Source organism: Struthio camelus, chromosome 8 (genome assembly GCF_040807025.1).
Source record: "Struthio camelus isolate bStrCam1 chromosome 8, bStrCam1.hap1, whole genome shotgun sequence".
Taxonomy (NCBI): domain Eukaryota; kingdom Metazoa; phylum Chordata; class Aves; order Struthioniformes; family Struthionidae; genus Struthio; species Struthio camelus.
Genome location: NC_090949.1, coordinates 728,545 through 867,894, shown reverse-complemented (window position 1 = coordinate 867,894; position 139,350 = coordinate 728,545). Strand labels below are relative to the sequence as shown.

At 51.6% G+C, this 139,350-nt stretch overlaps 4 protein-coding genes across 4 annotated transcripts; 3 read left to right on the top strand and 1 right to left on the bottom strand.

Annotated features, from left to right (window-relative positions):
- Window positions 1-48,714: 48,714 nt before the first annotated feature.
- Window positions 48,715-64,972, bottom strand: LOC104149490 (ATPase family AAA domain-containing protein 2-like). Its single transcript, XM_068952502.1, is given in 16 exon segments — window positions 48,715-48,866; window positions 49,355-49,444; window positions 50,273-50,398; window positions 50,559-50,673; window positions 50,675-50,707; window positions 51,833-52,018; window positions 53,342-53,525; window positions 60,222-60,585; window positions 61,039-61,125; window positions 61,793-61,873; window positions 61,876-61,955; window positions 62,304-62,392; window positions 63,099-63,255; window positions 64,445-64,560; window positions 64,788-64,896; window positions 64,929-64,972. Coding segments are annotated over 16 exon segments (2,013 nt in total).
- An 11,160-nt stretch (window positions 64,973-76,132) lies between these two features.
- Window positions 76,133-101,901, top strand: LOC138068023 (adenylate cyclase type 10-like). Its single transcript, XM_068952501.1, has 21 exons — window positions 76,133-76,142; window positions 79,341-79,382; window positions 86,625-86,726; window positions 87,512-87,616; window positions 88,180-88,218; window positions 88,570-88,713; window positions 89,012-89,214; window positions 89,983-90,012; window positions 90,188-90,379; window positions 90,621-90,742; window positions 91,158-91,234; window positions 91,577-91,766; window positions 92,810-92,862; window positions 93,282-93,367; window positions 93,972-94,037; window positions 94,621-94,707; window positions 95,118-95,401; window positions 95,777-95,858; window positions 100,972-101,070; window positions 101,557-101,640; window positions 101,893-101,901. Exons 1-21 carry the CDS (start codon window positions 76,133-76,135, stop codon window positions 101,899-101,901), a joined length of 2,106 nt encoding a protein of 701 aa, XP_068808602.1.
- Window positions 101,902-107,594: 5,693 nt separating this feature from the next.
- Window positions 107,595-119,642, top strand: LOC138068022 (adenylate cyclase type 10-like; the record flags this gene model as incomplete). Its single annotated transcript, XM_068952500.1, has 18 exons — window positions 107,595-107,694; window positions 108,480-108,584; window positions 109,148-109,186; window positions 109,538-109,681; window positions 109,980-110,182; window positions 110,951-110,980; window positions 111,156-111,347; window positions 111,589-111,710; window positions 112,126-112,202; window positions 112,545-112,734; window positions 113,778-113,830; window positions 114,250-114,335; window positions 114,940-115,005; window positions 115,589-115,675; window positions 116,086-116,369; window positions 116,745-116,826; window positions 117,745-117,823; window positions 119,542-119,642. Coding segments are annotated over 18 exons (2,040 nt in total), but the record flags the coding sequence as incomplete, so codon positions are not given.
- A 5,688-nt stretch (window positions 119,643-125,330) lies between these two features.
- On the top strand, window positions 125,331-134,562 carry LOC138068021 (adenylate cyclase type 10-like; the record flags this gene model as incomplete). Its single annotated transcript, XM_068952499.1, has 16 exons — window positions 125,331-125,430; window positions 126,216-126,320; window positions 126,884-126,922; window positions 127,274-127,417; window positions 127,716-127,918; window positions 128,687-128,716; window positions 128,892-129,083; window positions 129,325-129,446; window positions 129,862-129,938; window positions 130,281-130,470; window positions 131,514-131,566; window positions 131,986-132,071; window positions 132,676-132,741; window positions 133,325-133,411; window positions 133,822-134,105; window positions 134,481-134,562. Coding segments are annotated over 16 exons (1,860 nt in total), but the record flags the coding sequence as incomplete, so codon positions are not given.
- Between the last annotated feature and the right edge of the window lie 4,788 nt (window positions 134,563-139,350).

Below are 139,350 nucleotides of genomic sequence, written 5' to 3'. Positions count from 1 at the left end.
GACTTTTTCTTAAAGGATCCTTTCTATCTCAGTCCAAAATTGCTGTGTCATTTTTGAATACTCTGCATATTGGATATATGGTAGCTTTTCTTTCAGATCTCTATTACAATATATCTCTCTAAAAACAGTAGAATAATAACAATGTCCTTTTTGTTCATGATAGGATAGAAAAAAGAGCAAATGAAAAATGCAAGCCTAGATTAGATAACTTAAAATTGTTTGCGATGTGACTCTGCAAATCTTTTGTTTATGCTGCCACATGCACAATAATAGTCTGATAGGACATTACTGCATTCAGGGAGATATGCAAGGCAGAGGAAACTCTATATGACAATGATGGTGAGGAAGCTAGCATCACAGGGACTGACACATTGTTCAAGCGCCATCTTAAGGGGAACATAGACCTGCATCGGAACTCTACAATCACGGCAACCACAGAATAGATATCTAACCTAGAAGAGATCAGAGAACACCCACTCCATTTGCCATGACATACCAATAACCAAAGTACAATATTAGGCCACTCTCCATCCTCTTGGAAAGGTCCTGGAGATCAGGAGAGGTGCCTGAGGACTGGAAGAAAGCCAATGTCACACCAGTATTCCAAAAGGGCAAGAAGGAGGAGCCAGGAAACTCCAGGCCTGTCAGCCTCACCTCCATCCCTGGAAAGGTGACAGAACAGCTCCTCCTGGAGGTCCTCACTAAGCATCTGGAGCACAAGAAGGTGATCAGGAGGAGTCAGCATGGATTCACCAAGGGGAAATCATGCTTGACCAATCTGATAGCCTTCTATGATGGAATGACTGTCTGGGTAGATGAGGGGAGAGCAGTGGATGTTGTCTCCCTGGACTTCAGCAAGGCTTTGGACACTGTCTCCCACCACATCCTCCTAGGTAAACTCAGGAAGTGTGGGCTAGATGAGTGGCCAGTGAGGTGGCTGGAGAACTGGCTGGATGGCTGAGCTCCGAGGGTTGTGGTGAATGGCGCAGAGTCTAGTTGGAGGCCTGTAGCTAGTGGTGTCCCACAGGGGGTCAGTACTGGCTCCAGTCTTGTTCAATGTATTCATCAATGACCTGGAGGAAGGGGCAGAGTGCACCCTCAGCAAGTTTGCTGATGATACTAAACTGGGAGGAGTGGCTGACACACCAGGAGACTGTGCTGCCATTCAGAGGGACCTGGACAGGCTGGAGAGGTGGGCGGAGAGGAACCTCCTGAAGTTCAACAAAGGCAAGTGCAAGGTCCTGCACCTAGGCAGGAATAATCCCATGCACCAGTCCAGGCTGGGGGTTGACCTGCTGGAAAGTAGCTCTGCCGAGAAGGACCTGGGAGTGCTGGTGGACAACAAGTGAAGCATGAGGCAGCAATGTGTCCTTGTGGCCAAGAAGGCCAAGGGTCTCCTGGGGTGCATGAGGCAGAGTGTTGCCAGCAGGTGGAGGGAGGTGATCCTGGCCCTCTCCTCAGCCCTGGGGAGGCCTCACCTGGAGTAGTATGTCCAGTTCTGGGCTCCCCAGTCCAAGAGAGACATGGCACTCCTGGAGAGAGTCCAGCGGAGGGCTACAAAGATGATGAGGGGCCTGGAGCATCTCTCCTCTGAGGAAAGGCTGAGAGCTGGGCCTCTCTAGCCTGGAGAAGACAAGCCTGACAGGCCATCTCATCCACGTGTCCAAGTGTCTGAAGGGGAGGGGTTGAGAGGATGAGGCCACTCTCTTCTCCGTGGTGCCCAGCGACAGCACAAGAGGCAACGGGCACAAACTGAACCACAGGAAGTTCCATCTAAACATGAGAAAAAACTTCTTCCCTGTGAGGGTGACAGAGCATTGGAACAGGTTGCCCAGAGAGGTAGTGGAGTCTCCTTTGCTGGAGATATTCAAAAGCCGTCTGGATGTGATCCTGGGCAATATGCTCTAGAGGACCCTGCTTGAGCAGGGAGGTTGGACTAGATGATCTCCAGAGGTCCCGTCCAACCGAAACGACCCTGTGATTCTGTGAATACATAACTGAGAAAGAGCAGGAGTCATCATGTCACATGAGTAGCATGATTGCTGAATTGTGATCCTAAGGGAAAAAAAACTACATTCTTAAAATACCTATTATGAAAATGGTATTTTCATTTTGGGAAATTAATTAGATTCTCTAAATGGACATGAACATTTTAGTGAAACAGAATTTCTTTCTCTGATGTTTATGACAAAAAAGAAATACCGATTAAAGAAAAAAATCCCTTTGGGAATGGCAATTGTGCATTCCATAAGCAAAATTATAGTACAGTAAACACCACCAGTGTGTTTGTCTCTCTGTAAATATAAGCTAGAACACAGTTCTTCCCCTCAAGAACTCACCGTCCAGCTCAAACACCACCATATAGATTATTCACAAGAAAAAAGTCCAAACACTCACTCCTGTCCTTCAGTTTTCAGTCACATGAGTTGGTCATAAGAAAAGGAAGGCATTCTCCTGAGACATTATATTTCTCTTACAAAACAGTTTGAATTACATCAATTATTACTCAGATTAAAACAATCTTAACTCCAAGAAAAACAGGGCAGTAGGTAGAAGTAGAAAAGAATCATTAAGAAAGTAGTGGTTTCAGACATATGTACGCCTTTGATTCTCTCTGCAGCAAGACAGCACTGATTCATTTGAACTCTAATGTATGGTAATGATGTTTGATGCTATAAAGCATGCAAGGGTCCATATAGACCCATACAGTCCATATAGATGTGCAAATTCCCAGAAGATGGCAGGAAACTGTTGAACATGAATTTATTTATAATATATCTATGTCAAATACAAATGACTATATATTAATATCCTATGCAGAGGAAGGCATAATTATATGGTAAAAAATTGCTGAACAGATTTGAGTTTTCTAATTTTCTGTTAGTTTTTAGTTCTCTTGTATAACTAACTAGCAGTTAGTCATTTCCCTTATTTATTTCCCAATTTATTTTCCTCAAAGAATAAAATTTATACAAGCATGCTGAGTACTGGAATCAACACAAGTGAGGAGCACTGTTTTAAATAAAATTCTTTATTTATTTTTCTCATTAAGTGGCTATATTAAGGAGAGAGAATGGAAAACAATGAATTGAGAAGTCTTCATTTAGAGTCCAGATTGATCAGGAGTGATCAGGCTCACATCACAATTTAGGCCTTCATGAGCATACACTGAGCATTTATTCATAATTTGGAAAATGTGATAATATGCATATCACTTAAATATGGCCCTGAAAGGTACTGCAAATCTCCCCCATTTGCCAATTTACCTTATTAAGTAGCATATAGATTATTAAATAATAATGACCTTGTGCTAGTGCGCTGCTCTCCCCCCGCCCCAATGGGCTACTCTTCTCCCTCAGCCTAAACATCATCTTGAGTACAGTACCTGCTAACTGAGCATGCACCACCAACTAAAACTCATCTGGTATGCAAACGCACCTGGAAAGGGGCTAATAAAGCACCATGTAGCATGCTAACATGACTATGAGTCAATTATCTCACCTTCATAAATAGGGGGCAGTCCAGAGCCCGTTGAGCTCTCCTATGTGGTGGTGGGTTGCACTGTAGAACCTCCTCTTGAGCAGGGATGCCTCTCAAGGTTACTCCTTGAGGTCAAAAGATTCCTCGCCCATGACAGATCCTTAGTAAGTGACACTGATAGCATGCTAAGACTTTGTAACTTTGTTAAGTTACGTCTCTGACTGTGCACACAAACCTTAGGCATGAACCTTAGGCTAAGTCTGGGTCTCCCTGATATCTACTTTGCAAGCTTTGCTAGGTTACACCTCTGGATGATTGTGCGATTGTGCATATACTCCTTAGACATAAACTGTTGACTAAGTCTGGGGCTAGGATCAGATCCATTTGGGTCCTTTCTGAACTTTGTGACTCAATGAGAGAGCCTCCTAATCCTTAGATATATACCATTAAACAAGTCTGGGATCCAAGTCATGAAGACTGGATCCCTCACGTCCTTTCTGAACCTCGAGACTCAATGGGAGGACCTCCTTGACACATTGACCTGACCCTGTCCTCCATGCAGTAAATAACCCGGGTGAACCTTGCCATTCAACCCTTCTTTGAGTCGCTGCCTTAGTCATGATTGTACTGTTAAATCAATAAAACATATTGCTGCTTCCCTCTGCTGAGTGAAGTGCTTCACTCCTCCTCACTCCATCCGTGATAGACCTAGATTATGAAATGATTAAATAACTAAGACTGTTAAGCGATAAAGACCTGATAATGACTTCAGTAAAGTTGCACTGAGAAAATTAAACAAATGAAAGACTTCAGAAAGCACATTAATGTGTACCTATTTGTAAGGTCTTGGGCTGATATGATTATAAAGTATATTCAAGTAATCAGCACGAAATGGCTAGATTTTTACAGTTATTTTAGATAACATTAGTGGGAATTTAATAAATTTGCACTTCATTCACTTTAATGCCAGAATATTGAAGAATCTTCGTTTTGTTGTCAATGAAAAGTCTAACATTTTCTGGCCAGGATTCTTGTCTAATCTCGGGAATATAGGAGTAAAAGGGATGTCCTGGGTCATCATTTCTAGTCCTCTATTATCAAAGGCAAATAATGTCAAATAATCTCTTTCATAAACAAGCTGAATTCCATTTTAGAAGTACAGAAGAATAGTGATGACAAAAATTCTCCTGGGAGACTATTTTAGAACTACACTCATTATTTGAAGTCATGTTTTGATTTCCAGCCTAAATTTATTCTTAATCAGTGCATATCCACTTGATCTTCTATCAGGATGTTTATTTAGCTAAAATAACTCTTTTTGCTCTCTAGGTTATTCCTCTATATTCCCCGAGAGCAATCATAGCTCCTTTTTGCTTTCATTTTACAAGCAAGCCAAAGTCTTTTACTCCTCTCTTGAAAGGTAGAGTTTCCTTCTCCTGATCATCCCTGAAACCCACATCCATACCCATTCTTAACTGAACTCAATTTTGCTATTTGGTGTTCCGTGTCAAGTCCATCACACAGACAGGAGAGACATACTTTAAATGAGAAAGACTGGACCATCAGTCAGAAAAAGGGTAGTTTTTCCATATGACTATACCAATCGTTAAAGCACTGACAGTAAGAAAATTAAGTGGGCCCTAACCTGTTAAGGTTGTTCCATTTGATGTAAAATATTTTAAAAATAAGAGAATGAGATAATGTTTTTTTGTCAGATGGGGTGATGCTTCTAGAAGAGGACGTACAGAATGAAATCTCAGTACGAGTGGAAAAAAATCATTGCATGAAAAATATCGGTTACTGCAATCACTGTGTGATGCCATTATTTGTAATTGTGTCAGTGCACATATGATGAACATATCCAACATTCCTTAGCCCTGTTATGACGAGTTGTATAAATCAATAAAACCTTGGCTATTCAAGGGCTTTAAAACATGAAGATGTAAAATGTGATAGGTAAGCTTTCAGGTTACAATTTAAGAGAAAATAATTGCAGTGGAGAATTTGTTAGTCATATGCTCTCTTTATTCATTTTTTCTCTTCCATAGTCAGTAAGGTAAAGGTGATTGCTGTGTTAAGATGTTGCCCAGAGTACAAATGCATCTTCAAAGTTGTTTGCATATAAACTGTGTTTAATTAAATAGCAGTTCTTTTTGGCAGATTAGATTACTTTGACCATTGTCCAAAAATAAGCCATGATTCTGAAATATCTTGGAAGACAGTATTAAAAACAGAGTGTTAGTTTGCATGCTACTGTTTGGTCATTTGCATACTAATTGTAAAGCTCCTACTGTCACTTTATGTTCAGCATAAAGATGAGTCAGGAAAAGAAATTCTGCCTTTCCTGTGAGAGTCAGACAGTGGAACAAAAACTACCAGTGAAGTGAGTCATTATTAATGACTATTTTTATCTGAGAAGACTTATCGAATGGGATAGTCAACTTTTCATTAATCAGGAGAGCTTTTATTTTCTTTCCCACTTTATCATATGTGGGTCATTTCTTTCCCACTTTATCATATTCCCACTTTATCTTTCCCACAAAATCATATGTGATGATTTTGATTCCTTGAGGCTGCTTCTGTTTGACATTCTTATTTGAGGAAACCCAACAAGGTCAATAAGATCATTCTTTAGGTGATTCAAAGAGCATTAATCATGCAGAAAACAAGCAGGATTTGGTCCATACTGTCTGTTTCACCCTGATCTTTCATTTTGCTTTCTTCTATGACAAGAAAGCTATTAAATAATCATTGAACAACCCATAAATTTGTTATATATTTGATCAAAGTTTACTGAAACAAATTCTCCATTGGTTAATTCTGCCAGCTCATATAATACAACATATTATGTTGTGATATAATGCATACTTTCGTTTTGTGTTTTCAGTAAATATTAAATGCATCGACACTCCAACTTCACTTATATGTGTCTGAGTGTGTGTGAGTGCGTGTGAGTGCATTTGAGTGCGTGTGTGTGTGTATTTTTTATACATTTTCATAATTTTATTCACTTTGTTTATAACATCTTGTACAGTTGTGATACAAGTAAACTGACAACTACCTAAAAAAATACTTGCTATTTAAGAGTATCAATGCAATAACCTTATAGTTACACCTATAAACATAACATATAACTATATGCGCAGTTACATAATGTGTTGACATTATTGTATAATCTCTTGATAAATTTTCAATTAGAGCACGCCATTACTGGTGATACATGAAAAACGTCTCTGAAATACAGATCTCAAACTACCCTATATATTTCAGAGAAGGGTTTTGACAGAGCTTTTGGAGTCTTCTTAAGAATATTGGCTACTTTGCTAAATTCAAGATTGGTGTGTAAATTTTAAAATAAGCATAACACTTCAAATAATTATAATTGCTATTAATAATGTAGATATTAAATAATATATATTACATTATGTAAACCTAAGTATTTGATCCATTTATCAGGCCCCAGAGGCTTTTAGCTTCTAGAAAACCTATTTTTTAAGTTGCTATACATACCATTAGAGATTCTTACCAACATGCCTTATATATACCATTAGAGATTCGTCTTATGTCAGTAGCTGGCATAAAGGACTTTCCTTAGATGACTTCAGGACATGTTGGTCAGTAAGACAAAAGCGTAGTGAACTTCATGTCAAAGGCTACGCTAAAACGTTCTCTTGACTGAAGGACATCCAGTGAGCCATGAGAATATATCTTACAACTCCTACCTCAGGAAAGGAGGAGCAAAAAACGATCAACAAGATACTATACTTCTATAGTGTGGAGGAATTCTCTGCCCTGTTGTCTACTCATTCAAGTGTCCCATCATCCAGTATCATGAGCATTATCTGTGGCTGGTAGATTCAGAAGGCTTATAACGTTCTCGCCTGCTTTTGGTTATGGTGAGTTACTCTCCTTTCTAAGGGACATGAACGTATGGCCTATATGCTCTCTGAATGTGCATGCCTGTAACCAGTGAGAAGAACTGAGAAAAGCCCTTCAGTATAAAATAATAAACCTGCTCAGAAATTAATGATGTGAAGCTTTCAAAGAGGAACAGGATCTAGCCAGAAAATAAGATTTCTCTATCCCTGAGGAATCATAGAATTGATTTTCATTCTGCACATACATGAAACCAAATGTTCCCAGTTTTTCCCTTTCTTACCACTGAATGCACAAGAAGAGGCACATAAATCATTCACAAATAGCTAAAATGTCCAGTGGCTAGTATTCACATAGAATGTGAATTCATTGTCATATGCCCCTCCCTCTCGTAACCCATATGAGATCCATAATAACAAGTTAGAGAGTCAGTTTCCTCTCTTGTTCAGACTAACACATCTCGAACTACTCCTGTAAAAGATAACGGTTGCAATAAGAAATATCAAAAACAACACGAGATTCTAGTCTACACCTTCTACTTCCCCAGGTATTCTTGCAGATATTCCAGAGAGTATGTATTTCTTTGGTTTCTTAGGAAAGTCTTCAGGTAAAATGAGGAAAAATTTGAAAATCAGCTTCTGACTCTGCTCTCATGTTGTTCCATTTCAAGATTTCAGGATCTGCAACATAATTTTCCAGGCCTAAGACACAAATAGAAAATGTTGGCAAACCATATTCTTCATTTCATTTAAATTTTTAGAAAAAAAACAGAAATACTATTATGCTTAAAATTTGGTGAATTGGGATAAAACATTCTACTTAGTCTGTTTTGACACAGAAGACAGACAGGCATCATTCTGAACAAATTCTTTATCGCTTATTGTTTGTCTTTACAGGTTACGAGAGCGCATTCACATTTGGAATTTCCATCTGGAAAATTTTGGCAGATATTTTAAAATCTCTTTTTTCTCAAATTTGTCTTTAAAATCAGATTTTGTATTTTTTCCAGTTAAAAACCACAGAACCAAAGTTTCTAAAATAAATATACTCTTTATTCTAAACATGACCAAATCATAAAAAAAATTACTCCTGTTCACCACTGAATAGAAGATGTGATACTAATTTTGGTGTGGGGGTGCCAGAGGCTGCAAACTAAGAAACTATCAGGAAACTGGGAAAATCAACTGGAAAAAAATGAACAGGAAGATAGATAGGCAAATATTGACACTTCAGAATGCATTTATGGAATGCTGTTTTGTAAAGAGTTGTATCCATTCAACAATCACTCTTGTGAGCCTCAACAGCAGAACACGTGCCTTTGTCCTTGGCTTTTTTAAGCAGTTCTTTCAGATGGGCATATTGGCATTTTCCTTAATACAGCCTACCCTCCCTGCTAATTTTTATTTTTAACCAAAGCTAAAGATCAAACAGGAGGCCTTGCAGATTATACAGAAATTTTGATTAGCTATTTTCTCTTGCTTTTGCTGACATGGCTTTGAATTTGTGTGTTCTGTTAACTTTTTTTTTTTTTTACTTTGAGTTTGTTAATTGTAAACCTGTGCCAAGTAATTAATACACCTGAAAAGATTGGTATAGACATTACCCAACTGTTTATTGTAGGATGCTAATGTAGTTTTTTTTAAGTGGATTCCTTGGGCAAACAACCATTTGTCTTCAAAGACCAATAAACTCTAAGTAGAAAGTAGCATACCTTTTGGCCTTGCCATCACCAGATAAACAACATACATTCATTGTGTTAAAATATTAGTGAAAGTGGATGGAATTTTTAACATTACTGACTGGTAAAGGCAAATTTTAGTAGCAGCTAACATGCCTAATTAATAGCTTGCTTTCTGTACATTAACATTTCACTTAATTATACTCCTTCTCCCCTGTAGAGATGCTTTCCAAGCATCTGCAGCTGAGTGGCATTGTCACTCCCTTTTGTGCATTCATATAAAAACAGTTTATTATGAAATGCTAAATTATTAGGAGTAGGTGGCTTAAACAAGACACAGTGCTATAGATATTATCTTGTAAGTTATATAGCAAGCTGTTTATTTTTTTTTCATGTAGCAAGTCTAGTAAAATGAAAACAACCCCTTAACTGTTACTCATTAGATAGCTGCTAGAGTGGAAGATATATGTAATAATGTCTTGTGTTTGTTGGAGATAAAAAGGTTAATAGCTCAGATGTTCAGAAAGTCTATGTTTTAGACCAGTTTGCACACACATCAGTTCAGAATAGATGTTCCTTCAAAGGCATGAGTACTTAAAATTATTAAGTAGTTTAAGAAAAATCCCATTCTCTCCTGTCAAGTTCCTAGATTTAGATAAATCAGCCCAAATTTGAGAATTTATTAAATCTAATTGAATTCTTCTGCTTTCTTAGAGATGAGGGAGGAGGAGTTTTCAACATCTATGGAAAATTTAAAAGAAAGAAAGAAAGAAAAAGAGACTATTACCTTCTTTTACAAATACTTAATCAAATCCTTGTTGCAAACAAAACTATGAACTCATCCAATTTTTATACCACTAAGAAACCGAGAATTTGCCCATTTATCATACCACTGCTAGGATGACAACCTTTTAGATGGTTCTGGTCACTGCAAGCAAAACGTGTCATATAAATTAATAGTTAATCTGTTCAAACTTAAGGAAAAAATCAGTATACATTACCCAACAATTAATACACGTCCTGTATCTTTAGTGTAGTTCAACCAATTGCAAACATTATTACTAATGTCTTCTAGGTAAATAATCAGATTGCCAATATCAAATAATATTCTTCTTTATGAGTCTTTATGGCTATTTGCACTCCAAAAAGAAGTTATACTTTGTGTTGACCTTCTGCTATTTGATGCTTAGGGCAACTCTGATAAATCACATCCTGATTCCTTAATGCCATGGCAAGTTTTCCAAATGGTAGAAAAAAACTGCCATGGACTGCACAGTCGAAAGATCACAGGGCTATTTTCCAAGATGGATTTGATTCCACAGGTCAACCACTGAGGAAACAATGACCTGCTCTGCAGATCCACTTGTGGCCAATAATTTTTTTTTTTTAATGAATCAAGTCAGTAGCTGTACTGTCTATTTGCTTTTCAACAAATAGTAAAGCTGTCCTCAAAACTACAGAAGCAACAAAAAAGTTGAGCACAAATCTAACTTCAGCCCTGATCTTTAAAATTTACACATGCTTAAATTTATACAGTTTATCAGGATGACTCCCATAAACATAATTAAGCATGAAAGTAAGGATAATGAAAACAACTGAGCAAGTTTGATGGTTTAGGGGAGTAGACTCTGATGAGCTTATTTTTTGCTATTTGCGTTATATCTAATCTATTCCACTAATGTAATCATGAAGAAAAAAATATTTTCTTAGATGCTCTAATTACAAAGAAATCTATATGCTTTGCATTCATTTTCAGTCAAATCAAAACTGGTTATTTCTAAAATAACAAAGTCACTTCTCCTCGAGGAGATGTCATTCCCTTTGACCTTAGACCCCAAGCCATGCAGAGCATTTTAAAATTTCCTGGTATTTTTTCCCTCTAATTCCTTCCCCCCCACATCCACGTCTTTTTTTTTTTTTCTGAATTGAGAAAAGAAATAGTTGAATTACTCAGATTCAAGTGCAGTTAAACTGTTTTGCTCCTAACATTTAACCACAGCATTCCTACTTCTCCAGGCATCATTTCTGATGACACTCTCACTAGATCCACAACTTTTCTCTGTCTTGGTTGAGCTCTGGAGATCTGTCGTTCTTCAGCACCTTCTTAGACCTTTGCACACGCAAGAACACAAAACTCCCATTCCAATTCATCTCCTTGGTAATAAGCATTAGGGGGGTGCGCTATTTTTAAATTTTTATTACAGCAATGCCAAGCAGCAGAAGTCCCATAGAAACACAGTTCTTTACCTAAAGAATCACACCCTTCATATTTCTTACTGCTCTTCTGCTGCCTATGGAGTTAAGAATGAACATGTACTTGTATGTTTGTAAAGCTTGTTGAACAGCACATGGTGAAGCTTTACAAGCTTTACAAATTGGACAATGGTCCAATAAGCAACTTAATGGTCTTGATAATAATGCATTTTTAACAGCCTCCGTTCTGTGTTCTGCAGAGATTGCTGGACACCTGAGGATGCCTGGGGACCAAGTTTGGCAATGTGCAAAAACAGATGGGCTCACCCAAGTCTTGACAACTTCAAGGAGACCTTCAAAGACTTGGTGGCCATAGATTGACATGCACCTGAAGCACAAGGACAGCAGGATTACTGTATGCTGCAACCCAACCCTCCCAATGTGAGATTGACTTCCGATTAGAGGATGTACCTCTTGTCAGCCTGATCTCCTCACACTGGGGAAGTCATAAACTACTTCTATTCTGTGCATTTTATAATCAATGTTTAAAAATGAAAAAGCTCCTAATTATAGTCCCTCCCCGTCAAAACTGCTTGTTTAAATTGACAGTCAGAAATTCAGTTTCACCCACCACAATATCCTAAAAGGAAGCTCCATTTGGATCCCGAAGAGATTACTTATAAAAGTTCGATGATCTCAGCTGAAGGGCATCAATATCATATCTGTAAAACAATTCATCTTTCAGTAGTCTAAAGTCCCATCACCATTCCTGTTTCAGTTCCAATTTCAGTACAAGTTTTATATTGCTTTTATGAATGAAGCAAATAGCTCTGTGTTTACAGTTGGCAAATGGAGTTTTCAGATGATTAGCCGGTTGTCTTAAAAATTGTATTTAAGTTACATTCTTAAATATTCCTCCTTATTTGCATGAGCTTTAAATAAAACTACAGTTTCATTCTCTCAAAATAACTTAAAAAATTCAATATACTGTCTCAGGATAAATCTGAAATGAATTTCCTGAACTTGAGAAACTTATTTTAAAATGAGAAGGGCTGCAATGATCATTACAGTTGTAACACTTAGAAACCAAAAAAAACATCAGGACTCCACTAAGGTGATAATCTAGAATAAAACACAGTCCTAATCCTGAATAATTTCTGATCTAAATGGACAAGAGAAAAGCTAGGGGAAAGGTTTATTGACAAAGAGCCAAAACAGGGAGACTGGAAAACTTGCACCATCTGGAGGGAGGCTGAAACTGAACTTAAGCCTCCTAGAAGCCAGATCAACACATGCATCTCTGGTTTCTGTGATGAGCGCAATTTCTACGTAAATTACTGTACTATTAAAGATGGAACATTTTTTAAAGTTTTCTCCCAACTAAAAATGACTTCCCAAGTTCTGAATTTTACAATCTTAGCCTGAAAATGTATTCTCACTTTATCAATGAGCATTTGGAAAAGAAAAAATATACATATCCATGCAGGCTCTGTGGTATAATGATCTTTATATTAAATCAATGCCCTTTCTTTCATTCATAAAAATACCTTGGAAGGAAAACCTGTGTAGGTATAAGAAAGGGCAGGATCTGTTCTAGAATAAAGATAAAGAATAAGGACTGAAGAGAAAGGAATTCAGTATATGGAGCCTGACATGCCTTATTCCTCTAGATAGCTACACGAATTATTCTACATGTTCATGGTACAGAAGTCATATGTTTCTTTTAGGTTCTACATTTGCCTTTTTTTCTTTCTTTCTTTGTCATTTTGAGTCTTTCACATTGAGATGATAACCTCCCTACACCGTTCTCCACCTGGATCCTTGTGGCCTGGAGCCTGGGACGCCCTCACACTCCTTCTGAAGACTCTTAACCTGAGAAATCAAGCCAAGTTTGGGTGCTGTCAACTTTCTCTTCTTGGTATTTGTAATGTGGATTCGCTCTAAGACAACTTCTTTCAAGTAAGTCTCTCTTTGCTTCATGTTTTCTCTCTTAAAAATGGAAACAGAGTGCTGGAAAAAGGGGTAAGTAACGAAGAGTCCTTCTCTTCACCCTCACCTTAATCTTTACTTGAAAGCAGTTGCAAGTACTCTTTAGCCAGGCTAACCTTATCTCTGGGAGAAGCATATTGCTCTGAGACAGCATAACATTTTTTTTTCCTTATGTCTCTACCAGACCAGATGTCAGCCTCAAGTCACTGATTGCTTAGTCACTCCAAATACCCTTATAGACTAAAATCTCTCAGATCCCCTTTTAAACTATTCTGTCAGTGTTAGGAAGAGTAAACCATGCCAGGCAGGTACCAGGAGCATTTCTCAGCTAACAACTTTTAAAATAATTTAATGACTGAAATTACTTTAGTCACCTAATCGTTGCTATTATTCATCTCCTATTTATTTCCCTCCAAAAGACGTCCTCCAGGTCTTAGAATTAACTGCTGCCTGAAAGAGAAAACACTATCAGAAAAATCAATTATAGTATATGTGATACTTATAAAAAGGAATGTTCATAGGTCTTTCATTTTTTCTCCACACATTATCTCATTTATTCTTCTCCAGATGGCTTGGCAACTCAGAGTATTTTTGAAGTCAGAGTTCAGCGTGGAGAATATTGAGTTCTGTCTGTGAGGTGTGAGGACAGGAAAAAAAAAACACAGGCCTATTCTACGGTTGTCTCAAAAGCTCTAAAGATATATTCAGACTTCATGCAAGCTGCTGATTCAAAAGAGGTAAACAGCGTTTTTGTCTATATTTTGGTACACACTGCACATGGGAATCAAGCGGAAAGTTCAGATCCAAACTCCCAGTGACCCTGGAAATATCTGTTGGAAAAATGCCTTAATACATGGACCATATTTGGTCAAAATTGAATATATTTATTTAAAAAAAAAGAGAGACAGACAGACAGACAGAGAGAATGACACAAATGGCAATTCAGAGTGATTTTATTTCCATTTTCATGTCATCTGTTCATCAGAGGGTAGCTCTTTTTAAAACTCTGAGAAGAAAAGAAAGGCATCTTATGGTTAAATACTAATACAAATACGTTTTTCACACAGAAGATGGGTTCATCTTTCCTTCTGAAATTTAACATTTAAGAGAATGTATTCAATAACATTTGCTTTCACTGACCTTTTTTATACTGCAATGAGCACCATTTCCTCCATATTTTAGGTACCAGGATATTGGAATGTTGGATCACTATTTGTTCATTTCCTTTTATACAAGTATTTTTGATATGATAAATATTAAAATGTAACCTGCATATATTTCTATCGCAGCATTCAAATGTAGTCTTTATGTTAAAAATATGAAGGAACAACACTGCTAATTAATTGATTCTCAGGTGTGTACTCCCTAACAAACCTTTACACTGATGCTTTTGCTTCTGACCGTGACTGTGCTTTGAATGTCCCCACGTTTTATGGCTAGTCGAAGTACATTTTAAAAACAGAAAATCCTTACAAAACTGATATGGCCAAATCGTAAGAAGATTCTGAGTACCTGCATCTCTAATTAAATATCCTGTAATTCGTACTTCATAGGATTTTGGTCATGGAAAATACAATCGAAATTATCTGTGTGAAACAGCAGACTATATAACATTAGATATTATCATAATTAAATGTTGATAGAACAGACTAAGAGAAATGAACTGGAGTCCAGTTTATGTAGGTCTGAAGTATTTACCTCCTCATGAACTCTTTTCCTTCCATTTAAAAAAAAAATGAAATTTTTTCTATGTGAGATAAGGAAATATTTAGAGTAATATTTAAAAAAAAAACAGAAACATGTCAATGTCTCCTATGGCCAGAGGCAAGCGTCTAATCAACCATAGCATGGTAGTTACATTTGCGCTAATTACAATGTAAAATAATTACCATTATAAATCTCTTGCATGGGTTCAGTTGAGTACACCTCTATTAACACCAAGAAGGTAAAAGACTGCAGGTGCATTAGTGTGGACATACTTAGCATCTTGAACAGATAAGCCTAACCAAACACCTGCTCAGAAGTTTGCATACGGCTATTCACATTTCCTTTAATGCTAGCAACATCTAAGCTTGAGATTGACTTGAAATAAATCTCCAGGATCCAAAGAGTAGCATTATATATTGGCATCTATGGGCTTTTGTAAGAGGCATGCAAAGAGAGACTTGTAGCTCCTACATTCTTGGAGGCAGGTGCCTGCAGGAGATGAGTCCTCAGTGTTTAAAACAGGTAACATGAATTTCCCTGTAGAGTAGCGTGAAAGTCCTAGAGGAGACACAATCAGCCTACACTACCTCCAATCAGATCGTTAGAGTTACATGATAGGAATACCATCCATAGCATTTTTTAAAGTGTAATATTTGCTTCTCTCATATGAACATTAATGATAGCCAGAGGCCCAAATACCCACAAATACGCCACCAATTTTTAATGAGTGTTGTTTAGAACAAGACCTTTCCCTGTGTCCTTTGTACTATACCATGCTACAAGAGAGATCTGCTACTGTTCCACTTATATTCTGAATTCCAGAAAGACATTTAACTGTAAGGTCTTATACGCTAACATTGTTCTCCAGGCTTAGTGACCCCACCCATTACATTTCATCCTAAATCATCTGCTAGTAGTAAACCATTATTGATTAATTTTTAAAGGCAAGGAACACTTAGATTTAAGTCTAGACTTTGGAAGGAATAAAATGAATGTAAGTGGTTAAATGGCATTAAAAAAGTTCTTGTGGCATGATGTATTTATCTTCTCATGTCAAGCGATAAGTGCAACATCTTTTAGACTAGACACACTCATTAATCCTCACATCTTTTATAGCCCTGAATGTATTTTACTGTTGATTGTGAGTCAATATCAGAAGTTCAATATTCTGAGACAAGCATTGCTAGAATAAACTCTACTTGGATCAAACTTCATGGGTTCCAATATTTATATCATTTTTCAATTATTACACTGACATTTGTGTAGATCTCTCGGCCTTGTAAGTAATAACACCCTACACAGTGATTTTGATGTCTCTTGCCTAGAATACCTTAGTTTTATTAAGTAAAACTACATTTGGACTAAATTCTAAAAATACAACTTGGATTTTTTTTTAAATATGCTTTTACCTGCAGTCATTTTTACAGAAGCTCTCTAAGATTTTTCTAATATTTCCAGAAGACCTTTTCATTAGTACTAAGAAAAGCAAACATTATTATCACAGTTGTTTGCCATGCATGAGTAGGGTCTGTATTCTCAACTGAAAAATGGAGAAATGGTAAAGGGGGACAAAGAAAAAGGATATGGATTACACAGGTGCCATCTTTAAAAATGTTAATCTGCTCCTCTTAAAACCTCTGCAGTTTTCTGTGAAGTAAGTTAACAAAAAGGAACGCCTACCACTGTTGTATACATTAACCATTAAAAATGCCGTCTCTGATCAACTGAGCTCCAGTCACTATCAGCTGAACGCTGGTCAATGTCATCAGATACTCTCAGCAGTCAATAAAGAGAAAGCCTTGTTTGGAAAAAAAGGCAGAGTGTTTTATTTTAGTATTACTAAAAGATAGTCATTTATTGTTTTTATGTTGCATAACTGAATTTATTTAAATTTCATTCTATTTTTACATAAAATTAATGAAAATTTGTGATAGAAATAAATATTTCATTTGTCCTTAAGCAATTTTTTTTTCAAATTTTGTCTTAACCAGAAAGCTTAAACTTTTTTATTTCCAGTAAACTCAGAAGAACATTTATTCTTCTTTATTTTTCGTTCAACCATTGAACCAAATAATCCATTATTCAAACAACTCCACTAAGTGATTACACAAATTAGAGGGTGAGCTGTGACTAATGATTTATAATAAAATAGATAGGCCCTATCGGACGCTAACTACTTCTGAAAACCTGGAAAATTCATTTTGATGTTTCAAAGCAGACAGATTCCTCTGAAAATTGTCCCCAACATGAGAACTTAGCCACTCTAAAACTTTGTTATCAATCTTTTGTTTTACGCTGTGAGTTAAAGATACGTATCTGCAAAGTTCTGAAAGATTAGTTTTAAAATTATAAACATCCTCTAAAATGCACAAAGATTATCTCTTGCAGATCATCTAGCTAAACTCAGAACCTATGAACACATACAGATCCCTTTTTAAAAAATTGTCCATAATAGATATTATTGTTCCTCTCTTACACTGCTGGAAACTTGGCTAGAATAAGAAGTATGTAGCATACTAGTGATAATTCACTTCATTTTGACCTCTTTCCATCTGAATATTTTACTAACCTACATTCAAGTTTATGCAGAATTGTCTTTTTTTTTTTTTTAATTTTGCACAGAAGGCCTGTAAAACATCACAATGCCAGGAAACTTCAGATGGCTCCATATATATATAAACTTGACAAGGATAGCTTCTAGATCTGATGATTCATTCAAACACGGGTCTTTCGAAGGCAGCAATTTCTCCTGTTCCTATTCTCCAGTCATTTTGAGTCAAACACTATCATATTCAGTAAAGCCAGCAAATGAATGACATACAAGATTCACTGAATAGTTGGGGAAAGATATATAACCATCCTGCTCTTTTTGAACATAAAGACTGTAGCAAACATGTGATTAAAAAAAAAAAAAAAAGGAATATCTGCTTTTTAGCTAAAATCCCTTGGCACACTGTTACAAAAGGTTAGTACCATACCCATGAGAAGAGACTCTCTCTAGTTACTCTGGGGGCCACTGTTACACTGATGTGCTAACAAGGTAGCACTAACAGCATCTATTTAGCAGCTAGAAAGTCTTTCTTTATCTAGTAACCTCAGGGAAATTTCTTCTTTTTCTTTATTATAACCCTCCCCATCTCTCCTTTACCACAAGGTGCTGCTCTACATTATTCTAATTATCTCTAGCACATGCTGAACACTTTTATCCCATCACTAAGCATATATTTATTATATAATCCTATAGCAGCAAGCTTTGGTAACACTGCAAACGATTTTTTGCTTCTCAATCCTCTCACAGTTGTACCACACATAAACAAACAAACAGTCAGCTGTGCTTGAGAAAGCTTCATAACACTCCAAGCTTAGCAAGAAGGATCTATTAAGGGTTTGTTAAGGAAGAATTGTTCTTGCTTCTTTAGTGACTGACCCGATACTGTCACATACTTAAAAAAAAAAGCAAATTGTGATTTTTTTAGCTATATTTTATTTCATCTTATTTCATATTATCTCTCGTAGCAGTGCAGGGAAATTGTACTGTTGTTCACAATGATTTCCAGCTCTCATGATTGCATTAAAAAGCAAGTCAAGGCTGCCTTCAGTTAACTTTTGTTTCTTTTAACAGAATATAAAGAAGCACGTTCTTATCCTCTGGTAATTAATTTTCCCAACTTCTAAAGAACACAAGAACAAGAATTGGGTTCTCTAGTCTTCACTGTAGGAAATTAAGAGAGAGAAATTAAGAATGTTTAATGGAGGCAGGTAAATGCCTGAGAGAAGGAAAAAGGAAAATGAAATGTGCACTGAGGAGCGAGCGGCAAAGTCAAGGAGGCAGGCAGCAGAGTGAGAAAATCAGGAAACAACAGAGTAGGAATGATATGAGGAGCAGGAGGAGAAAGTGGAAAAAAAACACGTTAGCTCAAAACTAATTAAGTCATATATATACTTGATAGGCACCGCACAGGTAGGTAAGTGTGAGATTCAGGATGGTGCAGCCTATAGAAGAGGGGTTTACTCTAGAGTGCTCCCCAAGAGTTTAGGAACCCCAGAGGCACCACACTGTGGGGTTGTCATAGCTCTCCAGTAACACCATGAGTGCAGAGCAAACCTACTTGGCAAAGGAGAAGTGACACCGTAGACTTGCACTTTAAGCATCTAGGTACTGTGGAATTTCCTACTGGATTGTCTGTTGAATGCACATACTGATAGCTGTTGAATGTGCACACTGTTATCTGTTGACTGCTGAGCGTTCTGCTGACCATTCTGCTGGTATCCATACTGTTATCAACTGAGGCCATCTGTTCTATTGTCAAACTGTGGTCTGGTATTGATCAACTGAATAATGAACTAACCCCAGGAAGGATAAAAGGAAATAAGCCACATACCTCTGTGTGGACTCGGACTCACCGTCAGTTGGCCTGAGGTCCTGACAACCCACCCATCAGTGAGGACACTCCTGATGCCAACTGCCGGGGAGAACCTGAATCATCCTGGTGCAGCTCAAGCGTGTTGAGAACAATCTGGGGAAAACTATACCGGAGGGGTGGCCTATAAGGACAAGGAAAGGGCAACAGCAGTTATTTTACTGTGCATCCAAGAATGGTCATCGTACTCTGCATCCATGACTTAACCATAGAGCTCTGATAAGTGTATTCTATTTTTTGGTCTTTACTATACTTTTTAGCTTTGTTATACTTACAGATTGTCTGCTGTTAATTGCTCAGTGTTGTCCAGTGTCCATCATATGTGTAGAACCACTTAGCTCTAATAAATTCTTATATCTGACAAGTGATGAGCTCTCGAGTTCAGTGCAACTAACCCCGGAATCCGAAAGAATCTCAAACTCCCCTCTAGTGGTGCGTCATAATACTCTGAAGAGCAATAAGGATGTAGCTCTGGAGGGGGAGGGAAATAAGAAGAAAAGGTGGAGACAAGCCAAACACAGCTCCCCAGACCAAGGACTGAGAAGTTACACAGTGACTATTCCAGGCAGACAGCAGAGAGACTCAACTCTTTGCAGGTCAATTAAGGATGAAACTTGAGCCCTAAAGTATCACTGAAAGACATTTTCTCTGCATGTCTTACCATCTTTATTATTTAAAATCCAAGAAATTATACATCCATTTCACAAAAATTTGTTTTAATTTAGTAAAATTGAGGATAAATTTCTAGCCCTTTGTGCGGCAAAAGATACTTAAAATATGAAAACACTGCACCTCCAAAGCCAGATAGCAGAGAGCATTTTGTATAACAAATAAAACTGAGATTTAACACAAATAATTCTAACCAGCTATCAGACTTGTCTTTAATCTCATTCATGGCAGAGAGTGTTCAAATTTTAGGTTGGTAACGTTGAATATCACATGCAAAACTAATGCTTAATGAAGGTCTTGGAAGGCACGGGAAAAATAGTATAAGATAGTTATGTTCTTATAAGGTTATTATTTTAATAACTGAGATTTCAGGAAGCCTCAAGCCCAGGCAGTTTTGGCCATATGGATGTATGACAAGACAAGCATTCAGTGGTCTAAGATTATTTCCTTTCAGAGGCAGAGGGGCAGCTAGTCGTGGGTGCTTGAAAGTATTTTGTACACGTCTGCAGCTGCCCTGTGGTTAAGATTCTCCCAATACATCCAAATCTGTATATTTATATGCAGAATTGGTACTATTCATGAGCTCTGTAAAAAAAAAAAAATTCTTCCCTGACTGTCATGGTAGTTCAGTCATCAGTAAGATGTTCAAAAGTGGTATGAGGAACTTGAAATGAATTATGTCAGACTTTTATAATGTTTTATATCAATATATTTTATTACTTTTTATTTTTAACTTACTATATTTAATTTATTATAATTTACTATATTCTAAGTTAATCATATGTTTTTATTATTTTACTGGTTTTCATCTTTTCCTAGTGAAATTCTTTATTTCTCAGAGCCTATCCAGCTTATCAGAAATGAGAGAAAAGCATTTAATCCTGCTCTGTTCTTTCCCCTTTTGTCCATCTGTTTCCAAGGATTAGAAGAATGTTGCTGAGCATCAGATCCTTCTCTGACCAGCATTTCTGAGCGTTGAAAAATACAAGTGCATATGCACTAATTATTAAGTTCTAGGGACAGGTCACTGATAAGTCTTCAGCTCCATCAAATTTTGAAATCAGTCAAAAAAATACTTGGATGTAATTCCTTAATGAAAGCCTTTTTTCTTCACAATGCTTATGCTTTCAAAATTCATTCATGAAATAAAATAATAAAAAAAGGAATAATTTCTTAGCCCTGTTCCCTAGGTGTTGACAAGCAGATAGAAACCCCAAAGCCTAGGGATTTTTCAGTGGAACACAGAGGAATTTAAGCAAGAGATTTTTAATGTCCTCGTGGACCATGGGCTTTTATGCCTTCAGGAAACACTACCCATGCAGATTTCAGGCAGTCTAGCTCGCACGCTGGCTACATAACCATTATTTAGCTAATATAAAAAGACACAAGTACCTTACAGAATCACAGAATCACAAAATCACAGAATGGTTTAGGTTGGAAGGGACCTCTGGAGATCATCTAGTCCAACCCCACCCCCTCTCCTCAAGCAGGGTCCTCTAGAGCATATTGCCCAGGATCACATCCAGATGGGTTTTGAATATCTCCAGCAAAGGAGACTCCACTACCTCTCTGGGCAACCTGTTCCAATGCTCTGTCACCCTCACAGGGAAGAAGTTTTTTCTCATGTTTAGATGGAACTTCCTGTGGTTCAGTTTGTGCCCGTTGCCTCTTGTGCTGTCGCTGGGCACCACGGAGAAGAGAGTGGCCTCATCCTCTCAACCCCTCCCCTTCAGACACTTGGACACGTGGATGAGATGGCCTGTCAGGCTTGTCTTCTCCAGGCTAGAGAGGCCCAGCTCTCACAGCCTTTCCTCAGAGGAGAGATGCTCCAGGCCCCTCATCATCTTTGTAGCCCTCCGCTGGACTCTCTCCAGGAGTGCCATGTCTCTCTTGGACTGGGGAGCCCAGAACTGGACATACTACTCCAGGTGAGGCCTCCCCAGGGCTGAGGAGAGGGCCAGGATCACCTCCCTTCACCTGCTGGCAACACTCTGCCTCATGCAGCCCAGGATCGCTTTGGCCTTCTTGGCCACCGGGCCACATTGCTGCCTCATGCTTCTCTTCTTGCCCACAACATAGTATATTCCTATAGTAGGAATCCTGCATATAGCATCTATCTTCAGATTTTGTTCCAAGGATGGAAAAGTTATTATTTTTACCTTCCTCTATTAAATTTCAAATACTCTAATCAAGTCTCTCCAAACATATAGAACTACACCCAGCAAGCATTAACTCAGGCACCAGTACTGTTTCCTAATTCCTCCAAATAATGCATGTTATGATGATGATTTTTATCATCATTAGATTTTTAGTTACTCTGCAGCTACAGGAAATAACTGAGCTGCAGAACCTACAAAAATACACCTATGGAAAAATACAGGTTTTGAACACACTAACTCCTCTATCTCTGTTATATCTAAGGAATATTTAATTTCTACACTGTGAATAATAAATATCTTTAAAAAAGGAGAGAATTAGAAAAAGAGAGAGAGACTGGAACATTTTCAAGCTCACCATAACTCTCCTTTGACTTTGCCTTATGAGTCTGTGACACAGTACAATGTGAAAATTAACGTTTCGTTAAAAAGCTAATTTTAATAAATAATAACAAATAATAATAACTAATAAATAACTAATTCTGAAATAGCATCAAGTACACTTGCAGTTCCCTTTTGCTTTTATTAGCTAGATTTGCTAGGAGATGAAAAAGTACCAAGGGAAAAATTTCCATGAGCATCTACATTGCAAAAAGAGTAAATGCTGTAAGGAAGGTGAAGGAGCTCAGAGACCTCTTGGATAACTGTCTGCTGCTGTACACTTCCATGAGGCATGCCCACAGAGATTATCTTACGAACACACTAAGTTTTAGTTTATGTTTTATCCGTATTTATGTTTTATCCATATGTATATGGACCTGACTCCTGTGAGGACACACTGCAGTTATCCGGTTATTAACACTACTACAGCTCTAGCTGAATGAGGTAGGCATAACAGGTGTGTTTGAATCCTAACACAAAAAAAAAAAAAAAGTTGTCTTGCAAGTTTTCTAGCTGATCTCTGTGAAGAAATCCACATACACTTCATTCTATCAGAAAAACAAACCGGTGGTTTAAAGGATACTCTAAGTGGCTTTGTTCTTTGAAGGTAAAACAACTACAGCATGCAAGCTATCTTCCTCATGATCGACATTGTGGTACTAGTTGAGATAATACATTGCTAAATGTTGAAAGTGAAGTTTAGTTGCACTGAACAAGGTTAGAGTGTGGTCAGAAACGTCTGTAGGGGAAATGTGCGAGTCAAAGGTGTCTCTGAGTTAAAAAAAAAAAAAGTTCAAGATCTTTTGTAATGGAGATGTAGAAGTACTAGTGTGCACTTCATATCTGTGCCAACTAGTCTTCTGCACCTGTCCAATTCATTTTTCCTTGAAAGAGTTTCTCACTGCTATTCGTATGTTGCTAAATTAGTAGGAAGATTTTTCGGTTTGATTTACATGCTCAGCTGGCCACGTCCTGAATGCTTGGAAGACAAGGTACACTCATTGTTAGTTGCAGTAGGCCAATGCTGAGGAAAGGACAAAATTATTCAGCAGTCTTTTTTTAACTGCAGCTTTCTGCATACTTTTTGTTGGAGCTGCAAATTTAAAACTAATGTGGTTTAGTCTTTCACATGAAAAATAACTATAATTGCCGGCACAGACATGGCTTATGATACCAACATGCTTCCCAGCAGACAGAAGGACTTTTTTCTCCTCATTTTATGTACACATAAATATATTTAAAAGGTATAAATGTTTTTCACATATAAAGCAAGGAAAATTTTCATATACCTTTATCTCTGCAAAGTATTCATTGTGCAGCCTCTTTTGTTCGTTCTGTAATACCAAGCAAGTGGACTTTCTGGCATTTGCTTCTGCATATGCAGATTATCACTACCTGGTTTTGTTACTAAGACTCTTTCAAAGGTCCAATTAATTTCTGATCAGTATGTACATTTTTGTAATCTCACAGTTCCCACTTCAGCAAAGCCTTTTACGAAAGGCATCATCCCACTGCTCATTACAAAATGATATCTGTTTGGCTCCTTGTCGTTTTTTATTAGTAAATTATTTTCTGATGCTAGGACCAATATGAATATAGCTTTACACAGAAAATACAGTAGTTTTCATTTATGAATTGCCACACAAAGTATGAAGCTATTTCAGTTCCCAATCTAGAGAAGAAAGGAGAGGAAATCAAACGCGTGATATTTGCTGTAACACCACTTATCATTTTCTTTATTGCCTGTTGACCAGATCTGATTTACTGGAAAAGAAGAGAAGCTATTTTCAGAGGCCGTGATTCCTTTTACTCTTGTCCCAAAGGAGCAGGGTAAAAGCACTAGATTTTGGAGCAACAGGACTGTGCAAGACCAGGCTTCACAAGAGGTTTCTATTGCTCAGCCTAGAGTGGGGGGAATAAGGAAGGCTAGGGTCTAGCAGTGAGTACTATATCAGCTACCTTTGTGGCCTGTCTGAGGATTTAGTTGCAAGAGGTGTGCATAACTGTAATATTATTAGGTACTGCTATTTTTATAATATTGCACTATCCACAGTGCTAGTCTGGTTTCTCAACCTGCACAGCCATGCTGCATTACACCTTAGGAAGAGTTAGAGGCAGGTTGAGATCATTCTCCAGTCCCCTAGCAGCAAATGGAGAGGAGAGCAGAGTGACCACATATGTGAGTTACTGGAGAGCCTGGGACTTCCAACAGACAAGCTGTTAAGGAGTATTTCTCAAGGATCTGAAGAAGGAATTAGTGATCCTGGAAAGGGATCACTGGAAGGCTGGAAGGAGTTGTGGAGGGACTCACACCTGCTAATTGGGTGGTAGAAAACATGGGAAGAACTCCTACCTGCATCCAACACCATCCCATTCAGAAAATCACTTACCCCATATTGAGTTGCAAAATTTCACCATTTAAGCAGTATCACAGCCTCTGGCAATGCCATGCTGCTGTTTTAGTATCAGTATTGTGAAAGATTTACAGGATTATCCACAATATTTTTATTGCGGATAGAGTCAACGTCAAACATGGATCAATCTACCTGTAGAAAATAAGAAAATATAAATAAGAAAAAATACCTGTAGAAAATAAGCCACAACCCTTTCCATGTACAACAGAAGATAGGTTCTTTGTAGATGTATTTTTGCAATTATTAGACAAAAAGTGCTGAAGAAGAATGCATAAAATCCTCCTTCCATGAGATATGAAGACTGATTTTGCATTCCTTTTAGATTTGGATCATCTATTCCAATAAGTCAAAATTTCATCAAAATTTCAGTAAGTTTTTCTGCATCAGGTGCACCTTCAAAATGTCCAATGTTTTCACATCTCAAATGCAAATCTGTCTGCTTAACTGAATGAATATGGGCCTCTGGGCCAATCTTTCACTGGATGAATAGCTGTCACTCCATTTACTGTAACAGTATAACTCTGTTGAGTTATACTACTACATGACAAAGAAAATCTTCCACAAGGCATTTTGGAAGTTCAGCTCTCCTCCAAGAAGGGATGATAAATGGGGGAAACATTCCCTTTTCTTTTTTTCACAGAACTTCATCATTATTCAGCATAATTCACATAGAAAGGAAAAACAAAAGAAACAAAAAAAACCTCTGTACAACACCTGACAATTTAAGGTGCTCCAAAACTGTTTACAATGAATGCCCAGAGCACTTCTAATTTATTACTCGTTCATTGCTTACTCTGGATTTGAGAAGAAAGTGGCCTTTCAAGCACATAGTAAATAGGCTAATATAGAGCTCAGATAATCTAGGTAGAGTTGTGCTTTGGGAGTGCCAGGTGACTTTGAACAAGACATTCCCCTCTAGAATGTGCCAGGTTTCCAGTCTGTAAAATGATGCTAACGGTAATGCCCTTCTACATCAAACATCACTCTGAAAACCACTGACAAAAGATACAGCTATTACATTTACTTATCTCCCAGTCTAAAAATCGCCTTAGCCTATCCCCTCCCTCCCCGGCCTTCTTTCTACTTCTTTCCTCCTATTTGTAGGCAAAACACTCTGTTTCCAGTATATAAAAGATGGACAGTGCATAGACACAGATTAGATGAAGAGTTACAAGAAAAATTAAATTTCCTGATTTATCACCTCTGGGTGTCACTCCAAGTTACAGTAATATTACAACTTAACTTAACTTAAACTTCCTTTGTGAAATGCTTAGCAGTTTTCTTAATGCCTTCCGATTGTCTCCTTAAAAATTCACTAGTATCTTAGAAAGCTTGTTTTGTTTTTAAGATCAGCTTATAATAAAAAATGTTATACTTAATGTTTTCCCATCTGGTTTAGCTCTTCACTAAGCTCTCAGGTGTACAACGCTCAGAAAGAGGTAGAATGTCACTGTAGCCTTTAGTCCCTAATTATTTTCATGCTTATCAATTTCTGTTTACTACACTCATTCTACGAAATACAAAGAGAAAAATTACAAATAAGCATGCATATTTTTAAGGGCATCAGACACTACTAGATGAACTCTGATTAAGTGGTTGAAAAATATGTGCAGCACTTTTTGACGGAATTTTATCCATTGTCTCAGAAAGATACCAAGGTAGGGGAGTACATGTTTTTATTAAATGTTTATTACATTTGTCTATAGACATTTTCTCTAAACTTACCTCCAAAAGTGAAGCTAAACTGAAACTTGCCTGGATTTTTTTTTCCTAAAAAACCAGGAACAAGGAAATCATAGTACATGTAGAAAAATTATATTGCAATATATAATATACATATACCTGTAATCATATAAGAAATAATATTAGAATCTAAAAGAAAGATCATCAGCTGCTGTACATAGCTGTAGTTTGAGAGATCAGTGATATCCACTTATTTCAATCACAGATACTCTCTCAGTATGTTAAACCAGGAACAGCTGTATCTCCACAATACTGCATTCAGGAGCAACCGAATGCTGCACTGGCTACATTCTTGTAGAGGACCTCTCAGGGGTAAATTTTTTGCTTCGAGTATGAGTAGCTATTAGGTAGTCACATTTAAAAGCAATTTCAGACTTGCATTTTGTGCACATAGGGTTAACTAATGTTTTTACTGTCTTGTTTTTAAGAGCAAAGACATCAGCCTTTGCTCTTCCTTCAAACTGCATGTGTTGTTACCAGCATACCAACAAACAAAAGTAACCAGGTTATCCGTTGATCTCTAACTTTTGTCTAATTGTCCTCCCCTTCACCGTCCATACTTTCCACTGCTGAAGGGAACCTTGTCTAGAGCTGACTGGAAATTTTCCAAGTAAATGTTTCATCAGAAAAATTCCAGTTTACTGGATCATAAACATTTAAGTCTGTATTTCAAATTTGACAAACTTTTGGTGAATCCGGTGCAGGACTTCTGACAGTTTTTTCAGGTACACAAAGGCAGTAAGACAGATCCTTTCCTTTCAAAGCCTAGGTCATTCCTCAGCCGTGTGATGAACTTTGAGGCCTGTGGAACTCTATGTCCTGGAAGTTTGGAGCAGAACCTCCAAGGTACCACCTCAAATACCCCAGATGGAAAACATTTCAAGTTCTGTAGCCCAGGAGAAGGCAGCTGTGCAGAGACACTTTGATCTCTGACTTGACATCAGACAGAAAGCCATGAAAGCCCCAACTTTGACTGAGGCTCACCTCCTGGCTCTGCAGAAGGAAGCAGATGCAATGCAAATTTATAAAATAAATTAAATGTGCCAGGAGCATAACCAGCCCGTTGTGGGGATAATAAGACAATAATGAACATTAAGTTATTTTAAAGGTAAGAAGCCGTCCCTAGCGCAAGAAAAGAAGGAAGCTTTTTCCCACTTACTGTAATGACCACAACAAGGCACCAAAATCCTGATGCTAATGAAATCTCGCTGGAGCTATAAAGTACCTCTTTAGCTCAGCCTGTGCACAGACACCTCCTTGTAGATAACGCGAAGCTATTGCCCTTGGTGAAACAGAGAAGGAGACACGAAGGCACTGTAAAAAGGAAACTTTAGAACAGAATTGGGGGAGAAAGGAGCAATTTTATTTTTATTTATTGTTATTATTTTTAATGATAGAGATATCTTCTCACTAGGATGAAAATTGCATGAACACCTGTCACGCAGCACCTACCAGACAGTCTGAAACCCTCAGCACTCACAGGACTGTGTGTTTTAAGTTGTCAGCCAAGAATTCAAAGGGTTCGTCTCTCCACACCTGTTTTCTTAACCACTTAGTCTTCATCAAACTACACTCTTCACTAAACAAAATATAAGAAAAATAATTTTAAAAAATCTCTTCTGTTACCAATAAGCTTATGGAAATTGAATAAATTAAATGCCATACCAGGTTAATTTCAGTGGGCAGGAAAAAAAAGCCTGTTTTTCAAACACATGGCCCTCCTTATAAGTAAAATGCTAATTTCCACATAATGGTTTCTTCATACTGCATAAGGAATTCCGTGGACATAAAGGTACCTAATTCATTGGAGAATTCAGTAAACAACAGTAGCAGTTAAACAGCCATTCATATGAGTAAAACAAACAGAACACATAGCCAAATTACCCATCTAAACTTTATGACTCATATACTTCAGAATTATTGTTAGACTAAGGTGAGGCAAGTCTTAAATGATGTTCTTGGTCTTATTTTTAATCCTAGAGAATCAGTTTAGAGTGATATATGTATTTCTACACAAAATGTATTTCTTGACTAAAACATTTATAATTTCATGAAATTGTCTAAAATATTTGTCTTGCTTAGTATGATTTTCCTATTCCCAGTGAAATACACATATGGTCAGTTGCGCAACCTATTTTCAGTTACCACCTTACAATATTTAGAATTAAACATGAAATTATCCCTTCACAGAAAAACAAAATCATACCTATACAGGAAAATAATCTTGTAAACATTATATACCCCATCCCATTCCTAATATTTATAGTACAATAGCTTTATAATCTATTTCTAGATGCTGTATCTTACAGAGCTAGACCCAAAGCTGTTCCAAATAGCAAGGAAGATATGTCGCAGATAGATGATTTGTTATTTGTTATTATTTATTATTTATAGGGACGAAGTATGCTGCAAAGATTCTCTGACTTCATAGTTTTTCTTCAGAGAATGGTTCTTAAACATGAAAAAGATTTTACTGAGGCAGATATCAAAAAATGGTTCTGGAGAACCTAGGCAAGCTATGCAAGAACCTGACTTGTTCAGCAGGGTTTCACTTGAGATTTGCCTGATTTTCTTTTGGCTTGCCCCCGTAGTTTCTTGGCAATCTTGGAAAGCCAGACAAGTCTCAGTTCCAGATTACTGCCTCTTCAATAAGTTGCCTGCTAACTGAAATCCTGGGAGCTTGAGCAACACAAGTGCTGGGATGCCTAGCTCAGTTGGTGTTCCTGAAGGTTCCCGGCAGAATTCAATTTAACAACTGCTGAGATTGGGATTTTACCCCCATCAGAATAGACTGAACTAGGAACAAATTCATATTTTATTGTCCTCACTGAAACACAATTCCTGATCCTCATGCACTGGTACTTGAAGTCAATCTTATTTTTTAAATAAAAGTCAAAATTATTTTGGTGAAATTATCCAAGGAAACAATCCTTTATGAGCAGTCTGCATCACAGGAAAAAAAAAAAAAAAAAACAGAATGAAAAACATCCCAGGATAGAGCTTATTCAAGATCTTCTTTAACAGTATAGAAATGTGGAAAATCCGTATATAAATTAAATCTGCAGACATTAAAGTGTATTGTAGTTTATGGGAGTACTATAACATTAGTGCAGAGAAACTGCATGGAGGCATCAGAATATGGATAGAAAAAGACATAGTGAGATTCAGCTTCACAGATGTGAACTGGTATATTTAAGGGGAAACAACTTGAAATGCAGGCATTAATTGGACATATGATGCCTAGCAACATTGTTGAAAGACACCTTGGTATGACAGTTTATTTATTTAGACACATGTATGAACTTTCATCAGAAACTCTTTCTAAGATCTGAACAAATAGATAACGTTTATGCAATGTCCCCTTAGACTTTGGCTACAATAGCTGCACCTCATTTAGCAGGAAGGTACCAGTGAATAGGCAGGAATTCATTGACTATCTAGGAGAAGTGTCAGGGCAACAAAGACTGACTTCTGCAGAGACACTAAATGAATACAGTGCCTCAGTCTAGGAGACGTAGTAATTATATATGTTAAAGTAGTGTACAAGCACAAAACATGGAGAGTGATTCAGGGAACCAGAGTGATGAGACTGTAGTAACACAGAACAGATTTAGGCTCAGTCAGGATTTTTTAAATTTTGTTTCCCAAGGGAATTCCAAGCAGATGAGCCATTTACTGGAATAATAAGTAAACACAGACGAGAGTAAAACTCCTCACTGATACAACAGCTGAGCTTCACCACTATAGAAATTCTTTCTGTCTTAAATTTCAGCCCAATCCTGAACCTAGTGCTACAGCAGACACCAAGCACAAGGCTGGTGGTCAACACCAAATAACAAAAGTGGTTGAGCTTCCCCTTCCATGGACTCCTGTATATCCTATCATTGAACATAAAAGTGCAACAATGCAAAAAAAAAAAATCTTACAGATGATAACAAATAAGCCTGGGAGAACAGTAACTTATCAAAAACAGTATTATATTCCTACTGCTGTGCTGGCCATATAGACTAGCACCCTGAGCCACCTATTTTCAGGTAAACATCTTTATCCAATACATGCATGACTATCTTCAGCAAAGAACGGCAAAATGTTGCTGCGGGTAGTGCATAAGATAAAGTGAAGAATCAAGATAGACAGTACAAAGCTTTGTTTATCTAGGCCATAATTTAGCAAAGCTTAGTTTTCAACCCCCATATTATCACCTACTTGATTAATTATGGAAGGAAAGCCCATCACAATTGTCAGTGCTTTGTTGAGTCAATGGGAAGGCTGCCTAAGCTAGCTGCAGAGCCTGATGGACATAAGAAATTGCTATTTCATTTATAGGAACAATTCAAAGTAAGTAATACTTCTGCAGCATTAAAGGTTATTTCTTACACATATTTATCTTAAAATAAGGTCATTTCTTATATCCACAGCTATTTTACTTTATACTTATATTAAGAAAAAATCAGTTTTGGTATGGTAGTGTCATCACCTAAATACTGTGGTGCCATCTTGTGGTAGTTTTTTTAATAGCACTATTGACACTAAGATTATATGAATTAGACGTTTCAAAACAGCATTAAAACAGCTAGTTTTGTTGTGCTTAGAGTTTTGAGCTATCTACATAACCTTCCAGATATAGCTAGTATAGTGTTCTTCTATTTATCTATGCTTTATGGTTCTATATTTATAATTCTCTCTGTTTAAAAATTTTTAAGGTAAATTTTGAAAACATTTCAGTGGAAGCTGAACATCAGTGTCCTAGCACTATTAGAAAAATCACTGTATGTCGGTAAGAACTCCAACTGTGCTGAGTCTTCTCAGCCTGGAGGTAGTCATATACACAAATATTAGCAATGCTAGGCCTTCCTAACTATGTATATATATGTATATAGCTGGATATATGCAGGACAGACTTGCTCTCTGAGAACAGTTCTCCTCCATGTGGTCTTTCAGCAGCTCATTAATGAGCAAATTTAGGCTTTTTTCAAATATTTTATATTGTCACTTGTTTCCCACTACTTCAACCTCTACACTTGCAGGTTACATTAGTCCTTTTAACCCGAAGCATTTATTGATCTTTTCCACTTTTTAAATTTCAGCTCTTTTCAAAAGTAGCTAGGTTGTTTTGTCTCTAGAAGTACTCTTGGAAGCCAGTTCCAGAGTCTTATTCCTTTGATATAGAAACCTTGTTTTAATTTCCAGATGTTCATTAACAGCTTGTATGTTTACTGTTGCATTAGCTTTGTCTTTATCTTACAGTTCTTACTCTTCAGCCTCTCATGTATTTACTGATAATAATCATATCTCATCTTAACCCTTGTCTTTGCAAGCTAAAAGGACAAAGTTTGTTTCTATCATAGATTAGTGAAAGACACATTATGCTAGGAGCCATTCACAGCACATGTCCTGGAGTTTTGCAAACCAGAACCTATCTGATCAGTATTGCACAGTGTATTTAAGGTGAAATATTGCTGAGGCCCTGGAATACCTGAGTTAATGCATATTTATGCTTGTTTTTCCATCAGTACCTCACAAAGGGCTCATAGTCTTCCTGTAATCCACTACTACAATCCAGATATTCTCCTCCTATGTCATTCTAGTTGATAAAATACAACTTTTAAAACACTGAAGTTGGTCTGAAAATAGATTTTTTCTTTAGAACATGTTCTAGGGCCACACACTTAATGTATTGGGCTTGTTCTAGATTATATTTATTTTCGCTAGACTAGCTGATTTTACATTGCTCACCATTCACACACAGGTAGTCTCCAAATAGCAAGTTATTTGTCTATTGTTTCATTAAACTAGGACTTTTCTAATTGTACAATATATTACATATCTAAAGTGGTATTCTAGAGTTCCAATTTAGTAGTAGCAGATACACTGATGAAAGATGGACTTCCACAAGTTCTGTTCAGAAAAACACCTACACCTACGCAAGTTCGCATGCTGTATCTAACAGTACCACTACATTCAAGACGTTATTGTGGACCTTCACAAAATAATCTGTGTACAAGTGCTGGAATACAGAAAGTCTGTTTTGAGTTAGTATCATCAGCTGCATCATCTAACAAAAAAACATAATCTCAGTGATTTATATGCTCTTTATGTACACGTATAGATATATGTGAATATGCACTTTACAAACACACACACACATATATATATATATATATATATATAAACAGAATCACAGAAGCGCAGGATGGTTGAGGCTGGAAGGGACCTCTGGCGACCATCTAGTCCAACAGCCCTGCTCAAGCAGGCTCACCTAACGTACGTTGCCCACCATTCTATTGTCATGTAAGGTTTGGTTTAGGGGAAAAGTTAGGAAAATGGGTTTTACTGAAAAAATGGGTATAAGGTGTCAAACACACTGTTCTTTCTGTGACCCTGGTTGGCCCATGGAGATCTCCCAGTGCCACAGTTTAAAATCATTGGTGGAGGGCTAACATTTGCCCTACAGCCCGTCCCTGTCAGTCAAGCAGAATATTCCAGAAGGAAGGTGAGTCTACATGGCAGTCTTCTAACAGGTCTGTACTATAATTAGGAATTGAAAACAGACCAGTAAGAGTGGGGGGTCTAGACAAATTTGACCAATCACTTGCCTGCAGTCCCAAAGTGGGATAGGTATAAAAGGGGCGCATGCTAGACCAGCAGCAGCTTTTTGTGATGGTGGAGGAGAGAAGGAGAGAGCTGAATTCACTGAAGTAGCTCGAGAAGAAGCAGCCTTGGCAGCCTTTTTCAAGGCTCGAACATGCCAGGCAGCCTTTTTCAAGGCTTCCCCCCACCCCCAGCAAAGATCTCCCTGGAAGGCTGTGGGACAGCCAGCACTGCTGTGCCCCCTGATCTGGGATGCCCCATGGGCAGGCAGCTAGGGATCCTCCCCCTCCCACCCTGTCACTAACATTGGTGGACATGTGAGCATACCCCTCCTCGGGAGCAGTACCTGAAGTGGCACACTCGAGTGTGGCTTGCTTACCTTTGGAGCGCACATGGCGGTGGTGCACTGCCTGGTGTGGCCTGCTTAGGAACCCATGGGCTTGAAGCAGCACCCTGCCCTCCTGCTTGTCCCTTCTTCCCCTCCTCCCCCCCCCCACGCCCTCCAGTGTAACCATCAGGCGCCTCTTCCCTTACCAGTTTGAGCTCATGGGGTGGGCTTTCCTGCCATAATTAGTCAAGTATGTGATAATTTGGGGGTTGAAAGCTAATGCAAATAAAGATGATTCACCTGACTGCCTATGCAGGGTTGCTTAAAGTTACCATACGTAACCTCACAAACAGTGGTTCATATTAGAGTTCAGTAATGCGGGAACTGGATACTGAAATTTGTGGAATTCATTGTTATAAGATGCTGAGGAGACTGAAAGAAAAACTATGGTCTAGAGTTTATTAGACAGGCTCCAACAAAGAGAAGTGATATGGCACCTGCTCTACTTCTTACATTATTTTTCAGTTCCACTGCCATTGGTCCTTTTCAAAAACAGTACAATAAATTAAATAGACCATAGGTTTGATCCAATTTACTGCTTCTTCTTAGGCTGACCTTACACAGTCTTTGTGCCTTCTCAGTGTTTCACTGGTGAATTGTGTCAAAATGTAGCACTTGGTGTTATATGTCCAGAGTTATGTGGTTGCACTAGCCTAAACTGGTGGATAGTACCAAATCAGAAGTGGCTTTAGCAACTTTCTGAGATCTGGGGATGTGAAGGAAAGTTGAGCTACTTGTGAGAGAGAGTGTCTCCAGTTCAAGGCAGATACATGCTCCTGGCTGCAGAATTCATCACTCCAGTCCCCACTGCTGTTGTGTGTGAATACACTTTCAATTGTGAGGAGAAAAAGAGGAAAAGTCAAGACAAGTGCATCTTTTTTTTAGGAATAAAAATACTATATTGAAATATAAAGCACTTCCTTATCAAGAAAATGCTATCAAATGAGAAAGCATGTTATCCTATCTTTCAAATGCGAATAACCTTCTATGACGGAATGACTGGCTGGGTAGATGAGGGCAGAGCAGTGGATGTTGTCTCCCTGGACTTCAGCAAGGCTTTGGACACTGTCTCCCATCACATCCTCCTAAAGTGTGGGTTGGCTGAGTGGCCAGTGAGGTGGCTGGAGAACTGGCTGGATGGCTGAGCTCCGAGGGTTGTGGTGAATGGCGCAGAGTCTAGTTGGAGGCCTGTAGCTAGTGGTGTCCCACAGGGGGTCAGTACTGGGTCCAGTCTTGTTCAATGTAGTCATCAATGACCTGGAGGAAGGGGCAGAGTGCACCCTCAGCAAGTTTGCTGATGATACTAAACTGGGAGGAGTGGCTGACACACCAGGAGACTGTGCTGCCATTCAGAGGGACCTGGACAGGCTGGAGAGGTGGGCGGAGAGGAACCTCCTGAAGTTCAACAAAGGCAAGTGCAAGGTCCTGCACCTAGGCAGGAATAATCCCATGCACCAGTCCAGGCTGGGGGTTGACCTGCTGGAAAGTAGCTCTGCCGAGAAGGACCTGGGAGTGCTGGTGGACAACAAGTGAAGCATGAGGCAGCAATGTGTCCTTGTGGCCAAGAAGGCCAAGGGTCTCCTGGGGTGCATGAGGCAGAGTGTTGCCAGCAGGTGAAGGGAGGTGATCCTGGCCCTCTCCTCAGCCCTGGGGAGGCCTCACCTGGAGTAGTATGTCCAGTTCTGGGCTCCCCAGTCCAAGAGAGACATGGCACTCCTGGAGAGAGTCCAGCGGAGGGCTACAAAGATGATGAGGGGCCTGGAGCATCTCTCCTCTGAGGAAAGGCTGTGAGAGCTGGGCCTCTCTAGCCTGGAGAAGACAAGCCTGACAGGCCATCTCATCCACGTGTCCAAGTGTCTGAAGGGGAGGGGTTGAGAGGATGAGGCCACTCTCTTCTCCGTGGTGCCCAGCGACAGCACAAGAGGCAACGGGCACAAACTGAACCACAGGAAGTTCCATCTAAACATGAGAAAAAACTTCTTCCCTGTGAGGGTGACAGAGCATTGGAACAGGTTGCCCAGAGAGGTAGTGGAGTCTCCTTTGCTGGAGATATTCAAAAGCCGTCTGGATGTGATCCTGGGCAATATGCTCTAGAAGACCCTCCTTGAGTTGGGGGCGGGGGGAGGTTGGACTAGATGATCTCCAGAGGTCCTTTCCAACCTCCACCATTCTGTGATTCAGTAAACACTTACCAAACACCAGAGCTATGGAGAGGCTGATGATGCAGAGAGACTAAAGGACTGGAAACTTATATAGCATCTTAGTCAGGCAAAAATGATATGCAATTTCAAAACATATGATGAATGCAAACATCAAGGATGCAATAAGATGCAAAGCAAAGGAACAATTCAATTTAGAATAAATAGCCTTAAATTTAATCACATTCAGAGAAAATAAATAAAGATGTCTGTTAGCATTTGAAGAAAATTCCTGAAATGTAGGGATGAAATTCCCATTCTTCAGGACTTTGCAAAAGATGCGCCTTTACTCCAATGCAGCATATCCTCCATTCTGTTCCTATGGAGAGGATGCTTTAGGAAAATGTGAATCCCTGTTGCCTCCCCCCTTGAAAACATATTGGCTGGCACAATAGAATCCTTTTAAGTAAACCTTTATTTCTTTTTAGCTTTTTTTTTTAAACAACCTTGACAAAATGCTTAACATTTGCAAAACTCCGTGTGACTATTGGGAGACTTTAGATGTGAAATCAAGAATTACACCGCCATGAAATGAATAAAATAAAATAGCAACAGCATAAACCATCTCCAGAGCATATTTGTCTGATAAAAGTTCATGCCAATGATGAACTGAGTCAGAATCAAACCTCATCAGTCTTATTTTAGCAGAGTTTCTCTGCACAGCAGGATTTTGAAGTAAAATTAGAGTCCTGCATAGAGAACATAATTAGACCACTTTTAGAAAACTATGTTCACGAGTAATCATAGACGTGGAAACTAAGGCAGAAACTTATTCTTCATTTTATCACTTTAAACCAGGATTGAAAGATGTCACCCACAAGGTATTGCTTCAACAGTAGCAGAAAGCTGTAGTGATCTAGTCTCAGTCCCTTACAAGCAAGGGCCCTTTTTTTGTTCCACTTGGTCTTAGCAAACAATAGCACTCCTGTCAGTAAGGCAAATGGCTTTGACCTAGGAGGCCACCAGCGATTTAATGTGAGGGGAAAAGATGAATATATCATATCTTGGAGACAATAGCATACAGTTTACTTCTACAATATACTTTCTGTCAGTGAACTCCACTGTACTACTCACTGTCTTTTCCGAGGAAGGAAACACCAGCAGTGCATACCACCTTTGGCTTCCATATTCTCAGAAGTAACAGGAGGAGAGAGTTCAAACCCCATCAATTTTCCCTTATGGCAAAAACAGGACTACTAGTACTCTGGATTGTAGTACAATTAACATGGGGAGAAGCAACACAAATGTTTTAATAGTTGGATAAGGACAATGTCTCTTCCATGTTTTGCATATTTTTTGTTAACAAACACATCAATGGGGAGGAACACACACTGGTGCTAGGGCACCAAGCCATTTAGTGGAAGGGAGGCAAACTCCTCGCTCCAGGGATCTCAGTGCACCCTGAACGTGCACCCTGGGCAATGCAGCAGATAAGGAGGAGGCAACCTGAACTAAAATTTACAGATTTGCTCTCTATTTCTCATAACCAAAAGAGCAGCCACGATTCCATACTGTGACTGAAACGGAAGCCAGCAATAGAGGTATCATTTCCTTTGCAACCAATCAGCAAACAGAAGTGAGTCTGTTGCTAAGAAAAGTGGTTGCTGCTAACTGATTTGCTGCTGACTACTGTTTTTTGAATGGTATTTATTATAAATCATGAATTATTTGTATTACTGTGTAGCTGATGTAAGTTATACAAAGAAATTAGAATCATTTTTGGTTCAATTGTATATAATGTCTTCTGTCAAGCATTCCTGCCACCCTTATAGATATTTTCAGCCCATATACTTTGAAATATAATAAGGAAACTTCCTCTTATTTAATATTTAGATTCTTAATTTTCTAAGGAAAGATAAACTTCGCATTAAGTGGCATCTGCTATCACAGTGGTGAAGAGTATGCCTTTTAAAAGCAAGCAGATCTAAGCACTTCATGTGGATAACTTTATTAAGTATTGCATGAAGAAAGGTGCAATTGGTTTAAAAAATGTAATTTTTAATTGTATTTTTTATTAATAAACAGGATTTAGGATACAGTTCAATCACAATAGCTGGGTGATTCCCATTACCAGTCTCTATAACATGCCCTCCGTCACGACGCTGGGCATCCCCAGTTGCTCAGTAGGCATACATGGGTTGAAGCCAGCTCAAGCCTGTGCTCTCTTCAAAATTCCTTTGGTGATTGTTCAGCCCTATGTTGGGCTGAGCCACATATACACCTCCCCCATGTTGGTCTGTCTGTCTTCAGGGAGAAACATTTACATCTGGTCCAATTAACAGATATCGCTGCTTGTCTAAAACAAAGGTCACCCTCCAGTCCCCTTTGTGATGAGATAAAGTCAGTTCTCTGTGCAACAGCTGTGGCTAATGAGCTGCATCCTACGCTATCCCTGAACTTCACAGGGCACCTCACCCTCTGAGCCTTCTCCCATTATAGAGGTTATTGGTTGGTCATACCCTCACGTAACTAAAAAGAGCATAGTCAGAGGAAGAAGCTGGAGGGTTCACTTCAGTTTATCTACACTTTTACAGAGCTAGGCAGTCCGTGCTGTGTTGTTTCAGGAAATGCATCAGTAAAAGCAAGACAATTAAACTGTAGAGTAAATTACTAAAATAATGTAGGCATTGCTGAGAAGCCCTCGGTTTCTTTTGCTCTTCCTATGAAGCAACATATGCTTATTGGGTCTGGGGATGCTAACTGGAGGGTCATATCATGTTTTTGCAGCTACTGGTTGATGACTGGCCTTTCTAAAATGACTACATCCCTTTTTAATGAAGGAATGTAAACTCTGCTCAGAGACACTCACTTCTTGATTATTCAGCAACTGTGATGCAGATAGGACTTGCAGCATTTTTCTGTGCTTTTATTCTGCACACTGAGGCTATTTCTTCTCATCAAGCAATAATATGGGAAAGGCATCAGGACCTAATTCGTTTAATGAATACTACTTTGATAACCAAATGTCCTCTATGTTCAAGCCATATAAGAAAGATTATGTTAACAAATCTCTCCCTTTGTGTTCACTGATTTGTGCTTTTATATGGGAAATGTGATGAGAATTAGCTTCCTAATACAGATTGTCAATGGGTTCTGAGAGAGACACCCAGCAACTATGCATGTTGATTGAATCGCTCCATACTCTCTACAGTTGAATAAAGAATAGCATGCATCCATCCATTTGATTACCAGACCCCCAGAGCTGAAGTGACCAGTCCAAAGGAGTTGAACTGAGAGATCCTGAGCTGCTGAATGTGGAGGTTCCCAAGTGAAAAACAGTATGCCTCATGAAATACAGTGAGAAGGAATTGCTTCTTTGGTTCACTTATCTTCAACAACAACAACAAAGTGCATAAAATGAGTGGCTTGTCTCCTCCTTTCCACTCCTTCTCCACAGAAGGAGAAACTGGAAAAAAATTGGGCTATCGATAACAGCAAAAAATATCTCTAAAGATCCAGTTAAACACCTAAGTATTTTTATGGGGAGGCGTCTGAATCAGATTGGCCTTTTCTCCCTTCTGCTTCCAAAATGGGACAGAAGACTGATGACGCCTGCCCACCATTGGCAAAATGGCCTGGATAGCAGCAGCTGATAAAATGGGAATGTAAGCATAAACAGTGTGTGTGAATGAGACACTCAAAATGTGGGGAGGGTACTTGCTCCCAAAACTGAAAATACGGAAGAGGAAGATAACCATCAGCTGGATTAAACGGTATCCAGGGAATTAAACAGAGACATCTGAAAGGCAGAAGGAGTCAAATTGAAAAGAAATATGAAGGAAGAGTGAAAATTTACAGCTGTGGGAAAGGGAGGGAAGGGGGAAGAGGGAAAGTAACATCAGCCCAGTGCAGCAGTCCAAATCTAGCCTGACACCATCAGACATCACTGCGCTGGCATCGTGACCTCTGCCCAGGCCAGGCAGAGCATCCTCCCCAGGAGAGGCTGTGAGCAGCCGGCATCCAGTTATGGCATGACAGTACAGGAGCAACATGTAGGGATACGACTTCAGGTGTGCGCCTGGGACCTCCTGGGGACTTTATCACCGGCACGTGGGTCAGCAGTGTGTGGGGAATGGCAGGGGTGCACATAACCCTGGAGCATCCACATCTCCTACACAGGGTGCGCCAGGAGTGGGGACCTGTGCTGGCAACCCATGCAGCCTGTGAGGGAGGGGGAGCATGGGGTGTGCGTGGAGGGGCCTGTGATTGATTAGAACTCCTGGGTAATTAGTTATGACTACCTCAAGGCTCATAGCTCAACCACTTCTCCTGCAAAGGCGCTCACCCACCACTCCCACTGCAAGCACTCACAGCCAAGTTCTCCGTGGCACCTACACTGGCCCTGGGCACCCTCTGACAGCCTCAAGCCAACTGCACCTCTGCACTTCCACTCATTCGCAACCTTGACTACACGTCTAATGCAATGATTGCTGATCAAGCACGTCTGAAGCCAAGGCCTTCATGTAACACTCTTGCAAACAAGGGCTTATATCCAAGTTTTCTTGGGTCTCTATGCTATTCTTCAGCAGCCCCTTAAAACCTCTGCATGTGCTTCCACTTGCTCACTACCCTGACCCATGCCTAATGTTGAGCTTGCTGCTCAGCTGCAACTCTGGCCAAGGCAAAGCCCTATGCCAACTGCCACGGGAGGCCCAGGAGGGGCGGCTGAGCCGATCACAGAGCACCTCACGCTCTGATCCCCACCGCGCTCCACGCTGCAGGAAGGTTTGGGGTGGCGGTATAGGTGTCCCTGTCCCTTATGCAGGGGTTCGCAATTAACGGCCAGAAACAAATAACAAAGTTTAATATGTATCACTGGTAACAATAACAATTGAAAACTAGTTGTAACAACAACAATAGCAACAATACACCATTAATCAGTCAGTAACCACACATTGAACTCCCCACGCAACACAGAACAGGAACAATTACAGTAATTACAAACACAAACATGAGCTCAAACCAGTAAGGGTGAAGGTACCTGGTGGTTATGCCGGAAGGCGCTGGGGTGGGGGAAGGAGGAGGAGGAAGGGACAAGCAGGCCACGCCCTGGCGGAAGGGGTTGGTGCCGCTTCGAGGCCCGAGGACTACTGAGCAGGCCGCACCGGGTGCCGGGGTGCCGCTTCGGTTAGTGCTCCCCGGAGCGGGCAGGGGAGTACTCACACGGCCACCGATGTTAGTAACAGTGAGGGGGGGAACCCCAGCGGCCTGACCCGGCGCCCCGGATCGGGGCACATGGCGGCGCTGGCTGCCCGCAGCCTGCCGGGGCGGAGAGCGTCCCTCGGGGGGCGGGGGGAGCCTTGCACAAGGCCGCTGGCGCCTCGGAGCCTTGGAAAAGGCCGCCGAGGCGGCTTCTTCCCCCGCCGCTTCAGTGAATGCAGCTCTCGGCGGCTTCTTCTTCTTCACCGCTGCTTCTTCAGTGATCAGCTCTCAGTGGCTTCTTCTTCACTGCTGCCGCTTCTTCAGTGATTTCAGCTCTCTTCTTCTCTCTGCCACCGCCGCAGAAGCCGCTGCTGGGCTCGCGTGTGCCCCTTTTATCCCTGTCCCACTTTGGGACCGCAGGCAAATGATTGGTTAAATTTGTCTAGACCCCCGCTCTTAGGGGTCCGGTTGCAGTCCCCAATTTTAATGCGGACCGTTTGCAGACGGCTGCCTTCCTTCTGGAATATTCTGCGTGACTGACTGGTACGGGCTGCTAGGTTACATATTAGCCCTCCACTAATGATCTTAGATTGCGGCACTGGGAGATTTCTGCAGGCTAACCGGGGTTACAAAAGGACAGGGTGATTGGCACCTTATACCCATTGTTCAGTAAAACCATTTTCTTGACTTTTCCCCTAAACCAAACCTCTCCATGACATCAACCACACCTCTTTGCTTCCTCAGGCTTACCAGCCTGACCACCCTGGCCTACTCCTTCCTGGCCACTCAACCACGTGGCAAAAAAGGCAGGTAAAGAACAGATGAGGGGGGTTCTCCTGACAGTCGAAGTCTAGATTCCGACAGAAGGTAGTGATGCTGACTCAAGCCCAGCAGCTTGGGCTTTCCACCTCAATCCATACAGAAGCCTTACAGAATTTCCACCTCAATCCTTACAGAATCATAATTCAAGAGTGATCATAGCTGTGACTCGTTACACTCTGCTGACCAGACCCTGGGCTCCTGGTGGATAGTAGGCTGAGCATCAGCAAGCAGCGTGCCCTGGCAGGGACAAAGACTAGCAGCACGCAGGGCTGTATCAGCAGGAGCAAGGCCCAGAGAGTGAGTGAAGTGATTATTCTCCTTTACTAAGCACTCATTAGACAACACCTGGAGTCATGCCTCCAACTTTGGGTGCCACCACTAAAAGAAAAAGATTGACGTATCGGAGCAAGTCCAGCGCAGTGCCACCAGGATACGCCTGGGGCTAGAGCTCTTGACGTATGGGGACAGGCTGAGGAGCTGGGTCTGTTCAGACTGGAGAAGAGGAGGCCCAGGGCAACTTCGCAGCAGCCTTCCAACCTATCAGGGGACACTCCCGGGGAGAGAGAGGTAGGCTCTTCAGAAAGGCACATGGCAGGAGAACAAGCTATAGCGATCATCAGCGGAAAGAGGAGACATTCAACCTGGATATGCGGGACACATTTGTCCCCATGAGGACAGTCCAGCATTGATACAAGGCCCAGAGACAGGGTGGGAGTCTGCATCCTTGGAGGCTTTCATGAGCTGACTGCACAAAGTCCTGAGCAGTCCGGTCTGAATTCAGGGTTGGCCCAGCTCAGAGTTGTAAGGTGGATAGAGACCGACCTTCCTCCCAGCACCTTCTGCCTTCCAAGGGTAGCACCACTGTCACTGTGGGCTCAGGGCCCAGGATCTTAGAATTCTATTTTGAAGTTCCCCCACTCCGACGAGCAGTTGCAAATGCCCCACTCCTGCCAACCTGACACCTCTCTGCCAGGCATTGCCCCAGCCAGTCCAAAACCAGCACAAGGGCCCTTCACAAGCCCTGTCTGCAGCTCCCCAGAGCTGGCCATGGGCCCAAGCCAGGTGTGGTCAGAACACACTGTGCTCTGGTTGCTCTCTGCCTTTGGGTGCTTGCATCAGGGCAAATCCCAGCCATGGAAACAGTGCTACCTAGACCAGAGAACGGAGGAGTCACTGTGCTGCAGTAACCATTCCTGGATCTGGGATGGGTGGCAAAGGTGACCCAGTGGCCACATCCTGCATTAGCTAACAGCCACCCCACAAGCAACAAAGACTCTGGCAGTGAACTAAGAGTTCAGACACTGAATTGCCCTCTGCCTTCCCTTCTGCTTCTTATTCCAGCTGCTCTGCCCACAGATGCTGTCACTGACGTGGTCTTGCAAGTCTGTAGCTCTTGTGTGGGGGCAGGAAGCCAATGACACCAGAGTGCATTCCTGCTCAGCAACTCCTCCATCCATCGTGGCAGGGGAATTCAGTCAAGGGCAATGGGTCCCCTGTAGATCAGGCACCAAAACCAGCTTTGCGAGCGCACAGGACTGCTAAACTTTGAACTAATCCAGAATATGTCTAGGACACCAGCAGAGGCATCAGTCTCTAATCCCACCAGTTCCCCAGTTCGCCTTTGTATTAGCTGCAGGGAGGAAGACAATGATTTTGCCACCACATTTAACATCCGCAACATCCTGTGTCCAGGATAACTTTGATGAGGGCATGGGGCTTCTCAGGCACACACAGCACTGGAAGCAATCATCTCCGGAAGAGCCCAGATACTTGATTCCCTGCCCCAGGAATAGAACACACCCTGGGCTTTCCACTTGCCTGCCTGCCAAGGACTGAAGTGGAAAGAGAAGAGGGGTTGCAGCTGCAGAAAGTGCTTCCTTTGGCATTCAGGAAGGACCACTTCTCCTCGGGGCAGGCCTTCTCTCTGGTGCTGTGGGAAAGTCTCTGGAGAGCAGGGGCTGCCGGCAGAGGGAGCCCTAAAGAAATAGAGGGCACTGAGCCAGTTCCTTCTTTTCGCAAAGGCACTTGCAGGAACGACTCCATGGAAGTGAGCGGAGTTCATCTGTCCAAACCAAGTGTGGGTCAGGGCAAAATCAGGCTGCTCCCAATGTAATCCACTTAGAACAACAACTAGATAGTGACCCAGTAGCAGCAGAGTGCGCTTCCTCATCCAAACTGGCTTCTCTCTCTAAGCAAAGTTCACCTGCCACAGGGCCTTTCTTCACCAAAGGAACTCTTCTGTCACCCTGACCCGAGTTTCCGCACGATCTCCAGGCTACACAGTTTGGGAAAGGACCATCAACTGAGGCAAAATGCTGAAAAGCTGCTGACGAGAAGGTACACGGGGAGCTGAAGGAGGACCACAACAAAGGTGGGAACGCTGGTTTGGAACGCAAGCCTGTGCCCCTGCTAGCAGTGAAGGTACCTCTTCTTGAAAGTGATTCTTCAGACTGTTAGCTGTGAAAGCTCACTGCTCACCTGCATGGACTCTCTTTGGTGACCGCAGGTGCGGTAGCTGGGACTCTACACTAGATTTGCAGTGGAGCCAAACTCCACATTTCAGGCTTAGGAAAGCTTGACCTTTTTCTTCTCTGCTGCACTTTCTGATCTGCGTGTTCTACGCCTGGTTTCCTGCGTGCCTATGGAAAACTCACCTCACCGTCTTTGTCTGCATCCTTGTCAGGGAGGCACCCAGAGTGGCCAGAAGGCTAGGTGCTGTTAGCAGCCCAATGGAAGTTTGCTTGGCATGTAACCATGATTATCCCCTGCTCATTCAGAGGGACTTGCAACGTTTTGCTCAAGACTCCAGAGGAACCTCAAATGTCTCTGTTGCAGCCATGAGCAAAGCACACTCCCTGAGCCACCAGTGTCCAGAGAAAGCTGCAGGCTGATTTCCAGACTGCAGTGTTGCTGTCAGGACCCATTTGCCAGGCAGGACCTAAAGTTTTGAGGCACGGTTGGTGTGTTAGAGCAGCGTGGATGAACTTGGCAGTAATTTTCCCTTAAAGAAAGGTTTGTACAGGCTTGCTTTGCTTACGGGAGGAAGTTCCAGGACAGCGGGTGTCACAGACGAGCAGGCAAGAGTGGGTCTCATGGATAGCACAGCCTTGACTACAGCAGGGTGTGCTGGTGTTTCCCACCAGCTGGCAATCACCTAGGGTGCCTACAGCCTGAGGCGCCGCACTGCACAACTGTGTGAGAACACAGTGATAAGACAGTGAGGCGGCACTGCAGAAACTCTCAATTCTGGTAGAACAGCGGGAAAACTAGTGATAAGAAGTAGAACACAGGAGCTGTAGGGAAGAGTGACCAAAGAAAGCTAATTCAACTTGTGGTTGATTGAAGCCCCTACTTTTGGGGGAACAACGGCAGGGAACCATAAAAGATTAATGATTAATGTAGAATGGTATTTCAGCACTTGGCTATAGTGGATTGGGCTGAGAGATTGCAATGTAGGAGTGAGCAATCAATACTTCTAATGGACAGCCGTTGCTGCACCTGAAGTCCTTGCTCTTGTACAGTTCCCCTTAAGCTAGTGAACATCTGAAAGAATCCCGGGGGCAGCCCCATCCTTGGCGCAACACCACAGTGGGCAGGTGCAAAACTTGCTCGGGGGTGTGCTGGGGAAGGGCCACTGTCTGTGCTGGTGCTGCATCGCCCTCTGCTCTGGGCCACAGACCCAATAAAGCAAGAGTGAAGTAAGAAGTTCACACAGAGTAGGTAGTTATTTTAAGTCTGAAGACACACCCTGGTATTCAGATTTTTCAAGATCCAATTTTTGTGTGATTGAGATAGAGCTGACAAAAAAACCCAGCTGATGATTCCCTTTTTAATAAGACACATCCAAACAACACAGTTAGAAGGAATGTTTGGGTGTGCACGGGAAAATCAGATTGAAAAATAGCTCTGTCAACTTACCTCGGAGGAGTTCTCCCTGCTGGTTTAAAGAGGTGCCCCTCTTCCCTACAGCTTCTTGTTTTAGTGTTGTGCACATATATTTCTCACCAGCAGTTTCATGTGAGACACAAACAAAAACCCCCTCCAGAAGTCCAGGAAACTACTTGCGGCTTAATTCACCTGCAAGCCACCTCAACTTGCAGCTAACAAGTCAGGTTAAAAATCTTGTTCCCTGGGACCAAGCAGACTGTGAATATGGCAAGCAAGGCTAAGCTTTCCCGTAGAAAGTTTCAACACTAAATCTTGCCTTCTGAGTCAAGCTGGATTGTTTTGGGTTTGTTTTTTTTTCCCACTCAGTTCTGCAAAAATAAGGCATAGCAAAAAATAGCGATGTTTCTGGAAACGGTTTTTGCTCCCCCATGCTTTCTTGAAGTTGCTTTTAATTCTATGAAAGCCACTTTAGGCACTAGCAGATAATTAGGAAAAAATATTTTCTGAATGCAGTTTCTGTTTTTCAGTTTCTGAAGGATTTACTTTGCCTATGTCAGAATCAGATTTGCTTTAAAGCCCTTACCTGAGAGACAGTGATGCGTACAGCACCACAGATTGCACCCGAAAAATCGATTCTAACAAGCCGGCAAAGGACGATAATGTTGATCAAGCTTTTAAATGCTTTCTTTCAGGGGAGGCACTGAGGGAAGCCGTCCAGATCTACGTAGTTCCAAAGGCACTGGCAACCATTGGTCACACCAAAAAAGCTAGGCGCAAGACATTAAGGCAATGCACGCTGGGAAGGAAGGCCAAACACATGCATCTCAACAGGTCCTGTCTAGATACCCAATACATAGGGGACAAAAAATAGTGAGCAAAAACAAGTAAAGGCATTGATTTGAGTGTTCTTAACATATATTTTAAGATATATTTGCATATGCATGCTGAAGCTCCCTCTACTGAATTGGGCACAGATAACCACGCAGCATACAACTAAAATGAAGCATCATGGAGCTGAAGTCAGTATTCTGAAGTTCACATTACGGGGCACCAAGGAAGGTTCCAATTTCCTTCTTCATTTCCTAAAGAGACAAAGATATTTTAGCAAATCCATCACAACAATCCACTGAAACTGTCACAATGTCTTTTTAGCCCCCTCTAGCTTTGGAGGCACCCGTTATGTGTCCCACACAAAGTGAGAGCGACAGCCTGTATGGACCTGTATCAGCAGGGCTTTCAAGAAGTGTGAGGAGGAGAGACGTCCTGAGACGCCACAACTAACAGCTGAAGAAGGTCCAAGCTTTGTGCGCTTGGAATAATTACTTGTTACAGTTCACCTCCACATACGCTCAGGCTTGCTGCTTACCTGCTCACACAGGGCAGTGAGAATAGCAGAGACTGTAAAGCTAAAGGGAGAAGTGGGAAACAGAGAAGCCCAGTCACCTTTCTGGAATTTGAACACTGCAAGCACTTCAAGCTACAGCAGCTCACAGGCCCTGTGCTAACAGAAAAGAAGTCCCTTCCCAAGCTAGGACATGCCACTAGACTGGATGAGATGGGCACGCTTTTTACCTCGTGGCTTCCTTGAGCACGAGGAATATTCCTCCTTGCGTCGCAAGCAGAACAGAGCATGTGTTCTCACCCTTTGTCAGATGTGCCAGAAGGGATGGAGCCGACCAGAGCTTAGGAGAAGGGACCTCCTCTTTTCAAGGCAAACTGCAGAGGGACAACCAATTTTACCTCCTCCTACACACGAGCATCTCAAAGGCCAACGGGTTTGTGGCTCTTGAATGTGAAGGCTGAATTTCTGGCATATCTAAACTGACTCAGTGCCGGAAGTGCCTGACTTGGGCCATGCTGGCCTCCTCAAGATTGCTGCTCACTTCCGGCAACTCATAAATCCTCCTTGACAGGAAGACATCAGAGAATCTCAGCAATCAGGGTAACACCTGCCAAGGCAGAAATCTCCCTTCCTGTGCAGTCCAAGACGCTCAGGCATGCTAGTCTAAAAGAGATTATGGTGGTGGCACTAGAGAAAAATCTCTTTGAAGTTCCTTACCATGTTTGCCTGCCTGGGTGGGGAGAAAGGGGAAGGGACAAACTGAGACCAGGGCCCTTCTTTCACAGCCCGCTCCCCTAAAAGAGGTCCTCAAGAAAAGCTGTTCACAGACTCAAAGGTGAACTGCTTTGAAAGGGCTGTGTGTGTGTGTGGGTGGAATCCCTTGTCTTCCAGTTCGGTCTTTGTCCTGCCGAAACTGCCAACAGGCATGCCAAATACAGCAGCGGTTCTGCAGAATGCACAGACTTCTTCCAGACAGAAATGAACAACTCGGATATTACATGGACTACTAAGCAGTAGTGAGAGTAGTGAGCAGAGTTGGAGATTAAATAAGCATGATATCCACAGGGTACCCATGGAAGACCTGCATAACAGTGATGGGAAGCGTGATGTAAAATATTACCTCTACTAACTGAGTTTTGTCATTGTCTTGTCAATGACAGTAAATGCACTGGCTGAGCACAACACGGAACTTTTCCAGGTGAAATACGCTGAACTTCTTAGTTGCCTCACCAGCAGCACTCAGCAGTTGCTGAAGAAAACAGGGAGACAATACAAGTTCAAACTAGCGTGAGGTCTTTCAAATAGGCTCTGTGTGCTGTCAGAAACTAAACCATGACAGTGTAATGCAACTCGCATCCTACTGTCTTATATTGCTAAATAAAATATGAGTGAAACTTCAAAGAACAGGCTCAGTATCACACCAGCTTCCCAAGGAGGAAATGAGTTAACTTATTTGCCCTACTTCAGAGAGAAAAACAAGGCTCAGATTTCAGCTAGCAGTGTCTTACTACTCAGTCTATCCCATGAACGATCATAACCAACGCCAAGCAACGCCTTCCAGAACAGCAGGAACTGCTGTGGCCCATTGCATAGCAAGGGATAGAGGCTGCCACAGCCAAGCCACTATTGCATTTGATTAGCTTGTGTTGCTGCAGTACAGGGTACTCTGAAATGGATGTTTGGAAGACAGGCCAGAGATCTCCTGGAAATGCGGCTCGCAGCTGGGAATGGGAGCCTCCCCAGGGTGCTTATCTTTACCCACGAGCTCAATTTTCCCCATGCGTACAGCTGTGTTGGCAAAAACAGCTCAAGCGTCTGAAGCAGATCAAGACACAAAGGTAGATCCGTCAGCTCCAACCTACCCTTAAACAGATACGGGTTTCATTCTCCTCACTGGAGGGGAATCTCCTCCTCTTCCCTGTTACGCTGCCTGACGGTGATGTGTTGCTTCTGCGTTTTCTACTTGATAGCGCTGCACAGAGACCTTAGAAAAAGCAAACCGCAACATTACCTATGCGGTCCTTTCTTCAATTCTAGCATCGTCACCTTACGAGGCATACAAGGAAAGCAATCAAAGGCGCTGAAGTACCACCCTGCTGTCTCACTACACACACACCTTGAGAAAGAAGGGGGAGCAAGTTAAAGGGGTTATCTTGCTATTAGATTTTAAAAGAAGAGGAACTGATCACATAACGTCATTCACAAAATAGTCAGCTTCAAGCTTTTACGTACAGCACAGACTTCAGACAGCAGGCTTTACCACAAAGCAAGCTTACCTCTACAAAACAGGTTGCTTACTATCTTATTGCTGGAACTAAAGTAGACGAAAAGCAGAAAAGCTGTTGGAGACAAGCTCTTCTTCAACGCTGGGAAGAGTTAAAGAGGCAGCCTTAAGGGAATACTTGCCGCAGAAGGGAAAACGCTCCTTAAGGACTCACCCCTCATACGCTTTCAGATTCAGTTAACCAACCTGCTTTGCAACAAACTTTGTGGTTATGTCTTCCAGAAGAAGCCACCACTGTCTGCACTTGCTGAACAGTGCACAACACTCATGGATGAAACCAGTGACAAAACTCCCACTCCTGCCAGCACAATAAGGAGCTGTCACACCATATCATGGCCCTTAGTGGGAAGAAAACCAAGCTCCCCTGGTCCTTCATTGTCCTTCTCACAGGAAAAGCAGAAGACAGGGAAGAAACATCGGTCTTGCCTTCAGGTACCTATTACTCTTGCTCCCCTGTTTTCTTCCACTTGAGTTTGCCGATCTAATCCTTTGAACTGGAAATCACAGTGAGAGGGGACTGCTATCTCTCTGGGCACAGAGGAGGCAGGTGGGGAGGAAAGGAAGAGAAAAAGGAAGCAAAAGCATAGAGTGAAAGAGACAGAGGGTCTCCTCTTGCTCTAAGAACTTCTGGAGCATTCTGAAATACTACAGGTAGCATTTTATATTTCAGGAGGTAGCAATTTAGGACTTTCTTTTGTCAGCATGTTGAGTGAATGTCCTGTGGATTTCCCTCACATCCTGAGGTAAACTGAAACTGAAATGAATTCAAAAAGGGAATGCCTTTGGCATGAAGAGCTAGGTTTCCCAGAAAACGGGTATCCTGTGAGAACAGGCAAGAGAGCGATGGCATGAGTATCTTATCCAGGAAAGGCAGCAAAAAAATGCAACTTGCCACTAGAGAGGGGTGTACGGGAAACTACAGGCCCTGCTGGCAACGTCTCCTCCGCTTGCTCCTCCAGCTGTGTCCCTTCCTCCTCAGCCAGTGGTCGAGGCGCTGGTGGCGATGCTACAGGCAGTACATCCAGTGCCTGACAAGCTGCAGTCAATGAGAAGATTTTAGACAATGGATGGTACTCAAAGCACACTAAAGCATGCAAGCCTACTAAAAATTATTGCCAGAAGATCTGTTGCCAAAACAAATGCCGAATGGCTGCTCCTGTACACTTAGCAAAGCTGTCTTTGTAGAATATCCCCACCTGCTTTCTTTTTTGATGTAGCAGGTTTAGCAGCTTGATTTAAAAGCAAGTCCTCAAAAAACTTTCTGCCTTCTTCCTCGCCAGGCAGCTGGGCATTGAAAACTCCTGGACATTGATGCTCCATAAGCATCAGAAAATAAATCTTGGACCTAAGGTGGGAGGAGAAAAGACATCGCAGCTATAAGGCCACAGAAATTCATGTTTGACTCCAAAAAAATGAGTACGTTTTGAAATTAAGCTGTGTGATGATTTGCATACGAGAGAAACCACGGTAAGTTAGCTTCTTGGCCTTAAAGGCTAGATTTTCAGAGGTTACCGTGGCAATGTCAGACCATCTTCTTTAAGGAACTCTTCTAGGATTAAAGCTCAGTGAAGGGACCATATGTTACAGGGCTGACTTAAAGTGATGACATCTACCACCTCCTGGGCTGCCTATTTTGTATTTGCTTGCCTTGCTGTCCTTTAGTTTGAACCCTTGTGGCAAGTACAGGGGGAACAGGCAGGGTTCAGCAGACCTGAACTCCCCGCTGAAGTGTGACTTCTTTGGGTCAGCTTTTGTTTCTAATTTTAACATGAGGAATGCTTCCAAGCTTTACAAACTAATCCGCATGAGAACAGCCTCTTTCAGATTTTAAGCATCTTCCTGGAATGCAAACTCTCAGAGGTCTAGAAAGGTCAGGATGTTCTCCTGTTAAAGTCTGCTGTTTGAATCAAACAAAGAGTTTGTTTTGTCTGCTGTTTGAATCTTCCAAGAGTTTCTTAAAACAGAAGGTGGAATTGAGCATCCTAATTTTTAAAGCTTTGGCCTGTATGAAGGAAGAACTGACATTTTTGTTAAAGGCATGGAAAGCCTAAACTAACTGCCGTTGTTAGCAACGGAACAAGCACATTTTGAAGTGGCAGCCTGTCACAAGAAATAATTCTAGTATACATATCGTTTTTACCCTTCTCATTGCAAGCATCGTGTACGCTTGACTGAGGACATCAGTAACCACCCTGAAGTCATTGCAATTACTCTCGGAGAATGAATTCCTACATCTGTCTAAGAAGCCCATGGAGGCGGGGGTCAAAGTGAAGCTCTTGACTCAGAAAGCCTTGTAGACATGTGCAATCGCTACTGAGCAATTTGCCTAAGCAAATTTTGAAAGATTCAGGCAGGATGCCCCTGTAATAAGAGTATCCCTCTGCTTAGGGGAGCGCAGTATTCAGGTGCTTACCGGAGTGAAAAATTAAAATGAGATGGAAAAGAGTAGGAAAAGCAGCAATAGAAATACCTCTTTGGGGAGCTCTGCATGACATATATCTGGTGTTGCAAGCAACAGAACTGGAGCATATGCTGGGATGTTCTCTAATAACTCTGTAAACGTAGCCTTCAGTGTGCCTCCAGCAGCCTCCCACCAAACATGGATATGAGGAATATAAAGAATGCTTGGTGCTGTCCTCTGGGCTTCCCGGATCAGCTAGCAAAATGGGAGTTTGGATAAGAATTTGAACCATTTTGTAGAATGGGCTGCTAATAAGCGATGACTGACCCCTTAAAATATCCTACAAAATACCAGTGCCTGAAGAGAAAAAGTCAGAAGAAAGCAACAAGAATAAGGTGATGTTTCTGGTGGGACTTAGCTCTAGACTTGGCTGCACAGCCAGAAACAGACTGGATTTCAGAGCCACTTAGCTGTAAGGTAACTCCTCAAGGGCTTCACGGCCCGGTCCATGTGGCTGTGCGCTTGAAAAAATAGGGACAAGCCCTTCAGCAGCATGGATTAGCCTGGCGCCACCGCCCCACCACTCGCTTTTCAGTTCAGTGTGGGCTTGTACCCCAGTTAGGCTGGAGCACAGGCAGAACAAGCACAGGCCTACTTGAAAGGGTGAGGGCAGACGCCGTAGAAGCAGCCTGGTTATCTTTCCCCATTTCAAAGTTCAGCATAGAAGAGGGATCCAGCCTTCAGCCGGTCTGAAAAGCACGTTGTGGCTAGAAGACCACAGAGGCCAGTGTTACATAAGCCAAAAGGAAACGTTCCTTTGATGTGACTGATGAGCACCCAGCCATGTAACGTGTCTGCCCTTCCTTGCCCCACTCTCAAGTGCTTCTACTAAGGGTTAACATGTTAAAATGCAATGATGCCAAACAACAGAATTGACTTCCTGCCTAAGAGTAAAAAGGAATAAAACAGCGCTAAGCCTATGCGTTTCATTCCAGCTTTAAGTTTAGCTAAACAAAACTAACTCCAACTCAGTATCTCTAGCTCAGCAAAAGACACAGGTGCACAAATACAAAGTGTTCTGGGCGTTTGCTTGCCTTTACGGCATACACTACAGCACGACAGGCTCACTATTACCTATGTGTCATACCTGCACCCAGCTAAAAGAATAGTGCTGTGAAGCCACAAGCTTGTATTTGCTCTTTGGGAGGATGAGAGAAAAGAGATACATTCCTTTCCCCTGCCACCCTTCCACCCCGCCTCCAACCCCCCTGCCTCCAAACCTGGTTGCATTGCAGGCTAGGAAAACTGCATGACGTGCATGCAGTCAGGCTGATTCCAAGCTGTCTCTGCTGGCAGCTACAGAGTCTTAAGAGGCAAGGAACATCCCATTTGGGAGCGCGCTGACATCAAGCACAACAGCCTGCTTCTGTATCACTACTCAGTCTAAAAGCAAAGTGGATTTTCAGACAGAACTAAACACAACAGAAAGCATTTGCAAACCGGGCCATCTCTGTCTGCCACAGACTCTGCCTTCACTTGAGTTAGGTAATCCTGTGAGATTCAAGAGAGAAGAGATACCTGTGCGCATCTTTCTTCCAGTGACGTGCCACTAACAAAGAGAGCCGGCAGGTCCAGTGTGTAAACCGCAAACTCCTCCAGCGCGTGTATTACTGCAGGCGCCAAGTGAGACCTTTGCCCATATCCGGGCTCTCCAGCTATTAAGAACCTTGGTCTGTAACACGTTGGCTGGCAATAAGCATTTCTAGAACAATAAGCAGAAAACAAGCAGTTTGAAAACAACGTGATCAATAAAGACACAGGTATTAAATCCCTCCTCCTTTTTCCTTGCTCCCTGCCCTGCCACCCAAATACTCTCTGCACTCCAAGAGGTAAGAAGCTGCTCTTGTGATCAGGAAGACTAGCAATGCTTAAGGATTTGTTCCATACCTCCCCTAAGCAATCCTGCCGATCCTCACCACACCTGCTGTCCGTTTGGCTGGGTTTGGCCAATTAATGGTTCTTAAATCATACACGCGCACTGGCCAGCCAAATACAGCACCATGGCTCAGACTGCCCATGCAGAGGAGAAATATCATCTTCTCCCTCAGCTCACACCAGTCTGGATCTCTTCACCACCCCGGCCCTCTTTTTCAGGATGTCTTGAAGTTAACAGCTTGGAGTTGTCTACATCTGTCAGGTTCAACTGAAATTGGTCAAACGCGGGTGGTGGGGGGGAAGGGAAGGGAAGGGAAGGGAAGGGAAGGGAAGGGAAGGGAAGGGAAGGGAAGGGAAGGGAAGGGAAGGGAAGGGAAGGGAAGGGAAGGGAAGGGAAGGGAAGGGAAGGGAAGGGAAGGGAAGGGAAGGGAAGGGAAGGGAAAGAGCAGAACAAACAGCACATCTGGGGAAAGCTACATGGGCACTGAAACACACTAGCTGCATCTAAAGATTGCAAAATCAAATGGCTTAAATTGCAATGTTACTCTAAGTACATATAACTGCAAGATGTTTATTTTCTTCAGTCATCGCATTGAAGCATTCCTTCCCTCGCGTGCTCTTTAGCAATCCAGATTGCACATAAAACGTTCTAGTGATTCTTGCTTAATTATGCTAAAATACATCTGTCAATAGCATTTGGGCTTGCCATCACAGTACTGCAGTTCCTGAACTCACTCAAGTCAAAGACCCTAGAGACTAAACTATAGTAGTTCCTATAGTTCCATAGGTCAGGTTTCCCAGTAGGAGAAACTGAGAAAAATAGTTGACCTAACTGGGGCAACGTAACCTGCCTTCTCCACTGTGGGATTTAATTACTTCCCATAAAAAATCAAAAGATTGATGTAAAATTATGGTCTTACGGATAACAAATGAAGATACTCTTTCAAACCCTTTATTACCTCTTTTAACAAGCCATTTCTCAAATTTCTTCCTACAATGGAAGCCACTACTGGTTTCACAACCTTGGAAGCTAGAAGGGCAAAAATGACTGCACAAAGCCACAGAGATTTTTTTGGCTAAAAGGACAGAAGGGACAGTGCTTTGGTCTCAGATCCTTTAAGGAATACCATGGTTTAAATCAGCAAGCCCCCTAACTGTCTGTGAGTGTCTTCAGTGGAGGAAGAGGAGGCTGGGTCCTTCAGTTTGAGCGGCTGTGACAACCTATTTTATTAGAACCATAGCACGTAGTTATATCTTCATGCGTGTGTCTTGCAATTAATTGATACCAAAAAACCCTGCACAATCTCTCCTTTGCTCCCTCGTCTACCACCCCTCACACTTACAGAAGACAAGACTGCTTACAGAGACACAGCAAGCTGAAGAACTGGAATCAAAGGCACACAGACATTTATCTGTTCAAGTGAAGGAATGCTTCCTCATCACTATGCACACAACCATTTTCTAAGATATGATCTGTTCCATCTGAAAGACAAGAGAGGTTCATTAACAGAATCACAGAATCGTTTAGGTTGGAAGGGAGCTCTGGAGATCATCTAGTCCAACCTCCCTGCTCAAGCAGGGACCTCTAGAGCATATTGCCCAGGTCAACCCCCAGCCTGTGCTGCTGCATGTGATTATTTCTCCCTAGGTGCAGGACCTTGCACTTGTTGAACTTCGGGAGGTTCCTCTCCGCCCAGCTTTCCAGCCTCTCCAGGTCCCTCTGAATGGCAGCACAGTCTCCTGGTGTGTCAGCCACTCCTCCCAGTTTAGTATCATCAGCAAACTTGCTGAGGGTGCACTCTGCCCCTTCCTCCAGGTCATTGATGAATACATTGAACAAGACTGGAGCCAGGACTGACTCCTGCGGGACACCACTAGCTACAGGCCTCCAACTAGACTCTGCGCCATTCACCACAACCCTCTGAGCTCGGCCATCCAGCCAGTTCTCCAGCCACCTCACTGTCCACTCATCTAGCCCACACTTCCTGAGTTTACCTAGGAGGATGTGGTGGGAGACAGTGTCCAAAGCCTTGCTGAAGTCCAGGGAGACAACATCCACTGCTCTGCCCTCATCTACCCAGCCAGTCATTCCGTCATAGAAGGCTATCAGATTGGTCAAGCATGATTTCCCTTTGGTGAAGCCATGCTGACTCCTCCTGATCACCTTCTTGTCCTCCAGATGCTTAGTGAGGACCTCCAGGAGGAGCTGTTCTGTCACCTTTCCAGGGATGGAGGTGAGGCTGACAGGCCTGGAGTTTCCTGGCTCCTCCTTCTTGCCCTTTTTGAAGACTGGGGTGACGCTGGCTTTCTTCCAGTCCTCAGGCACCTCTCCTGATCTCCAGGACCTTTCAAAGAGGATGGAGAGTGGCCTAGCGATAACATCTGCCAGCTCCCTCAGCACTCGTGGCTGCATCCCATCGGGGCCCATGGATTTATGGATGTCAAGTTTGGACAAAAGAGCTCTAACCTGATCCTCCTCCACCAAGGGAGAGTCTTCCTTTCTCCAGCCTTCCTCTCTTGTCTCCAGGGTCTGGAATTCCTGAGGACCGGCCTCAGAAGTGAAGACTGAAGCAAAGGCAGCATTCAATAACTCTGCCTTCTCTATATCCTTTGTTATCAGGGCACCCGCCCCATTCAGCAGCGGGCCCACATTTTCCCTAGGCTTCCTTTTGCTATTGATGTATTTGAAGAACCCCTTCTTGTTGTCCTTGACATCCCTTGCCAGATTTAATTCCAACTGGGCCTTAGCCTTCCTTGTCGCATCCCTGCACGCTCTGACAACGTCCCTGTATTCCTCCCAAGTGGCCTGTCCCCTTTTCCACATTCTGTAGACTTCCTTCTTCTGCTGGAGTTTTGCCAGGAGTTCCTTGCTCATCCATGCAGGTCTCCTGCCCGCCTTGCTCGACTTCTTCCTCAGAGGGATGCACTGCTCTTGAGCCTGGAGGAGGTGATGCTTGAATATTAACCAGCTTTCTTGGACCCCTCTTCCTTCTAGGGCCCTGTCCCATGAGATTCCCCTAAGTAGGTCCCTCAAGAGGCCAAAGTTAGCTCTCCTCAAGTCCAGCGTTGTGATCCTACTCATTGCCCTGCTCCCTCCTCGTACGATCCTGAACTCCACCATCTCATGGTCACTGCAGCCAAGGCTGCCCCCAACCTTCACCTCTCCAACTAGACCTTCTTTGTTTGTTAGCACAAGGTCTAGCATTGCACCTCTCCTCGTTGGCGTCTCCACCACCTGGGTCAAGAAATTATCCTCAGTGCTCTGCAGGAACCTCTTTGACTGTTTGTGGCTAGCTGTGCTGTCTTCCCAACAGATGTCAGGGTGCTTGAAGTCTCCCATGAGAACCAGGGCCTGTGAGCGTGAGGCTACTTCCAGCTGTCTGCAGAAGGCCTCATCGACAACTTCCTCCTGATCAGGTGGCCTGTAGTAAACCCCCACAACAGTGTCACCCATGTTAGCCTGCCCTTTAATCCTTACCCATAGGCTCTCAACTTGCTCTTCATCCACCCCGAGGCAGAGCTCCATACGTTCTAGTTGCTCCCTCACATAAAGAGCAACTCCACCACCTCGCCTTCCTGGCCTGTCTTTCCAAAAAAGCACATAGCCATCCAGGACAGCATTCCAGCCATGTGAACTATCCCACCATGTCTCTGTAACCACAATGAGATCATGGCCCTGCGACCGCACACAGACCTCTAACTCTTCCTGTTTATTCCCCATGCTGCGTGCATTGGTATACAGGCATTTCAGAGAGCCAGTCAAGCACGCAGGCTTCCCAGGAGAGGTGCAAGAGGAACCTCCATAGCCATGTCCCATGCTGTCTCCCCTGGTTGTATGCACCCGCTGGAGGCATCCTGACTTGAGTGGCATTTTACTGACTATCCTGTCTCTATAACTCTCTCCTTCCCCCATCTTTCCTAGTTTAAAGCCCTCCTTACCAGGCTGGCCAATCTGTTGGCAAAGACGCGCGTGCCCCGCTTGGTAAGGTGGATCCCATCTCTCCCCATCAGCTGTTGATCTTCAAACAGGGTCCCATGGTCATAGAAACCAAAGCCCTGTTGCCAACACCTGTGGCGTAGCCAGCTGTTAATTTGGAAAACTCGTCTCCTCCTCCTCCCATCCTTTCCCCTCACAGGCAAGATTGAGGAGAAAACGACCTGGGCTCCCAGACCCTTCACCACCATTCCCAGAGCTCTGAAGTCCTGTTTGATGGTTTCCAGTTTGCCTTTCGTGTCGTTAGCACCCACATGGAAGATCAGCAGAGGGTAGTAGTCCGCTGCATGGACAAGCCTTGGCAGTCTTTCCATGACATCTCTTATTTGAGCCCCTGGCAGGCAGTAAACCTCTCTGGACAAGAGATCAGGTCGGCAGATAGGTGCCTCTGTCCCCTGCAGCTGGGAGTCACCCACAACAATCACTCGCCGCTTCTTCCGGGGGTTCCTGCACGGCACAGGGTCTGCCAGGCCAGTGGCCTCCCTTAAAGCCATGCCCAGCTCCTCCTCAGCTTGGAGGGCGCTAAACTTGTTCTTCACAGGCAACTCTTGAGGAGGAACAAGAGCCTTTCTCCTTCTACGAGAGGTCACCAGCTTCCAGCCCTCTTCAACAGCGTTATGATGCACCTTTACACACGGTACAGAGCCCTCTGACAACTCTGCTGCAGTGGGAGGTGGGGACTCCTGGAGCTGCACAGTCTCCGAGAAAACCCTGTCAATCTCCTGCTCATCCTCTCGGATGCTACGCAGCCTACTAACCTCCTCCCGTAACTCCTTTATCTGGTGACACAACTGGTCAACCACAGCACACCTCTCACAGGAGAGCTGACTGTCAGCCCAGGCCTCACGGAGAGGCCCCAGGCACTCCCTGCAGCCTGACACCTGCAGAGCTGCATCTGCTGTCTGAGGGTCTGTCTGGGTTGAAGCCTCAGACACAGCTGAAGCAGCACCTCCAGCAGCCACTGGGGAACGTGCTCTGTGGCGTGTCATGACCATGCCCCGGGGAAGGACACACCACTGTGCAAAATGGAGAGGTGCCTTCTTTGCCTGCTGCACAAACTGCTGTGCAAACTGCTGTGTCTGTTCACTGCCTCTGTTGGCTGTGCTCTGGGAGCTGCGCTCTAGGCCTGGCTCTTATATAGGCCTCTGCCTAGCAGTGGCTCACAAGGGTGCTTGACCCACCCAATCAGGAGCCACTTGAAACAAAAGCCCCAACTCCCTCTGACCAGGGCAGCCCAGAGAGCTCGTTAGCAGCAGCCCCACCTAGCTAGAACTTCCCAGGAGAAGTTAAGTCAAGGTCCCCTGCAGGAGTCCTTGCCCAGCTCTCCCTTCCTGCTAGCAGCAAGCACCGTCTAGTTCCTCGGGGGTCCCCAGAAAGTCTCCACAACTTCCAACAAGGCCCCCAAAAGGCCCAGGCAGAGCCCAGACACTGCTGCACAAACTGCTGCGTCTGTTTGCTGCCTCTGTTGGCTGCGCTCAGAAGAGTCCATATTTCCAGAATAGTCCATATCTCCCTCACTTGCGCTAATTCAGCTGCTAAACGAGGGCTCAAACCCAATGTCATGTATCCCTTCACTAGATGGGCACACACTGAATGCTAGACACCTAAAGGATCCAACAAGGCCACTTCTTTCTGGAGCAGGAGCCCACAGGAAGAGGGTGGAAATTAAGGGAATGGCATGGCTGCAAACTCCCATCTGTCTGAGGACTGCTGGGCCAGCATATACAGACCAACGCATCTTCTAAATGCAGCCTCTCGAAGGTCACTCGAGGAGGAGGCAGTGGAAAGTGGACCACACAGGGGGCATGTTTCTACCAACCCCCTCGCCTCTCCGCCTTCCTTTTGTTAGTGGTTTTCTGCCCGTCTTTCACCCAGACACAGGAACCTAACAGCTCTTTCTAGAGTAGTACTGGCAGGATAGTCTCAAGGAATCAGCCTAGAACTAGTCAGCAACCTTCATTAATCACCGCGTGGAGCACTTCATCAATGCTTTTGGTCTCACTAACTGACAGACTGAACCTGATCAGGGCTGGTGCACTCCAAAGTGGCAGCTCACACATCCTAGGCAAGCAAAGCCCCCAAGCATACTCTGCTTGCATAGTCTGCTCTCATATGCACACCTACAGTGTGATCCGCAAACTTTTAAATTAAAAATGGCAACGTCCAAGATCATGTTTCCCTGAACCAGTTACCAGTTAGTATCCTGGTCCTGAAGCTGTTTATTCTGAGAGGGAAAGAGGCGCCCCATACGTCAAACCTTAACTCAGCCTCTAACAATGATGCCTATGATGCTGGCTACCGTCAGAAAGAGGATGCTTTAGCAGAGAGCACAGAGTTCACTAGTGCAAATTGTCAAGCGTTCCCAGCTCTCATCTCTCCTTCTCCTGGTTTAGAAGCCTCAGTACAAACTAGGCACGCTATTCCAGATATTCCTGAAGTAGAGGCATGCGTAGGCAAATAAGAAGTTTCCACCATTTAGATAATCCCATCATGACTGGAAGATTTGTTTCTGCTGACTGCACAACCTACAAGTGTTTGCTCTGGCAGCATTTGAAGGCAGGGAATGCTACTGTTATACCTGGCTGCTGAGCCTTCTTTAGCACAAGCGCTGCATGGGGAAACACTCTCTGCCTGGCTTTTAGAAATCTCTCCAGAGCACTTTGAAGCAGAGGCTTACAAATGGGTGACAGTGGTTGCGCAGGTGAAGCCACAACCATCTGCGAAGCTGGTGCCATCTTCTGCATAGCAACAGCAAATTCTTTTGCTGTTACTTCAATGGCAGCAATGTCTAGCTGCAGCTTCTGGCAGCTTGTGTATATCTGAGGGTAGTGTCGATGCAGAGCACAGAGGGCAGCTTCAGCACAGAGAGACTGAATATCAGCCCTGCAGTATCCTGATCAGCAAAACAAGAATCAAAATGTCACGTCAGTCTCAGGCAACACAAAGAGGTCAGGGACATGGCTTCCAAAGGGCAGCCTGTAAAGTCTTTGCATGCGGCCCAAGTAGGAACAGTTTTATAGATGATTGGAAAAGAGTTACTGCACTGCAGAGGACTTCCGTTATGGGGTTTGCAGGCGGATATCCCGTGCTTAGGGAGTCATCGTCAGGGCAAAAGTTTGCTGCTGAGGAAGATGCCCCAAAAGCCCTTCTGTGTTCTGAGAGACAAAGAACGGGAGGTAGGCAGAAGCGTCCCACCATGACAGCAACCAAGTCATGCCAGCTGGCTCATGGGCAAATTTGGCGGCAAGGCACAGGGGCTTGGTTACTGCCTGGTACAAGCTAGGACTCTTTCAGCACACAGTCATATGCATTTTTGCTCAAATGCTCAATGCATTTTTGATCTTACCAACACATTTTTCAGCCAGCTCCTCAAGAAATGCGTCCCGTGGCTTAGGGCTCCAGGCTCTGGTGTGAATCTTGAGAATCTCTTTTCAAGCCTACAAACAAGATGACTGCATTTGGTTTAAGTTATTTTCTCAGGAAAACAAACCAACCCCCAAACACGCTCACATTCGCATAACTGCCAGCTTTACGCTGTTAACCTTTTAGGCATTTTACAGCCCTATTAACAGCCTGCCTGCTCTTCCAAGTTCAATGACTCTCAATTTGCTACGCTGAACTGTTTGTGAGGACCAGTAAGCAAATGAAAGGCATTTAAAGCTTCCACAAAGACGTGAGTCTCCACAAGTATGAGACTGAATGCTCTTGGGGGAAAAAGGGGTAATATAAGGCTTAGGTGGGGAGAGATTCCTCAAAGAAAATTCTCCCAATATCATGGAGACAGACTCATCAGGTAATCAAATTTGCGTTTCTCACAGTTCATTCTGCAAAGTGCTCCCAGCACTATGTTTCATGTTGCTACAAGTACTACCAACAGGAACAAAAACTGTGACTCAAACTACTCTCCCAGAAAATGTCAAGCTTGGCCTGTGCTTCATCTCTGCTCTTTGCCAGAGATTCACTGAAGTGTTCCCTGCTACAAGGACTCATCACAGCAGGGATTTCAGGACAACTTCTACAGGAGGGAACCATATGATAACTGCTTCATGCTACCCTCTCTCCTGCTCATGGGAGCAGACAAAAACTGGAGCTGCAAGGTCTTATGTCTTTATTTGGCAGGCTGAAAAGGAACTCTCTGTCAAAACGCCCAGGCCTCCATAAAGCAGGGTCTACAGAGTCAGTCTGTTGGTGGCTCCAATGACCACAATCTCTCCTCTGCTCTCTAAGCCATCCATAAGTGCCAGAAGCGTTGTGACAATAGAACTAACAAAGGAAAAAGTTTTGATTCGTTGGTTTAGTAAATGCTGTTACATTTGGCATGACTTTCTCCTGTGGTCACTCAAAAGGATAAGCTTTTCTTGATGAGATGTTGACTAGTGAAAGGACTCATGTTCAGACAAACAAATACTAGGTAGGGTAACCGAGACCTTGTGCTAACACCAGGCTTAGCAAAGCTTGTTTTCAACCCCTGTGTTCAGAATCACGTGAAACTGAGCATCACTGTGCTACAAGATTGCAGAATGAATTAGTGTGTCATGTACAGGTAACCAGGCTGGTCTTCCTTTCACAGAGATCAAGCAGACTACGTGTAAATGCAAAACAATGCCGTACCTATGAATTTGATCCTGACGACTGGACCACACGGGAGCAAGACTATCTATCTCGTCAAAGAAAATAATTGAAGGCCGCATCTGATAGGCCTGGAATGAAAAAGTACAGGTACGGCAATACTGACATAAGTAAAACACCGCACTACACAAAGGAAACAGGCATGAAAAAACGCTGTGGCTGCAAGTCACCAGCACTGGACTTTCAGAGCGGCATCAGGGACCTCGACTAGCTGAGCTAATGGAGTAAGTGGCATGAGTAACAAGACAGCAGCCTGGGTCAAGCAGCTGCAACTGGCAACAGGAAACACATCACTCCAAGAATTCTCACAGCTGCTGGGCAACCAGAGAGTGCAGAGCCAGGACTTCAGAAACTCAATTGCAGGTTCTGGAGGCAAGTTGCCAGTAGGCAATGCAATGATTCAAACACCATGTTCTCAGCCTGCACCTGTTTTCCTCCGACCTAAAACTGTCTTCTCTTGTGTCTTGCAATTCCATCTCTGCTTTCTTTTTTTTTTGTTTTTGGGGGGGTGGAGGAGGGTGGGGACGGGAGGGGAGCAGGGGGAGGAGGGAATTTTTGGATTTGTGGATTCTCCTGCTTATTGATTAATCCTTCCTAGCACATCTGCAAGATTTCAAGCCGCTCATCCAAAGTAGGACTACACTGAGAAAGGAAACACTAATGTTCCCACTTCAGCAGGAGAAACCCACCAAAAAGACCGAGTTCTCCGTGAAGACGTCCACCACAGAACTACTCTGTCACCTCTCTGACACAATATAGTGCACGTTTGCATCTTACCTGCTCAAATAATAAACGGAGCTGTCCTTCAGACTCTCCCACCCATTCACTTAGGCAGTCAGCGCCTTTTCTCATAAAGCCCTGGCTGCATTCGTTAGCAAGAGCTCGAGCTACCAGTGTCTTTCCAGTCCCCTGTGGGCCATAGAACAGACAGCCTCTGTAACAAAATAAATAAACAAACACAGAGAGAGAGATTTACGTAGCTGTGACAAAAACATGGAAAAGTGACTTTTACAGTCCCCCATCCCTAAAACAAGCAACCCTTCCCTCCTAACCAAAGCATTTTCAATATTAGGCAGCAGTAAGAGCTCAAGTGGGAGAAAAGTCAAAACAGGAGCAAGCTTTCACAAGGGGCAAGACTGGTAACACGTTTTTTTTCCCTCCCTGAAAACCTTTTAAGCTCTTGGATTCATCTCTCAGACTTTGTTGTCCACAGATGAGGAGGAAATCTAAAGTGGGGAGGGAAAAAATGGGTATTCTGCATTACTAGACAATCCTTCAAACCTCAGCTAGAGCGTTCCAGAGAATTCCAGTGAATAAAGAAGCAAAACATTTGAAGATTTTCTTCTAGTATGTGCAGTATATTGAAAGTTATGGAAAGGAAAGAATTCAAAGTCCAATTTCAACATACTGGGAGTTCAGTTTTGTTGGCCAAAAATAAATAAAGGTAACCATTAAATTTATAGGCATTGCCCCCTCCCCCAAAACAGAATAATACTTTAACGTGGGGGGGGGCAACCCATATCCTAACAGCAAGCTATCTGTGAATGATTCCATCTCACAGCGCAGAACCAATATGACTATGTAAGAAGCAGACTGATCTTTATTTTAGTCTACACTGCTCTACAAACACGGCAACGTTTTAGTTGGAAGTCCTAAGGATTACCGAGTTGATACCTGAGCATGAAAAGCATGTGAAGTCAGTCAGTCTTTCAAACCACAACTTACTACTGACTTCCGATAGACAATCCCTTCCTGCTTGTGAACTAGTCAAGTTGACTTTACAGAAAGCGCTCGAGAAAAAAAAAATCGAAACAAAACAAACAAAAAAGCAAAAAAAAAAAACCCAAGCCCATCTTTTTACACCAGGACGCTTCTTGGGATTATTCTCATTTTAAAACAGCAGACCGTAAGCCTTTAACTATGGCAAGGCATTGCTGGCATTCTGAGTCTGCATATAGCCTGGATTTTATCCATTTTTAAGAAATCACTTCTTACTACCCCTGTAAACACTCAGCAGGGGTGACAAAACTTTTTGAAGCGCACACATGCATTGACACCTTGGTTTCATGTTCTCCTGAAAAGGGTTGCATTAGTTTGTGTAGTTCGAATACACCATCTGTTACCTTGGGGATCGCAGCTTGAATCTCTCAAAGAATTCTGGATAAAGTAACGGGAAAATGACCATCTCTTTTAAAGCTGAAATGTGGTCAGAGAGACCACCCACGCCATCAAATCGCACCTGAAGAGGAATTCAGCAGAACACATTTTGTAGGTTAGAGAAAGCTGCGACCTAGAAAAGGCTTTGTCAGAAGTTATCATACACCAGCACAAAGGAAACGTTCAGGACAATTCTGAAGTTCCTTGAGAGAAAACTGTAAGCCAAGGCAGCTATAGACAGCACAGTATGGAAAGTTTTCATAAACGCTGGAACAGTCCCCCCTGAAGCAATGCATTACAAATACTCACCGAACTATCGAATGGCACTGGATCAACTTCAGCCAGATTTGTTCCCGTTTTCAGTCGATCCTTGTCGTTTCTCTCGAACTCCTTTTTCCCAAAGTCAAGGGGAAGACACCTGATGTGAACGAAGGAGGAGGGGAAAGGCACCTTCTGAGTGAACGTGAGGCTGGAGGGATTCCTGCTTTTTTCATGTTGGCAAGGGAGTGCAGGAGCACTTACAAAGTTGCATAAACTTCCCAAATTGTTAAACATTCATTGCAATTGATTTGCATTCAGTAGCCAAGAGTAAAGAGAGGCAGGTGGGCGCTTCAGACATTAGACTAGCTGAGTGATTATTTTTACATCCCTCAAGCATTTTTGAGAATCCCATGCCACTCAACGTGGCGAACACATGAATGCATAATGACAACCAAAATTCAGATACGGATTACTCTTTTTCTCTGATCACTCTAACACAGAAGAAAATCCAGTTTCACTAGGTGTTCCGTACCCACTCTGAAACGTAGCCTGCTTCAACTCTATTTCAAAGTTGGTCTTCCAACACTGGTAGAGCCTCTTCCTTCCTAAACTGGCTGCTTTCAAGAATGGTAAACAAAGTGCTCAGGTCCAGCAGTAGCTAGCACTCTCCATGCTCGAGCTGCTTACAGAATCCCAAAAAACCTTTGTCAGCAATACGGCCACTAACAGTTTGTTGGGAAGTTTCCTTGTTTAGGAATAGTTCCAAACACAACTACTCATCTCAGTTCCAGAAAGAAAGTCATTATCAGGAGCGGAGTGACTAAAAAACACCCCACCACAGTGTTGCTAATCTTTCTGGTTTTTGCATATGGCTTGCCAGCACAATGCAAAGTAGCTGTAGTTTATGAGTGAATCTATGCCCCCTGATTGCCTCTGCAGTTAATGTTCACAGCTGTTACCAAAAAGAGCACAGCAAGGAAAGGAAGGGAGAGATCCTGAAAGAGCTTAAATCGCTTGGTCCCGAGGTCTCCATGCTTTATGACTTGCCAGCGTCTCTGCCTTTGTTTCCCTGACACTTCTCCGTGGTGCCCAGCGACAGCACAAGAGGCAACGGGCAGAAACTGAACCACAGCACGTTCCAGCTGAACCTGAGGAAAAACTTCTTTACTGTGACAGAGCACTGGAACAGGTTGCCCAGAGAGGTAGTGGAGCCTCCTTCCCTGGAGATATTCAAAACCCGTCTGGATGTGATCCTGGGAAATAAGCTCTAGAGGACCCTGCTTGAGCAGGGAGGTTGGACTAGATGATCTCCAGAGGTCCCTTCCAACCTAAACGATTCTGTGATTCTGTGATTCTCCAATTCTCCCTGCCATAGGCAGACCAGGCAGCGTCATGCTGAGCTTGAAAAGCAAAGGCAGGGCTACCAGCAGGCTGGGACAGACAGGTCAGGCAGCCTGCCAGTGGAAAATACCATCTCGACACAAGTTCTCAGTCTTCTTTTACATTAGTGCAGAATACAAAGGGGGCAGCATTCAAACCTAGGCAAAAATAGGGATGATTCAATGCCTTATAGACCATAGAAATATGGAGCTGCGTAGCTGACTGTCTTTACACTAACACTTGCTTCCACCTTCTTAATTTACACTACGTAGCGAACAACTTGGTGGACTTCTGCATAGAATAAATCTTGTTTGCTCTAGACTTTCAGACTGGCACGGTTACAGTGCTACGACTGTTTCGTTATTCAGCACTGTGACCGACACCCCTGCTGGTAAACAAGAGCTAGCACAAACCATACACCAACCTGTTTGTTCTTTTGCAGACAGGGCTTCGTGACTGAGCACGTGTAGATGCAGCTCTTTGTCCGAGAGGAGGAGACAGCCCTGAATAAAATGTCTTAGCTTGTCCTGACTCCGCTGAAAGCAAAAAATGTTCAAGAATATTGCACGTGCTTTTCAGATAAAGAGTAGCGTGAAACCCTGAAAAGGTATTGTAAGCTGTGAGCAGCAAATAGAAAAAGAAACGGAGTTCTAAGCAGTAGACCTTCTCAGGTCATGCTATAGCAGTTAGCATTATGCTTGTAGTACAGCACTGACCTCCATTAGAGACAGACTAGTGCATATACCAAAGGAAAGCCAGCAATGAGCACGCCAACTGCCAAAGAAAGACCATGCACACAGGATATAGGCATCGAAGAGAAACTGTAGGAGTTTTTCTTGCAGAATGAAGGTAAGGAATTGGAATAAAGGTTGTGTCTGGGTGTACAGATTTTCGTTCAAGAAATTATATCCCACTTATACACAAGAAATTAGCCCTTTGGAGAGACTGTGCGTCTAGCCTACTTCGCGATGGAGCTTGATACTGCACCACATTTTCCTTGGGCGAAGGTGATACTGCTTCCAAGTATCTTTACCACCTTCACCTTTGAGGTCTTCACCTTTGGACGACCCTCTGCTTACAGACCCTAGATGATATTTCTCATTTGTGTGTGCACACATACATCGTCAGTCAAGAACTGATATCCCCCTTATACGCAAGAAATCAGCCCTTCAGCGAAACCGTACCTATAACCTCCTTTCCAACGGAGCATGGGCAATGTCAGAGTGCTTCTGAGTACCTTTGCCATCTTCCTCTTCTTGATCTTCGCCTTCTTCTGACAACCCTATAATTACAGGACCTAAGATATAACTTCTCTGTGTATTTCTCCCCTTATATGCAAGAAATCAGCCCTTCAAAGAAACTGTGCCTATAACCTACATTCCAATGGATCTTGATAGCATACAACAGCTTTCCTTGGTCGAAGGTTATACTGCTTCAGAGAATCGTTGCCATCTTCCTCTTTTTGGTTTTCACCTCCTTCTGATGACCCTGTAATTACAGTACCCAGATATAATGCCCGGTATCTGTAGAGTTTTATTCAAGAACCCTCATACAGAAGAAATTTACCCTTCAGAGAAACTGCACGTATAGCCTACTTTCCAGTGGAGCCTGAGAGCATACAACAGTCTTCCTCTGTCTAAGGCTATAGCACCTTCGCATATCTTTGCCTTCTTCATCTGCTTGCTTTTCACCTTCTTCTGATGAGCCAGTAATTATAGACCCTTTACTGTTGTCGTTTACAATATAGCCAACATTAAACACTGTTGTGAGTTCTGTTGCATCCAAAAGGCACTACACAGGTAGCTATGGGTTTTATTGTTACCAGCATGTGTATGACACACAAGGTGTGAAAACCTGCCAACCTCCAGAACAAATTATGCACAACACATTCCAGCCACCGGGAATCCGCAGAGAGGAGCATGCATAAAGGTATCAGGCAAAGCTCTGATTTCAGCTCTGATTTCAGCTCTGATTTCAGCTGAGTGATTTCAGCTCTGTCCATGCTGAAATCACTGGGTGACTTGTCACCAGCCTCAGTGAGGATAAAAACAGGCCACATTCTGTCACCTTGCTTAGCAATGAGGCAGCTACCAGGAAAACAGTTATTTCAGAAGGTTACTTCTTGGTATTGTGAGAGAGTGTTTCCAGGACATGTTTGTCATGTCCGTACAGCAGTAAGACTAAGTCTGGTAATGTCGTTTCACATCACATAGGTTACATGAGCAGCAACAGGCAAGCCACCCGTTTGAACTTTCCCCAATGAGAAAACAGCATCTGATGCCTACAGGGAAAGTTTATGCCATGAGCTTCTGTTTAGTAGTTCGAAATTCTTTCATGAAAGACAGTAGCAATGCCAAACATGGAGCATATGTACCTAGCAAGCGCTTCCTAATACCCTCTCACATGACCAGCTGGATGCCAGTTAAGGACTGGGTGTGGCCTCTTTACCAACTCACCCACTCTTGAGTGATTCCATTCTACTCCTTGGTAAACATTGCCTTTTCCTTTTCTGAACATAAATGGTAGTTCTGCTTTCTGAATGATGGAGAGAAATTGCATGGGGCATACAGACAGAGCCCAAGGAAAGCAGAGAAAGGAGTGTCTGATCTCTACCAGCCCCACTCCTTTGTCCTGCAGTGCTCTTCTCTTTCGTCAAAAATGCATGAATGTCTTGCCTTTAAAGCTCCAGAGTTTTCACTTTGCCCATGAACAAATTGCCTCACACTCTAATCTCCCGTTCAACACACTGTTTACAGCTGCTTTCTACAAGCTCCTCCTGTCCAAACCGCCTGAAAAACCACCTGTTTTAAGCCTGCCACATAGCTCCACGTTCTAGATTGCCTCTGCCTCACATTAAAGTGGCTCTCCCTCAAATCTTCAGCTAATTTTTCTCAGCTACATCTCTGTACTGTTAGTCAGCTCTCGTTCTCCCTTGCTAGCCAGCTGCCTCTGGCACACTTGACTGCGTTTCTTTTGGCTAATGTCTTGCCCTACCTGGGTTTCTTTAGGCCACTCTCCCTACTTCCCTCCTATCACTCTGAACGTTCTCTCACTGCTCTGCAAGGCCTCTTGATCACCAAGGGGCGTGTTCAGGAGACCCTGGCTGTGTCTGACTGTGGACTCTTGCTGGCCTCTTAAAGCTTAATAACAGGCAAGATGCCCGAGCGCTCACTGATGATACCTGCTAAATGACATTCAGCTCGAACCTCTTTGCAGGTTTTCCTTGCCCTTGTTCAAGTCTTGTGCAGCCTGAGGAACACATGCGAGAGGCTGCCTTCGCTAGGTGTTGCATAAATACACCTCTTACTTGAGGTCTGATCAGCTCGGCTACTGCAACATCCTTTTCTGTCCCCACACCAGTCTTGCCCTGCTCGGATCCAGGCAGAAAGCTGCTACAGAGACAATAATCTCACCTTGCTGCCTTTGTCACAAGTTGCATGTTCCTGAAACCCTTTGAGTCGCTCCTGTCTCATCCAATACAAAGTTACTAAGGCCTTTCATGACTTATCCTCATTCCTCATATTGTTTCCCACTGTGTACGACAGCCCCCGATTCCAAACAGGCCCTGACAACAGCTTCCATCAACCACCTGTGCAACACAAAAATGCAGAAGCACTTTCTCTTCTCCCCGGCTGATCTTCGTGCTTGGCTGGAGCTTTTCCTACACATCTAGCTGCCTACCTTGCTTCCTGAAAATTCCTGAGACGCTGCTCAAAAGCCATTAACAGTCAGGCTAATGCTCTCACGATCCCTGCTTATCATTCAGAGTCAGACTCTCCCTTTCTTTGTATTCCCAACCTGTCTAGAGCCAGCTGGTGCCTTGTCTCCTGCATTAGCTTGTAAGCATTTTGGGAAAGGACTCATTCTTTTTGCTGACCCTCTGCACAGGAAAAACTCCTATCTTGTAAGCTCTGTGGCAACATGGAATTATGAAGAGATGGAAAATGGCCAGCAGGCCAGCTCGTTTCACTTTTTAGGTGAGGCTCTGGGCTGGAAAATCGGAAAGAAAATGTAAAGCCAGAACTAACCCACAGTCCCATCTTGACTGTCAGCAATTGCTTCCTCCGCTCCTTGAATTTCTTTCTGTTTCTTTCCTTCGGAGTACGTATCAGGATTTTCCTAGTTAAAAGAAACAAAAAAAATCAGTGCCAATTATGCTGCAACTTGGTGTCCTACATAGTGACTTTACCAAAGCACTGCATATACACAAAAGATTAGAGTCAGACACAGTTCCACTACACAAAAAGCAATTAAGGATCAATGGAACACAACCACCGAGCGTTCCTCATTTTCACAAGAGGCAAGCACTGTGTCAGCTTGCCCTCTGTGGTCTAAAATATACGAGAAAATGGAATGAGAAATGGAAAATGTTTTAATATAAGAATGAAACCGTTATTTTATATTTAGTTCAGGGCCTACTTTTCCCCTCTGTGTACACTTTTATTTATGGCCTGGGAAAAGTTCAGAAAAGAGGCTCAAAAATGAAATGCCTAGCAGTCAACAGGACACCAGGAGAATTCAACTTAGCAGAGCAAAACTGAGGGAGAGGGAACATGATTGCTGTCTCTAATCATAACAGAAGTTACTGCAGTGACAGAGGACCAGCTAAGCTCACGGGCAATGGTGGCACAGGAACAAACACCCATGAAGTAAAAGGAATCAGGAAAGCTATAATTAGAGAGCAATACTACCGGTGCTTTTAGACAGCAGAACACTCTGGAAGACAGTATTTCAGCAGTTAAGACTGCAATGTGTGTGAAATGTATTACTTACACAAAAAGGGTAAGAGAAATGCAATTTTACTCCTTCTGCAACAGTAAACACCCGAAAGGCTGTCAAGTCCATCGTCTTCTCCATGCACACAGAAAAGCAAAAATAAGCCAGTATGAGAAAATGTTTGAAACAATGCATATAAATCAGCATGACATTTTTGTATGGTGTGCACAAAATGACAGAGTCAACTGGACACTTAGCCAGGGTTTTAAAAAATAAGTAAGCGTTAGTTCAAATGTTAACTTTATTTTTTTATAGCACCATTTCAGAACAACTGTTTGGTGATTTGCAACCACACACTGTACTGAGGTTTCTTTTCCCTACTGCGGAGTGCAGAGAAAAATCCACATAAGGAAGTGCAGAACAGAAATTCTAAAGATCAGAGTGAGACCTCAGAAAGAAATTATGGTTGTTTTTAACAGCCCTTCAGTTGCTCTCTATGATAGCCGTTGCTCATTTCCAGTTAGCAGGCTTCCTCAGCTGCAGAGAGTGCTTATTCTTCTCGTGACTGTAGGCTAAATGTCCCGTGGGCTTTACATCATGCTGTACGCTAGGCAGGCCATGCCTACCCTTGTTACGCTCGGCAAGTCTTCTAGAAAACAGCACCAATTAGGGCTGCACAACAGCCACCTCACGAATTAAGCCACAGCTAGAAATGCAGAAACATTAGGACTCCTTCACTTTGGCTGCGGTCAGTTCTTCCTCGGTACCCACATTCACGCACCTTCTCAGTCCTGGAAGACTTCAATAGCCCTAACTATTTACTTTACAAAGCTCACCTGTCAAACCAGGTTGGCTGCACAAGACCAAGGACCAGGAGTACAACTCAGGGATTGATAGATACATTTACACTCGTTACAGGAGAAACTTATGTCGCCAGAAGAAAAGGAGGAGACAGTCGCTCGAGCACGGAACAAAGGGCCTGTTGCGGCAACCAACAAGGCAATAGGAACACAGAGGCTGACACGCTGCTCGGCAAGAAAGATTCCGAAAGGCCAAGCTCTGCAAGCCCAACAGCGCCCTACTGGGGAGGGCTCCCGCAGCCAGCAGTTATCACCAGGACATATCACTCGCATAGGAGCATACAGGGAATCCTCAGCCTACTTACCTCATACAATCAGCTCAAGCGGCCTGGAATAACTGCTCCTCTCCAACGTCCTCCTGTGAATGTCACCAAAACGCCTTTCGCACTGTCCCTCCACCTCCCTTCGCCTTCTCCGGCTCACAGGACAGCAGCCCCTCCAGAGCACAACAGTGGCGAGAGCAGCCCCCAGGACCTGGGCTCAACCCGGAATCACTGGGACATCTGGGGAAAGGCTAGAGGCGCCGTGGGGAGAGGGGAGCTGTCACTGTGATGCGGGATGTCTCACAGAGGGGCTGCAGGGACCCCCCCTCCAACCCCACGCCGGCCCTGCCAGGGTTTGCCCTGCAATGGGACAGGGAGCTGCAGGGGGGACCTGTACGGAGCTGTCCCCAGCCCACTGCCCACTCCCCAGGGAGGCCATGGGGCAGGGGGAGGCACGAGAGGGGCTCCCTCTTTGGGCGTGCTCACCCCTGGGATGTCCCAAACCATGCATCCTGGGCTACAGGGGCTGGTGCTGGGGGACTCTGCTGGGGAAGGAAGGGATAAATGAGCAAATGAACAATAAAGAGGAAGACTGTGAATGCACTCACACAGCCTCTGGGTGAGAAGTGCCAAGTCCTGCTAGTTGTTTCACGAGGCCACAGGCATGGAGATGGCAAAGCCTGGTGAAGGAGCAGAGAAGTTTCCTCTCTAACCCTGAAAACTGGAGACTTCCTTTCACCACAATTACTGTCCAAGGGTTTAAGGCTAAATCCTTTAGGAATGTCTCCAAAGGGTGTCAAAACCTGTGAAACACTAAAACAGGATGTCGGAGAAGTCATTTCTTCCCCCACTGCACTAAAATCTCTCCGCGCTAAGGACAACTTCTGGGCACACGGGGCTTTCAGTGGGTTTTAGTGCTTTGAAGATGGGATCCTAACAGAGCAAAACAAAAGGAAGAGTAGGCACAGGCTGAGATAGTTATTAGAGCCCAAATACCCATTGTTATTCTCAGGCACTCGTTTCCAGAAGATGTGGCACTCACTTGCAGCCTACTGCACTCCCAGGGCCATCATCACACTGAATGGGTTCTCTCTGGAAGAGGTTTAGGGCAGCTTCTCACCTACAGCCTGACAAGGCAGCATCACAGCCACAGAGTGAGGCACAGAAAGGAGGCACGCACACACTACATTCTGATGACTCCCTCTGGTTACTTTGCAATCTCGCCCGAGCATCCAAGGATGCACAAGGCTCTCTGTCCTCTTCCGGAGGCAACGATACTGCAGTTCTTTCACTTGTCACCTACTTCTTAAGCACTGCAGGCTGAGAAACCTTGCAGAAGCACAACAGGTAACTCAGATGACTGTGCGGAAAGCAGAGCGGTTTTCCACTGAATGTAGGAACTCCATCCCCTCTACATTATTTTCCTACCAGAAAAATTGGGGTAGCCACAAAGGAAGGAATTGAGCGAGGAAAACAGTGGGAGGAGAACTTATTGAGTTCTCATTGACACCCCCCGCCTCCCAGACCCACAGCCCGCTGCCTCTGCAGCAGCAGAGGTCTGTCAGAGGGAAACCGTCCCTTTTGCACTAGCATTTCCTGCAGAAGAACCTGTCGTGGGGAAATGAGTGCGAATGAGGGAAGATGCAGGGGATCAGAGCATGTAGGGAGGAGAAAGGGTAAATTGTAAGGGAATGGAGGGGACAGGAGCACACAGGGAAGGGAATGAAGGGGCTGAGAGTGCACATGGAGGGTGATGGTGGGGACCGGAGCATGTATACAGGGAAATGGAAGGGATGAGAGTGCTCACAAAGGAGAAAGGAACAGGGGCGACGTGCTCATGGACGGGAAGGGAAGGAGCATGAGGAAGCAAGGAGGGGAACGGAGGAGGCTTTAGCATGCATGAGGGCAACAGAGGATATATGCGCACAGACAGAAGGAAAGAGACCGCCTGAGCATGCAGGGAGAAGGGATCTAAGGGCATTCACTCTGAATTTCCTCCAGCACAGCTTGCACCCAGGAAGCACTGCCCCCTTGCATGCAAATTACCAGGTTTCGACTCACGGCCACATGACTCTTGCAGCACTCGCAGGCACACAGCTCCCAGCACTGGTAACTCCCTGCAGCGTCTAGAAAGAGTGCAGTTTCACACTGGGCCTACAAGGGAGCATTTGTGAATTGTGGCATTTCCCTTCCTCCCTCAGGGCATTTCTACAGACCCGCCCAGCACTGTGTCCCAGGCTGGAGTCTGAGAGACAGACTTTTGCATCTGGCAGCCCTCCAACAAGTGGCAAAATGACAGTCCCTGGCCGCACGGGACAGCAGAGCATCAGCCCCTATTGGATATACGAAGGAGCAAGCAATCAGCACAGCACATTAGAAATACCCCTGAAAGCTGCTCTGCTCACATCTCTCATGCTGCCCTGCAACCATGTCTTGAGGCAACAATCGGCAGGGCAGCCCAAGTTTCTACCCTCAGCAACCCACTGCGCTGCAAGTCTCTGCAACAGCAGAGACCCTGCCAGCACCACCAGCCGCACCACAGCTGACCAGCACCAGGGGCCTCCGCGATGCTCTAGGGAACAAATGCAGCTGGCTCAGGCTCCCAGCCCAAATGCCCCACTCCTGACATTTGGCATGGCCTCAAAGGAAGGAACAAAGACACTGGGGTCCTAGTTGGTCGTCTTGATCTGCAGCACAGAAGCCAGCCTTTCCACACCCACGACAGCATTGTTGCTCCGCTTGGGAAGAGGTTTCAGGCTCCCGTTGGCTCCTCTGCCCAGCCCTGAAAAGAAAGACGGGCAGTTATGCCTGGGGACGCCCCATCGAGACCTCTCTTCATCCCCAGGGGACTTTCTTCCTGCCAATCTGCCAAGACAGGCACAAGCAGCAGGGAACGTCAGTAAAATATAGTCTTCAAGACCCACAAGAGCAATTGGAGATACAGCTGTCTGAAGACAGCAGAAGAGGAAGCAGGCCAGGAAGACAGGCAGCAAGGTTCAGTGCGCTCCAGCGGAATACCAAGTTCCCACTTCCCCGTGCCAGCGTCTGCTCTCCCTCCCTCTCTCCCCGATCTCAGTGATGCTCCGCCTCAACTTGTGCCAGCCTAAGACGAAGCCCCACTGTCCCGAACCTCCCCCGCTTCTAGGCCTCGACCCCAGGGGACCTGCTTTTGAGCCCTGCGTCAGTCCAGTGCTTGGTCAGTGGTGGCTGACTCCCTGCCCTTTCCCTCTGCAGGACAAGCACGTGCCAGAACCTTTCAAGGTCAGTCGCTCCAGGGACGGCTTGGCAACACCTCCCAGTAGGAATTACCCCCACACCTCCTCCAACCTGCTGCCACTGGACACAGCACGGAGACGAGCGGTTCTCACCTGTGGGCAGCCGGTGCCTAAACTCACCTTCTGCCTGGGGATGTCCCCGCTGCTGCTGGGAAGGGCAAGCCGCCCTGCCAGGGAGCCCAAGCCAGGGCAGGGGCAGTGGCAGGGGCAGGGCTGGAGGGAAGAAGGGCCAAGCCCCAAGCGCCAGCATCCTGCCGGGCACCCTTGGGCTGTGCCCAGCCAACTCTGGCCCCGGCAGAGCAATAGCAACAGGGCCAGGGCAGGGCGCTCGGGGCACCAGCACCTCAGCACTGCCAAGCCAGGACTGGGCCGGCCAAAGCCACACTCCCAGCATGCTCGGGGCAGCCTCACACCATGCTGGGAGAAGAACTGCCCTGGGGCAGCAGGGCCAGGCCAGGCAGAGGCCGGGCCCAGACCCCACCCTGGAGAGTAAGTTAGCTGCAACACCAGTCCCACGGCAGGCTGCTCCAAACAATTTGTTACTCCAAAAAAATCCTGACTCTTAGGCATCCTTAATTCTCGCCGGCCACGGGCAGGCCCAGCTCTCGTTCTTGCACCGCTTGTGCCCTTGCTGCGCCCCGGACACTCTCGACACTGACCGTTCTCCAAACGGGCACGCTTCCCTCAGCATCCAGACGCATGCAGAGCGCCACGGAAGGAAATCTAGAGCCATCGATGCCTCTCCAGACCTCTCCGCTCGAACCTGTCTCCGTCTCCGCTGGCATGCACAGCTTTTGCTCTCGGCCGGCCCTCGCTGTGGGCAAGCCATCGGCCCCCACCGACACGCAGAGGTCTCCATATGGCGCGGCATCGCTGCCTCTCCAATCCCACACCTAGCGATGGGCATGCGTATCGATACCTATCGATACGCATGCCCATCGCTAGGCACCGGTTCCGCTGGATCTGGCCTGGCCTCGCTAGCTTTCGCTCTTGCAGCACTTTTGCGAGGCCCCACACACTCTCACCACTGACCGGGCTCCCTCAGGCCACGCCTCGAGGAGTATCCGTTTCCAGACCGTTGCCTACGCAACAGCCTCCAGAGCTCTCCATCCCCACCATAGCCAGCCTTTCCTCTCGAGGTGGCTCAAGGGACAGAGGGTGGCCATGCACCGCAAGTGCGCGGCCTTCCTGGAGAGGCAAGCGCACAAGTGCCAGTGCTGCGGCGGAGGGGACTTTGTGGCCTTCCACCGCTTGGCCCTCGGCAGCGCCCAGGAGGCAGAGAGCTGCGACGACCGTGCCAGCGAACGCTGCTCGTCCAGCTGGGAGGCCTGGCTGCTCAGAAAGGAGGAGCTCAAGAGGGATGAGCTCCGTGCCACTCCGGGTATGCTAGCTGCCGTGCTTTGGAGCCTGGGCCCTGCGCGCTGTGCTTGCGCAATTAATGGAAGCGCTGCTCTGTCTCAAGCGCCGTGCGCAGAAGCGTTTTGCTGAAGCCTAGGGACGCTGTCAGCGCAGGGGAGAGGCTTCCCTAAGACTAGCTTAGTCCTCCACTGAGGCCAGCTGCACCAGCAGAGCCATGCTGTGGGCACAGCGTAGAGCCTCTGTGCCCCGGAACGCCCTCCTGCCTTTCCCCGGAATGACCGGAGAGCAGCCCATGTCCTTGCAGTGACAAGAGCCTTGCGGTGCACCCCCCGGCCCCGCAGGCTGAGGCGCCTTTCCTGGTGGGTGTGCTACGCTTGCCCAAAACATAACAGCCCTGCCGGGAAGGCAGCTCTCGGGGGAAGGGGCCAGGAAGAGAGCTGCCGTCGGTCCCTTTGACTCTGCTCTCCTCCCCTTTCGGATGGAGCATGGCAAGATGCAGCTCTTCCCGCGTGTGAGGTGAGGAAGCGTTTAACTCGTGCTTTGTTTCCAGGTAGTGCAAAATCTCTGCAGAAAGAGAAGAGCTTCTTGGAGGAGACTTTTCGGTGAGGAGAGCAGGTTTTGGTTCTGTTGGGAAGTCAGCGGGCTCAGGGTCTGCAGAGGGGGCAAGTGGAGTTTGCAGTTGTGCCTGCTGGCAGTGACTCTAGCTCAGGAAAGAGCTGGCCTGTTGGGTGGGAGCTGGGATGGGGTGGCCCTGGAGATGAGCCTCTTGGAGGAAGCCAGTGGGATCAGGGTGGTGATGGTCACGTTAGGGTGGAGCCAGCCCTGCCTTCCTAGCTGTAGGAGAGCAAAGTTGCGAGGTGTGCAGGGGCAAAGCAGCCAGCGGGAGCAGGGGGCGCTGCTGGAAGGTGGCAGAAAGGCCTGCTTGACTTCCTCCCTGTGGCCAAGAGCAGCGTTGCTCCAGAGCACGGTCAGCAAAGGCACCAACAGCATCGCGTGCTCGTGGAGCTTGTTACCGCTAAAGCCAAAGGAATGGTTTGCTAGGGCTTGAAAGGGGCGACGTTGCTCGTCGCCCCCGTTTTGCCCTGCCTGGCCTCGCTCGCCTTGGGCTCTGGGGCTACGGAGCGTGAGAAGACTGCTCAGCGCGCGCGGGTTGACGTCGCTGCAGTGGAAGAAAACGAATCCTGCGCCCAAGCGCCGTGTTAGTGAGTGGTACTGGCTTGCAGTCAGGGCAGAGCCACAGCTCTCGAGCGAGGAGGGAAGGCAAGAGCGGAAGGGAGGGAGGAGCACAGGGGGAAGACGGAGCAAGGATGGGGGGAGCCAGGCCACTCGGGGGTCGCCCGTGTCAACTGTAATGGGGAACGCTGCTGGGAAACTGTGGTTGTGATTGCGGGGGGCTGAAAGAAGAAGCGGCCAGCCCTCTGCACGCCCGGGAAGGCTGTGAAAGCCAGCGCTCCCGTATGACGCACGTGTGCACAGGGCCTTGCTTGTGCTGCGCTAGAATATGCTGTTGGTCTAGGCAGACGGAGCGGTATAGGTGATGCTAGCGTGTGTCGTCTCTCTGCGCGATCTTGTCTCTGAGTAGAGCGGCAGAGCAGTTTCTGGCCAGGACGGAACGCGTAGCTACGGTGCCCAGCAAGACCAAAGGGACGCCCGGTGGCGCGTGTGCCTGTGAATGCCGGGCCATTGTGGATTTGGTGCTTGTGCCGCTGGCTCACCACCACATGGCAATGGGCAACGATGCCAGAGCCCTTTATTACCTGCTGGAGTGCGCGGCTGCCTACTTGCACGTCTCCGACAACTACCTGGTGAGTCGCCCTGCTTGCCGGAGCCCACTGCACAAGGAGGCCTCTCAGTTGCCTTGTCCTGGGCAAGCCGATTTTGCCATTGCTCTAGGACGTGCCTCTGTGGGGACTTGGGGCTGAACCGCTGGCGTCAGAGGCAGGCTTCTCCCCCTGTTTGCCTCTCCTGGGGCAAGAGGAAGGCCCTTCTCTGCAGGGCAGAGAAGCAGGACCTTTGCACAAGGCGCACGCGCCAGGAGGTGGTGCGAAGGAGCACTCGTGCCCGTGGGCTGTGTTAGGGTGGGCATCGCCAGGGCCAGATGCGTGCCCTCCTCGGAGAGCTGCTGGAGGCACCTGGGAACGACGGGGCTGGATGCAGGCTCTGCACCGACGCTCACCTGCTCTCTGTGTGCTTGTTCCAAGGCCTTTTTGAACCTGAAGAAAGCAGAGGTTGTGAGGAGCTCAGCGGCTGAGAAAGCCGATGTGCCTACCTGCTTTGAAGAAGCCACCTTCCTGAGCCTGAAAGGGGAGGTAAAGTGCCAGGGAGGTTCTGAGGGCTCTGCTGGTGGGTGGAGTTGGACGCCTTTGTGGGGGGTGGCGGCAGCGGCGATAGGCCTGGCATTTTGAGGCACGGCCGCTACCAGCAGCCTTTCCCGTGAGCGCTTCAGCCTGCGGCCAAAAGCGGTCGAGGCCCTCGGCCTTGGTTCAGGCAGAGCCTGGAAACGCGGTGCGTGCTCAGTCGGAGCCCTTTGGGAGTGTCTGAAGAAGCCTTCTCCTGTGCAGGTCTGCTACAACATGGGCTGCATGGAGCTGGCAAAGAAGACGCTCAGCAAGGCATTGAGCCTGCTGAAGAGAAAATTCCCGCTCACCTCAGCTGGCGTCGTCTTCCAGTTTCTGCTGGAGAAGTCAGAGCATGCCTCCCACAGGAAGAACAAAGAGTCCTCCCTTCATCAAGGGGCAGGGTAAGAAGCCAAAGGGAAAGAGAAGGGAAGGAAGAGGCGTTTGCTGCGTGGTGCCAGGCACCTAGGCGCACACCTGCCTAGGCTTAAGGCCAGACTTTCCCTGAGCATAGGTGTTAGCATGGGGAAAGCTGCTGAGGGACCTGGAGGCTCCTGGGTGGGGGAGCGGGGACGTGTTGGCTCGTGGAGGGGTGGTGGGGGTGAGAGCAGAGAGATGTTCCCAGGGAGCACAGGCTGCAGAGGGAAAGGGAGCCGGCAGGGAGGAGCAGGACGTGGGCAGGGAGGGGTAAGTGGAGGGGAGGTGTGAGAAGGAGGAAGCTCAGGGGTTGCAGCCAGGTGCCAGGCTGCCGTAGAACAAGCCTTTTCCTCGCGGTGCCCAGCTTTGCTTCGCCCTCCCTGGGCTGTAGTGCCAACCCGTTCCTGCTAGCAGCGATCTTTCCCCGGTGGTGCTTCTTGGCTCTGCCGCTTCCATGCCTGCAGCCCGGCCTGCATCAGCTGCCGCCCTGCTGGGAGCAGGTGCAGCTGCCTCCTCTGTCGCCCTGCTTCCCCTGGCCCTGCCTGACCTGGCCCTGTGTAGCTAGTGGCTGTGGCCCAGCGGTTTCTCTTGTGTGGCAGGAGGGAGAGGCTGCCCTGGCTGTTCCGGCAGAGCCACTGCCTTTCCTTGCTGTGGCAGCTCTTCAGCCTGGAGGGCACTTGCAGCGGCCGGAGGCTCTCGCGCCTGGCAGCGCTCATGAAGGTCAACACGGCCGAGGAGTCGGAGGATGCGAGTCACGTGAGTGCCTCCTCTCTGCGGCAGCAGACGCGTTTCTGACATAGCTCCTTTCCCCTGGCCCGCCTAGAGTACCAGCAGGGTCTGCCCGGGGCGGCAAGAAGAGGCCAAACGCGACGGAGTGGTAGCCGTCCCTGAACTTTGCTTTACCAACTTCCAGCAGACGTGCGTTGCTCTTCTTCTTGGTAGTTGCTCTCATGGCGTTTGTTTCACCGTTGTAAGCGTTGGGCTGGTTGTGGCTTGAAGGCAGCACCCCGCTGGGGCCCTCGTCTCGCCGGGGCCGCACTTAGCAGCGGCAGTCCTCAGAACCGTTTGTCGTAGGGGTGAGAGCCCTGAGAGCAGAAGAGAAGAGAGAAGCTGGCCGTTGGGTTTCTGCCCTGAGCCGTCTAGGTCAGAGAATCACCCTGGCGACATTCAGTCTTGTACAGTCTCCTGTGTGGACCGTTTTAGATCCTGTTGTCCTACGTGGAATATGCGCGGTGCTGCCAGGACCTGGGCTGCCAGGAAGAGTGGCTGCAGTACGGGCGGGCGGCCATCCAGCTTAGCTGTGACGATGAGCTCTTTGGAGGAGGGGTATTAAAGGCCGCCAAATTTGCCCAGGCCCTGAGCCATCTGAACCTCAGCCTGGGGAATCTGCCCCTCTCTGTCGACGTAGGTACGTACTGCCCCCGCTGCCTGCGAGAAGGCATCTCCGCCAAGGGAGCCTGTGCGAGCCTGCTTGTTTTCTTGGCAGGCTATCGCGCCAGGAGCCTGTGCACGGAGCTGGAGAAGCCCGACCTGGACTGCGAGGTTCTCGCCACGCTCTTTGCGGCGCTCTTTCTGCAGATGAGGTAATGCTGCTGCGGGACAGACTGCTGGTTGCGCAGGGTCAGGGGGCCACCTGAGATCCTTCTTGTGTCATTCTCTGCGCGCAGCCAAGAGGGCTGCTTGGTTTCTTATTGGCTACTCGCTGGCTGTATGGACGCTGGTAAATTAAACAATGCCAAGGACCGTGGCTGGCTGTTTGGGAGCGTGAGTGTGTGCTGTGAAATTGCTGGAACAGTTGCTGGCTCGGTTCTGGCCCTTGCCAGGTAGCGCTTGCCGCAGGCAATTCCCAGGCCTGGTTCAGGAGCGAGCCTAGCGCAGGGAGGCGCTCGTTGTGTTTGGGGCGCTAGCCGTGTTTGGTTGGGCGGACGCGGGCCTTTCCATGCCACGCGGCACCGGTGCCCGAGACGGCAGTCGTCCAGGGGGAGGTCTGGAGAGGAGCAGTTTCTGAAGCAAACGCGTCGTCTGGGCGAGTGCGGAGGGCAGTGGGGAGCTGTGCGTGCTCTTTGGCCTGCTTTTCCTGACAAAGACTTGGATGGAAAGGGGAGTAGCTCTGCTGCTGGGCCAATGGGAAAGCACTGGCTGCATGGGAAGGATGCCTGAGTTTTGCTCCGGGGCTTGCCGTTTGGGCCGGGGTCCCTGAGGCCTTTCTCCGGAGACTTGTTGCCAAAAGAGGAACAACTGTCTGATGGAGAAACTCTGATGGCGTTGCCAGAAAGAGCAGCGCAGGGAGAGCGGGATGATGGGTAGGGGAGCGGGAAGCGTCCGGAGGTGGTGACTGGGATCCCAGCCCGCGCAGAGGCTCCCTGGAGGCTCGCTGTGTTCCTCCGCAGGTACCCAGAATGTGAGGAAGTGCTGCGCAGGCTCGAGAAGCAGGTGGCTGCAGAGCACAGCATCATTGGGCAGGCATGCTTCTTCTCCTGCTGCTTCGACCTGTTGCTTTACGCTGGTAAGTGCTCAGTGAGGAGGGCCCCCGAGAGCCAGGAGGCTTGCAAAGATGCTTTTTCTCCTGCTACAACACGGACGCCAGAGCCTCCAGCCATGCTTTCCCTTCCTGGGCCGAGTCCTGGGCCATTTGGCTCTGGGTGTGTCTTTGTCTGTCTTTCCTGCCTGCCCTGTCTTTGTTTGCATGTTCTACACGGGATCCCAGAGTGATTTCAAAATGCTGGCAATTTCCCTCTTTGCTTCCGGCGTTTTGAGATTCCCCTTTCTGAAACGTCTCCCCAGGCTCGCTCTGCTCTGGCTCCTGGGGAAGCGGGCACAGCAGTGCTGGGATGTGCCTGACCAGGAGGCATCTAACAGCCTACGCTCTGGAGTGGCTGTCGCTTGCTGGTCAATGGCAGCGTGTCTCTGCCAGCGCTCGAAAGCTGCTGAAGAAAAGGGACTAGATAGTTGTGTGGCGCTTGACTAGCCCTGAGGAGCTAGGCTAGAACTCCAGCCCTTGCCTTGTTCCTGTTTGGTTTTGCTTGCTCGCTGAGTGGTTGACCTGCCCAGAAATTCTCCAGCTGTGCTTGAGCTTTGTCCTGCTACGAATGCCCGAGGGAAAACAAGGCAGCGGAGGGCGGCACTGCTTCTCTGCGATGCATTTGTATTACAGGCTGGGAGTACAAGTCATTTGACGAGTGCAGGAGCTTCGTTGAGCAGAACGAAGCAAACCGCATCCTCAGCTCGCACAACAGCATCCTGCTTGGACTGTATTCGTCCCTGGCTCTTTGGTAAGTTGCAGAGGTGCTTAGAGTGGCGAGAGGCCCAGGCAGTGCTTCTGGCAGGGGAGGTGGGAGCTCTGGGCCTGTCGTGTCCCCCCCGTGCCCTGTCCAACAAGGCGGCCGTCGCTGGGGTGTAGAGTACTTGATCAAGTACTCTACAAAACGTGCGTGTGTGTGTGTGTGTGTGTGTGTGTGTGTTTCTCTCTGGATGGTGTAGGTTTGGAAGGCTTGGGCAGTGGGCCGACTTCCAGAAGCCCTTTGAAAAGGCCAAGAGGCTGCTGAAGAGAGCTGACGCCTCCGTTTTGGCCACCCAAGCATGCAGCCGGCTCCTGGAGTGCTACACGCTGGTGCTGCGGAACGACATTGAGCGCAGCTCGGCGAGGGCCCGGGAGAGCCGCAGCAGGGCTCTAAGGGTGAGGGAAGAGGAGGAGGGGGGTGTGCACGCTGTGAGGGGACTCTAGGGAAAGGTGTGTTGCGAGCAGCAGTGGATTGGCAAGGCCAGGGCGAAGCAGCCGCGCTGGGATGGAGCCAGGCTAGAGGCAGAGTGTAGTAGTGGGTTAGAGAGGAACATGGCAAGAGGCTGCTGCCCCATGGGGCGGCAGCAAGAGGTGGTAGAGAAGGCAGTGAGGTGACGGGGGTCTTCCTGGGCACGTGAGGATTCCCTTGTGGGAATGGGAATGGTCTGCAAGACAGGAGAAGAGACTTGCACAGCCATGAGCTAGCTAGTGAGCCCTGCTGAAATGCCCGCTGCATGTGAGGGCTTATGGCTCGGGAGAGACTTGTGTGGTATCTCAGCCTTGCTAGCTGCGTGCTCCTTGTGCCTTTGCGGCTGCTTTCCCCTTTGGGGAGTAGGTGCAGTCCTCAGTGCCGAGCCATCGCCCAGCTCGATGACTTCTGCTGACGTGCCTCTCCATTGTTCTCTCGGTAGCTTGCGGAAGAGGTTTTTGCTCGGTGCTCTACAAGCCCCGTCTTCTACCCCAGAGCCTACCATCTGAAAGCGTACGTTTTCTGCATGCTGGCTAACAAAGACCAGAGCCTGTTGTGCCTCAGGCAGGGCCTCCAAGCCTGTGAGGCGAATGGCAACCTCCTGGAGAAGACTTGGCTGGAGATGAGCGCTGTAAGTGGATCCCCTTTGCCTCTGAGTTGCTCCCTGGGCAGAGGTTTGGCATGCCCTAGGAGAAGGTGGCGCCCGCGGACTGTTCTCCGGCAGGTCCACGTAGGGAAAGCCCCCAGCGAGCTTCAGGAGCGTGTGCTGAAAGTCCTTGGCGAGCTGGTAGGGGCTGCTAGCCCTCCTCAGCAGGAGGGCAGTGGCAGCTGCGATGCCCTTCCCTCAGGAGGGGCTGGAAGGACACGCGAGGGAGCAGCATGTGCTGCAGCATGCCGCTCCTTCCCAGCATCTCTGCTGGGCTGGCTGAGGAGCGGTGGAGTGGAATCTCTGCCTCTCCCTTGAGCCAGCTCTGGGAGCCAGCCTGAACCTGTGAGGAGGCTTCCTTTGCGTTCCCTCTCCTTGCCCTCCCTGATAGGCTGTTGCAGCACGGCCAATTGGGTCATGGGTGGAAGAAGCTACTGCGAGAGGCCTCGCTTGCCTTCCCGGACGGCGACTGTGGCTCGGGGGACCTCCTGTTCTTCGCGGCTCTCACTTGGGCTTTTGTTTTCCTCAGGAGCGGTGGTTCACTGGCAAGGGCCCCGTGGGAGACTTGTGGCTGGACACAGCGCCACGTTTTCCCCAGCTGAAGCAAGCAAAGCCTCAAGTCGGTAGCTCCAGGTACCTGCTGAAGCTGCCAGCACGGCCGAGCGAGGATGCTCTTCCAGGGGTTAAATAAAGAAACACTGCCATCATCTCAGCGTTCTGTAGGGAGTCACAGACCACAGCAAGAGGACGCTGAAGGCGTGCCATGAGAGTCTCTGGCCTGTGGTTTATTGGGAAAGCTAGGCTGCGGGGAAGCCACCACCCCCGTTGCTAGTGCTCACAAGAGTCGAGGGCTGTCAAGCAGCGCGAGAAATTCTCTCCCCCTGGCCCTAGTGCAGTTGCCTGTGGCGCTGTGTAAGCGCTTGAGCCGGCTGCAGGAGGAGCTTGGCCCTGGTGTAGGGCCAAGTGGTTGCTGAGGTGGGGAGGGTGGGTGGGAGGGTGTTTTTCTGCAAGCGGGACTGGTTGGAAGTGTTCCCTAGTCAGAAAAGTCAACAGCACTAGCAGCCTCATCCTGTTGCCCTCTCTGGTTGATGCTGCTTAGTGGAGAATGGCTGTACGTGTGTGCATATAGATGTAGCCAAGAGGGATGCCCCTGTGGGCGAGGGCGCTGCTTGTGCTGGGGTCGGCCCAGCTCCCAGCTGAGCTTGCCTTGGGGAGCAGCCAGCCCTTGCTGCTCACTGGCAAGAGAGGGCATTGGGCTAGGCGTCGCCACGCTGCTGCGCGCTCTTCCTGAGGAGGCAGAGCAAGCCTGCTCGGTCGGCCTGCATCATCAGTCTCCCGTAGGGGTGACCGCTTTGCCTGCCTCGTGGGAAGGAGGAAGGAGGAAGCGTGTGAGCTGGGCTGGCAAGCAGCGTTCCGAACCTGGGCCTGGCTCGGTGTGTGTGCCTGGCTGTCGCCAGCAGGTTGCAGTTGTGTGTGTTCTGTGCAAGTGACTTGTGCTTGCTTGGGAGACTTTGGTGGGCCCCGAGGCAGCAGGGGGAGCCTTCTGGAGGCAAGAAGAGAGACCATCTTGGTAGCCTCTCTCTGAGGGCTGAGGCAGCAGGAAAGAAGGCAGGCTGGTTTCTGCTGCCAAGTGCTCTGCTGTTTGAGGTCAGCAGCACAAGGGCCCAGGCTCCTCTAAAGCCCCTGGTCCCCCAGGCCTGGGAGGGGCTGGTGCTCCCTCGCCTGGCCATTGCCTGAGGGAGAGGCACAGTCCGAGAGGGACACTGGAGGCTGCCTGGGCAAGCAGCCGCTGAGTGTCACCGTGTGCCAGGCACGCCAACTCGTGCAGCTGCTCCTCTGCGCGACTGGGGAGAAGGGCAGCTTTGGCGTGCGCGGAGCACGGCCTTGGCTGCTAGCCCTCGTCCCCCGTAGAGCCCGGCTCTCCTCAGTGCTGCTGCTTTGGTGGCAGGCAGTTGTGTGGCTCGGGGCAGCGGCTAAGGTGGACGGGGAGCTGCCTTTGCCTACGCGGAGGCAGAGGGCCGTGCGTGAGCCAGGGTGCCCAGCGTGGCTCTGTTTCCCTGGGGCATGCAAGGTTTACAACAGCGTTCTCACTCGGAGCAGGGACCTGGAGCTGCCTCCTGCTGCGGCTTTGGACTTTGTCTTGCCCTCTCTGATACGCCGGTGCGCCGTGGTCCTGGCCCAGCCCTGTCCATCTCCTCCCGGCCTCCCCCAGGAGCCGTGTGGATGGAGGTTGGCTGTGTCCCCCGCTGCCCCCCCACCCCCACCCCCCGCCGGGAAAGCCCCACTTCTTTTTGCAAAGAAATACAAGTCCTCCGAGCAGCCCCGGAAACGCCCAGCTGTGTGCTGCAGTGGCCGTGCTTTTGGGGAAGCCTGGGCTGCTGGCTGTCAGCACGTCTGTTAGGCCCTTTGCGCTTGGGAACGTGGGAAGCAGCTGCTGTTTCGGCCACGGGTGGAGGTCAGTCGCCGTGCGAGCCTCCTTCAGCTCTGTACGGGAGACAAGTGCGTCGCGCTAGCCACATCTGAGCAACCGGCTCGGCGTAAGGAGGGAGCGGGGGGGTAGCTTCCCGGCAGTTGCTGGGTAAGCGGTGCCTTGCCGAGGCTGTCACTGTTAGCCGGATCAGCGTAGGCGACAGTGGACAGGTAAATGATGACACGCGGACGATGTCACTGTGAGCCGACTGTGACCTCCCCCGGCCCCTTGGTGACAGAGGGCCAGCCGCGCCTCCCAAAGGCCAGTGCGCAACGCTGTGCAGTGGTGTCTGGTCGTCCTCCCTGGTGGGCACGGTGGGTCGTCTTGTACTGAGGTACCGCAGGTACCCCAGGGCGCTGACGATGTCTCGTGCCTGGGAGCGAAGGTCAAAGCACTGCTCAGAACTGGGGGAAGTAGCTGCTTACGTCCCCGACCTGCTTTTGTCTGAGGACTTGAAGCAGGAGAACCGTTGCGTTCAGAACTTCCACGGAGTGCTGCTCTTTGCGGATGTGTCAGGTGGGTCAAAGCGTTATGAGGGGCGGGCACAGAGGAGGAGTCACCGACCCGAGCCGTTGGGACTTAGCGGGCCTTTTGGAGCCCTGGTCGTCCCGCCTGTGGTAGAGAAGGGGTCAAAGGAGATGTCGTTTGCCGCTGAGGTCTTCCGCTTTGGGGAAGTAGCGCTCGGACGTAGCTGAGGTCACAGCCCGGGGGTGGTCTTTGCTGGCAGCAGCCCTGCGGCCTGCTTGTGGTCAGCCGTCTGCTCAGAGCAGTGTGCGTAGGGAGCCCTGAGGCTGCCGGAGCAGCAGCTTGGGCCCGCGCTGTTGCCTGCAGTGCTCTCTCTGGAGCTTTGGGGAGGTGTGAGGTGGGCCAGGCTCTGGCTCATGGAGGCCTGGGAGAGGAGGCCTGGCTGCCTTGCCTCCCCCTTGTTAGTCTTTGTCAGGGCCAACTTGGAGGAGCAGCTGCTGCGCAGAGGAGCTGGCTGGCCAGGTGCTGCGTTAGTTGGCAAAGGCCTCCTGGGCTTTCTAGCTAAGGGTGTTGCCTGGCTGTAGGCAAGAGGGGAGGCAGCCAGGGGACGTGCTGGAGGGTGGCAGCCAAGTGCAGGAGCGGGTAGGTGTGAGCATGGGGAAGGCGCCCGTCAGCGAGCGCTCAGAATGAGAGGGCTGTGCCCGCTGTCAGGGGCACGCCTGGGTTCTCCCGGAGCGTGGTGCTCTTGGCTGGCTGAAAGCGACGTGGAAAGTGCCAGGTCCTTCGGCCCTGTAGACGCGTCCTGATTTCTTTGTGCCTGTGTGTCCCTGTTGCAGGTTTCACTGCTCTGACAGAGAAATTCAGCCAGAGCATCAGCAAAGAGCGGGGTGCGGATGAGGTAGCGCAAACCCTCAATCGCTACATGGGTGACATTTTGGAGGGTAAGTGCCGTTCTGCAGGACTGTGTGGGATTGGGCCACGACGAGAGAGAGGTGCTGGGCAGCCTGCTGGGCAGCCTGCTGCTGCTGCCGCCTCCTCCTTGCGCGGGCTGGGGGTTCCTATGGGGCTGAGAGCCGCCAAGAGCAGCTGGGCTCTTCTGGCAGGTGCTTTCTGCTCCCCACAAAGACTAAGGAGGTGCCCGCTTTCTCAGCACCCACCCTTGGGCTTGTGGAGTGACCGCTGTTCAGTGATGGAGGAAGATTTTGCTGGTGTTGGGGCGCAGGGGGGAGCGGGGGCATCTAGCCAGTGTTAGTGCCCAAATGAGCTGGGGATGGGGGCGCTGACCAAAGTGTGCGTTCCCTTCCCTGGGGCCTTGTCACAGGGCACAGTAGCGTAGGTGCCAGGGCTGTGGTCCCTGTGAGCAGTGTAGCTGCTACGGTTGCTAAGTTGTGCCCCCAAAGCACCGCTGCTCTTGTGCTGCTCTCTGAGCAGAGCGGCTTGTCCTGCGGCCTTCCTGAAGAAGGCCTAGCTGCAACTCTTGTTGTGCTTTTTTTTTGCTCCGCAGAGCTGCTGGCTTTTGGTGGAGACATCTTGAAGTTTGCAGGTCCGTGTGCGTAAAAGAGACGTGGCCTCGTCTGCTGCAGCTGCAGACGAGCGCTAGGGGAGAGGGGAGAGAGAGCCGCGAGCTGGCAGAGCCCCGAGGGGTGGCTCTGCTGGCACGCAGGTGCCCAGGGGGAGCTGCCGTCCCGGGCCCTGGCGGCGTGGCTGCAGTTGTAGCTGGCGGGGCAGAGGGGGAGGTGTGCCTGTGGCCAGGGTGCCGTAGTTGAGGAGGAGGCCTTCACCCAAACGCGTTTTCCCTGGCACGCCTGCTGGCTTCCGCTGTCCCGGCAGGTGGGTGCAGGTCAGGGAGCGTCAGGTGTCACGAGAGCCGTCCCTGTCCCCTTGCTTTCCCCAGGGGATGCTGTGCTGGTGCTGTGGAGAGCAAAGCACGCGCAGCTGAGGGACACCATCAGCCTGGTGCTGCAGTGTAGCCAGCAAATCCAGGAGAAGTACAGGATCCGTGAGACGGACGTGGGTCTGAAGCTCCGACTGAAGATAGGTACGGGGAGTGCTGCGTTAGGCTGCTGCGCGTTCTCGGGCAGGCGTTCACGAGCTGCCTGCATGCAAAGTGAGCCGGTGGCTGGCCAAGGTGCCGGTGTGGGGCCCCCTGATTAGGACCCCCTCCCCGGCCACGATCAATCCTGAATCCATCAAGTGGGACGCCTGCGCTCGAAGCAGTTGAGCGGAAGAGCCTGGCTCCGGGGCTGAGCTTCAAAGCTGGCCTGGGAGGAGCTGAGCTGTGGCGGGCTGTGGAGCTAAAAATGCTCTCTGCATCAGTTGTGCTTGTCTCTCCCCAGGGATCTCTGCAGGGCATATGTCCCTCCTGACTGTTGGAGACAAAAAGCAGCAGCACTTCCTGATCCTTGGCCAGGCCGTGGGGGAAGTGTGGCAGGCCCAAAACCTTGCCAATGCAAGTGACGTGATCCTGTCAGCCAGCTGCTGGGAGCTCTGTAACCAGAACAAGATCAAGACCAAGAGACTCAAAGGCCAAAGCGCTGTGAAGGTGGGTGGGACGGCCTCTGGAGCAATTCTGAGGGCCTGGGCGTGGACGTGGCTGTGAGGGAGGAAGGTGCGAGAAGGGCGAGGAGACGCGCGTGCAGGGAGTTCTAGGTGTCGACGTAGGTGGGGAGCCGTAGCTGTTGGGGAGCAGTTTTGTCTCAGGGTTGTCTCTGGATTGCGCTGGGTGGCTTTGAAGAGGGGGTCAGGAGGCGCTGCAAGAGTCTGCCTCAACGGGTACTGTCCTCTGTGGGTCCTGGAGCTGTCCTTGAACGCGTTTTTGCACTGTGTGCCTTTAGGTTACAGGCATGGAACGGATGTCTCTGTCGGAACGCGAAGACATCTTCTCCAAGTTTACCCGAGCCCAGCTGAACTACAGTTCTCCTGAGGCGTCAGGTGAGGCCCATCTGTGGCTGCCCAGAAAGGTGGGGGCGGGCTTGTTCAGGGGCCAGCGAGGAACGCCCTCTGCCCTCTCCCCCTTGCAGTTAGCATTTGTGCCTTTGGCCCTGGGGCGCTTCAGCGGAGGCACTCGCTGCTTGCCCCTGCTTCCCGGGGCCTGCTCTGGCTGAGCACCTGCAGGAGGAAGAAATGTGCAACTGGAGGAGCCTTTCTCTCCCTGAGTTCCAGTGCCAGCCCCTGCTTTCCAACTGCTTTTCCCTAGGCAGGCTCGTAGTGCCGGCCTGCCAGTGACCGCCTGGATTTTCCTTCCCTAGGCATCCTGAGGCCTGCTGTTACCCTGGCCCCTCGGCATGCTCTGGGCAAGTTGCTGCGGAAGTACGTGCCCGCATCTGTTCTGAGGAAGGTATGGCCACAGCTGCCGGGAGCTGTGTTTTTTTTTTGCCCCGAGGGGAGGATTTCTTCCTCCCGCTGAGCGCGCGTGCTGCTGCCCACGTGTGGGCTCTTGCTTGGTGTTTGCTGGGGGCAGTCAGCTCTTGGGGAGAGCTGGCTGCTGAAGGTGTGCTGCTCTCGTCTTCCAGATTGATGACAGGCAGCCCCCGGACTACTTGTGCGAGCTACGGCCGGTCACCTGCCTCTTTGTCAAGCTGCAGTTTGCTGCCGATGTCAACTTAACGCAGATCTGCAAGGCTATCCAGGACAGCAGCGTGATGATGTTGGGGATCCTCCGTCCTCACAAGGGCGAGATCAACAAAATCTCCATGTTTGATAAAGTGAGTGTGGGGGAGGAGCCCACCGCGCAAAAGTGTGGGCAGCAAACGAGAGGGCAGTGGCTCTCTCGGTCTACTGAGCAGTGGGGAAAGGAGAAGCAGCTCTGCCTCGGCGCTGGGATCAGCACCCTCTGGCTGGGGGTTGCCCTGAAGCTCTGCTGCTCTGGGCAGAGGCTCGACTCGCACGGCACGAGCCGTTTGCCGTAGGCGTTGTCGCAAGCTGTGCTGCCCCTGTCCTTGGCAGGGCTGCACGTTCCTGTGCGTGTTTGGGCTCCCTGGAGAGAAGCTGCCCGACGAAAGCGTTCACGCCTTGGAAAGCGCTGTTCAAATCTCCAAGGCGTGCTCCTCGAGGCCTAGGAAAATCGAGTGAGTGGGGAGGCGCGTTGCCCGGGACTGCGCGGGGGAAGGAGGCAGGGATGGTTTCTCAGCGAGACGTGCCCTCTAGCTTGGCCTCCTCTGTCCCTGGGAGGAAGGAGACAGTGCCCTGAGAGGTGCCCCTCTTGCCCGCGCCGAGGAGGCGTGCTGTGGCCGGCTGGAGTCAGGGACTTTCCGCCCGTCCCAGCTGTGAGGCCTCAGGGGAAGGGTTGAAAACTGCCTGGCTGCTCTCGGGAGCCCCTTTCACCTGGGGGCGTTACGCTGCGGAGCTCTGCAGGTCCCCGAGGTCTGCCCTGCCAGGGCGGGAGGTGGTGCGAGGGGAGCTGGGTGAAGGGGTGAAGGTAGGCGGGCAGGCAGGCCTGTGCGCGGGCGCTGCTGAACGCCTGTCGCTCTCCGTGTGTGTCAGGGCCGTGTCTGTCGGGGTTACCAGCGGGACGGTGTTCTGCGGAGTCGTAGGCCATCGCGTGAGGCACGAATACACAGGTACGAGGGGTTTGGCTGAGGAGCGGGCGGCTGGGCTGGCTCTGTTCAGCCGGAGCAGCGTGTCAAAGGAAGAGGCAGAGCGGCAGGCAACACCCTGTTGCCCGTACGTGCTGGGCTGGGACGAGGCCTTGGCCTGTGTCCTGTGTCGTGTGGGGAATGAGGGAGGCAGGGCGGGCGTCGCTGCGGTGCAGGGGACCAGGCTCAGAGCCTTGTTGTTCCTGTTGGTTGTGCTGCCTACGGTTTGGGGCTTGCCTGTGCTGGAGGCGATGCAGCCGTTGGCGGTGAAGGGTGGAGCGGGTTGGTTTCATAGGTAGGTGAATGCGTGCTCTCTCTGTGTGGCAGTCATTGGCCAGAAGGTGAATCTGGCAGCCCGGCTGATGGAGCACTACCCTGGGCTGGTGTCCTGTGACGCAGCGACGTACGCAGCCTCTAGGCTGCCCCGATGGTGCTTCGAGGAGCTGCCGGAGGCAAAGATGAAGGGGGTGGTCGATCCTGGCCCCGTGTATCAATACCTGGGGGTGTCGGCGAAGTGGTGAGTGTCCTGTTTGAGCGGGCTGGTTGGGGGCAGGGTGGCACACAGGCTCCAGTCCTGGTCCGCCAAGAGGAGTTGTGCAGAGCTGGCCCCCGCCCACACCCCCCATCGCGGGGGCTGAGAAGATGGAAAGGCAGAGCACGGGTATGCTTTTGGCCTGCCTACGCTGGTGCCTCCTGCTGTAAGGAGACGGGGAGTGATGCCGGAGGGGTGGAGAAGGCTTTTAGGTGTCCGTAGGCACAGAGGGGCCTTGCAGCCCCTGTCCAAAGGGCTTCCAGCTGTGCTTTCTGCCCTGTGCTTGCTCCATTGCGCGCAAGACTAACGCAGTGGCAATTCTGCCCCAGGGAGGTGTTCTCCCAGCTGCTTCTGAGCATGAAGCTCCCGGAAAGCTTTTGGTCAGGCCAGGACTCAGTTCCTGAGTGCCTCCTGGTGAAAGTTCAGGTGTTCCCCTGGGCCAGGGTTTGGCATCCTCTTTGGAGGCCGTTTGGAAGGTTGACGTTGCCGTCCCCTTGCAACTTCAGAAGAACTCGAGCCCAAGGTGCCTGGTGCTTGGCACCTTGGCCCAAGAAGTGACCCTTGTCGTCCTGTTGCACGTCGTGGCTTGAAGTGTTTTTTCTTGCCCGTCTTTGCCTTGACAGCCGCTGTTGCAGGGCCCCGCTTCTCGAAAGCGCTGCCTGTGAGCAAAGGCCGGGGGACCAGAGACTTGTTTGGCTTGTCCTGCGGGGTGCAGCAGTGTGCTAGCCAGTGGCACTGCCTGGCTTCTTGCTCGTGTCTCTGCTTCCTTGGGCTTTGGCCCGTGGTGCTCGAGTCTTGATGCTGTCTGGTGTCCCACTGTGGCCGTTGGGCTTCTTCCTGGCTGCAGCTTTGCTAGTGCTCGTTTGGTGTTTGCGCTCTCTGCTGGGCCAGTGGGAGCGTGGGCAGGATTCGCTCCGGCTGGAAAGAAGAGCGGGTCCCCGGGAGCGCACCCTCAGCTCCACGCGTGGCTCTACGTCCTCCAGCTTCTGCCTACTTCATTGGCTTTTGTTTTTCTCTTCCCCCGCTAGCAGGTTTGGCATGGATGTTACGAAGGAGAGGCCCAGCTATTCCGCGTTGCTCGGTAGGTGGAGAACGCCTTGGCCTGCCGAAGGCCAATTTGTTGCCGTCGGTACCTGTTCCGCTCTGGGAACGCAGAAGCTTTTGCGAGGGATGGTGTTGCCTGGCGTGGCCCTAAGGGTTTGGTGCATACCTTGGCTCCTAGCTGGTTGCTGTCTTTGGGGTTGGGCTACAGCTAGAGGTGGGGAGCAGGGTGAGGCGTGCGCTGGATGCTGCCTGCCGTGCTGCATAGCTAGTGTGGCGGGACCTTTCCAGTGTGCAGTTGCTCACAGCCTCAGGGCTAAAGCGATGGCCGTATTTGGGATTGGGGAGGAGATTTCCTTGGGTCTGACTGACCCGCTGCGGCGGCAAGAGAGAAGGGTGCCGACGGCTGTTTGCTTTTCGGCTCGCTGCAACAGCTCGCTTTCTTGTTTGCCTTCCCAGGTCGGGAGGAGGAGATTGCCCTCTTTGAAAGTCACTTGAAAGCCTATGTGGATAAGAAAGCAAGCCACATCGTGGCGTTGGAGGGCGTAACGGGCTCTGGAAAGAGCCATTTACTTACGGAGCTTGCCTCTTTAGGCCAGGCTGCTGGGCTCAGGTGAGTGTTGCTGACCGGGACCTGTGGAAGGCTTTTGCTGCCCAGCCGCTGATGTCCGTGGGCTGCTGGAGCCCCTCTGCCCTCTGCCCGGGTGCGTGGCCCTTGGACTGCAGCATCCCTGCAAGGCCTGCAGGAGCTGCTGCTGAGGAGCAGCTGTGTGCCCTCCTGCTCCCTCTTGAGGGAGCTAGAGGTGGCTGCTGGAGCCACTGCTGTTGAGCTTCCTTCTTTGGGCCAGGCCCCAAGCAAAGTAGAGCCCGAGCTCAGTCAGGGCTTTGGCCGTAGCCGCGGACCCAAGAGAAGAAAGCCAAGTGGCCCTAGATTCCGCCTCTGCCCTAGAGCTTAGTGTGAGAAGCCTGCGGCTGCTTGGGTCCCTCTCTGAATCTCAGTGCCTTTTGCTTCTGCATGGCAGGGTAGTGGCTGTGGAAGCGCTGGAGCTCAACCTGAAGCAGGTCTACTCTGCCATGCGCATGGTGCTGGCTGTGGCCATGGGCCTGCAGGCCTGTAAATCGTGCAGTGCCAGAGAGCTCGCCCTGCAGGAAAAGCTCCAAGGGCTGGTGGAAGAGAGCAGCTACTGCCTCCTCAATGCGCCTTTCGTCGTTAAGGTGAGAGCGAGAGGCCTGTGTGGCCGTGGCGAAGGCCTGCTTGTGAGGCGTCCTGTGGCTGTTGTGGTTGGGACACTGTGCTGGGGAGTGGGCTTAGCTCCCTGGTGGGAGCAGCAGGAAGGTAGCACAGGCTGGGCTTCTGTTTGTGGGTCCAAAGAGGGGGGCGAGGGGGCCCCTTGTTAGGGGTGAGTGCAGGTGCCAGGCTGCTGCAGGCAGTTGCCGGTGTCTTGCTCAGCAGCCTGGAAAGGGCATTGCAGAGAGGCTTTGAGAGGGGGCTGATGAGCTGGTGCTGAGTTCCCTGGTGCGTGAGCAGCGTGCTCCCTCGCGCGATTGCCACGGCGAGGGAAGAAGCTCTTCTCCCCCCTCATGCCTCCCTGCAAGAGCTCTGCCAGAGACCCTCAGCAGAGGGCCTCCGTTGTAGGCTCCCGGTGACGTGCGCGCTGCGTCTCCTCTCCACTGTGTGGGGGAGAGGTAAGATGCTGAGGGCAGCAGAGGCGTTTTGCTCGCTTGGACTTGCGTGGTGGGCAGGTGTGCTGAACCGCCCTGAGAGGCTGTTTCTCTGTGACTCTGCTTTTCTGGCCAGTTTCCCCTGTCGGAGAAGGTGTCCAAGATGAGCAGCGCTCAAAGGACAACGGAACTGGAGTTGGTTTTTAAGAAAGTGCTACAGAAGGTGAGCCGTTCTCCCCATGCTGGGTCCGAGAAGGAAAGCAAGGCCGCAGGCTGAGGGCTCTGCGGGAGAGTGGTGGGAGCTGGTGGGAGGACAGTGTAGCGGAGTCCTTGCCCTGCAGAGGCTAAACTGCCCGTGCCATGCCCCCTGATAACTTTCCTCCTGTTGGAGGAAGCTGGAGGGCATGTGCTCCGGAGGAGGAGGAACGGTGTCTTTCCGTGCCACCGTGCCCGAGAGACCTTAAGAGTCTCGGAGCACGGAAGAGCGGGTGAGATTCTGAACAAAGAGGTAGCTGGGGAGAGGAGAGCGACTTCTGCGCGTCCTCTGTGTGGGGAGAGGCCGGCCAAAGTTTGTCCTGTGGAAGATGCTTGAGAATCCCTCAGAATCCACCCAGACCAACGTGCTGGTTTCAGATCGTTGAAGACGAGCTTGTCCTGTTTGTCATCGACAACGCGCACTACATCGACTCTGCCTCCTGGGCTGTTATGTCGCATGTGCTGAGAGATGTCCCGCTCTTTGTGGTCCTGGGCTTTGCTCCTGCTCGCTACGGAAGACAGAGGCTCTGCGAAGCTGCAGCAGACATCATGAAGTTGCAGCAAACGACCCACGTTCATCTGGGAGAGCTGAAAGCTTCAGCTGTTGTGCAGAAAGCCTGCCGGGAGCTGGGAGTTGTCAGCGTGCCCAGGGAGCTAGAGATGTAAGTCCCAGGCGGGGCCTCGGAGCTCTTCCCGAGGGCTTGACCCTCTGCAGAGGGCAGGAGGGAACGAAGATGGTGGGGCCCCATGGTGGGGGCGATTTGCTGGGGCCGAGGCTCTCACTGGTGCCGGGGAGCATCTAGGCTGTTGGGGCCAGGAGAGACGAGGCTTGCAGCTCTGTGCCTTGGGCACTGTGCGCGACTCTTTTCCTGCGCGTTCCAGCAACCGCTGTATCTTCCGGGCAGCTCAGATGCCAAAGGCAGTGGGAGTGCTGGCCTGTTCAAAAGGGAGGTGTAGCTGTGGCAAAGATGCTGGTGTGAAGCGTGTCCCACCTTGCTTTGCCTGTGTCAGGCCCTGCTGGATCTGCTCCTTTCCAGGTTCCTGATGCAGAGAAGCTACGGGATCCCATATTACTGCGAGGAACTGCTGAGCGACCTTAAGCGCCACGACATGCTCTTGTTCCAGCTGCTGCGGGAGGGCGAGAAAATGGAGGACAAGTGGGAGGGCCTCTTCAGTAAGCACCGTTGTGGCTGACGGCCTGGTTGCTGTGGCGCATCTTCCAGAGCACGTTGTTGCCCTGGGCTTCCCCTGTGAAGCTGGCCCAGGCTGGTGTTGCAGCAGTAGAGGCCTTGGCCTGGCTCAGGCGTGGGCTCCTGCATGCCTTGCTGCTGGGCTAGCCTAAGCACAGGCTGGGGAGTTTGGGTGGCTTTGTGGTACTGCTGTAAGACCTGCCCGGGGGGGATGAATGCTAAAGGGTGGAAGATGGAGGGCAAGCAGGAGGTGACGGCCTGAATCGTCTCCCTTTGAAAATCGCTTCACGCTGCTCTCTTGCTCCGCTCAGCTTCTGTAAGGGAGGCTTCCCCTGCCGCAGCCTCCTGGAGCTCCAGCACGGGGAAGGAGCGCAGGGTGTGCACCATCAGACCTGACGTGAACCTGCAGAGCATCGTGCTTCCCTCCACCTTGAAAGGTGAGGGGCCGAGCCCCGCCGCGGCGGCTGGCGGCTGCACGGAGGTTCTTTCCCGGGGCATGGGCTAGAGAGAGGCTGGGTGTCTGTGTGCCCTGGGTTGCGACTGCCCAAGGGGTTTGGTCCCTAGGAAAGAAGGCTACAAATGTAGCGTCTGGTGTGGTGAAGCTAAGGCAGCCTCGGCAGCCTCAGGCTTGGGAGAGGGCAAGAGAGAGAGCTGTGGCTTGTTTTTGACAGGGATTGCGCTGGCTGAGGTGGACAGCATGAAGCCCTCGGAGCGGATGGTCTTGAAGTGCGCAGCCGTCATTGGGCCGACGTTTACCACCGAGCTGCTGTTTCGCCTCCTTCCCAGGTGGACCAGGACCAAGATGAACAAGGCGTTGAATGTCCTGGTGAGAGGCAACATCTTGAAGTGGCTGAACGCTGGGAAGGTGCCAGAAGGCAGCAGTGTTGCCACCGAGGGGTCCGCCACCTCTCTGGAGGAAGAGAGCGGTAAGTGGTGATAATGCGCCCCCGGGATAATGCGTGGTAGGCTCCTGCTGCTCCGGGCTGTGTGCCTGGCGGGGCTCGCCAGGGCACGCTGCACTGCCCCCTCCGGTGGTGTGTAATGGGCCAAACGGCTGGCCTTGCTTCTGCTGCCAGCAGCCTCGGCAGCTGCTTGCGGGGGTGCAGCTGAAGGCTGTGCGTTGGGAGGGAGAGCAGGGCGGTAGCCTGTTGCGCAGGCGGTGCTGGTGTCGGCAAGGCAAGCGGGTCCCTTTCAGCCTAGCGCTGCGCGGCTCCGAGGGCAGGAGCGCTGGTTTCCTGCCAAGGATCCACGCCAAGGCCTGTCTTTCGTGCCCCGGCTGTGGCCCCAGCTGTGGCTGATGTGAAGCCCCGTTGCCTTTCAGGGGCCCAGAAGCGGTGCTTGGGCGAGACCGAGAAGACCGCGAGGCTGCAGTCTGGCGTCCTGACCTTCTGCGCCCCGCTGCTGCGGGAGGCTGCCTACGAGCTGTGGCCCAAGGGACAGAGGGTGGCCATGCACCGCAAGTGCGCGGCCTTCCTGGAGAGGCAAGCGCACAAGTGCCAGTGCTGCGGCGGAGGGGACTTTGTGGCCTTCCACCGCTTGGCCCTCGGCAGCGCCCAGGAGGCAGAGAGCTGCGACGACCGTGCCAGCGAACGCTGCTCGTCCAGCTGGGAGGCCTGGCTGCTCAGAAAGGAGGAGCTCAAGAGGGATGAGCTCCGTGCCACTCCGGGTATGCTAGCTGCCGTGCTTTGGAGCCTGGGCCCTGCGCGCTGTGCTTGCGCAATTAATGGAAGCGCTGCTCTGTCTCAAGCGCCGTGCGCAGAAGCGTTTTGCTGAAGCCTAGGGACGCTGTCAGCGCAGGGGAGAGGCTTCCCTAAGACTAGCTTAGTCCTCCACTGAGGCCAGCTGCACCAGCAGAGCCATGCTGTGGGCACAGCGTAGAGCCTCTGTGCCCCGGAACGCCCTCCTGCCTTTCCCCGGAATGACCGGAGAGCAGCCCATGTCCTTGCAGTGACAAGAGCCTTGCGGTGCACCCCCCGGCCCCGCAGGCTGAGGCGCCTTTCCTGGTGGGTGTGCTACGCTTGCCCAAAACATAACAGCCCTGCCGGGAAGGCAGCTCTCGGGGGAAGGGGCCAGGAAGAGAGCTGCCGTCGGTCCCTTTGACTCTGCTCTCCTCCCCTTTCGGATGGAGCATGGCAAGATGCAGCTCTTCCCGCGTGTGAGGTGAGGAAGCGTTTAACTCGTGCTTTGTTTCCAGGTAGTGCAAAATCTCTGCAGAAAGAGAAGAGCTTCTTGGAGGAGACTTTTCGGTGAGGAGAGCAGGTTTTGGTTCTGTTGGGAAGTCAGCGGGCTCAGGGTCTGCAGAGGGGGCAAGTGGAGTTTGCAGTTGTGCCTGCTGGCAGTGACTCTAGCTCAGGAAAGAGCTGGCCTGTTGGGTGGGAGCTGGGATGGGGTGGCCCTGGAGATGAGCCTCTTGGAGGAAGCCAGTGGGATCAGGGTGGTGATGGTCACGTTAGGGTGGAGCCAGCCCTGCCTTCCTAGCTGTAGGAGAGCAAAGTTGCGAGGTGTGCAGGGGCAAAGCAGCCAGCGGGAGCAGGGGGCGCTGCTGGAAGGTGGCAGAAAGGCCTGCTTGACTTCCTCCCTGTGGCCAAGAGCAGCGTTGCTCCAGAGCACGGTCAGCAAAGGCACCAACAGCATCGCGTGCTCGTGGAGCTTGTTACCGCTAAAGCCAAAGGAATGGTTTGCTAGGGCTTGAAAGGGGCGACGTTGCTCGTCGCCCCCGTTTTGCCCTGCCTGGCCTCGCTCGCCTTGGGCTCTGGGGCTACGGAGCGTGAGAAGACTGCTCAGCGCGCGCGGGTTGACGTCGCTGCAGTGGAAGAAAACGAATCCTGCGCCCAAGCGCCGTGTTAGTGAGTGGTACTGGCTTGCAGTCAGGGCAGAGCCACAGCTCTCGAGCGAGGAGGGAAGGCAAGAGCGGAAGGGAGGGAGGAGCACAGGGGGAAGACGGAGCAAGGATGGGGGGAGCCAGGCCACTCGGGGGTCGCCCGTGTCAACTGTAATGGGGAACGCTGCTGGGAAACTGTGGTTGTGATTGCGGGGGGCTGAAAGAAGAAGCGGCCAGCCCTCTGCACGCCCGGGAAGGCTGTGAAAGCCAGCGCTCCCGTATGACGCACGTGTGCACAGGGCCTTGCTTGTGCTGCGCTAGAATATGCTGTTGGTCTAGGCAGACGGAGCGGTATAGGTGATGCTAGCGTGTGTCATCTCTCTGCGCGATCTTGTCTCTGAGTAGAGCGGCAGAGCAGTTTCTGGCCAGGACGGAACGCGTAGCTACGGTGCCCAGCAAGACCAAAGGGACGCCCGGTGGCGCGTGTGCCTGTGAATGCCGGGCCATTGTGGATTTGGTGCTTGTGCCGCTGGCTCACCACCACATGGCAATGGGCAACGATGCCAGAGCCCTTTATTACCTGCTGGAGTGCGCGGCTGCCTACTTGCACGTCTCCGACAACTACCTGGTGAGTCGCCCTGCTTGCCGGAGCCCACTGCACAAGGAGGCCTCTCAGTTGCCTTGTCCTGGGCAAGCCGATTTTGCCATTGCTCTAGGACGTGCCTCTGTGGGGACTTGGGGCTGAACCGCTGGCGTCAGAGGCAGGCTTCTCCCCCTGTTTGCCTCTCCTGGGGCAAGGGAGGCAGGGCAGAGAAGCAGGACCTTTGCACAAGGCGCACGCGCCAGGAGGTGGTGCGAAGGAGCACTCGTGCCCGTGGGCTGTGTTAGGGTGGGCATCGCCAGGGCCAGATGCGTGCCCTCCTCGGAGAGCTGCTGGAGGCACCTGGGAACGACGGGGCTGGATGCAGGCTCTGCACCGACGCTCACCTGCTCTCTGTGTGCTTGTTCCAAGGCCTTTTTGAACCTGAAGAAAGCAGAGGTTGTGAGGAGCTCAGCGGCTGAGAAAGCCGATGTGCCTACCTGCTTTGAAGAAGCCACCTTCCTGAGCCTGAAAGGGGAGGTAAAGTGCCAGGGAGGTTCTGAGGGCTCTGCTGGTGGGTGGAGTTGGACGCCTTTGTGGGGGGTGGCGGCAGCGGCGATAGGCCTGGCATTTTGAGGCACGGCCGCTACCAGCAGCCTTTCCCGTGAGCGCTTCAGCCTGCGGCCAAAAGCGGTCGAGGCCCTCGGCCTTGGTTCAGGCAGAGCCTGGAAATGCGGTGCGTGCTCAGTCGGAGCCCTTTGGGAGTGTCTGAAGAAGCCTTCTCCTGTGCAGGTCTGCTACAACATGGGCTGCATGGAGCTGGCAAAGAAGACGCTCAGCAAGGCATTGAGCCTGCTGAAGAGAAAATTCCCGCTCACCTCAGCTGGTGTCGTCTTCCAGTTTCTGCTGGAGAAGTCAGAGCATGCCTCCCACAGGAAGAACAAAGAGTCCTCCCTTCATCAAGGGGCAGGGTAAGAAGCCAAAGGGAAAGAGAAGGGAAGGAAGAGGCGTTTGCTGCGTGGTGCCGGGCACCTAGGCGCACACCTGCCTAGGCTTAAGGCCAGACTTTCCCTGAGCATAGGTGTTAGCACGGGGAAAGCTGCTGAGGGACCTGGAGGCTCCTGGGTGGGGGAGCGGGCACGTGTTGGCTCGTGGAGGGGTGGTGGGGGTGAGAGCAGAGAGATGTTCCCAGGGAGCACAGGCTGCAGAGGGAAAGGGAGCCGGCAGGGAGGAGCAGGACGTGGGCAGGGAGGGGTAAGTGGAGGGGAGGTGTGAGAAGGAGGAAGCTCAGGGGTTGCCGCCAGGTGCCAGGCTGCCGTAGAACAAGCCTTTTCCTCGCGGTGCCCAGCTTTGCTTCGCCCTCCCTGGGCTGTAGTGCCAACCCGTTCCTGCTAGCAGCGATCTTTCCCCGGTGGTGCTTCTTGGCTCTGCCGCTTCCATGCCTGCAGCCCGGCCTGCATCAGCTGCCGCCCTGCTGGGAGCAGGTGCAGCTGCCTCCTCTGTCGCCCTGCTTCCCCTGGCCCTGCCTGACCTGGCCCTGTGTAGCTAGTGGCTGTGGCCCAGCGGTTTCTCTTGTGTGGCAGGAGGGAGAGGCTGCCCTGGCTGTTCCGGCAGAGCCACTGCCTTTCCTTGCTGCGGCAGCTCTTCAGCCTGGAGGGCACTTGCAGCGGCCGGAGGCTCTCGCGCCTGGCAGCGCTCATGAAGGTCAACACAGCCGAGGAGTCGGAGGATGCGAGTCACGTGAGTGCCTCCTCTCTGCGGCAGCAGACGCGTTTCTGACATAGCTCCTTTCCCCTGGCCCGCCTAGAGTACCAGCAGGGTCTGCCCGGGGCGGCAAGAAGAGGCCAAACGCGACGGAGTGGTAGCCGTCCCTGAACTTTGCTTTACCAACTTCCAGCAGACGTGCGTTGCTCTTCTTCTTGGTAGTTGCTCTCATGGCGTTTGTTTCACCGTTGTAAGCGTTGGGCTGGTTGTGGCTTGAAGGCAGCACCCCGCTGGGGCCCTCGTCTCGCCGCGGCCGCACTTAGCAGCGGCAGTCCTCAGAACCATTTGTCGTAGGGGTGAGAGCCCTGAGAGCAGAAGAGAAGAGAGAAGCTGGCCGTTGGGTTTCTGCCCTGAGCCGTCTAGGCCAGAGAATCACCCTGGCGACATTCAGTCTTGTACAGTCTCCTGTGTGGACCGTTTTAGATCCTGTTGTCCTACGTGGAATATGCGCGGTGCTGCCAGGACCTGGGCTGCCAGGAAGAGTGGCTGCAGTACGGGCGGGCGGCCATCCAGCTTAGCTGTGACGACGAGCTCTTTGGAGGAGGGGTATTAAAGGCTGCCAAATTTGCCCAGGCCCTGAGCCATCTGAACCTCAGCCTGGGGAATCTGCCCCTCTCTGTCGACGTAGGTACGTACTGCCCCCGCTGCCTGCGAGAAGGCATCTCCGCCAAGGGAGCCTGTGCGAGCCTGCTTGCTTTCTTGGCAGGCTATCGCGCCAGGAGCCTGTGCACGGAGCTGGAGAAGCCCGACCTGGACTGCGAGGTTCTCGCCACGCTCTTTGCGGCGCTCTTTCTGCAGATGAGGTAATGCTGCTGCGGGACAGACTGCTGGTTGCGCAGGGTCAGGGGGCCACCTGAGATCCTTCTTGTGTCATTCTCTGCGCGCAGCCAAGAGGGCTGCTTGGTTTCTTATTGGCTACTCACTGGCTGTATGGACGCTGGTAAATTAAACAATGCCAAGGACCGTGGCTGGCTGTTTGGGAGCGTGAGTGTGTGCTGTGAAATTGCTGGAACAGTTGCTGGCTCGGTTCTGGCCCTTGCCAGGTAGCGCTTGCCGCAGGCAATTCCCAGGCCTGGTTCAGGAGCGAGCCTAGCGCAGGGAGGCGCTCGTTGTGTTTGGGGCGCTAGCCGTGTTTGGTTGGGTGGACGCGGGCCTTTCCATGCCACGCGGCACCGGTGCCCGAGACGGCAGTCGTCCAGGGGGAGGTCTGGAGAGGAGCAGTTTCTGAAGCAAACGCATCGTCTGGGCAAGTGCGGAGGGCAGTGGGGAGCTGTGCGTGCTCTTTGGCCTGCTTTTCCTGACAAAGACTTGGATGGAAAGGGGAGTAGCTCTGCTGCTGGGCCAATGGGAAAGCACTGGCTGCATGGGAAGGATGCCTGAGTTTTGCTCCGGGGCTTGCCGTTTGGGCCGGGGTCCCTGAGGCCTTTCTCCGGAGACTTGTTGCCAAAAGAGGAACAACTGTCTGATGGAGAAACTCTGATGGCGTTGCCAGAAAGAGCAGCGCAGGGAGAGCGGGATGATGGGTAGGGGAGCGGGAAGCGTCCGGAGGTGGTGACTGGGATCCCAGCCCGCGCAGAGGCTCCCTGGAGGCTCGCTGTGTTCCTCCGCAGGTACCCAGAATGTGAGGAAGTGCTGCGCAGGCTCGAGAAGCAGGTGGCTGCAGAGCACAGCATCATTGGGCAGGCATGCTTCTTCTCCTGCTGCTTCGACCTGTTGCTTTACGCTGGTAAGTGCTCAGTGAGGAGGGCCCCCGAGAGCCAGGAGGCTTGCAAAGATGCTTTTTCTCCTGCTACAACACGGACGCCAGAGCCTCCAGCCATGCTTTCCCTTCCTGGGCCGAGTCCTGGGCCATTTGGCTCTGGGTGTGTCTTTGTCTGTCTTTCCTGCCTGCCCTGTCTTTGTTTGCATGTTCTACACGGGATCCCAGAGTGATTTCAAAATGCTGGCAATTTCCCTCTTTGCTTCCGGCGTTTTGAGATTCCCCTTTCTGAAACGTCTCCCCAGGCTCGCTCTGCTCTGGCTCCTGGGGAAGCGGGCACAGCAGTGCTGGGATGTGCCTGACCAGGAGGCATCTAACAGCCTACGCTCTGGAGTGGCTGTCGCTTGCTGGTCAATGGCAGCGTGTCTCTGCCAGCGCTCGAAAGCTGCTGAAGAAAAGGGACTAGATAGTTGTGTGGCGCTTGACTAGCCCTGAGGAGCTAGGCTAGAACTCCAGCCCTTGCCTTGTTCCTGTTTGGTTTTGCTTGCTCGCTGAGTGGTTGACCTGCCCAGAAATTCTCCAGCTGTGCTTGAGCTTTGTCCTGCTACGAATGCCCGAGGGAAAACAAGGCAGCGGAGGGCAGCACTGCTTCTCTGCGATGCATTTGTATTACAGGCTGGGAGTACAAGTCATTTGACGAGTGCAGGAGCTTCGTTGAGCAGAACGAAGCAAACCGCATCCTCAGCTCGCACAACAGCATCCTGCTTGGACTGTATTCGTCCCTGGCTCTTTGGTAAGTTACAGAGGTGCTTAGAGTGGCGAGAGGCCCAGGCAGTGGTTCTGGCAGGGGAGGTGGGAGCTCTGGGCCTGTCGTGTCCCCCCGTGCCCTGTCCAACAAGGCGGCCGTCGCTGGGGTGTAGAGTACTTGATCAAGTACTCTACAAAACGTGCGTGTGTGTGTGTGTGTGTGTGTGTGTGTGTTTCTCTCTGGATGGTGTAGGTTTGGAAGGCTTGGGCAGTGGGCCGACTTCCAGAAGCCCTTTGAAAAGGCCAAGAGGCTGCTGAAGAGAGCTGACGCCTCCGTTTTGGCCACCCAAGCATGCAGCCGGCTCCTGGAGTGCTACACGCTGGTGCTGCGGAACGACATTGAGCGCAGCTCGGCGAGGGCCCGGGAGAGCCGCAGCAGGGCTCTAAGGGTGAGGGAAGAGGAGGAGGGGGGTGTGCACGCTGTGAGGGGACTCTAGGGAAAGGTGTGTTGCGAGCAGCAGTGGATTGGCAAGGCCAGGGCGAAGCAGCCGCGCTGGGATGGAGCCAGGCTAGAGGCAGAGTGTAGTAGTGGGTTAGAGAGGAACATGGCAAGAGGCTGCTGCCCCATGGGGCGGCAGCAAGAGGTGGTAGAGAAGGCAGTGAGGTGACGGGGGTCTTCCTGGGCACGTGAGGATTCCCTTGTGGGAATGGGAATGGTCTGCAAGACAGGAGAAGAGACTTGCACAGCCATGAGCTAGCTAGTGAGCCCTGCTGAAATGCCCGCTGCATGTGAGGGCTTATGGCTCGGGAGAGACTTGTGTGGTATCTCAGCCTTGCTAGCTGCGTGCTCCTTGTGCCTTTGCGGCTGCTTTCCCCTTTGGGGAGTAGGTGCAGTCCTCAGTGCCGAGCCATCGCCCAGCTCGATGACTTCTGCTGACGTGCCTCTCCATTGTTCTCTCGGTAGCTTGCGGAAGAGGTTTTTGCTCGGTGCTCTACAAGCCCCGTCTTCTACCCCAGAGCCTACCATCTGAAAGCGTACGTTTTCTGCATGCTGGCTAACAAAGACCAGAGCCTGTTGTGCCTCAGGCAGGGCCTCCAAGCCTGTGAGGCGAATGGCAACCTCCTGGAGAAGACTTGGCTGGAGATGAGCGCTGTAAGTGGATCCCCTTTGCCTCTGAGTTGCTCCCTGGGCAGAGGTTTGGCATGCCCTAGGAGAAGGTGGCGCCCGCGGACTGTTCTCCGGCAGGTCCACGTAGGGAAAGCCCCCAGCGAGCTTCAGGAGCGTGTGCTGAAAGTCCTTGGCGAGCTGGTAGGGGCTGCTAGCCCTCCTCAGCAGGAGGGCAGTGGCAGCTGCGATGCCCTTCCCTCAGGAGGGGCTGGAAGGACACGCGAGGGAGCAGCATGTGCTGCAGCATGCCGCTCCTTCCCAGCATCTCTGCTGGGCTGGCTGAGGAGCGGTGGAGTGGAATCTCTGCCTCTCCCTTGAGCCAGCTCTGGGAGCCAGCCTGAACCTGTGAGGAGGCTTCCTTTGCGTTCCCTCTCCTTGCCCTCCCTGATAGGCTGTTGCAGCACGGCCAATTGGGTCATGGGTGGAAGAAGCTACTGCGAGAGGCCTCGCTTGCCTTCCCGGACGGCGACTGTGGCTCGGGGGACCTCCTGTTCTTCGCGGCTCTCACTTGGGCTTTTGTTTTCCTCAGGAGCGGTGGTTCACTGGCAAGGGCCCCGTGGGAGACTTGTGGCTGGACACAGCGCCACGTTTTCCCCAGCTGAAGCAAGCAAAGCCTCAAGTCGGTAGCTCCAGGTACCTGCTGAAGCTGCCAGCACGGCCGAGCGAGGATGCTCTTCCAGGGGTTAAATAAAGAAACACTGCCATCATCTCAGCGTTCTGTAGGGAGTCACAGACCACAGCAAGAGGACGCTGAAGGCGTGCCATGAGAGTCTCTGGCCTGTGGTTTATTGGGAAAGCTAGGCTGCGGGGAAGCCACCACCCCCGTTGCTAGTGCTCACAAGAGTCGAGGGCTGTCAAGCAGCGCGAGAAATTCTCTCCCCCTGGCCCTAGTGCAGTTGCCTGTGGCGCTGTGTAAGCGCTTGAGCCGGCTGCAGGAGGAGCTTGGCCCTGGTGTAGGGCCAAGTGGTTGCTGAGGTGGGGAGGGTGGGTGGGAGGGTGTTTTTCTGCAAGCGGGACTGGTTGGAAGTGTTCCCTAGTCAGAAAAGTCAACAGCACTAGCAGCCTCATCCTGTTGCCCTCTCTGGTTGATGCTGCTTAGTGGAGAATGGCTGTACGTGTGTGCATATAGATGTAGCCAAGAGGGATGCCCCTGTGGGCGAGGGCGCTGCTTGTGCTGGGGTCGGCCCAGCTCCCAGCTGAGCTTGCCTTGGGGAGCAGCCAGCCCTTGCTGCTCACTGGCAAGAGAGGGCATTGGGCTAGGCGTCGCCACGCTGCTGCGCGCTCTTCCTGAGGAGGCAGAGCAAGCCTGCTCGGTCGGCCTGCATCATCAGTCTCCCGTAGGGGTGACCGCTTTGCCTGCCTCGTGGGAAGGAGGAAGGAGGAAGCGTGTGAGCTGGGCTGGCAAGCAGCGTTCCGAACCTGGGCCTGGCTCGGTGTGTGTGCCTGGCTGTCGCCAGCAGGTTGCAGTTGTGTGTGTTCTGTGCAAGTGACTTGTGCTTGCTTGGGAGACTTTGGTGGGCCCCGAGGCAGCAGGGGGAGCCTTCTGGAGGCAAGAAGAGAGACCATCTTGGTAGCCTCTCTCTGAGGGCTGAGGCAGCAGGAAAGAAGGCAGGCTGGTTTCTGCTGCCAAGTGCTCTGCTGTTTGAGGTCAGCAGCACAAGGGCCCAGGCTCCTCTAAAGCCCCTGGTCCCCCAGGCCTGGGAGGGGCTGGTGCTCCCTCGCCTGGTCATTGCCTGAGGGAGAGGCACAGTCCGAGAGGGACACTGGAGGCTGCCTGGGCAAGCAGCCGCTGAGTGTCACCGTGTGCCAGGCACGCCAACTCGTGCAGCTGCTCCTCTGCGCGACTGGGGAGAAGGGCAGCTTTGGCGTGCGCGGAGCACGGCCTTGGCTGCTAGCCCTCGTCCCCCGTAGAGCCCGGCTCTCCTCAGTGCTGCTGCTTTGGTGGCAGGCAGTTGTGTGGCTCGGGGCAGCGGCTAAGGTGGACGGGGAGCTGCCTTTGCCTACGCGGAGGCAGAGGGCCGTGCGTGAGCCAGGGTGCCCAGCGTGGCTCTGTTTCCCTGGGGCATGCAAGGTTTACAACAGCGTTCTCACTCGGAGCAGGGACCTGGAGCTGCCTCCTGCTGCGGCTTTGGACTTTGTCTTGCCCTCTCTGATACGCCGGTGCGCCGTGGTCCTGGCCCAGCCCTGTCCATCTCCTCCCGGCCTCCCCCAGGAGCCGTGTGGATGGAGGTTGGCTGTGTCCCCCGCTGCCCCCCCACCCCCACCCCCCGCCGGGAAAGCCCCACTTCTTTTTGCAAAGAAATACAAGTCCTCCGAGCAGCCCCGGAAACGCCCAGCTGTGTGCTGCAGTGGCCGTGCTTTTGGGGAAGCCTGGGCTGCTGGCTGTCAGCACGTCTGTTAGGCCCTTTGCGCTTGGGAACGTGGGAAGCAGCTGCTGTTTCGGCCACGGGTGGAGGTCAGTCGCCGTGCGAGCCTCCTTCAGCTCTGTACGGGAGACAAGTGCGTCGCGCTAGCCACATCTGAGCAACCGGCTCGGCGTAAGGAGGGAGCGGGGGGGTAGCTTCCCGGCAGTTGCTGGGTAAGCGGTGCCTTGCCGAGGCTGTCACTGTTAGCCGGATCAGCGTAGGCGACAGTGGACAGGTAAATGATGACACGCAGACGATGTCACTGTGAGCCGACTGTGACCTCCCCCGGCCCCTTGGTGACAGAGGGCCAGCCGCGCCTCCCAAAGGCCAGTGCGCAACGCTGTGCAGTGGTGTCTGGTCGTCCTCCCTGGTGGGCACGGTGGGTCGTCTTGTACTGAGGTACCGCAGGTACCCCAGGGCGCTGACGATGTCTCGTGCCTGGGAGCGAAGGTCAAAGCACTGCTCAGAACTGGGGGAAGTAGCTGCTTACGTCCCCGACCTGCTTTTGTCTGAGGACTTGAAGCAGGAGAACCGTTGCGTTCAGAACTTCCACGGAGTGCTGCTCTTTGCGGATGTGTCAGGTGGGTCAAAGCGTTATGAGGGGCGGGCACAGAGGAGGAGTCACCGACCCGAGCCGTTGGGACTTAGCGGGCCTTTTGGAGCCCTGGTCGTCCCGCCTGTGGTAGAGAAGGGGTCAAAGGAGATGTCGTTTGCCGCTGAGGTCTTCCGCTTTGGGGAAGTAGCGCTCGGACGTAGCTGAGGTCACAGCCCGGGGGTGGTCTTTGCTGGCAGCAGCCCTGCGGCCTGCTTGTGGTCAGCCGTCTGCTCAGAGCAGTGTGCGTAGGGAGCCCTGAGGCTGCCGGAGCAGCAGCTTGGGCCCGCGCTGTTGCCTGCAGTGCTCTCTCTGGAGCTTTGGGGAGGTGTGAGGTGGGCCAGGCTCTGGCTCATGGAGGCCTGGGAGAGGAGGCCTGGCTGCCTTGCCTCCCCCTTGTTAGTCTTTGTCAGGGCCAACTTGGAGGAGCAGCTGCTGCGCAGAGGAGCTGGCTGGCCAGGTGCTGCGTTAGTTGGCAAAGGCCTCCTGGGCTTTCTAGCTAAGGGTGTTGCCTGGCTGTAGGCAAGAGGGGAGGCAGCCAGGGGACGTGCTGGAGGGTGGCAGCCAAGTGCAGGAGCGGGTAGGTGTGAGCATGGGGAAGGCGCCCGTCAGCGAGCGCTCAGAATGAGAGGGCTGTGCCCGCTGTCAGGGGCACGCCTGGGTTCTCCCGGAGCGTGGTTCTCTTGGCTGGCTGAAAGCGACGTGGAAAGTGCCAGGTCCTTCGGCCCTGTAGACGCGTCCTGATTTCTTTGTGCCTGTGTGTCCCTGTTGCAGGTTTCACTGCTCTGACAGAGAAATTCAGCCAGAGCATCAGCAAAGAGCGGGGTGCGGATGAGGTAGCGCAAACCCTCAATCGCTACATGGGTGACATTTTGGAGGGTAAGTGCCGTTCTGCAGGACTGTGTGGGATTGGGCCACGACGAGAGAGAGGTGCTGGGCAGCCTGCTGGGCAGCCTGCTGCTGCTGCCGCCTCCTCCTTGCGCGGGCTGGGGGTTCCTATGGGGCTGAGAGCCGCCAAGAGCAGCTGGGCTCTTCTGGCAGGTGCTTTCTGCTCCCCACAAAGACTAAGGAGGTGCCCGCTTTCTCAGCACCCACCCTTGGGCTTGTGGAGTGACCGCTGTTCAGTGATGGAGGAAGATTTTGCTGGTGTTGGGGCGCAGGGGGGAGCGGGGGCATCTAGCCAGTGTTAGTGCCCAAATGAGCTGGGGATGGGGGCGCTGACCAAAGTGTGCGTTCCCTTCCCTGGGGCCTTGTCACAGGGCACAGTAGCGTAGGTGCCAGGGCTGTGGTCCCTGTGAGCAGTGTAGCTGCTACGGTTGCTAAGTTGTGCCCCCAAAGCACCGCTGCTCTTGTGCTGCTCTCTGAGCAGAGCGGCTTGTCCTGCGGCCTTCCTGAAGAAGGCCTAGCTGCAACTCTTGTTGTGCTTTTTTTTTGCTCCGCAGAGCTGCTGGCTTTTGGTGGAGACATCTTGAAGTTTGCAGGTCCGTGTGCGTAAAAGAGACGTGGCCTCGTCTGCTGCAGCTGCAGACGAGCGCTAGGGGAGAGGGGAGAGAGAGCCGCGAGCTGGCAGAGCCCCGAGGGGTGGCTCTGCTGGCACGCAGGTGCCCAGGGGGAGCTGCCGTCCCGGGCCCTGGCGGCGTGGCTGCAGTTGTAGCTGGCGGGGCAGAGGGGGAGGTGTGCCTGTGGCCAGGGTGCCGTAGTTGAGGAGGAGGCCTTCACCCAAACGCGTTTTCCCTGGCACGCCTGCTGGCTTCCGCTGTCCCGGCAGGTGGGTGCAGGTCAGGGAGCGTCAGGTGTCACGAGAGCCGTCCCTGTCCCCTTGCTTTCCCCAGGGGATGCTGTGCTGGTGCTGTGGAGAGCAAAGCACGCGCAGCTGAGGGACACCATCAGCCTGGTGCTGCAGTGTAGCCAGCAAATCCAGGAGAAGTACAGGATCCGTGAGACGGACGTGGGTCTGAAGCTCCGACTGAAGATAGGTACGGGGAGTGCTGCGTTAGGCTGCTGCGCGTTCTCGGGCAGGCGTTCACGAGCTGCCTGCATGCAAAGTGAGCCGGTGGCTGGCCAAGGTGCCGGTGTGGGGCCCCCTGATTAGGACCCCCTCCCCGGCCACGATCAATCCTGAATCCATCAAGTGGGACGCCTGCGCTCGAAGCAGTTGAGCGGAAGAGCCTGGCTCCGGGGCTGAGCTTCAAAGCTGGCCTGGGAGGAGCTGAGCTGTGGCGGGCTGTGGAGCTAAAAATGCTCTCTGCATCAGTTGTGCTTGTCTCTCCCCAGGGATCTCTGCAGGGCATATGTCCCTCCTGACTGTTGGAGACAAAAAGCAGCAGCACTTCCTGATCCTTGGCCAGGCCGTGGGGGAAGTGTGGCAGGCCCAAAACCTTGCCAATGCAAGTGACGTGATCCTGTCAGCCAGCTGCTGGGAGCTCTGTAACCAGAACAAGATCAAGACCAAGAGACTCAAAGGCCAAAGCGCTGTGAAGGTGGGTGGGACGGCCTCTGGAGCAATTCTGAGGGCCTGGGCGTGGACGTGGCTGTGAGGGAGGAAGGTGCGAGAAGGGCGAGGAGACGCGCGTGCAGGGAGTTCTAGGTGTCGACGTAGGTGGGGAGCCGTAGCTGTTGGGGAGCAGTTTTGTCTCAGGGTTGTCTCTGGATTGCGCTGGGTGGCTTTGAAGAGGGGGTCAGGAGGCGCTGCAAGAGTCTGCCTCAACGGGTACTGTCCTCTGTGGGTCCTGGAGCTGTCCTTGAACGCGTTTTTGCACTGTGTGCCTTTAGGTTACAGGCATGGAACGGATGTCTCTGTCGGAACGCGAAGACATCTTCTCCAAGTTTACCCGAGCCCAGCTGAACTACAGTTCTCCTGAGGCGTCAGGTGAGGCCCATCTGTGGCTGCCCAGAAAGGTGGGGGCGGGCTTGTTCAGGGGCCAGCGAGGAACGCCCTCTGCCCTCTCCCCCTTGCAGTTAGCATTTGTGCCTTTGGCCCTGGGGCGCTTCAGCGGAGGCACTCGCTGCTTGCCCCTGCTTCCCGGGGCCTGCTCTGGCTGAGCACCTGCAGGAGGAAGAAATGTGCAACTGGAGGAGCCTTTCTCTCCCTGAGTTCCAGTGCCAGCCCCTGCTTTCCAACTGCTTTTCCCTAGGCAGGCTCGTAGTGCCGGCCTGCCAGTGACCGCCTGGATTTTCCTTCCCTAGGCATCCTGAGGCCTGCTGTTACCCTGGCCCCTCGGCATGCTCTGGGCAAGTTGCTGCGGAAGTACGTGCCCGCATCTGTTCTGAGGAAGGTATGGCCACAGCTGCCGGGAGCTGTGTTTTTTTTTTGCCCCGAGGGGAGGATGTCTTCCTCCCGCTGAGCGCGCGTGCTGCTGCCCACGTGTGGGCTCTTGCTTGGTGTTTGCTGGGGGCAGTCAGCTCTTGGGGAGAGCTGGCTGCTGAAGGTGTGCTGCTCTCGTCTTCCAGATTGATGACAGGCAGCCCCCGGACTACTTGTGCGAGCTACGGCCGGTCACCTGCCTCTTTGTCAAGCTGCAGTTTGCTGCCGATGTCAACTTAACGCAGATCTGCAAGGCTATCCAGGACAGCAGCGTGATGATGTTGGAGATCCTCCGTCCTCACAAGGGCGAGATCAACAAAATCTCCATGTTTGATAAAGTGAGTGTGGGGGAGGAGCCCACCGCGCAAAAGTGTGGGCAGCAAACGAGAGGGCAGTGGCTCTCTCGGTCTACTGAGCAGTGGGGAAAGGAGAAGCAGCTCTGCCTCGGCGCTGGGATCAGCACCCTCTGGCTGGGGGTTGCCCTGAAGCTCTGCTGCTCTGGGCAGAGGCTCGACTCGCACGGCACGAGCCGTTTGCCGTAGGCGTTGTCGCAAGCTGTGCTGCCCCTGTCCTTGGCAGGGCTGCACGTTCCTGTGCGTGTTTGGGCTCCCTGGAGAGAAGCTGCCCGACGAAAGCGTTCACGCCTTGGAAAGCGCTGTTCAAATCTCCAAGGCGTGCTCCTCGAGGCCTAGGAAAATCGAGTGAGTGGGGAGGCGCGTTGCCCGGGACTGCGCGGGGGAAGGAGGCAGGGATGGTTTCTCAGCGAGACGTGCCCTCTAGCTTGGCCTCCTCTGTCCCTGGGAGGAAGGAGACAGTGCCCTGAGAGGTGCCCCTCTTGCCCGCGCCGAGGAGGCGTGCTGTGGCCGGCTGGAGTCAGGGACGTTCCGCCCGTCCCAGCTGTGAGGCCTCAGGGGAAGGGTTGAAAACTGCCTGGCTGCTCTCGGGAGCCCCTTTCACCTGGGGGCGTTACGCTGCGGAGCTCTGCAGGTCCCCGAGGTCTGCCCTGCCAGGGCGGGAGGTGGTGCGAGGGGAGCTGGGTGAAGGGGTGAAGGTAGGCGGGCAGGCAGGCCTGTGCGCGGGCGCTGCTGAGCGCCTGTCGCTCTCCGTGTGTGTCAGGGCCGTGTCTGTCGGGGTTACCAGCGGGACGGTGTTCTGCGGAGTCGTAGGCCATCGCGTGAGGCACGAATACACAGGTACGAGGGGTTTGGCTGAGGAGCGGGCGGCTGGGCTGGCTCTGTTCAGCCGGAGCAGCGTGTCAAAGGAAGAGGCAGAGCGGCAGGCAACACCCTGTTGCCCGTACGTGCTGGGCTGGGACGAGGCCTTGGCCTGTGTCCTGTGTCGTGTGGGGAATGAGGGAGGCAGGGCGGGCGTCGCTGCGGTGCAGGGGACCAGGCTCAGAGCCTTGTTGTTCCTGTTGGTTGTGCTGCCTACGGTTTGGGGCTTGCCTGTGCTGGAGGCGATGCAGCCGTTGGCGGTGAAGGGTGGAGCGGGTTGGTTTCATAGGTAGGTGAATGCGTGCTCTCTCTGTGTGGCAGTCATTGGCCAGAAGGTGAATCTGGCAGCCCGGCTGATGGAGCACTACCCTGGGCTGGTGTCCTGTGACGCAGCGACGTACGCAGCCTCTAGGCTGCCCCGATGGTGCTTCGAGGAGCTGCCGGAGGCAAAGATGAAGGGGGTGGTCGATCCTGGCCCCGTGTATCAATACCTGGGGGTGTCGGCGAAGTGGTGAGTGTCCTGTTTGAGCGGGCTGGTTGGGGGCAGGGTGGCACACAGGCTCCAGTCCTGGTCCGCCAAGAGGAGTTGTGCAGAGCTGGCCCCCGCCCACACCCCCCATCGCGGGGGCTGAGAAGATGGAAAGGCAGAGCACGGGTATGCTTTTGGCCTGCCTACGCTGGTGCCTCCTGCTGTAAGGAGACGGGGAGTGATGCCGGAGGGGTGGAGAAGGCTTTTAGGTGTCCGTAGGCACAGAGGGGCCTTGCAGCCCCTGTCCAAAGGGCTTCCAGCTGTGCTTTCTGCCCTGTGCTTGCTCCATTGCGCGCAAGACTAACGCAGTGGCAATTCTGCCCCAGGGAGGTGTTCTCCCAGCTGCTTCTGAGCATGAAGCTCCCGGAAAGCTTTTGGTCAGGCCAGGACTCAGTTCCTGAGTGCCTCCTGGTGAAAGTTCAGGTGTTCCCCTGGGCCAGGGTTTGGCATCCTCTTTGGAGGCCGTTTGGAAGGTTGACGTTGCCGTCCCCTTGCAACTTCAGAAGAACTCGAGCCCAAGGTGCCTGGTGCTTGGCACCTTGGCCCAAGAAGTGACCCTTGTCGTCCTGTTGCACGTCGTGGCTTGAAGTGTTTTTTCTTGCCCGTCTTTGCCTTGACAGCCGCTGTTGCAGGGCCCCGCTTCTCGAAAGCGCTGCCTGTGAGCAAAGGCCGGGGGACCAGAGACTTGTTTGGCTTGTCCTGCGGGGTGCAGCAGTGTGCTAGCCAGTGGCACTGCCTGGCTTCTTGCTCGTGTCTCTGCTTCCTTGGGCTTTGGCCCGTGGTGCTCGAGTCTTGATGCTGTCTGGTGTCCCACTGTGGCCGTTGGGCTTCTTCCTGGCTGCAGCTTTGCTAGTGCTCGTTTGGTGTTTGCGCTCTCTGCTGGGCCAGTGGGAGCGTGGGCAGGATTCGCTCCGGCTGGAAAGAAGAGCGGGTCCCCGGGAGCGCACCCTCAGCTCCACGCGTGGCTCTACGTCCTCCAGCTTCTGCCTACTTCATTGGCTTTTGTTTTTCTCTTCCCCCGCTAGCAGGTTTGGCATGGATGTTACGAAGGAGAGGCCCAGCTATTCCGCGTTGCTCGGTAGGTGGAGAACGCCTTGGCCTGCCGAAGGCCAATTTGTTGCCGTCGGTACCTGTTCCGCTCTGGGAACGCAGAAGCTTTTGCGAGGGATGGTGTTGCCTGGCGTGGCCCTAAGGGTTTGGTGCATACCTTGGCTCCTAGCTGGTTGCTGTCTTTGGGGTTGGGCTACAGCTAGAGGTGGGGAGCAGGGTGAGGCGTGCGCTGGATGCTGCCTGCCGTGCTGCATAGCTAGTGTGGCGGGACCTTTCCAGTGTGCAGTTGCTCACAGCCTCAGGGCTAAAGCGATGGCCGTATTTGGGATTGGGGAGGAGATTTCCTTGGGTCTGACTGACCCGCTGCGGCGGCAAGAGAGAAGGGTGCCGACGGCTGTTTGCTTTTCGGCTCGCTGCAACAGCTCGCTTTCTTGTTTGCCTTCCCAGGTCGGGAGGAGGAGATTGCCCTCTTTGAAAGTCACTTGAAAGCCTATGTGGATAAGAAAGCAAGCCACATCGTGGCGTTGGAGGGCGTAACGGGCTCTGGAAAGAGCCATTTACTTACGGAGCTTGCCTCTTTAGGCCAGGCTGCTGGGCTCAGGTGAGTGTTGCTGACCGGGACCTGTGGAAGGCTTTTGCTGCCCAGCCGCTGATGTCCGTGGGCTGCTGGAGCCCCTCTGCCCTCTGCCCGGGTGCGTGGCCCTTGGACTGCAGCATCCCTGCAAGGCCTGCAGGAGCTGCTGCTGAGGAGCAGCTGTGTGCCCTCCTGCTCCCTCTTGAGGGAGCTAGAGGTGGCTGCTGGAGCCACTGCTGTTGAGCTTCCTTCTTTGGGCCAGGCCCCAAGCAAAGTAGAGCCCGAGCTCAGTCAGGGCTTTGGCCGTAGCCGCGGACCCAAGAGAAGAAAGCCAAGTGGCCCTAGATTCCGCCTCTGCCCTAGAGCTTAGTGTGAGAAGCCTGCGGCTGCTTGGGTCCCTCTCTGAATCTCAGTGCCTTTTGCTTCTGCATGGCAGGGTAGTGGCTGTGGAAGCGCTGGAGCTCAACCTGAAGCAGGTCTACTCTGCCATGCGCATGGTGCTGGCTGTGGCCATGGGCCTGCAGGCCTGTAAATCGTGCAGTGCCAGAGAGCTCGCCCTGCAGGAAAAGCTCCAAGGGCTGGTGGAAGAGAGCAGCTACTGCCTCCTCAATGCGCCTTTCGTCGTTAAGGTGAGAGCGAGAGGCCTGTGTGGCCGTGGCGAAGGCCTGCTTGTGAGGCGTCCTGTGGCTGTTGTGGTTGGGACACTGTGCTGGGGAGTGGGCTTAGCTCCCTGGTGGGAGCAGCAGGAGGGTAGCACAGGCTGGGCTTCTGTTTGTGGGTCCAAAGAGGGGGGCGAGGGGGCCCCTTGTTAGGGGTGAGTGCAGGTGCCAGGCTGCTGCAGGCAGTTGCCGGTGTCTTGCTCAGCAGCCTGGAAAGGGCATTGCAGAGAGGCTTTGAGAGGGGGCTGATGAGCTGGTGCTGAGTTCCCTGGTGCGTGAGCAGCGTGCTCCCTCGCGCGATTGCCACGGCGAGGGAAGAAGCTCTTCTCCCCCCTCATGCCTCCCTGCAAGAGCTCTGCCAGAGACCCTCAGCAGAGGGCCTCCGTTGTAGGCTCCCGGTGACGTGCGCGCTGCGTCTCCTCTCCACTGTGTGGGGGAGAGGTAAGATGCTGAGGGCAGCAGAGGCGTTTTGCTCGCTTGGACTTGCGTGGTGGGCAGGTGTGCTGAACCGCCCTGAGAGGCTGTTTCTCTGTGACTCTGCTTTTCTGGCCAGTTTCCCCTGTCGGAGAAGGTGTCCAAGATGAGCAGCGCTCAAAGGACAACGGAACTGGAGTTGGTTTTTAAGAAAGTGCTACAGAAGGTGAGCCGTTCTCCCCATGCTGGGTCCGAGAAGGAAAGCAAGGCCGCAGGCTGAGGGCTCTGCGGGAGAGTGGTGGGAGCTGGTGGGAGGACAGTGTAGCGGAGTCCTTGCCCTGCAGAGGCTAAACTGCCCGTGCCATGCCCCCTGATAACTTTCCTCCTGTTGGAGGAAGCTGGAGGGCATGTGCTCCGGAGGAGGAGGAACGGTGTCTTTCCATGCCACCGTGCCCGAGAGACCTTAAGAGTCTCGGAGCACGGAAGAGCGGGTGAGATTCTGAACAAAGAGGTAGCTGGGGAGAGGAGAGCGACTTCTGCGCGTCCTCTGTGTGGGGAGAGGCCGGCCAAAGTTTGTCCTGTGGAAGATGCTTGAGAATCCCTCAGAATCCACCCAGACCAACGTGCTGGTTTCAGATCGTTGAAGACGAGCTTGTCCTGTTTGTCATCGACAACGCGCACTACATCGACTCTGCCTCCTGGGCTGTTATGTCGCATGTGCTGAGAGATGTCCCGCTCTTTGTGGTCCTGGGCTTTGCTCCTGCTCGCTACGGAAGACAGAGGCTCTGCGAAGCTGCAGCAGACATCATGAAGTTGCAGCAAACGACCCACGTTCATCTGGGAGAGCTGAAAGCTTCAGCTGTTGTGCAGAAAGCCTGCCGGGAGCTGGGAGTTGTCAGCGTGCCCAGGGAGCTAGAGACGTAAGTCCCAGGCGGGGCCTCGGAGCTCTTCCCGAGGGCTTGACCCTCTGCAGAGGGCAGGAGGGAACGAAGATGGTGGGGCCCCATGGTGGGGGCGATTTGCTGGGGCCGAGGCTCTCACTGGTGCCGGGGAGCATCTAGGCTGTTGGGGCCAGGAGAGACGAGGCTTGCAGCTCTGTGCCTTGGGCACTGTGCGCGACTCTTTTCCTGCGCGTTCCAGCAACCGCTGTATCTTCCGGGCAGCTCAGATGCCAAAGGCAGTGGGAGTGCTGGCCTGTTCAAAAGGGAGGTGTAGCTGTGGCAAAGATGCTGGTGTGAAGCGTGTCCCACCTTGCTTTGCCTGTGTCAGGCCCTGCTGGATCTGCTCCTTTCCAGGTTCCTGATGCAGAGAAGCTACGGGATCCCATATTACTGCGAGGAACTGCTGAGCGACCTTAAGCGCCACGACATGCTCTTGTTCCAGCTGCTGCGGGAGGGCGAGAAAATGGAGGACAAGTGGGAGGGCCTCTTCAGTAAGCACCGTTGTGGCTGACGGCCTGGTTGCTGTGGCGCATCTTCCAGAGCACGTTGTTGCCCTGGGCTTCCCCTGTGAAGCTGGCCCAGGCTGGTGTTGCAGCAGTAGAGGCCTTGGCCTGGCTCAGGCGTGGGCTCCTGCATGCCTTGCTGCTGGGCTAGCCTAAGCACAGGCTGGGGAGTTTGGGTGGCTTTGTGGTACTGCTGTAAGACCTGCCCGGGGGGGATGAATGCTAAAGGGTGGAAGATGGAGGGCAAGCAGGAGGTGACGGCCTGAATCGTCTCCCTTTGAAAATCGCTTCACGCTGCTCTCTTGCTCCGCTCAGCTTCTGTAAGGGAGGCTTCCCCTGCCGCAGCCTCCTGGAGCTCCAGCGCGGGGAAGGAGCGCAGGGTGTGCACCACCAGACCTGACGTGAACCTGCAGAGCATCGTGCTTCCCTCCACCTTGAAAGGTGAGGGGCCGAGCCCCGCCGCGGCGGCTGGCGGCTGCACGGAGGTTCTTTCCCGGGGCATGGGCTAGAGAGAGGCTGGGTGTCTGTGTGCCCTGGGTTGCGACTGCCCAAGGGGTTTGGTCCCTAGGAAAGAAGGCTACAAATGTAGCGTCTGGTGTGGTGAAGCTAAGGCAGCCTCGGCAGCCTCAGGCTTGGGAGAGGGCAAGAGAGAGAGCTGTGGCTTGTTTTTGACAGGGATTGCGCTGGCTGAGGTGGACAGCATGAAGCCCTCGGAGCGGATGGTCTTGAAGTGCGCAGCCGTCATCGGGCCGACGTTTACCACCGAGCTGCTGTTTCGCCTCCTTCCCAGGTGGACCAGGACCAAGATGAACAAGGCGTTGAATGTCCTGGTGAGAGGCAACATCTTGAAGTGGCTGAACGCTGGGAAGGTGCCAGAAGGCAGCAGTGTTGCCACCGAGGGGTCCGCCACCTCTCTGGAGGAAGAGAGCGGTAAGTGGTGATAATGCGCCCCCGGGATAATGCGTGGTAGGCTCCTGCTGCTCCGGGCTGTGTGCCTGGCGGGGCTCGCCAGGGCACGCTGCACTGCCCCCTCCGGTGGTGTGTAATGGGCCAAACGGCCGGCCTTGCTTCTGCTGCCAGCAGCCTCGGCAGCTGCTTGCGGGGGTGCAGCTGAAGGCTGTGCGTTGGGAGGGAGAGCAGGGCGGTAGCCTGTTGCGCAGGCGGTGCTGGTGTCGGCAAGGCAAGCGGGTCCCTTTCAGCCTAGCGCTGCGCGGCTCCGAGTGCAGGAGCGCTGGTTTCCTGCCAAGGATCCACGCCAAGGCCTGTCTTTCGTGCCCCGGCTGTGGCCCCAGCTGTGGCTGATGTGAAGCCCCGTTGCCTTTCAGGGGCCCAGAAGCGGTGCTTGGGCGAGACCGAGAAGACGTTCCCAGGGAGCACAGGCTGCAGAGGGAAAGGGAGCCGGCAGGGAGGAGCAGGACGTGGGCAGGGAGGGGTAAGTGGAGGGGAGGTGTGAGAAGGAGGAAGCTCAGGGGTTGCCGCCAGGTGCCAGGCTGCCGTAGAACAAGCCTTTTCCTCGCGGTGCCCAGCTTTGCTTCGCCCTCCCTGGGCTGTAGTGCCAACCCGTTCCTGCTAGCAGCGATCTTTCCCCGGTGGTGCTTCTTGGCTCTGCCGCTTCCATGCCTGCAGCCCGGCCTGCATCAGCTGCCGCCCTGCTGGGAGCAGGTGCAGCTGCCTCCTCTGTCGCCCTGCTTCCCCTGGCCCTGCCTGACCTGGCCCTGTGTAGCTAGTGGCTGTGGCCCAGCGGTTTCTCTTGTGTGGCAGGAGGGAGAGGCTGCCCTGGCTGTTCCGGCAGAGCCACTGCCTTTCCTTGCTGCGGCAGCTCTTCAGCCTGGAGGGCACTTGCAGCGGCCGGAGGCTCTCGCGCCTGGCAGCGCTCATGAAGGTCAACACGGCCGAGGAGTCGGAGGATGCGAGTCACGTGAGTGCCTCCTCTCTGCGGCAGCAGACGCGTTTCTGACATAGCTCCTTTCCCCTGGCCCGCCTAGAGTACCAGCAGGGTCTGCCCGGGGCGGCAAGAAGAGGCCAAACGCGACGGAGTGGTAGCCGTCCCTGAACTTTGCTTTACCAACTTCCAGCAGACGTGCGTTGCTCTTCTTCTTGGTAGTTGCTCTCATGGCGTTTGTTTCACCGTTGTAAGCGTTGGGCTGGTTGTGGCTTGAAGGCAGCACCCCGCTGGGGCCCTCGTCTCGCCGCGGCCGCACTTAGCAGCGGCAGTCCTCAGAACCGTTTGTCGTAGGGGTGAGAGCCCTGAGAGCAGAAGAGAAGAGAGAAGCTGGCCGTTGGGTTTCTGCCCTGAGCCGTCTAGGCCAGAGAATCACCCTGGCGACATTCAGTCTTGTACAGTCTCCTGTGTGGACCGTTTTAGATCCTGTTGTCCTACGTGGAATATGCGCGGTGCTGCCAGGACCTGGGCTGCCAGGAAGAGTGGCTGCAGTACGGGCGGGCGGCCATCCAGCTTAGCTGTGACGACGAGCTCTTTGGAGGAGGGGTATTAAAGGCCGCCAAATTTGCCCAGGCCCTGAGCCATCTGAACCTCAGCCTGGGGAATCTGCCCCTCTCTGTCGACGTAGGTACGTACTGCCCCCGCTGCCTGCGAGAAGGCATCTCCGCCAAGGGAGCCTGTGCGAGCCTGCTTGCTTTCTTGGCAGGCTATCGCGCCAGGAGCCTGTGCACGGAGCTGGAGAAGCCCGACCTGGACTGCGAGGTTCTCACCACGCTCTTTGCGGCGCTCTTTCTGCAGATGAGGTAATGCTGCTGCGGGACAGACTGCTGGTTGCGCAGGGTCAGGGGGCCACCTGAGATCCTTCTTGTGTCATTCTCTGCGCGCAGCCAAGAGGGCTGCTTGGTTTCTTATTGGCTACTCGCTGGCTGTATGGACGCTGGTAAATTAAACAATGCCAAGGACCGTGGCTGGCTGTTTGGGAGCGTGAGTGTGTGCTGTGAAATTGCTGGAACAGTTGCTGGCTCGGTTCTGGCCCTTGCCAGGTAGCGCTTGCCGCAGGCAATTCCCAGGCCTGGTTCAGGAGCGAGCCTAGCGCAGGGAGGCGCTCGTTGTGTTTGGGGCGCTAGCCGTGTTTGGTTGGGTGGACGCGGGCCTTTCCATGCCACGCGGCACCGGTGCCCGAGACGGCAGTCGTCCAGGGGGAGGTCTGGAGAGGAGCAGTTTCTGAAGCAAACGCGTCGTCTGGGCGAGTGCGGAGGGCAGTGGGGAGCTGTGCGTGCTCTTTGGCCTGCTTTTCCTGACAAAGACTTGGATGGAAAGGGGAGTAGCTCTGCTGCTGGGCCAATGGGAAAGCACTGGCTGCATGGGAAGGATGCCTGAGTTTTGCTCCGGGGCTTGCCGTTTGGGCCGGGGTCCCTGAGGCCTTTCTCCGGAGACTTGTTGCCAAAAGAGGAACAACTGTCTGATGGAGAAACTCTGATGGCGTTGCCAGAAAGAGCAGCGCAGGGAGAGCGGGATGATGGGTAGGGGAGCGGGAAGCGTCCGGAGGTGGTGACTGGGATCCCAGCCCGCGCAGAGGCTCCCTGGAGGCTCGCTGTGTTCCTCCGCAGGTACCCAGAATGTGAGGAAGTGCTGCGCAGGCTCGAGAAGCAGGTGGCTGCAGAGCACAGCATCATTGGGCAGGCATGCTTCTTCTCCTGCTGCTTCGACCTGTTGCTTTACGCTGGTAAGTGCTCAGTGAGGAGGGCCCCCGAGAGCCAGGAGGCTTGCAAAGATGCTTTTTCTCCTGCTACAACACGGACGCCAGAGCCTCCAGCCATGCTTTCCCTTCCTGGGCCGAGTCCTGGGCCATTTGGCTCTGGGTGTGTCTTTGTCTGTCTTTCCTGCCTGCCCTGTCTTTGTTTGCATGTTCTACACGGGATCCCAGAGTGATTTCAAAATGCTGGCAATTTCCCTCTTTGCTTCCGGCGTTTTGAGATTCCCCTTTCTGAAACGTCTCCCCAGGCTCGCTCTGCTCTGGCTCCTGGGGAAGCGGGCACAGCAGTGCTGGGATGTGCCTGACCAGGAGGCATCTAACAGCCTACGCTCTGGAGTGGCTGTCGCTTGCTGGTCAATGGCAGCGTGTCTCTGCCAGCGCTCGAAAGCTGCTGAAGAAAAGGGACTAGATAGTTGTGTGGCGCTTGACTAGCCCTGAGGAGCTAGGCTAGAACTCCAGCCCTTGCCTTGTTCCTGTTTGGTTTTGCTTGCTCGCTGAGTGGTTGACCTGCCCAGAAATTCTCCAGCTGTGCTTGAGCTTTGTCCTGCTACGAATGCCCGAGGGAAAACAAGGCAGCGGAGGGCGGCACTGCTTCTCTGCGATGCATTTGTATTACAGGCTGGGAGTACAAGTCATTTGACGAGTGCAGGAGCTTCGTTGAGCAGAACGAAGCAAACCGCATCCTCAGCTCGCACAACAGCATCCTGCTTGGACTGTATTCGTCCCTGGCTCTTTGGTAAGTTGCAGAGGTGCTTAGAGTGGCGAGAGGCCCAGGCAGTGCTTCTGGCAGGGGAGGTGGGAGCTCTGGGCCTGTCGTGTCCCCCCCGTGCCCTGTCCAACAAGGCGGCCGTCGCTGGGGTGTAGAGTACTTGATCAAGTACTCTACAAAACGTGCGTGTGTGTGTGTGTGTGTGTGTGTTTCTCTCTGGATGGTGTAGGTTTGGAAGGCTTGGGCAGTGGGCCGACTTCCAGAAGCCCTTTGAAAAGGCCAAGAGGCTGCTGAAGAGAGCTGACGCCTCCGTTTTGGCCACCCAAGCATGCAGCCGGCTCCTGGAGTGCTACACGCTGGTGCTGCGGAACGACATTGAGCGCAGCTCGGCGAGGGCCCGGGAGAGCCGCAGCAGGGCTCTAAGGGTGAGGGAAGAGGAGGAGGGGGGTGTGCACGCTGTGAGGGGACTCTAGGGAAAGGTGTGTTGCGAGCAGCAGTGGATTGGCAAGGCCAGGGCGAAGCAGCCGCGCTGGGATGGAGCCAGGCTAGAGGCAGAGTGTAGTAGTGGGTTAGAGAGGAACATGGCAAGAGGCTGCTGCCCCATGGGGCGGCAGCAAGAGGTGGTAGAGAAGGCAGTGAGGTGACGGGGGTCTTCCTGGGCACGTGAGGATTCCCTTGTGGGAATGGGAATGGTCTGCAAGACAGGAGAAGAGACTTGCACAGCCATGAGCTAGCTAGTGAGCCCTGCTGAAATGCCCGCTGCATGTGAGGGCTTATGGCTCGGGAGAGACTTGTGTGGTATCTCAGCCTTGCTAGCTGCGTGCTCCTTGTGCCTTTGCGGCTGCTTTCCCCTTTGGGGAGTAGGTGCGGTCCTCAGTGCCGAGCCATCGCCCAGCTCGATGACTTCTGCTGACGTGCCTCTCCATTGTTCTCTCGGTAGCTTGCGGAAGAGGTTTTTGCTCGGTGCTCTACAAGCCCCGTCTTCTACCCCAGAGCCTACCATCTGAAAGCGTACGTTTTCTGCATGCTGGCTAACAAAGACCAGAGCCTGTTGTGCCTCAGGCAGGGCCTCCAAGCCTGTGAGGCGAATGGCAACCTCCTGGAGAAGACTTGGCTGGAGATGAGCGCTGTAAGTGGATCCCCTTTGCCTCTGAGTTGCTCCCTGGGCAGAGGTTTGGCATGCCCTAGGAGAAGGTGGCGCCCGCGGACTGTCCTCCGGCAGGTCCACGTAGGGAAAGCCCCCAGCGAGCTTCAGGAGCGTGTGCTGAAAGTCCTTGGCGAGCTGGTAGGGGCTGCTAGCCCTCCTCAGCAGGAGGGCAGTGGCAGCTGCGATGCCCTTCCCTCAGGAGGGGCTGGAAGGACACGCGAGGGAGCAGCATGTGCTGCAGCATGCCGCTCCTTCCCAGCATCTCTGCTGGGCTGGCTGAGGAGCGGTGGAGTGGAATCTCTGCCTCTCCCTTGAGCCAGCTCTGGGAGCCAGCCTGAACCTGTGAGGAGGCTTCCTTTGCGTTCCCTCTCCTTGCCCTCCCTGATAGGCTGTTGCAGCACGGCCAATTGGGTCATGGGTGGAAGAAGCTACTGCGAGAGGCCTCGCTTGCCTTCCCGGACGGCGACTGTGGCTCGGGGGACCTCCTGTTCTTCGCGGCTCTCACTTGGGCTTTTGTTTTCCTCAGGAGCGGTGGTTCACTGGCAAGGGCCCCGTGGGAGACTTGTGGCTGGACACAGCGCCACGTTTTCCCCAGCTGAAGCAAGCAAAGCCTCAAGTCGGTAGCTCCAGGTACCTGCTGAAGCTGCCAGCACGGCCGAGCGAGGATGCTCTTCCAGGGGTTAAATAAAGAAACACTGCCATCATCTCAGCGTTCTGTAGGGAGTCACAGACCACAGCAAGAGGACGCTGAAGGCGTGCCATGAGAGTCTCTGGCCTGTGGTTTATTGGGAAAGCTAGGCTGCGGGGAAGCCACCACCCCCGTTGCTAGTGCTCACAAGAGTCGAGGGCTGTCAAGCAGCGCGAGAAATTCTCTCCCCCTGGCCCTAGTGCAGTTGCCTGTGGCGCTGTGTAAGCGCTTGAGCCGGCTGCAGGAGGAGCTTGGCCCTGGTGTAGGGCCAAGTGGTTGCTGAGGTGGGGAGGGTGGGTGGGAGGGTGTTTTTCTGCAAGCGGGACTGGTTGGAAGTGTTCCCTAGTCAGAAAAGTCAACAGCACTAGCAGCCTCATCCTGTTGCCCTCTCTGGTTGATGCTGCTTAGTGGAGAATGGCTGTACATGTGTGCATATAGATGTAGCCAAGAGGGATGCCCCTGTGGGCGAGGGCGCTGCTTGTGCTGGGGTCGGCCCAGCTCCCAGCTGAGCTTGCCTTGGGGAGCAGCCAGCCCTTGCTGCTCACTGGCAAGAGAGGGCATTGGGCTAGGCGTCGCCACGCTGCTGCGCGCTCTTCCTGAGGAGGCAGAGCAAGCCTGCTCGGTCGGCCTGCATCATCAGTCTCCCGTAGGGGTGACCGCTTTGCCTGCCTCGTGGGAAGGAGGAAGGAGGAAGCGTGTGAGCTGGGCTGGCAAGCAGCGTTCCGAACCTGGGCCTGGCTCGGTGTGTGTGCCTGGCTGTCGCCAGCAGGTTGCAGTTGTGTGTGTTCTGTGCAAGTGACTTGTGCTTGCTTGGGAGACTTTGGTGGGCCCCGAGGCAGCAGGGGGAGCCTTCTGGAGGCAAGAAGAGAGACCATCTTGGTAGCCTCTCTCTGAGGGCTGAGGCAGCAGGAAAGAAGGCAGGCTGGTTTCTGCTGCCAAGTGCTCTGCTGTTTGAGGTCAGCAGCACAAGGGCCCAGGCTCCTCTAAAGCCCCTGGTCCCCCAGGCCTGGGAGGGGCTGGTGCTCCCTCGCCTGGCCATTGCCTGAGGGAGAGGCACAGTCCGAGAGGGACACTGGAGGCTGCCTGGGCAAGCAGCCGCTGAGTGTCACCGTGTGCCAGGCACGCCAACTCGTGCAGCTGCTCCTCTGCGCGACTGGGGAGAAGGGCAGCTTTGGCGTGCGCGGAGCACGGCCTTGGCTGCTAGCCCTCGTCCCCCGTAGAGCCCGGCTCTCCTCAGTGCTGCTGCTTTGGTGGCAGGCAGTTGTGTGGCTCGGGGCAGCGGCTAAGGTGGACGGGGAGCTGCCTTTGCCTACGCGGAGGCAGAGGGCCGTGCGTGAGCCAGGGTGCCCAGCGTGGCTCTGTTTCCCTGGGGCATGCAAGGTTTACAACAGCGTTCTCACTCGGAGCAGGGACCTGGAGCTGCCTCCTGCTGCGGCTTTGGACTTTGTCTTGCCCTCTCTGATACGCCGGTGCGCCGTGGTCCTGGCCCAGCCCTGTCCATCTCCTCCCGGCCTCCCCCAGGAGCCGTGTGGATGGAGGTTGGCTGTGTCCCCCGCTGCCCTCCCTTCCCCCCCCCCCCGCCGGGAAAGCCCCACTTCTTTTTGCAAAGAAATACAAGTCCTCCGAGCAGCCCCGGAAACGCCCAGCTGTGTGCTGCAGTGGCCGTGCTTTTGGGGAAGCCTGGGCTGCTGGCTGTCAGCACGTCTGTTAGGCCCTTTGCGCTTGGGAACGTGGGAAGCAGCTGCTGTTTCGGCCACGGGTGGAGGTCAGTCGCCGTGCGAGCCTCCTTCAGCTCTGTACGGGAGACAAGTGCGTCGCGCTAGCCACATCTGAGCAACCGGCTCGGCGTAAGGAGGGAGCGGGGGGTAGCTTCCCGGCAGTTGCTGGGTAAGCAGTGCCTTGCCGAGGCTGTCACTGTTAGCCGGATCAGCGTAGGCGACAGTGGACAGGTAAATGATGACACGCGGACGATGTCACTGTGAGCCGACTGTGACCTCCCCCGGCCCCTTGGTGACAGAGGGCCAGCCGCGCCTCCCAAAGGCCAGTGCGCAACGCTGTGCAGTGGTGTCTGGTCGTCCTCCCTGGTGGGCACGGTGGGTCGTCTTGTACTGAGGTACCGCAGGTACCCCAGGGCGCTGACGATGTCTCGTGCCTGGGAGCGAAGGTCAAAGCACTGCTCAGAACTGGGGGAAGTAGCTGCTTACGTCCCCGACCTGCTTTTGTCTGAGGACTTGAAGCAGGAGAACCGTTGCGTTCAGAACTTCCACGGAGTGCTGCTCTTTGCGGATGTGTCAGGTGGGTCAAAGCGTTATGAGGGGCGGGCACAGAGGAGGAGTCACCGACCCGAGCCGTTGGGACTTAGCGGGCCTTTTGGAGCCCTGGTCGTCCCGCCTGTGGTAGAGAAGGGGTCAAAGGAGATGTCGTTTGCCGCTGAGGTCTTCCGCTTTGGGGAAGTAGCGCTCGGACGTAGCTGAGGTCACAGCCCGGGGGTGGTCTTTGCTGGCAGCAGCCCTGCGGCCTGCTTGTGGTCAGCCGTCTGCTCAGAGCAGTGTGCGTAGGGAGCCCTGAGGCTGCCGGAGCAGCAGCTTGGGCCCGCGCTGTTGCCTGCAGTGCTCTCTCTGGAGCTTTGGGGAGGTGTGAGGTGGGCCAGGCTCTGGCTCATGGAGGCCTGGGAGAGGAGGCCTGGCTGCCTTGCCTCCCCCTTGTTAGTCTTTGTCAGGGCCAACTTGGAGGAGCAGCTGCTGCGCAGAGGAGCTGGCTGGCCAGGTGCTGCATTAGTTGGCAAAGGCCTCCTGGGCTTTCTAGCTAAGGGTGTTGCCTGGCTGTAGGCAAGAGGGGAGGCAGCCAGGGGACGTGCTGGAGGGTGGCAGCCAAGTGCAGGAGCGGGTAGGTGTGAGCATGGGGAAGGCGCCCGTCAGCGAGCGCTCAGAATGAGAGGGCTGTGCCCGCTGTCAGGGGCACGCCTGGGTTCTCCCGGAGCGTGGTGCTCTTGGCTGGCTGAAAGCGACGTGGAAAGTGCCAGGTCCTTCGGCCCTGTAGACGCGTCCTGATTTCTTTGTGCCTGTGTGTCCCTGTTGCAGGTTTCACTGCTCTGACAGAGAAATTCAGCCAGAGCATCAGCAAAGAGCGGGGTGCGGATGAGGTAGCGCAAACCCTCAATCGCTACATGGGTGACATTTTGGAGGGTAAGTGCCGTTCTGCAGGACTGTGTGGGATTGGGCCACGACGAGAGAGAGGTGCTGGGCAGCCTGCTGGGCAGCCTGCTGCTGCTGCCGCCTCCTCCTTGCGCGGGCTGGGGGTTCCTATGGGGCTGAGAGCCGCCAAGAGCAGCTGGGCTCTTCTGGCAGGTGCTTTCTGCTCCCCACAAAGACTAAGGAGGTGCCCGCTTTCTCAGCACCCACCCTTGGGCTTGTGGAGTGACCGCTGTTCAGTGATGGAGGAAGATTTTGCTGGTGTTGGGGCGCAGGGGGGAGCGGGGGCATCTAGCCAGTGTTAGTGCCCAAATGAGCTGGGGATGGGGGCGCTGACCAAAGTGTGCGTTCCCTTCCCTGGGGCCTTGTCACAGGGCACAGTAGCGTAGGTGCCAGGGCTGTGGTCCCTGTGAGCAGTGTAGCTGCTACGGTTGCTAAGTTGTGCCCCCAAAGCACCGCTGCTCTTGTGCTGCTCTCTGAGCAGAGCGGCTTGTCCTGCGGCCTTCCTGAAGAAGGCCTAGCTGCAACTCTTGTTGTGCTTTTTTTTTGCTCCGCAGAGCTGCTGGCTTTTGGTGGAGACATCTTGAAGTTTGCAGGTCCGTGTGCGTAAAAGAGACGTGGCCTCGTCTGCTGCAGCTGCAGACGAGCGCTAGGGGAGAGGGGAGAGAGAGCCGCGAGCTGGCAGAGCCCCGAGGGGTGGCTCTGCTGGCACGCAGGTGCCCAGGGGGAGCTGCCGTCCCGGGCCCTGGCGGCGTGGCTGCAGTTGTAGCTGGCGGGGCAGAGGGGGAGGTGTGCCTGTGGCCAGGGTGCTGTAGTTGAGGAGGAGGCCTTCACCCAAACGCGTTTTCCCTGGCACGCCTGCTGGCTTCCGCTGTCCCGGCAGGTGGGTGCAGGTCAGGGAGCGTCAGGTGTCACGAGAGCCGTCCCTGTCCCCTTGCTTTCCCCAGGGGATGCTGTGCTGGTGCTGTGGAGAGCAAAGCACGCGCAGCTGAGGGACACCATCAGCCTGGTGCTGCAGTGTAGCCAGCAAATCCAGGAGAAGTACAGGATCCGTGAGACGGACGTGGGTCTGAAGCTCCGACTGAAGATAGGTACGGGGAGTGCTGCGTTAGGCTGCTGCGCGTTCTCGGGCAGGCGTTCACGAGCTGCCTGCATGCAAAGTGAGCCGGTGGCTGGCCAAGGTGCCGGTGTGGGGCCCCCTGATTAGGACCCCCTCCCCGGCCACGATCAATCCTGAATCCATCAAGTGGGACGCCTGCGCTCGAAGCAGTTGAGCGGAAGAGCCTGGCTCCGGGGCTGAGCTTCAAAGCTGGCCTGGGAGGAGCTGAGCTGTGGCGGGCTGTGGAGCTAAAAATGCTCTCTGCATCAGTTGTGCTTGTCTCTCCCCAGGGATCTCTGCAGGGCATATGTCCCTCCTGACTGTTGGAGACAAAAAGCAGCAGCACTTCCTGATCCTTGGCCAGGCCGTGGGGGAAGTGTGGCAGGCCCAAAACCTTGCCAATGCAAGTGACGTGATCCTGTCAGCCAGCTGCTGGGAGCTCTGTAACCAGAACAAGATCAAGACCAAGAGACTCAAAGGCCAAAGCGCTGTGAAGGTGGGTGGGACGGCCTCTGGAGCAATTCTGAGGGCCTGGGCGTGGACGTGGCTGTGAGGGAGGAAGGTGCGAGAAGGGCGAGGAGACGCGCGTGCAGGGAGTTCTAGGTGTCGACGTAGGTGGGGAGCCGTAGCTGTTGGGGAGCAGTTTTGTCTCAGGGTTGTCTCTGGATTGCGCTGGGTGGCTTTGAAGAGGGGGTCAGGAGGCGCTGCAAGAGTCTGCCTCAACGGGTACTGTCCTCTGTGGGTCCTGGAGCTGTCCTTGAACGCGTTTTTGCACTGTGTGCCTTTAGGTTACAGGCATGGAACGGATGTCTCTGTCGGAACGCGAAGACATCTTCTCCAAGTTTACCCGAGCCCAGCTGAACTACAGTTCTCCTGAGGCGTCAGGTGAGGCCCATCTGTGGCTGCCCAGAAAGGTGGGGGCGGGCTTGTTCAGGGGCCAGCGAGGAACGCCCTCTGCCCTCTCCCCCTTGCAGTTAGCATTTGTGCCTTTGGCCCTGGGGCGCTTCAGCGGAGGCACTCGCTGCTTGCCCCTGCTTCCCGGGGCCTGCTCTGGCTGAGCACCTGCAGGAGGAAGAAATGTGCAACTGGAGGAGCCTTTCTCTCCCTGAGTTCCAGTGCCAGCCCCTGCTTTCCAACTGCTTTTCCCTAGGCAGGCTCGTAGTGCCGGCCTGCCAGTGACCGCCTGGATTTTCCTTCCCTAGGCATCCTGAGGCCTGCTGTTACCCTGGCCCCTCGGCATGCTCTGGGCAAGTTGCTGCGGAAGTACGTGCCCGCATCTGTTCTGAGGAAGGTATGGCCACAGCTGCCGGGAGCTGTGTTTTTTTTTTGCCCCGAGGGGAGGATGTCTTCCTCCCGCTGAGCGCGCGTGCTGCTGCCCACGTGTGGGCTCTTGCTTGGTGTTTGCTGGGGGCAGTCAGCTCTTGGGGAGAGCTGGCTGCTGAAGGTGTGCTGCTCTCGTCTTCCAGATTGATGACAGGCAGCCCCCGGACTACTTGTGCGAGCTACGGCCGGTCACCTGCCTCTTTGTCAAGCTGCAGTTTGCTGCCGATGTCAACTTAACGCAGATCTGCAAGGCTATCCAGGACAGCAGCGTGATGATGTTGGAGATCCTCCGTCCTCACAAGGGCGAGATCAACAAAATCTCCATGTTTGATAAAGTGAGTGTGGGGGAGGAGCCCACCGCGCAAAAGTGTGGGCAGCAAACGAGAGGGCAGTGGCTCTCTCGGTCTACTGAGCAGTGGGGAAAGGAGAAGCAGCTCTGCCTCGGCGCTGGGATCAGCACCCTCTGGCTGGGGGTTGCCCTGAAGCTCTGCTGCTCTGGGCAGAGGCTCGACTCGCACGGCACGAGCCGTTTGCCGTAGGCGTTGTCGCAAGCTGTGCTGCCCCTGTCCTTGGCAGGGCTGCACGTTCCTGTGCGTGTTTGGGCTCCCTGGAGAGAAGCTGCCCGACGAAAGCGTTCACGCCTTGGAAAGCGCTGTTCAAATCTCCAAGGCGTGCTCCTCGAGGCCTAGGAAAATCGAGTGAGTGGGGAGGCGCGTTGCCCGGGACTGCGCGGGGGAAGGAGGCAGGGATGGTTTCTCAGCGAGACGTGCCCTCTAGCTTGGCCTCCTCTGTCCCTGGGAGGAAGGAGACAGTGCCCTGAGAGGTGCCCCTCTTGCCCGCGCCGAGGAGGCGTGCTGTGGCCGGCTGGAGTCAGGGACGTTCCGCCCGTCCCAGCTGTGAGGCCTCAGGGGAAGGGTTGAAAACTGCCTGGCTGCTCTCGGGAGCCCCTTTCACCTGGGGGCGTTACGCTGCGGAGCTCTGCAGGTCCCCGAGGTCTGCCCTGCCAGGGCGGGAGGTGGTGCGAGGGGAGCTGGGTGAAGGGGTGAAGGTAGGCGGGCAGGCAGGCCTGTGCGCGGGCGCTGCTGAGCGCCTGTCGCTCTCCGTGTGTGTCAGGGCCGTGTCTGTCGGGGTTACCAGCGGGACGGTGTTCTGCGGAGTCGTAGGCCATCGCGTGAGGCACGAATACACAGGTACGAGGGGTTTGGCTGAGGAGCGGGCGGCTGGGCTGGCTCTGTTCAGCCGGAGCAGCGTGTCAAAGGAAGAGGCAGAGCGGCAGGCAACACCCTGTTGCCCGTACGTGCTGGGCTGGGACGAGGCCTTGGCCTGTGTCCTGTGTCGTGTGGGGAATGAGGGAGGCAGGGCGGGCGTCGCTGCGGTGCAGGGGACCAGGCTCAGAGCCTTGTTGTTCCTGTTGGTTGTGCTGCCTACGGTTTGGGGCTTGCCTGTGCTGGAGGCGATGCAGCCGTTGGCGGTGAAGGGTGGAGCGGGTTGGTTTCATAGGTAGGTGAATGCGTGCTCTCTCTGTGTGGCAGTCATTGGCCAGAAGGTGAATCTGGCAGCCCGGCTGATGGAGCACTACCCTGGGCTGGTGTCCTGTGACGCAGCGACGTACGCAGCCTCTAGGCTGCCCCGATGGTGCTTCGAGGAGCTGCCGGAGGCAAAGATGAAGGGGGTGGTCGATCCTGGCCCCGTGTATCAATACCTGGGGGTGTCGGCGAAGTGGTGAGTGTCCTGTTTGAGCGGGCTGGTTGGGGGCAGGGTGGCACACAGGCTCCAGTCCTGGTCCGCCAAGAGGAGTTGTGCAGAGCTGGCCCCCGCCCACACCCCCCATCGCGGGGGCTGAGAAGATGGAAAGGCAGAGCACGGGTATGCTTTTGGCCTGCCTACGCTGGTGCCTCCTGCTGTAAGGAGACGGGGAGTGATGCCGGAGGGGTGGAGAAGGCTTTTAGGTGTCCGTAGGCACAGAGGGGCCTTGCAGCCCCTGTCCAAAGGGCTTCCAGCTGTGCTTTCTGCCCTGTGCTTGCTCCATTGCGCGCAAGACTAACGCAGTGGCAATTCTGCCCCAGGGAGGTGTTCTCCCAGCTGCTTCTGAGCATGAAGCTCCCGGAAAGCTTTTGGTCAGGCCAGGACTCAGTTCCTGAGTGCCTCCTGGTGAAAGTTCAGGTGTTCCCCTGGGCCAGGGTTTGGCATCCTCTTTGGAGGCCGTTTGGAAGGTTGACGTTGCCGTCCCCTTGCAACTTCAGAAGAACTCGAGCCCAAGGTGCCTGGTGCTTGGCACCTTGGCCCAAGAAGTGACCCTTGTCGTCCTGTTGCACGTCGTGGCTTGAAGTGTTTTTTCTTGCCCGTCTTTGCCTTGACAGCCGCTGTTGCAGGGCCCCGCTTCTCGAAAGCGCTGCCTGTGAGCAAAGGCCGGGGGACCAGAGACTTGTTTGGCTTGTCCTGCGGGGTGCAGCAGTGTGCTAGCCAGTGGCACTGCCTGGCTTCTTGCTCGTGTCTCTGCTTCCTTGGGCTTTGGCCCGTGGTGCTCGAGTCTTGATGCTGTCTGGTGTCCCACTGTGGCCGTTGGGCTTCTTCCTGGCTGCAGCTTTGCTAGTGCTCGTTTGGTGTTTGCGCTCTCTGCTGGGCCAGTGGGAGCGTGGGCAGGATTCGCTCCGGCTGGAAAGAAGAGCGGGTCCCCGGGAGCGCACCCTCAGCTCCACGCGTGGCTCTACGTCCTCCAGCTTCTGCCTACTTCATTGGCTTTTGTTTTTCTCTTCCCCCGCTAGCAGGTTTGGCATGGATGTTACGAAGGAGAGGCCCAGCTATTCCGCGTTGCTCGGTAGGTGGAGAACGCCTTGGCCTGCCGAAGGCCAATTTGTTGCCGTCGGTACCTGTTCCGCTCTGGGAACGCAGAAGCTTTTGCGAGGGATGGTGTTGCCTGGCGTGGCCCTAAGGGTTTGGTGCATACCTTGGCTCCTAGCTGGTTGCTGTCTTTGGGGTTGGGCTACAGCTAGAGGTGGGGAGCAGGGTGAGGCGTGCGCTGGATGCTGCCTGCCGTGCTGCATAGCTAGCGTGGCGGGACCTTTCCAGTGTGCAGTTGCTCACAGCCTCAGGGCTAAAGCGATGGCCGTATTTGGGATTGGGGAGGAGATTTCCTTGGGTCTGACTGACCCGCTGCGGCGGCAAGAGAGAAGGGTGCCGACGGCTGTTTGCTTTTCGGCTCGCTGCAACAGCTCGCTTTCTTGTTTGCCTTCCCAGGTCGGGAGGAGGAGATTGCCCTCTTTGAAAGTCACTTGAAAGCCTATGTGGATAAGAAAGCAAGCCACATCGTGGCGTTGGAGGGCGTAACGGGCTCTGGAAAGAGCCATTTACTTACGGAGCTTGCCTCTTTAGGCCAGGCTGCTGGGCTCAGGTGAGTGTTGCTGACCGGGACCTGTGGAAGGCTTTTGCTGCCCAGCCGCTGATGTCCGTGGGCTGCTGGAGCCCCTCTGCCCTCTGCCCGGGTGCGTGGCCCTTGGACTGCAGCATCCCTGCAAGGCCTGCAGGAGCTGCTGCTGAGGAGCAGCTGTGTGCCCTCCTGCTCCCTCTTGAGGGAGCTAGAGGTGGCTGCTGGAGCCACTGCTGTTGAGCTTCCTTCTTTGGGCCAGGCCCCAAGCAAAGTAGAGCCCGAGCTCAGTCAGGGCTTTGGCCGTAGCCGCGGACCCAAGAGAAGAAAGCCAAGTGGCCCTAGATTCCGCCTCTGCCCTAGAGCTTAGTGTGAGAAGCCTGCGGCTGCTTGGGTCCCTCTCTGAATCTCAGTGCCTTTTGCTTCTGCATGGCAGGGTAGTGGCTGTGGAAGCGCTGGAGCTCAACCTGAAGCAGGTCTACTCTGCCATGCGCATGGTGCTGGCTGTGGCCATGGGCCTGCAGGCCTGTAAATCGTGCAGTGCCAGAGAGCTCGCCCTGCAGGAAAAGCTCCAAGGGCTGGTGGAAGAGAGCAGCTACTGCCTCCTCAATGCGCCTTTCGTCGTTAAGGTGAGAGCGAGAGGCCTGTGTGGCCGTGGCGAAGGCCTGCTTGTGAGGCGTCCTGTGGCTGTTGTGGTTGGGACACTGTGCTGGGGAGTGGGCTTAGCTCCCTGGTGGGAGCAGCAGGAGGGTAGCACAGGCTGGGCTTCTGTTTGTGGGTCCAAAGAGGGGGGCGAGGGGGCCCCTTGTTAGGGGTGAGTGCAGGTGCCAGGCTGCTGCAGGCAGTTGCCGGTGTCTTGCTCAGCAGCCTGGAAAGGGCATTGCAGAGAGGCTTTGAGAGGGGGCTGATGAGCTGGTGCTGAGTTCCCTGGTGCGTGAGCAGCGTGCTCCCTCGCGCGATTGCCACGGCGAGGGAAGAAGCTCTTCTCCCCCCTCATGCCTCCCTGCAAGAGCTCTGCCAGAGACCCTCAGCAGAGGGCCTCCGTTGTAGGCTCCCGGTGACGTGCGCGCTGCGTCTCCTCTCCACTGTGTGGGGGAGAGGTAAGATGCTGAGGGCAGCAGAGGCGTTTTGCTCGCTTGGACTTGCGTGGTGGGCAGGTGTGCTGAACCGCCCTGAGAGGCTGTTTCTCTGTGACTCTGCTTTTCTGGCCAGTTTCCCCTGTCGGAGAAGGTGTCCAAGATGAGCAGCGCTCAAAGGACAACGGAACTGGAGTTGGTTTTTAAGAAAGTGCTACAGAAGGTGAGCCGTTCTCCCCATGCTGGGTCCGAGAAGGAAAGCAAGGCCGCAGGCTGAGGGCTCTGCGGGAGAGTGGTGGGAGCTGGTGGGAGGACAGTGTAGCGGAGTCCTTGCCCTGCAGAGGCTAAACTGCCCGTGCCATGCCCCCTGATAACTTTCCTCCTGTTGGAGGAAGCTGGAGGGCATGTGCTCCGGAGGAGGAGGAACGGTGTCTTTCCGTGCCACCGTGCCCGAGAGACCTTAAGAGTCTCGGAGCACGGAAGAGCGGGTGAGATTCTGAACAAAGAGGTAGCTGGGGAGAGGAGAGCGACTTCTGCGCGTCCTCTGTGTGGGGAGAGGTCGGCCAAAGTTTGTCCTGTGGAAGATGCTTGAGAATCCCTCAGAATCCACCCAGACCAACGTGCTGGTTTCAGATCGTTGAAGACGAGCTTGTCCTGTTTGTCATCGACAACGCGCACTACATCGACTCTGCCTCCTGGGCTGTTATGTCGCATGTGCTGAGAGATGTCCCGCTCTTTGTGGTCCTGGGCTTTGCTCCTGCTCGCTACGGAAGACAGAGGCTCTGCGAAGCTGCAGCAGACATCATGAAGTTGCAGCAAACGACCCACGTTCATCTGGGAGAGCTGAAAGCTTCAGCTGTTGTGCAGAAAGCCTGCCGGGAGCTGGGAGTTGTCAGCGTGCCCAGGGAGCTAGAGACGTAAGTCCCAGGCGGGGCCTCGGAGCTCTTCCCGAGGGCTTGACCCTCTGCAGAGGGCAGGAGGGAACGAAGATGGTGGGGCCCCATGGTGGGGGCGATTTGCTGGGGCCGAGGCTCTCACTGGTGCCGGGGAGCATCTAGGCTGTTGGGGCCAGGAGAGACGAGGCTTGCAGCTCTGTGCCTTGGGCACTGTGCGCGACTCTTTTCCTGCGCGTTCCAGCAACCGCTGTATCTTCCGGGCAGCTCAGATGCCAAAGGCAGTGGGAGTGCTGGCCTGTTCAAAAGGGAGGTGTAGCTGTGGCAAAGATGCTGGTGTGAAGCGTGTCCCACCTTGCTTTGCCTGTGTCAGGCCCTGCTGGATCTGCTCCTTTCCAGGTTCCTGATGCAGAGAAGCTACGGGATCCCATATTACTGCGAGGAACTGCTGAGCGACCTTAAGCGCCACGACATGCTCTTGTTCCAGCTGCTGCGGGAGGGCGAGAAAATGGAGGACAAGTGGGAGGGCCTCTTCAGTAAGCACCGTTGTGGCTGACGGCCTGGTTGCTGTGGCGCATCTTCCAGAGCACGTTGTTGCCCTGGGCTTCCCCTGTGAAGCTGGCCCAGGCTGGTGTTGCAGCAGTAGAGGCCTTGGCCTGGCTCAGGCGTGGGCTCCTGCATGCCTTGCTGCTGGGCTAGCCTAAGCACAGGCTGGGGAGTTTGGGTGGCTTTGTGGTACTGCTGTAAGACCTGCCCGGGGGGGATGAATGCTAAAGGGTGGAAGATGGAGGGCAAGCAGGAGGTGACGGCCTGAATCGTCTCCCTTTGAAAATCGCTTCACGCTGCTCTCTTGCTCCGCTCAGCTTCTGTAAGGGAGGCTTCCCCTGCCGCAGCCTCCTGGAGCTCCAGCGCGGGGAAGGAGCGCAGGGTGTGCACCACCAGACCTGACGTGAACCTGCAGAGCATCGTGCTTCCCTCCACCTTGAAAGGTGAGGGGCCGAGCCCCGCCGCGGCGGCTGGCGGCTGCACGGAGGTTCTTTCCCGGGGCATGGGCTAGAGAGAGGCTGGGTGTCTGTGTGCCCTGGGTTGCGACTGCCCAAGGGGTTTGGTCCCTAGGAAAGAAGGCTACAAATGTAGCGTCTGGTGTGGTGAAGCTAAGGCAGCCTCGGCAGCCTCAGGCTTGGGAGAGGGCAAGAGAGAGAGCTGTGGCTTGTTTTTGACAGGGATTGCGCTGGCTGAGGTGGACAGCATGAAGCCCTCGGAGCGGATGGTCTTGAAGTGCGCAGCCGTCATCGGGCCGACGTTTACCACCGAGCTGCTGTTTCGCCTCCTTCCCAGGTGGACCAGGACCAAGATGAACAAGGCGTTGAATGTCCTGGTGAGAGGCAACATCTTGAAGTGGCTGAACGCTGGGAAGGTGCCAGAAGGCAGCAGTGTTGCCACCGAGGGGTCCGCCACCTCTCTGGAGGAAGAGAGCGGTAAGTGGTGATAATGCGCCCCCGGGATAATGCGTGGTAGGCTCCTGCTGCTCCGGGCTGTGTGCCTGGCGGGGCTCGCCAGGGCACGCTGCACTGCCCCCTCCGGTGGTGTGTAATGGGCCAAACGGCCGGCCTTGCTTCTGCTGCCAGCAGCCTCGGCAGCTGCTTGCGGGGGTGCAGCTGAAGGCTGTGCGTTGGGAGGGAGAGCAGGGCGGTAGCCTGTTGCGCAGGCGGTGCTGGTGTCGGCAAGGCAAGCGGGTCCCTTTCAGCCTAGCGCTGCGCGGCTCCGAGGGCAGGAGCGCTGGTTTCCTGCCAAGGATCCACGCCAAGGCCTGTCTTTCGTGCCCCGGCTGTGGCCCCAGCTGTGGCTGATGTGAAGCCCCGTTGCCTTTCAGGGGCCCAGAAGCGGTGCTTGGGCGAGACCGAGAAGACCGCGAGGCTGCAGTCTGGCGTCCTGACCTTCTGCGCCCCGCTGCTGCGGGAGGCTGCCTACGAGCTGTGGCCCAAGGGACAGAGGGTGGCCATGCACCGCAAGTGCGCGGCCTTCCTGGAGAGGCAAGCGCACAAGTGCCAGTGCTGCGGCGGAGGGGACTTTGTGGCCTTCCACCGCTTGGCCCTCGGCAGCGCCCAGGAGGCAGAGAGCTGCGACGACCGTGCCAGCGAACGCTGCTCGTCCAGCTGGGAGGCCTGGCTGCTCAGAAAGGAGGAGCTCAAGAGGGATGAGCTCCGTGCCACTCCGGGTATGCTAGCTGCCGTGCTTTGGAGCCTGGGCCCTGCGCGCTGTGCTTGCGCAATTAATGGAAGCGCTGCTCTGTCTCAAGCGCCGTGCGCAGAAGCGTTTTGCTGAAGCCTAGGGACGCTGTCAGCGCAGGGGAGAGGCTTCCCTAAGACTAGCTTAGTCCTCCACTGAGGCCAGCTGCACCAGCAGAGCCATGCTGTGGGCACAGCGTAGAGCCTCTGTGCCCCGGAACGCCCTCCTGCCTTTCCCCGGAATGACCGGAGAGCAGCCCATGTCCTTGCAGTGACAAGAGCCTTGCGGTGCACCCCCCGGCCCCGCAGGCTGAGGCGCCTTTCCTGGTGGGTGTGCTACGCTTGCCCAAAACATAACAGCCCTGCCGGGAAGGCAGCTCTCGGGGGAAGGGGCCAGGAAGAGAGCTGCCGTCGGTCCCTTTGACTCTGCTCTCCTCCCCTTTCGGATGGAGCATGGCAAGATGCAGCTCTTCCCGCGTGTGAGGTGAGGAAGCGTTTAACTCGTGCTTTGTTTCCAGGTAGTGCAAAAGCTCTGCAGAAAGAGAAGAGCTTCTTGGAGGAGACTTTTCGGTGAGGAGAGCAGGTTTTGGTTCTGTTGGGAAGTCAGCGGGCTCAGGGTCTGCAGAGGGGGCAAGTGGAGTTTGCAGTTGTGCCTGCTGGCAGTGACTCTAGCTCAGGAAAGAGCTGGCCTGTTGGGTGGGAGCTGGGATGGGGTGGCCCTGGAGATGAGCCTCTTGGAGGAAGCCAGTGGGATCAGGGTGGTGATGGTCACGTTAGGGTGGAGCCAGCCCTGCCTTCCTAGCTGTAGGAGAGCAAAGTTGCGAGGTGTGCAGGGGCAAAGCAGCCAGCGGGAGCAGGGGGCGCTGCTGGAAGGTGGCAGAAAGGCCTGCTTGACTTCCTCCCTGTGGCCAAGAGCAGCGTTGCTCCAGAGCACGGTCAGCAAAGGCACCAACAGCATCGCGTGCTCGTGGAGCTTGTTACCGCTAAAGCCAAAGGAATGGTTTGCTAGGGCTTGAAAGGGGCGACGTTGCTCGTCGCCCCCGTTTTGCCCTGCCTGGCCTCGCTCGCCTTGGGCTCTGGGGCTACGGAGCGTGAGAAGACTGCTCAGCGCGCGCGGGTTGACGTCGCTGCAGTGGAAGAAAACGAATCCTGCGCCCAAGCGCCGTGTTAGTGAGTGGTACTGGCTTGCAGTCAGGGCAGAGCCACAGCTCTCGAGCGAGGAGGGAAGGCAAGAGCGGAAGGGAGGGAGGAGCACAGGGGGAAGACGGAGCAAGGATGGGGGGAGCCAGGCCACTCGGGGGTCGCCCGTGTCAACTGTAATGGGGAACGCTGCTGGGAAACTGTGGTTGTGATTGCGGGGGGCTGAAAGAAGAAGCGGCCAGCCCTCTGCACGCCCGGGAAGGCTGTGAAAGCCAGCGCTCCCGTATGACGCACGTGTGCACAGGGCCTTGCTTGTGCTGCGCTAGAATATGCTGTTGGTCTAGGCAGACGGAGCGGTATAGGTGATGCTAGCGTGTGTCGTCTCTCTGCGCGATCTTGTCTCTGAGTAGAGCGGCAGAGCAGTTTCTGGCCAGGACGGAACGCGTAGCTACGGTGCCCAGCAAGACCAAAGGGACGCCCGGTGGCGCGTGTGCCTGTGAATGCCGGGCCATTGTGGATTTGGTGCTTGTGCCGCTGGCTCACCACCACATGGCAATGGGCAACGATGCCAGAGCCCTTTATTACCTGCTGGAGTGCGCGGCTGCCTACTTGCACGTCTCCGACAACTACCTGGTGAGTCGCCCTGCTTGCCGGAGCCCACTGCACAAGGAGGCCTCTCAGTTGCCTTGTCCTGGGCAAGCCGATTTTGCCATTGCTCTAGGACGTGCCTCTGTGGGGACTTGGGGCTGAACCGCTGGCGTCAGAGGCAGGCTTCTCCCCCTGTTTGCCTCTCCTGGGGCAAGGGAGGCAGGGCAGAGAAGCAGGACCTTTGCACAAGGCGCACGCGCCAGGAGGTGGTGCGAAGGAGCACTCGTGCCCGTGGGCTGTGTTAGGGTGGGCATCGCCAGGGCCAGATGCGTGCCCTCCTCGGAGAGCTGCTGGAGGCACCTGGGAACGACGGGGCTGGATGCAGGCTCTGCACCGACGCTCACCTGCTCTCTGTGTGCTTGTTCCAAGGCCTTTTTGAACCTGAAGAAAGCAGAGGTTGTGAGGAGCTCAGCGGCTGAGAAAGCCGATGTGCCTACCTGCTTTGAAGAAGCCACCTTCCTGAGCCTGAAAGGGGAGGTAAAGTGCCAGGGAGGTTCTGAGGGCTCTGCTGGTGGGTGGAGTTGGACGCCTTTGTGGGGGGTGGCGGCAGCGGCGATAGGCCTGGCATTTTGAGGCACGGCCGCTACCAGCAGCCTTTCCCGTGAGCGCTTCAGCCTGCGGCCAAAAGCGGTCGAGGCCCTCGGCCTTGGTTCAGGCAGAGCCTGGAAATGCGGTGCGTGCTCAGTCGGAGCCCTTTGGGAGTGTCTGAAGAAGCCTTCTCCTGTGCAGGTCTGTTACAACATGGGCTACATGGAGCTGGCAAAGAAGACGCTCAGCAAGGCATTGAGCCTGCTGAAGAGAAAATTCCCGCTCACCTCAGCTGGCGTCGTCTTCCAGTTTCTGCTGGAGAAGTCAGAGCATGCCTCCCACAGGAAGAACAAAGAGTCCTCCCTTCATCAAGGGGCAGGGTAAGAAGCCAAAGGGAAAGAGAAGGGAAGGAAGAGGCGTTTGCTGCGTGGTGCCGGGCACCTAGGCGCACACCTGCCTAGGCTTAAGGCCAGACTTTCCCTGAGCATAGGTGTTAGCACGGGGAAAGCTGCTGAGGGACCTGGAGGCTCCTGGGTGGGGGAGCGGGCACGTGTTGGCTCGTGGAGGGGTGGTGGGGGTGAGAGCAGAGAGATGTTCCCAGGGAGCACAGGCTGCAGAGGGAAAGGGAGCCGGCAGGGAGGAGCAGGACGTGGGCAGGGAGGGGTAAGTGGAGGGGAGGTGTGAGAAGGAGGAAGCTCAGGGGTTGCCGCCAGGTGCCAGGCTGC

Excerpts from the sequence above, each read along its gene's own strand:
- LOC138068023 (XM_068952501.1), top strand. Across the intron at positions 89,215-89,982 it reads TCAAAGGCCAAAGCGCTGTG|AAGTACGTGCCCGCATCTGT; the intron begins AAGGTGGGTGGG and ends AAGTTGCTGCGG. Across the intron at positions 90,380-90,620 it reads AAATCTCCATGTTTGATAAA|GGCTGCACGTTCCTGTGCGT; the intron begins GTGAGTGTGGGG and ends TGTCCTTGGCAG.